Below are 137751 nucleotides of genomic sequence, written 5' to 3' on the forward strand. Positions count from 1 at the left end.
TATTACTCTAATCCTCCCAATCAGTGGTCCTCCAGTCTCTTGACCCCAGTCCGGGCACAACTCTAATGAAAATATTGGCATTTTACATTAATTTGTGTGATTCTTTTTTTTTTAAATTTTTTAATCTTTATTTATTTTTGAGAGAGACACAGAGTGTGAGCAGGGGAGTGGCAGAGAGAGAGGGAGACACAGAATCCCAAGCAGGCTCTACGCCCTGAGCTGTCAGCACAGAGCCCGACGCGGGGCCTGAACCCAGGAACCGTGAGATCATGACCTGAGCCGAAGTCGGACGCTCAACCGACTGAGCCACCCAGGCGCCCCTAATTTGTGTGATTCTTGATTAATATCTGTCTCTCCCACTATACAGAAAATTCCATATCAGAAGGGACCACATCTGTTTTTTTTCACTGTGCTATCCCCTGTACCTAGAATAACATCTGGGCTGCCATAAGGGTTGCATTAATGAGAAGTATGAACAGAGGAAAGGAAGGAGGAAGGACAAACTCGTAGGAAGGGGAAAGTTAGGGGCCTGTGGTGAGAAGTCAGCTACTGGAAGGGTAGATGTGTTGAAGTCCAAACGTAGGAGGCTCTGTGGTCAGCAGAACAATGGCCTCCCAAAATGTCCACGTCCTAATCCTGGGAACCTGTGACTATGTTACCTTACGTGGCAAAGGGACTTTGCAGATGTGATTCAGCGTCCTGAGATGGGGAGAATATGCTGGGTTGTCCAGGTGGGCCTGAGGCAGTCACAAGGGTCCTGAAAGTAGAAGAGAGAGAAAGAAGTCAGAGTGAGGCAAGGTGAGAAGCCCCTGACTCTTCTGTAGTCACTGCATCTATTGCTGTCTGGTGGTGGAGGAAGGAGTCACGAGCCAAGGGGTGTAGGAAGCCTCTAGCATCTGGAAAAGGCAAGGAAATGGATTCTCCCCTAGAGTCTCCACCAGGAACACGGCCCTGCTGACACCTTGACCTTAACTCAGTGAGACCCGTGTCAGATTACAACCCACACGGATGGAAAATGATGCATTTGTTTCCTTCTTTGTGGTAATAGCAATGGGAAGCCAGTACAGGCTCCATTAACACTTTCCTTTTCTGTATGTGACTAGGGACACCTTCTGGCTGCTGATGCATCTCTGAGGTGACAGTCTATGTAAAGAGCTATTTTATGTTTCCTGTGAAGAACGGTAATGATAGGGATGCCTGGCTGGCTCAGTTGGTAGAGCGTGCGACTCTTAATCTCAAGGTTGTAAGTTTGATTCCCCATGCTGGGTGTAGAGAACAGTTAAACAAGCAAACAAGCAAACAAATATAATTACAGTAAGAATAAAAATAATAAGAATAGCTAACAATTACGGAGCACCAGTTAATACATAGTAGAGTTTTTGTAAGGATTAAAATGTGATAGTACATATAAAGTACTTAACGTGCAGAAGGTTTACGTGGTTATGCCATTAGACCTGGAGAAGAAGGGTTCCTTTACTGAATTTGATGATTTAGAGTGTCCCGGGTAGTAGACTCACATACACCCAGAGACAACCCCAAGTACCTGTGCCATTCAGCATCTTGTGCTCGGTGCTGGCACGGTGTCACCCGTAGTACTAAATCCGTTCTCACTAGTACTGTCCAAGCCCCGTCTCTCCAGCCCTACGTCCTCAAACGAAGAGAAACCGTGCCGATGCCTTTGTGCCACTGCCGACATCAGAGAGGGACAAGGGACACCGCCCCAAAGTATAGTAGAGGTGGTGACGTGATGGAAAAGACGAATCAACTCACGTGTCTTCTTTGATAACACGAGTACAGTGGGATCTTCCATAATATAGTTTATCAGTAGCATCACACTAGGGCTTGCTTGTATTTTCATATCTTTATGGTCCTAGAAATACTCACAAGTTAGCATGGTATTCTTTTTTTTTTTTTTTAAGAGCGAGAGCATGAGCAGGGGAGGGGCAGACAGAGAGGGAGAGAAAGAGAATCCCAAGCAGGTTTCACACTCAGCACAGGGCCCATCGTGGGGCTCAGTCTCATGACTATGAGATCATGACCAGAGCCAAGATCAAGAGTCAGATGCTTGACCGACTGAGCCACCCAGGGACCCCTAGCATGGTATTCTTAACAGTCGCACATAGCAACTAAAGAACTTTTGTCAGCATTCAGTGATTCATGTTTTCGTAACTTTGTATTTCTATAGGTATAGAGCTAATATATATGAAGTATAATATCGATTCCTTATATGCTAATCTGTGAAGTGTGATAATAATTCTTTACATGAGCAAGGACAAGAACATTATGTAAAGGGCAAACATAGCTAGTCTCCTGTAGCCTGGGAGTAAACTATGACCTATGTAAGCTTAGAAGGACCCCAGAGTATAAGATGCTGAACTAGCGTTTATTTTGGGCTTTCCTAGGAGTGCAGTTTCTGTTCCCTAGATATTAGTACTGCTTTAAGCCACATTTGCTGAGTTACTAAGAAATAGAACTTCCTCTTAACTGCTTGTTTGAGCTTCTGTAAACCTGCTCGGCGTAATCACCCTGCCCCATTCTCGGGCAGCACATTCTGTTCGAACTAGATAGAAGACTAATGATTCAGCTCTTAACTAGGTAGAGTCAACAAGTTATATTTTAAAATTCTTCACGATTGTGTAATTGGTGCTCACCCCTTCAAACTGCCACCCTTTGCAACTCGAGCAGTCAATACAACCTATATAAGACATTCCCAAAGCTTGTTCGGGGCCAGACTTTCGGGACCTGTTGTATTTCCCTGTCTGGCCTGGCCGTAATAAATTTGTTTTGATCCTGTTTTTGCTGTCCGGAGTTCATAAGCGATCGCGACCTACAATTGAACACTACAGTTGTGAAGAGTTTTATTTTTATAAAACAATTTAGTTACAATTTAAATTTAAAAAGTAGTAATTTTTATTAAAAACTTCCCCCAAAGTATAAAACTTTTTTGACCTTACTTTGATTTAAAAAGTTCGTATTTGTTAATCATAATTTATAGTTAAGTGTCATAAATTGCTTTGCATATTTATTTTATTTATTGGCATTTACTATTTTTTTAATTTAAATTTTAGCATATAGTGCAATATCGGTTTTAGGAGATGAACCCAACGACTCGTCACTTATGCGCAACACCCAGTGTTAATTACAAGTGCCCTTCTTAGGACACTCCCATCTCCCGTCTAGCCCACCCCCCACCCACCTCCCTGGGTCATCCCTGTTTGTTCTCTATCGTTAAGAGTGTCTTGTGATGTTTCCCTGTGTACTTTTATAACTATGCAAATGCGTTGTAATTTTCGTGTTTAAAATAATTTACACTGCTGTTAAAATATACTCAAAGTTTGCATACTTTGAGTACATGTGTATTTTTAATCCCTTACATTATTATTTTCAATGAACACAAATGATTCAAAAATCTTGATTGTAACAGCCTAATTAAAGATTATCCTGAAATAAGGGTGAGGAAAAGATATCTCATTGAATAAATATATAATAGTTTATCAATTTAGTATATCTGTGTTTTGTTACTCATTCAAACATTGCCAGCCAATCAACAGGACATCTAGATCTGTGTAATATTTTAGTTGCCTGTTTAACAGGTTGATTTATATATTTTTTAAAAAATATTTTTTAATGTTTATTTATTTTTGAGAGAGAGAGACACACACACAGAGTGTGACCAGAGAGGGGCAGAGAGAGAGGGAGACACAGAATCGGCAGCAGGCTCCAGGCTCCGAGCTGTCAGCACAGAACCCGATGAGGGGCTCGAACCCACCAACCGTGAGATCATGACCTGAGCCGAAGTCAGATGCTTAACCCGCTGAGCCACCCAGGTGCCCCAGTCGATTTATATTTTTAAACTATTTGTATATATTGGCCTCTACTTGTGTCTTTGCTCTAGAGTCCTGCAAGTAGCAGGCCTAACTACTATTAATTCCCTTTTACAGATGAGGAAAATGGGGCTTAGAAAGGCAAAGAAGAATTTCACCTAATTGGTGCTATGCTGATAAACAGGGTCTCCATAATGAATGAATGAATGAACGAATGAATGGATGAATGAATGCTTTTGAAAAGCTGTAACTTGTAGCATTTGAGGGTCTCAGCGATCCAAGTATTCTTGTCATGGTCGATTTCAAGCTACAATGTTTCTTCAACCAGCTCAAAAAATCCAAAAAATCTGATGGGCTCTCATAAATTGGTGCAAGCCAGCTCAAGGACGCCATGGCCAAGTCACGGAGCTAGTAGCTGATTGGAGCAGACATCTGTCCTTGGACTCCAGGGCAATGCCCACCTTCGGCCCCACTCCCCCCAGCCACGAATATATGCTCCTTGGTCTCAGTTTCCTGATCTGTGATTTACTAATTGGGAGGTGGCCTCACTAACCTACCAGTCCTGAGATCTCTTCAGTTCTACACACCCACCTACTCTGAAGAAGGCTAAACACAAAATGCATTTGAATGCATAGCTAATGAACATGGTAAGTACATTTGAGATTTCATACTTGCTTCTGAAATGGTTGCACTCACAGTTCACTGAGCCTTTAAATAGGCATCATTTCAAGGCTGTGATGGCTCACCCATTATGGTTAAGTGACTTGCCTAAGGCTACCGGGGAAAATCTCTTTTAAATCAAAACCTCCATATGACATAAATCTGTATTGGGAGAGGCTCTAGAACCTAGGGCAGCAGGAAGAACACATTTTACTTTCAAATACATTCTTCTGGGGAAATGAAAAAAGGAGTGCAGGTTATCCAGGAAAAGAAAGAGAGTTCGCGCCCAAACTACTGTCGCAGCTAATATTTCTGGCCCTTGAAGAAGAATCAACCCAATAAACCAGAACTTAAATTCTAAGGGAGTTGGTGTTGGAGCAGAGTCAAAGTGCCTCGTCTCGGGACTCTTTAAAGTAGTGACTTTTAGCCCTTAGGAAAACTGCTTTATGCGAATTTCATTTGTTAGTTTCCTTTGTTTTTTTTCTTTCCCGCTGACCTACTGGAAGGACACGGATGAGGACAAAATGAGAAAGGTGGTCCTGCTAATCAACTGACAAGAGGCAGGTGGCTTAGCTGTCTGAGAAGCAGATGCATGAAACACGATGCCTTTCCTAAAATGCTGAGAAGAGGCCCTTAGAAATGTGTCATCTGGGGGCGCCTGGGTGGTGCAGTCGGTTAAGCGTCCGACTTCAGCCAGGTCACGATCTCGCGGTCCGTGAGTTCGAGCCCCGCGTCCGGCTCTGGGCTGATGGCTCAGAGCCTGGAGCCTGTTTCCGATTCTGTGTCTCCCTCTCTCTCTGCCCCTCCCCCGTTCATGCTCTGTCTCTCTCTGTCCCAAAAAAATAAATAAACGTTGAAAAAAAAATTTAAAACAAAACAAAAAAAGAAATGTGTCATCTGCTCAAATCCTGTTGCTGTGCGTAGTAGGACACCGAGGTCCTGAGCCAATGCAGGGCCTGGGGGACCGGTCCTGCCGCGCTCCAGGGGCCGGATATGGGTCATGGAACTGAAGCTCATTTTAGCAGTTTTCAGGGGCAGAACGGAGAAGAATGCCAGGCGGACAGCTCTGCTGTGGAGCGCGTCTGAAGTGCAAGGCTGAGAGGTCATGAGAAAAGAGGTGATGGAATTCAGGGCAGTAGCTGGATCACTGGAGTGTTTTGGTGTGGCTGATGGACCCAAGAGCATGCAGTCTGTTATTGCAGCCAGAGAGCCCCCTCCTCTTCAAGCTGGATGTTTCAGAAAGAGCAGCTCAGGAAGAAGTGGACCTGGGTTCAAATCCCACCTCTTCCACTACCCAGATGTGCAGTTTGGAGCCTCCGCCGACGCGTGGGAGCCATCTGGGCCCAGAGGATGCAGTTATGCGTTTGACAATTACTCCAGGTGATTGTTATCGAAAGGCAAATCCGGGAACTATAGCTGTAGGACCTCGTTACTTAAATTCGGCCCTGGCTATCAGCAGCGGCCTCACCTCGGAGCATGTCAGAAACACGGAATCTCAGCCCGAGCTCGGATACTGACTGAAAATCTGCTTTGTAACCGGATCTTCGGGTGATTTCGGTGCACGTTAGCATTTGAGAAGCCCCGTTCCGACCCTCGGAGTCTCTACCAAGTGATCATTGGACCTGTTCTCGAACACCTGGGAGCAATTACCTTCGGTAGTCGGCGCTCGGAGGGGCAGGGGAGAGGGAGGTTATTGCTTTGCTAGAGGTTGATCAAGTTAAGCCTTCTGTCTTGTCTGTGAAAACGACCCACTGTCATTGAGGCCGGTAAGGAGATGTGAAAGCTCAACACGCCAGCGGAAACAGTGACTCCAACAGAGGGAGAAGGACTTGGCTGGGCGGTCAGGACGCAGCTCACTCTTGCTTGCAGGACAGATGTCCCGTGCCAATGCTGACGAGGAGACAGTGGAAGGCACACGGCCGAGCCCGTAAGAAATTCCATCCCGGCGAACGAGGCAGGTAAGTAAAGTCACGTTCCCTTCAGGCATTTCATTTGGAAGTTGGGTAGGATGATGTTTCGGCACCTTCTCAGTGCTGTGAAAGTCTGCAACTGGGTTGTTCCCTTCCGCCGCGACGGTGCGCAAACGCGGACAAGTAGTATGTTCGAAAACGGTAGTTTTCTTTATGAAGTCAGGGAGCTACAAACCATCAAAACACGTTTTCGAAAATCTGTATTCACACACAATTTGGGATTTAACAATTGCAATTTCATGCAGCTGTGGGTTTTCCCATCTTCTCAGTAGGTCTTAAGCATTTATTGATCTACAAATTGCTTTTCAGCTGGCTTCCGGGCCCCTCTTTAGGCCACAGTCACCCTTCCGGTACTGGCATTTGCCACAATGATCGACCTATATATATTTTTTTAATTTTTTTCGACGTTTTTTATTTATTTTTGGGACAGAGAGAGACAGAGCATGAACGGGGGAGGGGCAGAGAGAGAGGGAGACACAGAATCGGAAACAGGCTCCAGGCTCCGAGCCATCAGCCCAGAGCCCGACGCGGGGCTCGAACTCACGGACCGCGAGATCGTGACCTGGCTGAAGTCGGACGCTCAACCGACTGTGCCACCCAGGCGCCCCTAATCGACCTATATTTAATGGAAAGACGGTTACTTACCAGAAGTAGCCCTTCTTATAGCAGTAGCTTTGGAGTTTTGTTGAAATCCTTATCTCGTTATTATTGTATCAAATGATTCTTTCGATGCCTCCTCTCAGAGGATGGGCGACATTGTTGAATTACAGTTCGTAAGCATTGGTCGTGTAGAATGCTTTACAATTAATAAAACATTTCAAATACCTAATCTCATCGGACGTGGGGGAGATACTATGATTTTCCTCTCGGCACGCATGAGAAAACAAGAACTGAGCGCAGAAAATTGCCTAAGGTCACATAGCAAGTAACCTGTGGAGTTAGGACCCCAATCCGGGGCTTTGTATTCTCGGTCTGATTTTTTGTCACCAGTCCGCTATACCTTCAGAAAGGCTTGGGTGCTCACCTTAGGGCTGTAGCCTATCGGGGGGCTGGGCTGAATTTTTTGTTGCCATTCACCTTGACTGCCGCTCTTGTACAGTTCTAGGGAGAAGCCAGCAACCAGCTCAGGGTTGCAGTCCTTCAACAAGAGGGTCACCCGTGCACTGTCGGGAACGCAGAAGAGAAACAGAGGCTATTGTTTTAGGGAGGCAGGTGCAGGCAGGCACCGCAGACCTGGGGCGTGAAGGCACTTAGCGGGGAGTTTCTTGAGAATCAGGCTTCCAAGAAGGCACTTAAGAACAATCGGTTTGGGGGCGCCTGGGTGGCGCAGTCGGTTAAGCGTCCGACTTCAGCCAGGTCACAATCTCGCGGTCCGTGAGTTCGAGCCCCGCGTCGGGCTCTGGGCTGATGGCTCGGAGCCTGGAGCCTGTTTCCGATTCTGTGTCTCCCTCTCTCTCTGCCCCTCCCCCGTTCATGCTCTGTCTCTCTCTGTCCCAAAAATAAATAAACGTTGAAAAAAAAATAATAAAAAAGAACAATCGGTTTGGTGTAACCAGTTAGATTATGTGATTTCCTTGACCTTCTTTCTCCTGGCTCTTTAATTCTTGTGTGTGCGCCTCTGTCTGGGAGGCCGGGGTGGGGGGGGGGCGTCCGTGGGGGAGGGGGTGCTCTTCAAAGGAAAGTGCCTTCTGTTTCCCTGATGAAACCTTGACTGATAAGGGATTTTGGGTGAAAAGTGCTTTTCTCCCATCCTCCTCCTGCAGTTTCTAACATTTCCGGAACTATTTCTTTTCATAAGTGGTTTTCTTACATGTGAAACTAATATTTTAATTGTTAAAAATTTTTTTAACGTTTGTTTTTATTTTTGAGAGAGAGAGACAGAGTGTGAGTCAGGGAAGGGCAGAGAGAGAGAGAGGGAGACACAGAATCTGACATAGGCTGCAGGCTCTGAGGTGTCAGCACAGAGCCCGACGCGGGCCTCGAACTCACAAACTGTGAGATCACAACCTAGGCTGAAGTCTGACGCTCAACCGACTGAGCCACCCAGGTGCCCTACTAATAATTTAATTGCAAAATATTTGGAAAATCAGCCATCTTTTTTTTTTAATTTTTTTTCAACGTTTTTTATTTATTTTTGGGACAGAGAGAGACAGAGCATGAACGGGGGAGGGGCAGAGAGAGAGGTAGACACAGAATCGGAAACAGGCTCCAGGCTCTGAGCCATCAGCCCAGAGCCTGATGCGGGGCTCGAACTCACAGACCACGAGATCGTGACCCGGGCTGAAGTCGGACGCTTCACCGACTGCGCCACCCAGGCGCCCCATCAGCCATCTTTTTAATATACACATTACTTCACAGAATTAAACCACACTCTATCCACTTATGTTCCTATTGGTAAACATTTGGAATTTTAATTTCTACTTTTTATGTAAAAATTGTTTAAATGTTTGTTTTTGTGAGAGCATAAGCAGGGGAGGGGCAGAGAGAGGGAGACAGAGGATCCAAAGCGGGCTCTGCACTGACAGCAGAGAGCCGGATGTGTGGCTCGAACTCACGAACCGTGAGATCAGGCCCTGAGCTGACATCAAGAGTTGGACGCCTCACCGACTGAGCCACCCAGGTGCCCTTGTTCCTATTTTTTATTATGCTGCAAACCACTCTGATACACATGTGCATATCAATCTCTGAATTTTGTATTTTTCCTTAGCACGCATTCCTGCCGGGAGTCATTTCTTCCGTCCCTTCATTGCTCAAAATCCTTAGCCATTGCTTCCTGTGGGCCAGGCGTTGTGCGAGGCACGGGATGCTGTACTGGGACATACGTGAACTCCACCATAACGGAGTTCACGGGTTAGCCGGGAGTATCATACCGTCACCAGGCCAAGGGCAGCAACTGCTCGGACCTTCGCGCAGAGGAATGTATAGTAGTAGGATGGAACTAGGAAGACTTCCTGGAGGAAGTGGCACTCACTGACTTTACTTATTTATTTATTTATTTATACTTATATTTGTATGTTTTTGACACTTACTGAGTTTAAACAACAGACAGGAATAAAGTAGAAAAACATGGCGGCACAAGCAAAAGCTTGGAAGGAACTGAAAGGAGTTATGATGCTGAGAGCAGAAGTCAGGAAAGGGAGCGAATGGCGCGGTGTTTGGAGCTCCTCCTCTGTGCCATCCAGCGTTCCACCGCGAGCTTTCTCCCTCTTGCAGTCCCACAAGCTTCCGTTTCCACTGGGCTGGCCCCTGCTCGGTCTCTAAGACTCAGCTCAGGTTAGCTTCTCCTCCAGGAAGCTGTCCCCGATACCCCTCACCCAGTGGATGGGGTGCCCCCTCATTGTGTTTCTGGAGGATTTTCATATGTCTGAGCATGGAGGACGGTGCCTCGGCATTAGTAGTTTATATGTCTGCTTTTCTTCTTTTTAATGTTTATTTATTTTGAGAGAGAGAGAGAGAGAGAGAGAGAGAGAATATGAATGGGGGAGGGGCAGAGAGAGAGGGAGAGAGAGAAAATCCCAAACGGGCCCCACGCTGTCAGTGCAGAGCCTGACGTGGGACTCGATCTCGTGAACCGTGAGATTATGACCTGAGCCGAAATCAAGAGTCAGAGGCTTAACCAACTGAACCGCCCAGGTGCCCCTCATGTACGCTTTTCTACCGGTGGGCGAGCGTCCTCGGGATTGTGTTTAATTTTATTCTTCTGTCACGTAGTGAGCACATAGGCTGTGCCGTGTTGGTTGGCCTCAACTGGATTCTGGCTGCACTACTTACCAATCTTAATGTGTTTGAGCAAATCAGTTAACCTCTTGGAGTGCCAATCCTTTAGTCTGGAACTCAGAGATATTTTGTGTCCTGCCCGCATTGTATCACGAGGTTGTTATGCAGGTTACGTGAGATTAAAGACGAGATGCTTTGTTTGATAGGAAGCATTATTAAGCCATGACTTATTATGACAAAATGATGGTTTTAATAAAAAGGTGGTATCTGTATGAGGCTTTTGGACTTGGGCGGGTGAAATGGTGGTGCCACTGTTGGTCAAAATACCCATGGATCTCACCGTGTGGCACTACCCATATCGGTTTATGATGACAGTGTCTGAGGGTTTGAGGGTCTGCACCAGCCTCGAAGGCCATCGCAGTGGTACTTAGCGCGAGGCACCCAAGAAGCCTTGTGACTGCGCTTCCCTCCCCGTGGTCTGGGTGGCTTACATGGCACAGTGTCCAGGTCCTTCTAAATCAGTGCCCTTTCCTATGATTCCTGAGGCCATGTTCTATATTCCGAAAGGGAAAGCGGGCCTTCTGCCAAGGGATTATAGCTATTTCAGCCAACCGTGAGCCTTTAAATAACCAGAGGTCTCACAGTCCCTGAGAGATTCCCTGGCTCATTCAACTTCCTAACCCCTTCTGTGAGTGCGTGTCAACGAGCCCTCTGGGGATACCGTCCCGGCCATTTACCTGCTTTGGTCCACTCTGAACCGCCATTCCAAAATGGAGCCCAGACCTGACGGCTCTCTCTTTCCTTGGGGCGATTACCCGGTGTCATCGGGGGACCCTCTCTTTATTCTCCCTCTGTCAACAGCGTCAGAGACGTTTTAATCCCCAGGTTACGTAAGCTTTCGTTCCATTTCCCTTCAGGTCAGAGACTAAGGCTGATTCATCTCTGGAGCTGCTTTCTTGGGTCAATGTCTTTCATCCAGTAGGTGCTTGATAAATATTTGCTGAGTTGAATCACTGAAACACCAGGATCGTTACTATTCAAATGCACTCTCTTTGCATACTGTTCTGTACTGTTCCGGCACAAGGAGGCCAATATGGTGACTTTTTTTTTTTCCCCAGTAATGAGGTTAAATGTACATCAAGCCAGACTCCCTTGTTAGTCTGCCTGCTTCGATGGCCAGTAGTTTGAGGGCCAGTGTAGATAGGAAGAGTATTGAAAAGCTAATTAGCCCAAATGGGGATCACAAGTAGGTCAGGTTCAATATCATATGCCAACCTCCCTGATGTCTGTCTGCATTTCTGCTGGCAGGCTTAAAACTCACATGCCAAGAAAGGTCACCTTTTCTATCTAATACAAATATACCACCTTCAAGTAATCCGAGTCATTAAAAAGCAAGCTAGAAAAGAGTGCTAGAACAGCTCCTCCCGTAGACTTTGTCTTTTGACCAGATTCAGGATTCTTTAGAGGCAGACGGGACTCTATAAAATGTTTAGTTCCATTGCCTCATTTTACCCCCGGGTCACTCGGGGCTTGAGCGAGCACGGCACAAAAGGGTCAAGAACACGGACCCAGGAGTCCCACGCAAATCCCAGATCCAATACTCGCAAGCTGTGTGAGCTTGGGAAAGTCCCTTGAATTCTCTGATCCTTACTCTCAGGCCAGACGAGTGGTTAATGGGCCTGATACAGTGCCTGACGGGCACGGGCAGTGGGCACCCGGTGACAGGGACCTACCTGGTGGAAGTTAAAGAATCAGACATGTGTCAAAATATCAAAAGTGCCTTCTGTACACCTGGAACAGTACCGTATGTTGTGTGACCACAAAATCCGAACTTTGAATAATGAGTGGCATTTAAAATGCACGCACATTCCACACCAGGAGCCGTGAGGGCTTCCCCCGCCCAAAATGGAACTGGTTGTTTTCCGTAGTTGAGCACTAACTACCACTGGAATTGCTTAAGCAAAGGCCACACACACAGTTGCTAGCGATCCTGTCGTCTGGGTTGAATGGCTGAGCAGATGTCTTTTTATATACTTGCAACTCCGAAGTAATGTAACCTTTACCTGGTGAAAGTAAGAACCCAGTGGAATCACCAAGGCAGCCATGTAATAGTTACCAAATGGCATCCGTGTTTCTCCGTGTCATAATATGTTCTCATTCATTTTATTTCTCGGTCTCCCGATAGCAGCGGACACAGGGATTGCTCTATACTGCCTGAAATAGTATCTTCACCGGACTTCCGGCACATCACTCTTGTGGGTTTCCTTTTACCCTTCTGACTGCTCCTTCTCAGTCTCCCTTGCTAGATTCTCCTCCTCTTCCCAACTTCCAAACGTTGACGTGCCCAAGACTTGGTCCTTGGACGCCTTCTGTTTTCTGTGTGTCAGAATTTCCTGTGTCATCTCTCAGGACATGGCTTTCTGTAATACCTATAGTCTGATGACTCCAAGATTTCTATCTCCTGCTAGATCCCTGTGTTCAACTCCCAATTCACATACCCAGCTACTTACTGAATGTCTAAAACTCGACATCTACTAGACATCTCAAAGTTATTGCGCCCCAAACTGTCTTAGTCTATTCAGGTTGCTGTAACAGAATACCATAGACTGGCTGGCTTATAAAACTGGGTCTATTTCTCATGGTTCTGAAGCCTGGAAAGTCCATGATCAGGCCACTGGCAGATTCGGTGTCTAATGAAAGTCTACTTCCTGGTTCTTAGGCCGGCCATCGTCTCGTTGTTGTCTCACAAGATGGAAGGGGAAAGGAGCTCTCTGGGGCCCTTTAAAGCAAGGACACTAACCCCATTCATGAGAGTTTCACTCTCCTGACCTGATAACCTCCCAAAGGCCCCACTTCCTAATACCATCACACTGGGGATTAGGTTCCAATATAGGAACCTGGGGGGAACACAAACATTCAGTCTATAGCAAGACCCAAAGGCTTGACTTCTCAGCGGCCCCTGCTCCTTCCACATCCTTCCCGATTTCAGTAAGTGATACTGCATCCGTTTAATCGCTTGGCCCAAACCCCTGGATTGTCCCTGTCTTCCTTCTCTCATGCCCCCTATTCAGCCCATCAGCAAATCCCATCGGCTGTATCTTTATAATTTCTCTGCAATATTGCCACTTTGCACCATATCCCCTGCTTTGACTCCAAAGTCCTTCCAATAGCCTACCGAGCTCTACTCTGAGCCCCTTTCCCTCTGTGACCTCCTATCCTACTTCTGTCCCCCCTCGTTCTGCCCACTTGTGCCAAGTTGGTGTCTTTTGCTATTACTCTCAGACAACATGCAAGTTCTTGCTCCCTGGCCCTCGTCTCGTATTTACTGTTTTTTCTTATTTACTCAAATGCCAGTGAGGCCTTCCCCAGCCACTCTGTCGACAATTGCCACTCCCACGCCATCCCCGGCCTTCCCACCTTATTTTCCTCCGTGTGTCTCCTCTGCTAGAATGTAAGCTCCAAGAGGGCAGGGACTTGTGGCTATTTAGTACCCCATCCCCAGGGCCTAGGAGACTACCTGGCTTGCGGTAAATGTGCAAGGAATATTTATCCGGTGGAAGGCTATGTGAGTGAGGGTACAGAATTGGCTGGCTGCAGTAGAAACCCAGAGTAAGAGTGGCTGAAACAAGACAGAAGTTTGTTTTTCTTTCACATGACAGCCCAGGTATGAGGAGTTCAGGGTAGCTGTGGTGGTTTCACAGGGACTTGGGACTTGGGCTCTTCCTCTCTCACTGTTCTGTTATTTTCAGGGTACTGTGAGGTGCGAAGCAAAGAGGACTAGGGCAGGGGTGCCCCTTTCACTCACGTCCCATTGGGTATAACTTCGTCACGCTGTCCCACCGAGCCTGGGAAGAGGCCGGGGCCTGTGGCCTTTTCTTCTGGGAAGCCCTGTGCACAGCTCAGTCCAGGGTTCTGCTAGTAAAGAAAAGGCAAGAAGAGATATTGGGGACCAACTAGCAGCCTCTAAGTCTTTGCTCCTGCACCCCAGCGAGGATGTGAGATAGACAGCCAAATTAACATTTCCTCCATTTTGGTGGGTACGTGGGTATTTGTTATTCCTTTTTGTTCTTTTCTGTATCCTGAAACATTCCAGATTGACTAATAAATAAATATTTTAAAGGCAAAAAGACACTCCTATTGGAGCGTAAAGCATTACTCTCGACCTGGGTACGAAAGAGATTCCTGGCCACGTGGCCCCTGGCCTGTGGTGTTAGGCTGACGTCGGTGGGACAGCCAGCATTTTTTATCTCTGGAAACAAACAGGGAGTCACCGTCCAGACTTCAGCATCCTATGATTTGCCTTCCTCTCCCTGCCTTTTCTGTCTCACATGATGTCGCCCTCCCTCCCCAAGCATCCCCTTCCAGAATGTTCTTCTAGAAGCAGATGCTGTATGTCTCCCAGATGGAGCCTGGGCAGGCCCTCTGCTCCACCTTCCCCGACACCAGGCGGCATTTTCCTTCACGGGTTTAAAGCCCTTTTGTGATCCTCTATTTTCTTTCATCTCTGTCCTCTGAAATGTGTTTTGATAAAAGCATCTTGCCTTGTTTCCTAGAAATAGTTGAATGGCTCCGACGCTCCCTATTCACTTTAACTTCAGCCTGTTCCCAGCTAATTGATGTCATCATTCAAAAACGAATGTGTTTGAAAAGATACGTATGTGTGTAGGAGGGATGGCAATTGTGATTTAAAATATCTACACCTAGTCAGAAACACAGCATTATATTAAATCGGAATGGAACAAGTTGGCCAAACACAGCTGAGATTCCCGAGAGAGATTATCATAATTTCGCGAAGCACATGACGGTCGCTGTAGTCGTTTACCACCGGCACCACGAATCCCCAACAAAATGGTTTTCATGGGTGCGTATTTTCCGTATTCATTATTTCTTATCATTCCAGCTCGTTTTAATTGTGGTGGGGGAAGGCGCATATATGGTGGTGAATATAGAATGCTCGAAAAAACCACAAAAACCGAAAGGCGGAAACAAAAACCCAGCTCATACGCGGGGGTCAGCAATGTGCCGACGGCTGCGTTTTTAACCAGAATGTCAAGTTACCCTGGTAGTTGTATTTTCCTCTATGCCTACAGATGAAGGAGGACCCGCTGACCAGATCTGCAAAAGCTTCCGCACGTGCGCTGTCATTCACCTCTTGCCAAGCCCTGTCCTTCCTACCTGCTTTCGTAAACCAGTAAAACCCCCCTTGCGTGGCTTCGTGTAGCTTCGGGAGATCCGTCGTTTGCTACCAAGAGAACCTTGATGACTGAATCACTGTAGTTGCGGCCACAAGCAACCAAAGGAGGGAAAGAACTTGATTTTGTGTCTCAGCAATCAAGGGGGCGCAGGAAAATTTCCATTCCCTGGTAGTTTGTAAGTACAAAGAAATTTCACTGTTTTGTGATGCTTGATGTTCGTGGCCTTCCGTGTGAACTAATCCTGGAGAAATACATTGGAAAAAGTTATTCTTTTAACGATCTTTTGAAAATATTAAGCCCTCTTTGCATCTTGCTCCAGGGTGCTGACCAGGCATCCTCACTCCGTGCCCTCCTGCCGCCGCTAACGCTACCGTGTTGGCTCTCTTGCCTTGTTCTGCTACTCTGTGTGTGTGTGTGTGTGTGTGTGTGTGTGTGTGTGTGTGTGTACGTACTTGCGTGAGCAAGAAGGAAGGGATCTGCTGATTTGCAACGGCATTTATCATGTTTCCCTGCTTTACCCCATGGGGGTCCTCAGTCCTTTTTGTGTTCGGACATGTGCTTCTACCCTGGACGAAAGGAGCCTATTTTTTTTTTTAGTCCATTTATTTATTTTGAGAGAGAGATGGGGAGAGCGAGCAGGGGAGGGGCAGAGAGAGAGGGAGAAAGACGACCCTAAGAAGGCTCCGCCCCATCAGCATGGAACCCGATGTGGGACTTGAACACTCGAACCTCTAGATCATGACCTGAGCCGAAACGAAGAGTCAGACACAACCGACTGAGCCACCCAGGTGCCTTGGAATTGATTTTTTTTTTTTTTTTTGCAGTGTGGGGGGAAGGGGACAGGGGACCAAAGTGACTTAATCCTCTCGCGAATGAGGGAGGTTGCATCTTTTTGAGCTTTCCCATGATGGAAGTTGCCTGAGATGTAATGAACCTGTTACTTCACAGAGCTGCAGCCTATCTCCAAACTAACAGGGGACACTTACTCATCATGTACTCACCGTGCCCCTGTGCATTTCTTTTGGCTCCCTGCTCCCCTCACGCGAGGAGCAGGGTGTCAAGCAGGAGCAAGACGTTGCAAGAGAAAAGGGAAATAGTACAGCAAGGAAAATAAAGTCGGGCAGATCCGCCACGCTTCCTCATCAGAATATGCTCCTTCCAGAGCCACGCGTGGAACTCTTGGTTCAGTTCCGCAAATATCTCCTTCTAATCCAGATCGGAAAGTAAAGTTGCTTTTGGCATCCATCCTCAAGTTCTTTTCTCCTTGCTCAGGCTTTCCCTGTGAAAATTGGGAAAGCTTCTAATAACATCTTGTGGCTCAGAGATGATAACGACACATGATGTGGGGCTCGTAATCCACGATGAGGCTACTGCGTGCACAATTTCCTTATTCAAAAGTAGCGTCAATGGACAGAAATCTATCTCCGCAGAGGCTTTGGAGAAACTGGAAGAAAGTGGTGAAACAGCAGGGCAGTTCTTCCATTTTTTAAAATATCTGCCAGTAGTGTTTGACTTCTGCCTTACACGTTCCATACGCTTGTAAATATTTTGACGATGTGGATTCTTTAAGCGATACATTTTTTTTAAGTCGGCGCAAATGTAATATGTTTGGAAATTTTCAAAACCACGTTAATATACCTATTTGCAGTTTTATTTTCCTTTGATAAGCACAGAATGGGTTTCTCTGCAATATCATACGATTGAATGTGATTTATACGTGCTGAGCTTGGGCACATTCTGAAGTATAAGGTGAACACAAAGCTTTCATTTTATAGAACAATACCGTGCGCACCTCAGTTGGAACGTTAATTTTACCGTTTACGAGCGAAGGCGTGCCTCGTTGTAAAGAAAACGAATACTTGCTTTTGCCATTGCATTTGAAACTCATTCTTGATTTCTGGAGAAAATAGACGCCGCGTTCGAGGCTTTGATGTGTATTTATTTACCTCCTTTGGTCAATTTTCCTAACGTTTACCATGATATATCGGTAGCTCTGACTAAGGCGTGGCAGATAAATCGGCGAGGGTCAGAGGCTGACGAGCGGGCAGTAAAATGGCATCGGATGAGCAAGGCCGGCCTTTGAGAAACTTGAGAAGCGCCGAGATTCAAACTGCTGAAGGCCCAACTGGCAAATACTGGTCGAGCACCCACTCTCGACTCAGTAACGTGGAAAGGCAGGAGATGGTTTCCAAGCAAGATACCCCGGAAATCACTCTAAATGCGAGTAGGGAGGCCTCTGACATAAGCAGGCTCATCCCCGTGGGAGAGATTTCGGCCTCCGGCACACCGCCATGTGGGCCTTGGGGGGTTGGTCAGGGCCAACGGCAGGTGCCGTTTGGTAGCAGACACAAACACAGGCACAAACTCGAATCCGTGTCTGGGCGCGATCTGTTCTCTAGGCATCTACTTCGGCCGTGTATTTCAGTCCGTCCGGCAGTGCGCTGTTAGGGTCTGCTTTATGCTGGCTTCCGGCGAACCCTCGCGTACATCAACTGTCCCTCAAGGTTAAACCTTCAGGCCGGGCTCACCGACGGGAGGAGAGAAGTACCCGGCGTTGCCTCGGGAGCGCCCCCCTTTCTTATGGCCGCTGTCGCCGATCTGCCCCAGGTTTCTAGTTTTCCCCCAGCCCCGCGAAAACCTGACGGTTGACATGGCATCCGGAGGCCAGTGTGATGTGACCCTGCGGGATTTCTGTCCTCACTCCTCTTGCCTATCTTACCTCTTTCCCAAACCTGTTTTTACGAGTCCCCGTTTCTTTCTGTTCCCTTCCAGTCCGTCGCTGCCTACAACCCAGCATGACGCGGAGGCAGCAAATTTGTTCTACTGACTCTAAACTCCTGAGTCACAAGCTTGTTTCCAACCTCCAGAAATCAATCGCAAGTGAAAAGACTAAGAGGGGACGACTTATTATTAGGCCGGTGATAAGCAGATTTTTACAGGCTTTGGTTTTGTCTGTGTACCAGTTCTATTCTCTCTCCAGCAAATTATAGAGCTTTTCTGTGCTGAGCAAAAAGGGTATATTGTTCTTACTTAGACACTTTTACTTTTAACTAGAAACCCAGCTCAAAATAGGCTCTTAGAGAAGCCTGCTTGAACTATTCATGAAAAAGACAGACTCCAGAACATCTTCATGTGTATTTCTCTCTCCCTACTTCCATTATTCTATATGGGAGCCGGTTGGAGACATTTCTTGACACTTTAACAATGTGCCTTTGACATGGGCTTGGCTTTGTCACCCCAACACAGTTACTTTCTAATGGGAGAATTTTTCTCCATTGCTCATGCTATTAACTGCCCGTCTTCAAACAAAATATCCGTTGACTGCAGAAAATGGGGGCTTGGGTGCTGGGCCTTGGCGTTCTCTTGTGGAACATAAACAATATCACAAAACATCAGTGCCCATCAAGGCCGCTCTGTGACCGTGATGTGGATCAAGACCGAAAGGCTACTCCACGGTCATGTCTGAATGTGGACGAACCATGAGCCACGGAATACCAATCGTTCCCCCATCCCGTCTGATAGGAGTGACTGACGCTTCTTTACCATTCACACCTGCAGCCCAACTCTGGTCTGCCCTCCCCATAGAGAAGATTTAGTAAAATAGCCAGTCATAAAACGATCCCACTTCCTGATAGCATCCGAACCACAAAGCTCTGCTTTTTAAGAGCCTCCCCAGAATCACCCAACGTAAGCCCAAACCCTCCTTGCGAGGGTTGTGACTAATGAACACAGCTTGTTTAACTAATGGTGTGTTCCTGGGGGTCTTAGGTTTAGAGGGCACTGACAGAAACGGATGTTCCACTGAGATTCAGCTGATGTACTCTCTTCTTTGGATGACGACCCTCGACTCAGGAAAACCGCACATATTTGCGATGCCTTGTGTTTCTCTCTGCTTGATAAGTTACCCCGTCTGTGGCCGAAGGCTACGTTCATGCCGAGTTGAGCCCCAATATTTCACTGAGGCCCATCAGCATTGGGCTTATTTTGTTTCCTTGGAGTAAGGTCTCTTGGGATATCGTTGTTACCCAATCAGTTTTGTATTAGTCCTTGGTAAAATTGTTTCAGAGCCTTCTAATACCTCCTCTTATGGCTTATGTGCTGTTCTAGTGTCTCGAATGTTGTTTGGCCACCAGAAGAAAACTCTATAGGGAGAAGGCAAGTACTGTCCAACAAGTCATCCAGGACCTGGTCCTGGGGACTGAGGAGTTCAGAAGGTGTCCTCAGGCAAGTGTGATTTGGACAAATATTGTTATGGACACCATTTCAGAACCTTAAAAGGACTTCCTTTTCTGTTCTGCCTTTGTGTCCCAGGCAACTGCCCTGTTTAGTTTCATCCACCCAGAATCAGGAGGTTTTGTTTGGCCCCCAAGTGGTGACGATCAACCTTTGGCCAAACACCAGAGACCCCAAGTTACGCAAGCATCATTCTTATAGATTGTTCAGTTCTCACAGGGGTACGAACCTTCCACAAGGTCATACCCCTTTTACAGGCCGACACCTGCTTCTGTCATGTTTTCTCACTATAGCGCTAAATTGTATGTTTATTTTTCTAACTGGAACAATTTCAACAGCGACAATTTGGAATAGCAATGCCACTTTGGGGAGCTTTTGACATGAACAACGTTGTTCATTTGAGGGGTACCTTAGAACAAAAAGCAACCCCCCCCTGAGAAGATTGTCTTGCTTGTCTCAAACAGACATTATATATATATATATATATATATATATATATATATATATATACACACACACATATATATATATAAAATATACACATAAAATATATACATATATATATAAAATTCTATGTGAAATATATATATATATAAAATTCTATGTTTTATCAGAATTTTTTTGAAGGGCAAACTTAAGCACAAAGCATGTTTTTTAACAGTTCAAATATCCTCAGTTTTTTGCAACAAGTCAAAAGCACAGACCTACATCTAGTAATTAGTGCTTCAGCTTTGTATCTCGTTAGCTATCCAATGAATTTAATCTCAATTTATCATGCAAGCAAAACTTTAATGGTTTAGGTTACCAAAGACTTTGAAAGCTATCTTAACAATTACCCATGAAAACTAGGAGGCAAACAAAGTTTGACTTAAAGTCATCCTTTTGTTAACAGATTGGCACAGAGATAACGTGAGTTTATTCGACTTTTAGTAAATCTTAGTAGAATAAAGTTTTGGTTTTAATGTTGATAACTTTAAAGACAGATCCAACAAATTTTAAATTAGTTTAAATATTAAATAAGCTTTATTTACCATTTAAATCCTGGGAAGTTTGTTATAACCTTAGGAAGTTATTATAAAGCACCTCCTAAATAGGACTTATACAAATCATTATAAATCTTAAAATTTTATTTTTTTAACCAACGTGGCAATAAAAGATGCTAAAGGCAAATGTATAGCATTATATATTTGGTAGCAAAGTCTAGTTCCTTTAACATTGAGAAGTTTTACCTAAGCAGTCAAAGACCTGATAAAGATGAAACCTAAAGCTTTGGTTTTTTGGCAAAGAGAAAAAAAAAATAAAACCTTTGTTTACATTGTCTTATCAAGAGCAGAACAGTTCAAGAAAGCTTTGTTTTTTTTTTTAATTTTTTTTTTAACTTTTATTTATTTTTGAGACAGAGAGAGACAGAGCATGAACGGGGGAGGGGCAGAGAGAGAGGGAGACACAGAATCCGAAGCAGGCTCCAGGCTCTGAGTTGTCAGCACAGAGCCCGACGCGAGGCTCGAACCCACGGACCATGAGATCATGACCTGAGCGGAAGTCGGACGCTCAACCGACTGAGCCACCCAGGCACCCCCGAGAATAAAGTTTTTTAATTTAAAAGACACGTCTATCTTAATATTTTATCTGTGTCCCCTTAAAAGTTTACCATTGTTAATTTTTACCGTGGAACCAGGGAGGAAATTTAAAGTTTAAGGAGGCGTTTTTTTTTGCCTTTGACAGCAGACCTTCTCACCTCCCAGAAGAGGTGAGGTGTCTGTGGCCAGAGGCCTGAAGGCAGACAGAGGCACAGAGGGCAGAGTTCACATGGTCCTAGAGCCTGTCAGCTCAGATAGATGAGCAGATACCGGTTTCTGTTTTGTTTTGTATTATTTGTTTTGTTTTGTTTTTGTTTTCCATTCGTGGAATTAGGCAGTCCATGTCGGGCCAGAGAAGACAGGGGAGTTCCCTGAAACAGAAGGAGTTTCGGCAGCTGCTTGGGAATATTCCTTAAAATCTCTATGTTATTTCCCTGATGAGGAGTAACGTTGGAAAAGATGTGGAGAAACGGGAACCCTCTTGCACTGTTGGTGGGAATGCAGACTGGTGCAGCTGCTCTGGAAAACAGTGTGGAGGTTCCTCAAAAAATTAAAAATAGATCTACCCTATGGCCCAGCAATAGCACTGCTAGGAATTTACCCAAGGGATACAGGAGTGCTGATGCAGAGGGGCACTTGTACCCCAATGTGTATAGCAGCACTTTCAACAATAGCCAAAGTATGGAAAGAGCCTAAATGTCCATCAACGGACGAATGGATAAAGAAATTGTGGTTTATATACACAATGGAATACTACGTGGCAATGAGAAAGAATGAAATCTGGCCTTTGGTAGCAACGTGGATGGAACTGGAACGTGTGATGCCAAGTGAAATAAGTCATACAGAGAAAGACAGATACCATATGTTTTCACTCTTATGTGGATCCTGAGAAACTTAACAGAAGACCATGGGGGAGGGGAAGGAAAAAAAAAAGTTAGGGAGAGAGCCAAACCATAAGAGACTCTTAAAAACTGAGAATGAACTGAGGGTTGATGGGGGGTGGGAGGGAAGGGAAAGTGGGTGATGGGCATGGAGGAGGGCACCTGTGGGGATGAGCACTAGGTGTTGGATGGAAACCAATTGGACAATAAATTATATAACAAATAATAAACAAAATAAATAAATAAAATCTCTATCCTGAGGTAGACTGACCAGGGACAATTATCTCTAATCATCATTTGTGGGTGGCAGAGGAGGCCATTCTGGTAAACCATTTTCCTCAGGTGTTACAGCCTTGATTCCTTCAGAAGAAGACTCATCCTCGTCTCTTTCTTCTTGATGAGTTTTTAATTTATGTGAACTTATGTTTTGTTCTGAGTCAGACTGTAAAGGCTGTAAAGCCATCTCAATTAAAGAGCATAAAGACCGAGCTTTTAAAGAAATGGTATCTCCATTTTGATGAGGGCATCCAAGCGTTTTCATAATCAATCTCCATTGTTTAAAAGATTTTTTTTCCAGAAAGGGTAAACCAAAAGCACTGTGTTTTAACTTAGTACCAGAGCTCATCAAAAGTTCCCCTTTTCACTTTTACTCCTGAACTTCGCCTTAACGTACGAATTAATTTAGAGGAAGCTTCATGGTCATGAGATCAGGAGTTTCCCATACTGCACTAGCCCCGAGCCGGGACTCACCTGTCCTCTGGCTCCGCTTTGGTCCTCTGCGACTGGAAACCTAGAATAGTCTCCAAGACTGTTTGCCGCGCCGTATCCTGCCAACTACTCCAAATGTTGCGGGGAGTATGGCCGGAGTCGCAAAAGATGACAAGATGCAAACAAGATGCAGTTAAGTGAAGGTCCTCCTACTGGCGTCGAATGAGGCCCCGACTCCAGGATGCAGCCTCTTTTTATTAGGATAACTGCTAAAGACTTACGTGCGTAAAGTCAGCCAAGCAAGTGTAGTCATCAACTTCATGGTTTTGCTTTTCAAGGTTGAATTTCAGGGTAACTGTTTTTTTATGACACTAGGAAGGGTCAGGTGTGAAGGAGGAGCCGGCCCTGGACAATGCTAATGGCCCTGGGTGCTCCTTAGGAGCCGCAGCCGCCGTGTCCAGCTGGGTCAACATGTCCCAAGGCCTTGCACCTTCTCGAGCCCTTCCCTTTTGAAGTCTTCTCCTTTGATGCTTCTCTCCTGCATCTCCCACTTACTTTATCATCAAGAGTTTGAAGAGATGGTAGGTGCCAGTGAAGGAATATGAGATGGATCAGCCAATGAGACAGAAGGAAGATTAGAAGTTTGGTGTCCTGGTAGCCAGTGGAAAAAGTATTTTGAATTGAAAGAAGTAACAACCGCATTAAATGCCGGTGATGAGTCAGCAAGGTTGAAGACTGAGAAATGGCCGGGGGATTTAGCCACATGAAGGTCATTGTTGACCACGAAGAGAGCAATTTCAATGTAACGGTGGGGGCAAATGCCAGATTCGGGTGTGTCAGGAGAAAACTTAACTCCTCTTTTAGGTATGGACTTCTGGAATTGGAAATGAATGGTGAGTCCAAACTTTTCTGGAGATTAATGGTGGTTGGAAGGAGAATAGTGGGGCAGTAACTGGAGGTAGAAATGTGGTCCAGAGAAATTTTTGTTGCTGGGGCGCCTGGGTGGCTCAGTCGGGGAAACGTCCGACTTCAGCTCAGGTCACGATCTCACAGTTTATCAGTTCGAGCCCTGTGTCGGGCTCTGTGTTGACAGCTTGGAGCCCGGACCCTGCTTCGGATTCTGTATCTCCTCTCTCTCTCTGCCCCTCCCCTGCTTGCACTGTCTCTCTCTCGCTCTCTCTCAAAAATAAATGAACATTAAAAATAATTTTAAAAAGTCTTTACTGATACAGGGAGGGTACATTTTATAAGGGAGATTTACTTCCCGCTGTCAGGGGAACAGAAAAGGCTCTGAGTGTCCTTCCCTGCACAGGCTGTCTCTTGAGTAACTTTTACTTAAAATAATCAATATGCCAAAGTAGCACATTTTGGCGTGGCCTGCTCCTGGCCCACTACAATAGCCATATGTAAAAATACATTGCACGCTTTACTAATAGCTTTCTTCAACCTCACCTTCCCTAACCTTTATGTGTTGAGCATTCCAGAATAAGATCATGTATGAAAACATTCTGTACACTCTAAAAGCACACTGCAAAATTAAAGTTTCACTATTATTGAGATGCACTTATGATTTCCCGCCATGTCTGAAATCCTTGAGAGGAAGTTCTTCATGAAACACTGGAAATTTCCAGGCACAGCAATTTTATTTTTGTTTGTTTGCTTGTTTTTAAGGGTTTATTTAAATTCCAGTTAAGGTACAGTATAATATTAGTGTCAGGTGTACAATATAATGATTCACCACTTCCATACATCAGCCAGTGCTCATCACAGCAAGTGCCCTCCTTAATCCCATCACCTATTTCACCCATTCCCCACCCACCTCCCTCTGGGAACCATCAGTTTGTTCTCTATAGTTAAGAGTCTGTTTTTTGGTTTGTCTCTCCCACCCCACCCCTTTTGCTTGTTTGCCTCTTTTTTAAAAAATATTTTTGGGGCGCCTGGGTGGCTCAGTCGGTTAAGCGTCCAACTTCAGCTCAGGTCATGATCTCGCGGTCCGTGAGTTCGAGCCCCACGTCGGGCTCTGTGCTGACAGCTCAGAGCCTGGAGCCTGTTTCGGATTCTGTGTCTCCCTCTCTCTGTGACCCTCTCCCATTCATGTTCCGTCTCTCTCTGTCTCAAAAATAAATAAACGTAAAAAAAAAATTAAAAAAAATATTTTTAATGTGTATTTATTTTTGAGAGCGAGAGAGACAGAACATGAGTGGGAGAGGGGCAGAGAGAGAGGGAGACACAGAAATGGAAGCAGGTCAGCACAGTGTCCAACGTGGGGCTGGAACTCAAGAACTGTGAGATAATGGCCTGAGGCAAAGTCAGGCACTTACTGTCTGAGCCACCCAGGCGCCCCTGTTTGTTTCTTCTTGAAAAAAGTTTATTTATTTTGAGAGAGAGAGAGAGAGAGAGAGAGAGATAGTGCAAATGGGGGAGGGGCAGAGAGACAGAGGGAGACAGGGAATCAGAAGCAGGCTTTTTGCTGTCAGTGAAGAGCCTGAATCGGGCTTGAACTCACGGACCGTCAGCCACAGCAATTTTGAATTGGAAACCTTAAATGTTGAAAGTCTTTGGATGTGCGATCGCTCAGATGAGTGCAACCCAAGTCAAGGATGATCAGAGGTGGAAAAGCTTTTGGATGAGACTGTTTGCAAGCACTGCTCTGTGAGCAAGAATGGCATGGAGGTGACTGTAGGCTCTGGACGGGTGTTGCTTAAGTGTCCTGTGAATAGGACTTGAATAGTCTTCAGAGTCTGACTTCATTTCTTTTTTCTTTTTTTAATGTTTATTTATTTATTTCCAAGAGAGAGCACAAGTGGGAGAGAGGCAGAGAGAGAGAGAGAGAGAGAGAGAGAGAGAGAGAGAGAGAGAGACACAGAGGGAGACAGAGGATCCGAAGCAGGCTCCAGGCTCCTAGCTGTCAGCACAGAGCCTAACGTGGGGCTCGAACACACAAACCATGAGATCATGGCCTGAGTTGAAGTCCGACGCTCAACTGACTGAACCACCCAGGCACCCCGACTTCATTTCCTTTAAAATTTTTTAAAATGTTTATTCATTTTTGAGAGAGAGAGAGAGTGAGAGACAGAGTGTGAACAGGAGAGGAGTGGGGGCAGGGGACAAAGAATCTAAAGCAGGCTCTAAGCCCTAAGCTGTCAGCACAGAGCCCGACGTGGGGCTCGCACCCATGAACCATGAGATCATGACCTGAGCCGAAGTCGGACGCTTAACTGACTGAGCCTCCCCGGGCGCCCCTGTATTTCCTTTTAATAACAGCACCACAGGTATCATCTACTAGTCATTGGGCAACTGGTTCTAGAACTCTTTCATCAGATGCTGAAACTCTCTTCTTCTTTACCTCTTTATGATATGATTTCCGGCCCTACAACAACTTGTGAACATCCCACTGGTTCTTCAAAGATCCACTAAATGTCATCTTCTCCCTAAACAGGGATATTATCTGTGCATTTGACATATAGCTATTTCATTTAATCCTTTCTTTACAGGTGAGGAGATCAAAGATCATGCGATTGAGTGACTAGGACAGTGATTTGCACATACTATACATTTCATGTTTTTCCCTCTGTATTTTAATTTTTTTTTTTAAATTTTGGGCGTAGTTGACACATAATATTACGTTAGTTTCAGGTGTCCAACTTAGTGATTTGACAAATTTATATGTTATGCTATATTCACTGTGAGTATAGCTATCATTTGTCCCATTATATCGCTATTATAATATCACTGTCTGCCTTATGCTGTTTTTATTCCCATGACTTAACCCATCCCATAACTGGAGGCCTGTATCTCCCTCTCCCCTTCACCCATTGTGCCCAACCCCCACTCCTATCCACTCTGGCAAACATCAGTTCTCTGTATTTATAGTTCTGATTCCGCTTTTCAATGTTTCTGCTATTCAATTATTCATTTTTTTAGATTTCAGTTACGAGTGGAATCATATGGTAGTTGTCTTTCTCAGTCTGACTTATTTCACTTAGCACAACACCTTCTAGGTCCATCCGTGTTTTCTTACATGGCACGATCTCATCCTTTTCACGGCTAGGTAGTATTCCTGCGTGTGTGTATCACATTTCCCTTATCCATTGATCTATGGGTGGGCATTTAGGTTGCTTCCATGTCCGGGCTACTGAAAATAATGCTGCAATAAACATAGGGGTGCATATATCTTTTCAAGTTAGTGTTTTCATTTTCCCTGGGTAAATACCCCGTAGTGGAATTATTAGATCAAATGGTATTTTTATCTTTAATTTTTTGAGCAACCTCCATATTGTTTTCCACAGTAGTTGTACCATTTTATGTTCCTACTGACAGTGAGCGAACGTTCCTTTTTCTCCACATCCTGGTCGAAACTTGTTTTTTGTGCACTTGATTTTAGCCCTTCTGACAGATGCGAGGTCATAATCTCATTGTTGTTTTGATTTGCCTTTCCCTGACCATTAGTGATGTTGAGCATCTTTTCATGTGTGTGTTGGCTGTTTGTATGTCTTCTTCGGAAAAATGCCTGTCAGGTGCTCTGCCCGTGTTTTAAATCGGATTTGTTTTTTGTTTGTTTTTGTTTGGTTGCTTGTTTTTTTGGTGTTGAGTTGTATCAGTTCTTTGTATATTTTGGATCTTAACCCCTGATCGCATGTATCATTTACAAATATCTTCACCCATTCAGTAGGTTGCCTTTTTGTAAGGTTTCCTTTGCTGTGTAAAAGCTTTCTATTTTGATGTAGTCCCAATAGTTTATTTTTGCTTTTGTTTCCCTTGCTTTAGGAGACATATCTAGAAGAATTTCGCCACGGTTGATGTCAGAGAAATTACTGCCTGTGTTCTCTTCTAGGATTTTTGGGTCTCACATTTAGGTCTTTGATCCATATTGACTTTTTTTGTGTATGGTGGTAAGAAAGTGGCAAGAAAGCCAGTTTCATTGTTTTACAAGTAGCTGTCCAATTTCCCAGCACCATTTATTGAAAAGACTGCTTTTCTCCATTGTAGATTCTTGGCTTCTTTGTCATAGATGAACTGACCATATAAATGTGGGTTTATTTCTGGGGTCTCTATTCTGTTCCATTGATCTGTGTGTCCATTTTTGTGCCAGCACCATACTGTTTTGATTACTGCAGCTCTATAGTATATCTTGAGATCTGGAATTGTGATACCTTAAGGTCTGTCTTCTTTCTCAGGATTGCTTTGGCTATTTGAAGTCTTCTGTGGTTTCTTACAAATTTTAGTATTATTTGCTTTAGTTTTGTGAAAAGTGTTGTTGGGATTGCATTGAATTTGTAGATCGCTTTGTGTAGTATGGACACTTTGACAACATTAATTCTTCCCATCCATGATCATGGAGTATCTTTCCAAATGTTTGTGTCCTTTTCAACTTCTTTTATCAGTGTTTTATAGTTTTCAGAGTACAAGTCTTTCACTTCTTTGGTTAAGTTCATTACTAGATATTTTATTCATTTTGGTGTAATTGCAAGTGGTGTTTTTAAAAAATTTCTGTAACTTCGCTGTTACTGTTTAGAAATGCTACCAATTTCTGGGTATTAATTTTGTATGCTGCTACTTTACTGTATCCTTGTTTTTACTTCTAGTAATTTTTTAGTTGAGTTTTTAGGATTTTCTATATATAATATATCATCTGTAAATGGTGACGGTTTAAGTTCTTCTTAATCAGTATGGATGCCTCTTATTTCTTTTTTCTTTTCATTTCTTTTTCTTGTCTGGTTGCTGTGGCTCGGCCTTCCATTACTATGTTGAATAAAAGTGGTGAGGGTGGACATTCTCCTATTGTTCCTGACCTTAGAGGAGAAGCTCTCAGCTTTTCACCATTAAGGATGATGTTAGCTGGGAGTTTTTCATATATGGCCTTTGTTATGTTCCCTCGAATCCCATTTTGTTTAGAGTTTTCGTCATGAATTGATGTTGAATCCTGTCAAATGCTTTTATGCATCCATTGACATGATGTTTGCCTTTTGGTTTGTTGATGTGGTGTATAACATTGATTGATTTGCAAATATTGAACCATGCTTGCATCCTGAGAATAAATCCCATCTGATTGTGGTGAATGAGCTTTTTAATGTGTTGTGTGCAGTTTGCTGATATTTCGTTGAGGATTTTTGCATCTGTGTTCATCAGGGTTATAGACCTGTAGTTTTCATGGTTTTGTGGTGTCTTTGTCGGGTTTTGGAAACAGGGTAATGCTTGCCTTGTGGAATAAATTTGGAAGCTTTCCTCCCTCTTCTATTTTTTGGAATAGTTTGAGGAGAATAGGTATTGACTTCTTCTTTAAATATCTGGTAGAAATCTCCTGTGAATCCATCTGGTCCTGGACTTTTATTTTTTGGTCGTTTTTTTGGATTACCAGTTCAATTTTGTTACTTGTAATCAATCTGTTCAGATTTTCTATTTCTTCCTGATTCAGTTTTGGAAGATTGTATGTTTCTAGGAATGGATCCTATTTCTTCTAGGTTGTCCAGTTTGTTGGCAACAGTTTTTCATAGTATTTGTATTTTCGTTTGTATTTGTGATGTCAGTTGTTACTTCTCCTCCCTCATTTTTGATTTTATTTATTTGGGTCCTTTCTCTTTTTTTCTTAGTGAGTCTAGCTAAGGGCCTGTCAGTTTGTTTATCTTTTCAAAGAACCAGCTCTTGATTTTGTTGATTTTTTTTCCATTGCTTTTCGTCTCTATACTGTTTTTTTCTGCTCTGATCCTTTTTAACGTTTATTTATTTATTTTGAGAGAGGGAGAGTGCACAAGTGGGGAGGAGGGGCAGAGAGACACGAGAGAGAAAATCCTAAGCAGGCTCTACATTGTCAGCACACAGTGACATAGGGCTTGATCTCATGAACTGTGAGATCATGACCTTAGCCAAAATCAAGAGTCAGACGATCATCTGGCTGAGCGACCCAGGCACCCCTGTCTGGGGAAACTCTATCTCTTCTTCAAATCTGAATGATAACCTTGCTGGGTAGAGTATTCTTGGTTGCACGTGCTTTCTTTTCAGCACTTTGCATATGTCATGCAACTCCCTTCTAGCTTGCAAAATTTCTGGTGAAAAATCAGCTGATAGCTATATAAGTTTTCCCTTATAGGTACCTTTTTGTTTCCCTCTTGCTGCTTTTAAAATTCTCTCTTTATCTTTTTAAAATTTTTTTTTCTTTTAATGTTTATTTATTTTTGAGACAGAGAGAGACAGAGCACAAATCAGGGCGGGGCAGAGAGAGAGGGAGACACAGAATCCGAAGCGGGCTCCAGGCTCCAAGCTGTCAGCCCAGAGCCCGACGCGGGGCTTGAACTCAAGAACCGCGAGATCATGACCTGAGCTGAAGTCGGACGCTTAACCCACTGAGCCACCCAGGTGTCCTTCTCTTTATCTTTAAGCCTTGACGTTTTAAAGTATTATGTGCTGTGGTGTAGACCTCCTTTGGTTCATCTTGTTCGAAACTCTGTGCTTCTTGGACTTAGATGTCTATTTCTCTCCCTAGGTTAGGGATGTTTTCAGTTATGATTTCTTCAGAGAAATTTTGTACACCTTTCTTCTTCTGGGACCCCTATCATGCAAATGTTTGTTTGCTTGATGTTTAAGGGGGATCTCTTATCTATCCTAAAATTTTAAAAATTCTTTTCTTTTTGCTGTTCAGCTTGTGGGCTTTCCTTTACCCTGTCTTCCAGGTTGCTGGTACATTCTTCTGCATCCTCTAATCTACTATTGCTTCCCTCTAGCGTGTTTTGTATTTCAGTTATTGTATTCTTTTTTTTTTTTAATTTTTTTTTCAACGTTTTTTATTTATTTTTGGGACAGAGAGAGACAGAGCATGAACGGGGGAGGGGCAGAGAGAGAGGGAGACACAGAATCGGAAGCAGGCTCCAGGCTCTGAGCCATCAGCCCAGAGCCTGACGCGGGGCTCGAACTCCCGGACCGCGAGATCGTGACCTGGCTGAAGTCGGACGCTTAACCGACTGCGCCACCCAGGCGCCCCTCAGTTATTGTATTCTTGAACTCTGATCAGTTCTTTTAAATATTTTCTATCTGTGGGGCACCTGGGTGGCTCAGTCAGTTGAGCGTCCGACTTCGGCTCAGGTCATGATCTCGCGGTTCGTGAGTTCAAGCCCCGCGTCAGGCTCTGTGCTGACGGCTCAGAGCCTAGAGCCTGCTTCCGATTCTGTGTCTCCCGTCTCTTTGCTCCTTCCCCGCTTGTGCTCTCTGTCTCTCAAAAATGAATAAACGTTAAAAAAATGAAAAAAAATTTCTGTTTATGGAAGGTGTCACTGAGTTCTTCCTCTCTTTTCTCCAGCCCCGTGCCTATCTATATGATCATTACTTTTCAATTCTACAGGAGGCATATTGCTCATCTCTGTTTCACTTAGTTCTTTTTCTGAGTTTTTTTTTTTTCTGATTTTTTCTTTTGGAGAATATTCCTCTGTCTCTCCATTTTGCTTGATATTCTGTGTTTGTTTCTATGGATTGGACAGACCAGCAACTTTTCCTGAAGTTGGAGGAGTGGTCTTGTGTATGGGGTCCCCCTTGCGGACTGTGTGCGCTTGGTGACTTTTGCCACCTGGCATCTGCCACTTACTCTTTTGAACTCTGGCTGTTGCAGCAACAATAAAGACATAAGAAATTAAAAAGGAAAATAATAAACGAAGAAATAAAAGATTAGAAAAAGAAAAAAGAAAAGGAAAAAAACAGATCAAGAAAGAAAAGAACAAAAGCAAAAAGAAAAACCAAAGAGAAACTTTAAAAAGTCAAAACAAGAATAAGAATAAGATAAAATAAAACAACGTGAAAAAAAAAGCACGGCTTGTTTTCTGGGCTGCGGGGCTGCAGGGAAGCTGGTGTGGGCTCGTAAACCCGGGCTTGCTGAGGTTGTGAGCTCACTGAGATGTCCAGACCCAACGAGTGTCTGGATCCTGCTCAGGTCTAGGCTGTTCAGGTGGGGTGGGAATGGGAACCACTTCATTCTCTAGTCTCTCTGGCTTGGAGAGCTTCCCTGTGGCTCCCGGGGCCGCTTGGCTGTTGTAGTGTTATCTCTGGGGTTTTTTTTTTTTTTTAATTTTTTATTGTTTATTTATTTTTTTTAATGCTTATTTTTTGAGAGAGGGAGACAGAGTATGAGCTGGGAATGGCAGAGAGAGAGGGAGACACAGAATCTGAAGAAGGCTCCAGGCTCTGAGCTGTTAACGTAGAGCCTGTTGCGGGGCTCGAATTCATAGACCTGCGCCGAAGTCGGGGGCTCCACCGACTGAGCCACCCAGGTGCCCCATGACTTTTTTTTTAAAGGTTTATTTATTTTGAGAGAGAGAGAGATACAGACAGATCATGAGTGGGAGAGAGGCAGAGAGAGAGGGAGACACAGAATCCGAAGCAGGCTCCAGGCTCCAAGCTGCCAGCACAGAGCCCGACTCGGAGCTTGAACTCACAGTCCGCGAGATCATGACCTGAGCCGAAGTTGGAGGTTAAATGACTGAGCCACTCAGGTGCCCGGAATTCAATTTCTTTTAATGACATTTTTCTTTATAATCATGCACGGGGCATCAGGGCAATACTCACTCTGATAGGTCATTAATTTTTATTTATTTTTATTTTTACATATTTGTTTAGTTTTGGGGAGAGCGCAAGCAGGGGAGGGGCAGAGAAAGGGTGACAGAGGGTCCGAAGCGGGCTCTGTGCTGACAGGCTGACAGCAGTGAGCCCGATGTGGGGCTTGAACTCACGAACTGCGAGATCATGACGTGAGCCGAAGGCGGCCGCTCAACTGACTGAGCCACCCAGGTGCCCCTAGTGTTGTCTCTTTTATATGCTTTTTTAAACTGCTGCTTTTTTCTGTGCCCAAGGACAGAGAGATCTGTTCCTGGTCCCGCAGTACTGTCCTTCCCCGCCGCTGTGCACAGTAGCAGGGGTGGGGTTCCCTTTGTCACTGGTCTCCGTGTCTTTTGCTATTCTCCCGCCATCCTTTTTGTTCAATAGCCGTTTAGTCCGTCCTCACTTCCTCTTCAGGAGGAATCGTTCTATTAATAGTTGTAATTTGATGTGTTCCTTGGGGGGGGAGGTGAGCACAGAGTTTTCCTACGTCGCTATCCTGAGCCAGAACTAAACATTGCCTAATTTTTTGCTGGATGGAATTAATGATTTTTCCTCCCAGGGGAAGCAATATATCAAAGTAATTATAAGCCTTAGTTTTAAAATAAAAAAAAAGACTTGGATCCTAATCCCAGATCTGCCACTGTGCTTTAGAACAAATTAGCTCCCTATAGTCTTTGTGTTTCAGTGTCTTGTGCTGTAAAAAGGAGATAATAATAATATTATGTGATACCGTGAGGGATGCATGTAGCTAACGTAGGAAACACTCCATAAATGTGAGCAATGGTTTGTAGAACAGAAAGCAGGTTTAGAGCAACAGGCGAATTTGTGTTTTCGCTGGATCTAAAAGCAGTTCCACTAGATAAAATACAGAATATCCAGTAAAATTTGAATTTCAGATAAAGACCAAATATAGAAGCACCTGCCTGGCTCGGTAGGTAGAGCATGTGACTCTTGATCTCCAGGTCGTGAGTTCAAGTCCCACGTTGGGCGTGGAGCCTACTTAAAAAAATAAAGGGTAAATAAATATTTTTAGTATGTGTCATGCGATACTGGGAGCACACTTATGAAAAAATTATTTTTTGCTTTTCAATTTAACTGAGCGTTCTGTATTTTTATTTGCCAAATCTGGTTACCGGACTCGGGATCCTTTTGTGAGTTCTCATTTTCTTGAATTAGTAAATGGGGGAATTTGCAGTTGAACGTAAGTAGGCTAAATTGTAGTCCCATACTCTTACGCACTACAGTAGGCTTCATGTTTATGCTAAATATGTAATAAGTCTACAACCATGGCAGATACTCCCGTGAGAAAACACTGGAAAGAGTCAGCCCCCTCAGATATAGGTCGCGGAGGCCAGCCTTCCCACCTGCTTTGGAGTCAAGGCCTGGTTAGAGCTCCTTCACATGGCCAAGCGCCTGCTAGCTTGGTTCTCTCCCTTACGTCAAGGCCAAGCTCATTTACGTGAGTTTTTTTTTTTTTTTCTAAGTTGTTGCATTTCATTCATGAAATTCAAATCTCTGTAGTAGACGCGGTCGCCTTTTGTTATCTCTCGACTTTAGTTAAGTATGTTTGCCTCATGTGAAACAGAGACGGCACCACCAACCGTCATTCCAGCATGTGATTGGGTTCCATTGATAATTAGGATTATAAACCATAGATATTCTTTCTGGATAGGCTGTTCGGTGTCTTTAAAGCCGGAAGAGAAACCTCTCAGTGTAGGTCTGATTGATCTCAGACTCTCCCGAGTGGCCCCAGAGGAGGTGTTTTGAATTCAGGTGTCCTGGCGGAGGCCGGATTCAATTGATCTTTAGAACTGCGCGATAAGGGTAGAGGAGGCACAAGCCTCCCGCAGCCCCTTATTAGAACCAAAGCTACTCGACCGAAGCCTTATCTAATATGCTGATTTCTGAAATTAGAAGATGACAAAAAATAAGGCAGATATTCAGCCACAGTACCTTCTATTACATAACGTCCTACCCTCTGTCCCGATTTCCCCCCTCCCCTGGCCGTCAATGATCTACCCCGTTCCCTTTCGTCATTCAAATTGCAGGCCCCATAAATCCTTGCCTGGATGAGTTATATAATCTTCCTGCTCACTGTGAGAACCGAGTATGTTTAATTTGTTTTAAGGGAATGCTTTGTTCTCAGATTATTGGGCTGAGCAAAGAGCGCGTGATTAGTTTGCACTTCATACCATACAATCTGAGGACAGTTCCTCACAAGGATTTTTAATCAGGGCGTTCTGGCTCAGCTCCAGAAGCCGAAGTGTCCTCAACTGCATGCTCCCGGCCACTTCACTGGTCCTGAAACGTAAGCAGTAGTTGCGGAATTGAGCTCTGGGAGAGACAGAGGGGCCAGACGGTAGCTCATCTGTAGGGATGCTAGGATGCAGGCCCAGAGAGATGCCCTTGAGTCCAGACGGAGACCCAGTCGTGCTGCGCTGTGAACCGCATCAGCTGGGAGCCTGAGGAATTCTCCAGCACGTATCCCATGAGTCTCCTTAAAAAGTTCCACAGCAGCCGTGCAACTTTTAAGTTGGGGAGTTTTACGTGAACTCAGCAATAGGCACTATACGAATCGGGGCTTTATTTCCCAGAACAAAACAGATTTTTGGAATTTAAACTCTCCCCGGTAAGCCCATAAGGAACGAGTCGGCTGCAAGTATTCAGGACCGGGGTGGAGTATTGCTACCAAGCATTATAGACCATCAATCTCATATACTCAGGATAAATGTGGTTTCTTCTGCCTAATGGTGGTGCCCTTTTCTTACGTGCTCTCATATTTACCCTGTGGAAAAATGTTAAGTCCAAGACTGTGAACTGTTTGTGATGTCCTCTGTAACATTACCTGTGTAAACTGTCAACTGGCTTACGAAATACAATGGGTAGTTGTCTTTCTTTTTTTCTTCCCAAAGGGCCACAGATTACTAAATAGCTCTATACATTCAAGGATTTAGAGTTTCCTGTGAGTTCTTTGTGCTCACAGAAAGACACTGAGCACAAGTATCCCTCTGAATTGGTAATTCATCTCGGTTCTCTTTGGGGTGTTTTTGATGATATTCATCAATTTAAACGATACTCTAGCAAACAGATCACAATTTATACTTTTTCGAATACTATAGCTTTATAACTTCGCGATAAAACACTTTGACCATTAGATGTTCTTTCGTATACCATCGGCCAATAACGTCTTAATATGAAAAGGCATCTCGCCTAGACTTTCGTGGCACATAAGAAATTACCCAAGGTTGCTTTAAACTCCTAATATAGCTGTGTGTGAACTTTCCAAGAACAACTCAGACACCTCTTCCTGCCACTTTATGCATAAATTATCCTATCAAAGAGCTGGTATTTATTCTGAGCTCTTTGAAATTCTAATCACTTTGTATACACCTCCCAGGCCAGTTGTCTTTTGAAATTGGGATTACTTACAATTGGCTATTCATAAGTATTGGAATATACAATGTGGAGTGCCACCCATTTAGGAGCCTTTAAAGATTCATTGTTCCATTTTCTTTAATGGAAATTTAAATGTCTGATAATGATTTTTAAATGACTCTGCAATTTTCTTTATTTTAATATTAATATCCTTTGTAGTATCTTCTGTGCACATTGAATAGCTTTTTAATTAAAAGGATAGGGTACCCAGAAATCATAGGCTGGAAACCACCTAAAGATGTCATCAAGTTAATTTCTCTTGATTTGACCCACATGGTGTGAATATGCGCTGGAGTGTGGGTTCGTGCACACACACACACACACACACACACACACAATCTCCTTTCCTCAAGATATCTACAGAAGAAGGCTTTATAGTCATAATTGGTATCGAATTTATATTCCATTCACTACTATTTCATCGATCTCAAATCTGCTTTGATCTCCTCTTCCTGAAGTTTTGGTTCTTCCCTTGCATCTGCGGTGAAATATGCCAAAACATATCCCTATTTTGTCACTTGCTGGAGGACCAAATTTGCAACCACTTTGGTTCTTCCCGGATGCTGTCAAGAAACATCAGAGGGACCTTTACTTATAGTAGCTCCATGTTACTTTTTCCACTTAGAACATGAATTTTCATGATATATTAGTTCCCAAGTATTACCATCCACATGTAGGTTGGTTTTCATCACTCTATGTGTGCGTTGCCACAGCAATTTATTGATGTGTCCGTCTTGTTTTACGTCTACTCCCTGTATTCCCCCAACTTCCACCTCCCTGATTCGCATAGCCAGGTAACCATCCTATAATGACTTTGATGGGATCACTCTTCTTTTCAAAAGATTTCACTTCCCTTTCCTGCATCAAGCCTGCCTCACCCTCTCCAATCCGTAGTTACCTCCTGATCCCTTGCCCTCTTCCTCCTCTGAAGTGTTTATTGTCAGTCTGCTCTTGAAGATAAATTTTGAAATTGATCTTTATTGTTACTTACCTGTAACAGCTGCATGTGTGTATCTCATCTCCAGTGTAGGAATATTAGATCCTTAGAACAGGAATAGTGCTGGATGCTTCTTAATATTCCTGAAAGCACCTGACGCATGGCTTTGATTGGGATAATTTTAACTTTCTATTTATATACAAGGGAAGACAAGCATCTAAAATTATAGTAGGCCCTCAATGTATATGTGATGTTTCCTTTATGTACACAAATGCTACATTAATTGTGAAAATGCAAGAAAGTAATACTTGAAATGATTCCTATTGGGATAACTCATGGTTCTGAGAAGGGGAGTACCTTCATTGTTAAGTCTTCTCTACTATGATTTCATCTGTTGAATCAAAAAAGGAAGCTTAGATTATTTTCCATTTTTATGGCCTCTTTAAATGGTTCTTCCCCATGTACGTACACACACACACACACACACACACACGCTTTATGAACTTATAAAAATTGACAAGATTGTCTGTTTTCCATAGTGAGTTTGGAACACATACTCTTGTGTTCATTTTCAACCATTGCTTCTCATTGTCATTCTTTGTGGCATTCTCACATTTGTTCAGCTCTATACCTGGACTCATGGATCATGATTTAGATGCCAGTGGTTTCATTGGCTCGGTTGATCGAGCTTCTTAGGATTGGTCTGGCACTCTGTTATCTGCCATCTGTCATCATATACTAAAAATGAGGCAAGACAGGTGCCTGGCTGGCTCAGTCGGCAGAGCCTGTGACTCTTGGTCTCCGGGTTGTGAGGTTGGGCCCCACGTTGGGTGTAGAGCCTACTTTAAAAGATGAAATAATAATAAAAATGAGGCAAGAGCCACACCTAGAACTTTCAGAAGGAGCTCCAAAGGAGCTACCTAATATATATTAGGCCTAGACACTATGAGAAAGCAATCAGACAATGATGGCCATTGCATATGCTTTTGTTAGATACATTCAGTACTAGAACAGAGTACTTACAATGACATCATTCTATATAGCTAGAGTCTGTTATCTATGTTGTTCTATGCCTAGGACCCAGTTTACACAACACTGGCCCATGCAGTAGTCAAATGAATTCGTATTTTCTGAATGATTGCTGTTATATAATGTTCATGATAGAAACATTGATTCTGTGAATTATTCAAGAAGTTTAAAACAACTTAGAAGCTGTTTCTGCATTTCTTAAATGGATTTCTTCCCTTGAGAAAATAAAGAGCTACTTGTTTTTGTATTTGTGGCAAAGATATAAAGGATTTTATTTCATTTTACTTCGGCTAATGTTTCTAAACTCAAAGGCTTACTGTTTGTTAATGATTCTAAACTGGGATATTTTAGGAGACCACAAAATATTGATATTTTCAGAGCACTGTTAGATTTAAGTCAGTCTTGTTTAATATTCCGTGAAAAACTAAATTTCGAGCTAGATTATCAACTTATCAAGTCTTAAAAATAAATCTAAGCTACGATAGCCAACCATCATGTTCTGATTAAAATGTTCATATCTAGTTTCCTATTACAAGTTCAGTATGTTCACAGAACAGCAACTAACATTTTAAAGACTTCATCTCACATTTCTAAAAAGTCATTGAAGGATGCGATATGGGTTAAAATTTAAGTACTGGAGTTTTGACTAGAGGAGATTTAATATCAGTGATGCTTAGTGAGCAAATACCAGGATCTATTTTAGAAGACATTCTGTTTTTATTTCCAGGAATGACATTTAAGTGTCCAGAAATTGTTAGTTTAGGTAGAACACTCATATGAGAATCCTAAAGTTAGAATTGGGTGTAACATAGTGTCTCAAGTAATATAACACAGTATTGGCTGTAAGTAATGCAATATCCGACTAAAAGTGGCTTAAAGAATAATGACATTTATTATCTCATGTAACACCAAATCTGAAGCAGCCTTGGTTCGTTCAAGGCTAAATGACAACTTCAAGGATCTATGTTCTTGCCATCTTTCTGCACTGGCCATATTCACAGGCAGGAAATACTGTTCACAGATTTTGACTCATGTATCTCTTCCATAAAAGAGGAAAATCTTCCCCGGAAACCCCTTAGCAGGCTTATTCTTGGCTATCATTGTCTAGGATTCAGTCACACACGTGAACCGCTGGGAATTGATCTGGCACGAAAATGCAAACTGGGGGACTTCTGCTTCCAGGATGATGGAGTAGACATACTTTCTCCTATTCTTCCCGCTAAGTACAACAAAAACCCAAGGCGTCAAAAATAGATTCCAAGAGGTAGAGAAAAAAAGGTAGACTGGCTAGGGACTTGGAGATTCAAGGAGCAACACAAAGATAAGTTTCTGGATTTCCTTGTTGCTTTGTATATCCTAGAATTGGAGATGAAGAAACCAACAACCCAGAATATGAAAAAGTACAGAAAAATAGCCCCCATAAAAGCCCGGTCTCTCCAGTCAAAGGATCAGGAAAGGGGCAGCCTAGCGAGACAAAATACTATTAGAATATCGTCACTCCACTCCAGCCAACCCCCCCAGAAAGAACTGTGGAACCATTCTCACCAGTGCCAGACAAAGCTCAATAGTGAACCCGTCCTTCCACTCTCACCGGTGTTTAATGAGGCACCCTGACCCCCATGCACCCCTGCCAGGGTTGTGTCAGAGATTTGAGTTGGGTAACGGGCTTTCATCACCTCCAGGAGGTAACAAGACATCCCCTCAATCCACAGTGTCAGTAGAGACCGTGTGGAGAGCTAAGACTTTCATTCTCACTGTAAATTAATATGGCACCCCTCTGCCTCCCTGCTAGTGGTATCAGAGGAGGCCCAGTGATATCAGAGGAGGCTTGGTGACAAGGCCACCACCCCGCACAGTGTCCGAGCAGGCCACAAGGGGAACACTAATGAGGCACTCCTACCCCTTCTAGCCAGAGAAGTATTAATGGAAGTGCAGCCTTCCCCTCAGGGTCAATAGAAGGCAAATGGAGAATGTAGACCTTCTGTCACCATCTGACGGTAGCAAGGTAACACGCCTCTCTTTCCCTCCCAGGGTAGAGTCACAGAAAGCCAGCTAAGATGGCATGTTTAAGTGGTCTTCAGGATCTCACAACATTTTGCCCAAAATATTTGCCCCAAATGACTCATACTGAGGATGATGGAGATCTCCTAATGAAAAAAAAAAAAAATCAAAAATTCAATAGATGCCAACACTGAAATGCCAATACAGATACTAGATTTTTCTGACAAAAGTTAATGCGGTCATTGTAAAAATGCTTCAAGTCAGCACGTATGAACATGCTTGCTACAAATGAAAAAAAAAAAACACAACAGCCTCAAAAAAGAAATAGAAGATACAAAGAAAAGCCAAATGGAATTTTGGAACAGAAAAATACAATAACCCAAAGTTAAAAAACTCAGTGGATGGGCTCTTGTTCTTTTTTTTCCCACCAACACATTGGATAACAGAGAAGAAATGGATACATTCCTAGAAACATACAGCTTACCAATAGTAAATCAGAAAGAAATAGAAAATATAAACAGCTTAATAACAAGTAAGGAGATGTAATCAGTAACCAAAAAGCTTTCAAGAAAGAAGGGCCCAGAACAAGATGCCTTCACAAGCAGATTATACTGAACATTTAAAGAATTAATGCCCCATGCTTCTCAAACTCTTCCAAAAAATTGAAAAGGAAGGAACACTCCCAGATCCATTTTATGAGACCAGCATTACCCTGACACCAAAGCCAGGTAAGGACACCTCAAGAAAGAAACTTATGGGGGGGCGCCTGGGTGGCGCAGTCGGTTAAGCGTCCGACTTCAGCCAGGTCACGATCTCGCGGTCCGTGAGTTCGAGCCCCGCGTCGGGCTCTGGGCTGATGGCTCGGAGCCTGGAGCCTGTTTCCGATTCTGTGTCTCCCTCTCTCTCTGCCCCTCCCCCGTTCATGCTCTGTCTCTCTCTGTCCCAAAAATAAATAAACGTTGAAAAAAAAAATTAAAAAAAAAAAAAGAAAAAAAAAAAGAAAATTATGGGAATATTCCTGATGGAAACAGACACACACAAAAAAACCCAACAAAACACAAAACAAAAAACCAACCAAAAAAAAAAAAAAAAACCTAGCAACTAGAATTCAACAGCACATTAAAAAGACCATACACCATGACCAACTGGGGTTTATCCCTGGGATACAAAGATGATTCAGCATATCCAAATTACTAGAGGTGATACACTGCATTAACAAAATAAATGGCAAATATCGTGATCACCTCAGTAGGTGCAGAAAAAAACATTTGAAAAAAATTTGACATTGTATTTCTGTCTGCATGGCCTATCGATGGATGTAAGTGGGATATTAAAGTTCCCTATTGTTGTATTTCTGTCTATTTCTCCTTTTATTTCTGTTAATAGTTGCTTTATATGCTCGGTTGCTTCTATATTGTGTGCATAGATGTTTAGAAATGTCATATCCTTGGGGCACCTGGGTGGCTCATTCGGTTGAGTGTCCCTCAGGTCATGACCTCGAGGTTCATGGGTTCGAGCCCCAGGTCGGGCTCTGTGCTGACAGCTCGGAGCCTGGAGCCTGCTTCGGATTCTGTGTCTCCTTCTCTCTCTGCCCCTCCCCTGCTCAGGCTTTGTCTCACTCTGTTTCTCACAAATAAATAAATGTAAAAAAAAATTAAAAAAAAAGAAATGTCATATCCTCTTGTTGGATTGACCACTTTATCATTATGCAATGCCCTTCTTTGCTTTTTGTTACAGTCCTTGTTTTAAAGTCTATTTTGTCTAGTATGAGTATTGCTACCGCAGCTTTGTTTCCATTTCCATTTGCGTGGTGTATCTTTATCCATCCCTTCACTTTCAATCTGTATGTGTTCATGTTTGAAGTGAGTCTCCTGCAGCAGCATATAGAAGAATGTCTTTTCATCCATTCACCAACCCTATGTCTCTTGAATGGAGAATCTAGTCTATTTACATTTACAGCAGTTATTGATACGTATGTTTTTATTGCCATTTTGGTAATTGTTTTCTGGCTGTTTTCGTATTTCCTCTGTTCCTTTCTTCTTCTCTGTCTGTTGTGGTTTGTTGCCTTTAGTGTTACATCTAGATTCCTTTCTCTTTTTCTTTTGTGTATTTATAATAAGTATTTTCTTTGTGGTTATCATGAGGCTAATGTATAACATCATATATATACATATATATACATCATATATATACACACATATATATATAGCAATCTCTTTTAACTTGATAGTAAGTTAATTTTGAACACATCCCAAAGCTTTATATTTTCTCCTCCAACACATTTTATATTTTTGATGCCACATTTTACATTTTTTATTATGTCTCTCTTAACCGTAGTATTTTAAGGCACTATTACTACTTTTGTCTTTTACCCTTTATACCTGCTTTATTTATTTATTTTTTTTAATATGAAATTTATTGTCAAATTGGTTTCCATACAACACCCAGTGCTCATCCCAACAGGTGCCCTCCTCAATACCCATCATCCACTTTCCCCTTCCCCCCAGCCCCCATCAACCCTCAGTTTATTCTCAGTTTTTAAGAGTCTCTTCTGTTTTGGCTCCCTCCCTCTCTAACCTTTTTTTTTTTTTCTTCCTTTCCCCCATGGTCTTCTGTTAAGTTTCTCAGGATCCACGTAAGAGTGAAAACATACGGTATCTGTCTCTCTCTGTATGACTTATTTCACTTAGCATCACACTCTCCAGTTTCTGTCCACGTTGCTACAAATGGCCAGATTTCATTCTTTCTCATTGCCATATAGTATTCTGTTGTATATATAAACCACAATTTCTTTATCCATTTGCCAGTCGTTGGACATTTAGGCTCTTTCCATACTTTGGCTATTGTTGAAAGTGCTGCTATACACATTGGGGTACAAGTGCCCCTCTGCATCAGCACTCCTGGATCCCTTGGGTAAATTGCTAGCAGTGCTATTTCTGGGTCATAGGGTAGGTCTATTTTTAATTTTCTGAGGAACCTCCACACTGCTTTCCAGAGCAGCTGCACCAGTTTGCATTCCCACCAACAGTGCAAGAGAGTTCCCGTTTCTCCACACCCTCGCCAGCATCTAGAGTCTCCTGATTTGTTCATTTTAGCCACTCTGACCGGCGTGAGGTGATATCTCAGTGTAGTTTTGATTTGTATTTCCCTGCTGAGGAGTCACGTTGTGCATCTTTTCATATACCTGCTTTATAAGTGTTGGATCCACTGCCTTTATTATTTATTCATTTAAAATTTTTTTTCTTTTAATTAAAAAAAATACATCTGAATTAGCATATAGTGCAACAATGATTTCAGGAGTAGATTCCTTTATTTATTCATTTTTAATGGTGAGATCTTTACTTTTATACGTGCTCTTATTATTTATTAGTGCATTTTCTTTTTAGCTTAGAAAAGTCCCTTTAACATTTCCTGTAAGGCTGGTTTAGGAGTGATGAACTCCTTTGGCTTTGACTTATTTGGAAAATTCTTAATGTCTCCATCAATTGTGAAAGATAATCTTGCTGGGTAGAGAATTTTTGGTTGGCATTTTTTTTCCTTTCAGCAATTTAAATATGTCTTACCACTACCTTCTGGCTTATAAAGTTCTGCTGAAAAATCCACTGATAGCCTAATGGAGTTTCCCATTGTACATAATATGTTACTTGTACATATTACTTGTTACTTGTACATAATATGTAATAATACATAATATGTTACTTGTACATAATATGTACATAATATATTACTTGTACATAATCTGTTACTTTTCTCTTGCTGCTGTTAAGATTCTTTCTTTATCCTTAACTTTTGCCATTTTAAATATAATGTGCCTTGGTGTGTTTTTTCTCCAGATTCATTTTATTTGGAAATCTTTGGGCTTCCTGGACCTGGATATTTATTTCCTTCCTTAGATTAGGGAAGTTTACAGCTATCATTTTTGTTTTGTTTTGTTTTGTTTTGTTTCAAGTTTTTATTTAAACTCTAGTTGATTAACATATAGTGAAATATTGGTTTCAGGAGTAGAATTTAGTGATTCATCACTTACAACAACCAGTGCTCATCCCAACAAGTACTCTCCTTAGTACCATCACTCATCATCGGGGAAACACAAATTAAAACTATGATGAGGTACTACCTTACACCTGTCAGAGTGACTAAAATTAACAACATAGAAAACAACAGACCTTGGTGAGGATGCAGAGAAAGGGGAACCCTCTTACCCTGTTGTGGGAACACAGACTGGTGCAGCCACTCTGGAAAACAGTATGGAGGTTCCTCAAAAAGTTAAAAATAGAAGTACCTACTGCACTACTAGGTATCTACCCAAAAGATTAAAAAAATACAGCTATTATTTCTTCAATTGCTTTTTTTTTCTGGCCCTTTCTCTCTGTCTCTTCTCCATCTGGGCCCCCTGTAATGCAAATGTTATTCTGCTTGATCTTGTCCCAAGGGTCCCTTAAGATACCCGCACGCACTTCTTTTCATTCTTTTTTCGTTTTGTTGCTCTGTATGTTTTCCATTGCTTTGTCTTCCAGCTTGCTGATTCATGCTTCTATTTCATCCATTCTGCTGTTGAATGCACCTCGTATATTTTTCAGGTCAGTTATAGCTTGCGTTTGGTACTGTCTTGTATTTTCCATTCTGCTGAAGTTCTCGCCGTGTTCATCCATTTATCTCCTGTGCCTGGCGAGCATTTTTATTTCCATGACTTTGAAGTCTTTATCAGGTAGGTTGCTCATTGACGTTTCATTAGGGTCTTTTTCTGAAGATTTGCCTTGTTCTTTGATTTGGAACATATTCCTCTGTCTCCTCAATTTGCCTGTCTGCATTAGGTGAAGCAGCTACCCCTCCCTGTCTTGAAGGAGCAGTCTTGTGTAGGAGATGTTCCATGGGGCCCAGAAGTCCCCTGGCCTCCAGAGCGAGAGATTCCATGGGCGTTCCTTCTGTGAGCTGCCTGTGCCTGCCAGCTGTGACAGGGCTCAGCCTCTGCGTGGGGAGTTCAAACTGCCTGCCTAACTTGGTTGTAGTTTGTCTGCTGTGCAGGGAGAACAGGCTTGGAGCACTTGCCTGGCATGGTTGTCACTAGGCTGCTGTGCGTGGGGGGTGAGGTTCAGCAGTCTCAACGTCTGCTCGTGGCTCAGTTTCTGTGCAGGGTGGGCGGGGGCAGGGCGCGCACCCAATATGCTTGCAGCTCGGTCTCTCTGCGTGTTGGGCAGGACGTGGGGTGCTCATCTGGCCCTGTTGTGGTATGGGTGCTGTGCATGGTGGTAGGAACCCGGGGCACTGACCCAGTCTGGTTATGGTGTGGCAAAGGCAGAGCACGCCCTCCAGTGCTAGCGGGCCAGAAAGGAGGGCACCACAACTTTGGATGAGATCACAAAAACGGTGTCTGTCAGCAGTTCTGTCCATGGATGAAGTCACTGCAACTTCCCGCCTCTCTGGAAGTCACTTTCGAATTATTAAGTGGGGTTTTCTCACTTATGGTCCATTTTCGGTCGGTTGCTTTTGCACCGGATCTCAGGGTGAGTGGGTTTGTATGTGAGCCCTTTAAGAGCTGACTCTCTGTGTCCTACAGTTCTATGATTCTCCTCGTCTAAATCCCTGTTGATTTTCAAAAACAGGTGTTTTGGCGGCTTCTCTTTCTGGTGCTGCCCCCAGGGTCAGGATGCTTGATGTGGTATACAGTCCCTTCACTTCTTAGGGGAGAATTAGGCATTTTCGGGATCCCTCTTGATTGTGGGGTCACTGCATTTGGGGTAGGGTCCTGGGTAAGGCCACGTCTCTGCCTCTCCTCCCTTTTCAATGTGTCTCTCCTGTGTTCGTTGTGGAGGAACTGTTTACCTAGTTCTCGGGTCCTTTCCAGAGAAAAATCATCATGTATGTAGCTATGAACCTGTTTTGTCAGTGGGATGTGCTGCCATCTTGAACCTCCTTTGAATAGGAAAACAAATTCTGACAGCAAAGTCTTTGCTTTCAATGACTTGAGCCTGATAGACAGTAACATATGAATAAATAAGGCATGGAAGTGTTGTAGGTTTTATAGAACATGTACAGGGTATAATTCTTTTCTTTTTAAAAACTTTTTTAATGTTTATTTATTTTTGAGAGAGAGAGAGAGAGATACACAGAATCCGAAGCAGGCTCCAGGCTCTGAACCGTCAGCGCAGAGCCCAATGCGGGGCTCAAACTCACCAACCATGAGACCATGACCTGAGCCGAAGTCGGATGCTTAATCAACGGAGCCACCCAGGCGCCCGTAATTTTTTTCTAAAGGGGGAAGTTAGATTACAAAAGATTTAATAGAAGAGGAACCGCTTTAATTGTTAAAAATGCCTAGATAAATGGTGTGGGCACAGGAGTTGGATGGTATTTTACATAGAGGAAACAGTGAAAATAGAGGCTTACGGGAGTTCAGAGTTTCAGAATGGGCAGATTGAGATAAGGGTTAGAAAATGAAAGAGCTCTGGGGTGCCTGGCTCTGGCTGGCTCAGTTGGTAGTGCAGGTGACGCTTGATCTCAGGGTCCTGAGTTCAAGCCCTGTGTTGGGCATGGAGCCTACTTAAAAAAAAAAAAAAAAAAAAAAAAAAAAAAAAAAAGGAAGGAGTTCAGATTCTAGAGAGCCTGGGCTATATTCCTTGGTAAGCAGTTTGGGCTTCATCCCAAAGGCAGGGGGGTTATCATGAGATGAAAGCTCATTCCTTCTGTATTCATGCATCGTTTGATTGCTAGTATAACCTAAAATGGAAGATAATTTGGCAAGCAAAATCTTAAAAGGTCTTATTGTTAAATTTTTCTATCACGTGGCAGTCAGATTATACCCTCTATTCAACCCTGACTCTGAAAGGAGGTGTTCTGAAATATTTCATAATTTCCAAATTACAATAACGTCCCCAATTTTCTCTCATTAATTCCATCATTCTCATGAAAAGATTTTAGTGGCGATGGTGGGAAAGAGGGTGGGTTGGCAGGTCTTACTGAAAGATGACAACACAGTTAAGTAGAATTCTGAAATAGCCTACTGTTTCAACCTCTGATATTCCAAGTATGTACCCCAGGGTGTACGCCCTTTTCTTATGGTTTCTTACGGTTAACTGACCCTAAACCAAAGCATGGACAAAACCTAAGTAGCTATTCGCATTATGGTACGAAATGAACAATGAAAGGCGATCATGTGAAGTAATTACATTTAAAGCCATTTTACCTTAAGAAAGGAGTCTGCTCTTGGGGGAGAAAGCAACGTGTGAAGTTTTCTACCCCTTTGAGCTCCTTGCTAATTGTATTTTAACATCTATAATTAGTAATATCATAACTCATTCTTTGCCTCCAGCAGAACGGCATAACTGAATTTGTGTCATAGAAAGATAATTCTGAATGCCTTACGAAAGACGGATGTCAGTGAGTCCATGCGAGAGGCAAGGTGACCAGTTAAAAGGTTCTTGGAAAATCCTTCTCTAGGTTGATGTAAAATCCACCTGACTACAACTTCCGACGGTGAGGACCTCGCTTTTGGATCTGTATGGCATGCGGTTTGACTACATTTTGCTGCATTTGGCATTGCTCTGCTTTCAGCCCAACCCCCTCCTGATACTGTACCAAATCAATATCGCTTTCACGTGCTAAACCTGAGTTTCTTTACGGATTCCTAGAGGTTGACCATCTAGCATCTCTAGCTCGTTAGCGCCGCATTTCCCTTTTTGCAGTCCAGTGTGAAGGAAGCCTTCCGAAGTAACAGTGGCTCCAGAAAGAAAAGAGACATTTTATATTTTTATGGAGGCTTTTCTTTTTTTGAGAGGTCAGGTTGCACGTAGCCTATTTAGGGCTTCAGCTTTTGCAGTCATTACTTTTCTTTTTTTGTTTTTTTTTAGTTTTTGTTAATGTTATTTTTTTAAATTTATTTTTGAGAGAGAGAGAGAGAGAGAGAGAGAGAGAGAGAGAGAGAGGTGGAGGGGCAAAGAGAGTGAGACGCAGAATCTGAAGCAGGCTCCAGTCTCTGAGCTGTTAGCACAGAGGCTGATGCGGGACTTGAACTCACGAACTGTGAGATCATGACCTGAGCCGAGGTCCGATGCTTAACCGACTGAGCTACCCAGACGCCCGTGCAGTCATTACGATATCGAATCCATTGTGGAGTGTGTTTCCCTTCATCACTCCTTTTACAAATTCTTTTCTCTGTATACCTCTCTTGTTTCTTCTTCACTGTGATCACTGATCATACTGTAAAAATTTAAAACACAAGATAAAGATAATTTTAAAATCCGGTTAACATAGAGCTGCATAAAGGACTGTAGGCAATTCAAATATTAAGGGTCTCTAGAAAACAAAAAGTTTGAGAACCCTTTTCTTATCCTGGCTCTATCTCCCTCCCCAGAATTAACCAATTTTAATATTTTTTTGAAAATATAAATGTATCATATTGTAAATATCTATTACAGAATTCCCTCTTTAAGTACATGATGATTATATTTTCAAAGTGTTGCATATAGATTCTGCTTAGTCATCTGTCCAATATTCCTCTGGATGGCCTTACTGTAAATTATTTAGCCAGGTTTCTATAATTAGAATGGATAATTTAGCCAGGATAATTAGAATGTTCCCAGTTTTCCGTGATTGCAACCAGTATTGCTGTGAGCATAGAACAATGAGCATGTATAATCACATAACGAGGGTGCAAATACCTACTAGAAATTACATTGCTGATTCAAAAAGTGTATGCATTTTTGAAATAATGCAAAAAATGCACATTGGTCTCTGGCCAAGATTCTGGCACAGAGCTCCTAAAAGCCTTGTATTTTCACAGTAAGAACACCAGAAGTATTTTTTGTTCTAGTATTTGGTCTTTGACCCTGACTCCTGACACAGAGATCCTAAATGCCTAGTAATTTCCTTGGTGATAAGCGTATCCTTTGTTCTAATAGAGGGAGCCTTGGAGGGTTCCTGGCTGCAGGCTGGTCATCAAAAGATCAAGCTGTAAGTCAAAGCTTGGAATTTGTAGCCCTGCCCCCCATTCTCCAGAGAGGAGAGAGAGGATGGAAATAGAGTTGACAATTGGTCATGGCTACATGATGAAACCTCCACGAGGATCCTAATAGTATGGGGTTGGAGGAGCTTCCGGGCTGGTGAGCACACGGTGAGGACATGGGAGCTCTGTGCCCCTTCCCCCGGCTATTCCTGACTCATACTCCTTTATCGCAAACTGATAAGCTAGTAAGTATGATGTTTTCCTAAGTTCTGTGAGCCGCTCTGGCAAATCAGTCAAACCCAAGGCAGGGATTCTGGGAACCTCTGATTTATAGCCAGCCAGTCAGCAGTGCACATAGCAATCTGGACTTGTGACTGGTGTCTGCAGCGGTGGGGGGTGTCTTGCGGGACCAAACCCTTAACCTGTGGGATGTGACACTGTCTCTAGGTAGGCCGTATCCGCTTTCCATTTCTTCACTCTTACAAACACTTAGAATGATGTTTCTTATATTATCCAAATCACTGTCATTTTTCTGGCCAGAATTAAGAGTTGCAGTTCCCTTCTTTGTGTTGTAGGTTGGAGCACAGGGTTGACTGTTCATCTGACCCTGTTTGCTCCTGTTTGCTGTGATCGCCTTGCCAAGGAGAGATGAATTCCCCACCCAACAATCTTTCCACTGCTGAGACTGATAATGCCTATAGGCTCCAAGAGGATAGGAAGAGATTAATTAGGGACATAATGAGGCTTTCTGGGGAGAGCTGGGTGGCTCGCTAACAGGTCAGAAAATGGCTTAGAAGATGGGGGGGGCGGGCAACTGGCTTTCGCCAGTCACCGTTAGAGAATGGAGCTGGGGTGAGGATTCCCACAAATGGGCCAGGCTAGAGGTCAACTTCCTGCTGATACCAAAGGACACAGTGCATAGGCTTTCTTCTTTGCTTGCCCAATTGTGGTACAAGAGGGGAAGAAAGAGGGGCGGGGCTTGGAGCTTGTCGGCCAACAAAAAATGGAGTCAGATTCCTTGTTACATCCTTCCTAATATATTCTGATATCCACCCTTATTCTGGATTGTAGCTCCTGTCCCTCAGTGGAAGCGGATCCCATCCCCCAACTCCAGAAGTGGGTCTGATCGGTGTCAAAAAATTCCATTTATTTGCCAGTTATGAGTTTAGAACAGGCATATGTCAGTCAGCACATCGAATGCTCCTGGCCATAGGGAACTGGTATATGAACAAAGTTTGTCCTGTAACATGTAAGGGGAGGTTTCTTTTTTGGGAGTTGGGGTGGGTGTGTAGGAGGGCAATTCTACGAAAGTTTTCTCTCACTTAAGAGAAAACCAGTATAAGAGATAAGCTGTCTCCTGGGCATTGCCAGGTGCATATGTGAGGTGTGAAAGTGCAATAGCCACTGTATCTCTGGCTTGCTACTCAAGAGAATAATAAGAAACAGAGCCAGCTTTCTGCTTGTGTCATGTCTGATGACTGTCCTACCGCACTACATTTTCAGTCACTTGAGCCAAGCAATTGACTATAATTGTTGATACGAGTTTTCACATGATTTTCTGTTAATTCATCTCAAAACAAAAAACCTAGTCTGATACACATCCATTTCTCTTCTGAGACCAAGAATTTTCAGTAAAAGTCTTACTGAGTGCTATGCTTTTAGAGGAATGAGATTTTCCCTGATATACAGACAGCTGATGCCCTCTTTTCCATCACTGGTTGTTTGGTTTTAATTGCCAGTTTCACAATCTGTACTGGATTTCACTATCCCCATGTTTTTCCAGTCTCAAGAATTTATACTCCAATCTGTTTCATAATTGTATCATTTTGGTTCTGCTTATTTTCCCTTCACCCAAGGGTCTTCTCTAGACCTGAGGTATTCTTTCTTGGACAGAAAGTTATCATCCTTTGCCCCGTTCGTTTTGAACTGCTTATTTTGAATAATAATAAACCTTATGTTGTCATTTTTCACTCATGAACCACATTCTTGGAATTGGTTCTTTCCTGCCAGGTTTTGAGGCTATTCAGAAGTAAGTTAAAGAAGTATATTAAGTAAATTCAACCTGATAATATTCTTTGATATATTCTATTCTTGTGTTGGCATCTGTCTTCATTGTTTCGTGTTTTGTCTACTCTATACACCCATTGGATCTCAAGGTCTAAAATTATTCCTAGGAACACTCAATTTTATGTATTGTACCATTTTTTTTCTACATGATTGTGACTTTTGGTCACGGTAGAAACTTACTAGCTTGTTCATCATGGTCGAATGTCAATGCCTGTAAATCTCTGGAAAGGAAAAGGAATATTACAAGATAACTTTAAGAAATAATATTACTTGGGGCGCCTGGTGGCTCAGTCAATTAAGTGTCGGACTGTTGACTTTGGCTCAGGTCATGATCTCGTGGTTCATGGGTTCAAGCCCTGTGTCAGTCTCTGCACTGACAGTATAGGGCCTGCTTGAGATTTTCTCTCTTACCCTCTCTCTGTACCCTTCCTCTGCTCTCTCTCTCAAAATAAATAAACAAACTTAAAAAAATAGTATTGCTTAGTGATTTTTGCTTTTTAAATATTATTTCCACGTATACTTCCATAGAAGCAGTGCACTTTTCCAGGAATTATTAGATTCATGTTGCCTAAGCTTCTTTTCTGAGAAACTTCAAGGAGAAGCCATTGTCAATGTATCATACTGGTCGTTTCATTATATGTATGAATATGCATTTATGAATATATTCAAAAGAAATTTATAATGTGAAATATCAGTATATTTAATGGTTATTATATTGTTAGGATGATGGTTGTTTTTAATTCTGTTTCTAGGTAATATAGATGTTAATGTTATCTAAGGAATATTTTTATAATTTTTAGGTCAATACCTGCATATCTACATATGTGTATTAGAAAATAGTTTTGCCTTCCTTTCTTTTAACACTGTGTGTGTGTGTGTGTGTGTGTGTGTGTGTGTGTGTGTGTGTGCATTTTAGTGCAGGAGAATTGAGCGAATGTTTATGACAGTAACACAGTATTCATTTTGTTCCCATCGAGCAATTCTACCACTTATCACCCTCTGACAGGCAATTAGTTCCTGTTGTGTAATTAATTATTAAAGTCATCTTATTGCATTTTAAAACCTGGCACACAATATAATGTAAATCACAATGATTTCTACTCTAACGTGTGTAATGCTAGTCTGTCTAAATAAATAACATTTGTACTTAATGTAAAGGAGGTGGATTATTGTCACTGCAAAAGCTAGTGTAATTTTCTTTAATGTCATCTCAGCAAATATTTTAGCAAAGCCGTATCTGTATTGGAGAGCATGTTTTCCCATCTGAAGAAATGTACATTTATTACTGATCGACAAAAATTTTGCTCAAATCAATGTATTAACATTTCCTGAATTTCTCAAGGTTTTAAAATGATCAGTACAGTTACGAGCAGTCCTTACTCTCAAATATCAAGGACAGCTTTATCCAAAGTGGAAGTTATTGGGCTTAGATTTAACACCAGAACTTGGGCCAGCTACTATACAAGTAGAAAGACAGGTATAGAAAGTTTCCAGGTACACGATCAGTAAGAATTTGTCCAGCTCCTACAGTGTGCTGGACACTGTGTTAGGAAATTTTGTAAGTAACAGCACAATTCGGTAGTGTTGAAATTTATTTAGACGGCCTTTTGTAGTTTGGAGATTCTAACACATTCCCCAGCATTTAATCATTCCTCGGATGACAGACCAGACAGATCAAATAAATCAATGACTTATGATGGAGTGGGGGGTTGGCAAAATGGAGAGAGCAGACTCTGTCTAAAGAGAGCCACAGGTATTCAGTTCGTTGTTTTTTTTTTTTTTTTTCTCAAAAATCCAAATCCAGTGCCGTGATAACTTCTAAGTAGGCTCGGTGCCCGATATGGGGCTTGAACTCATGGCCCTGAAATCGAGAGTTGGATGCTCTACTGACTGAGCCAACTTGGCACCCTTGTGATAACTTCTAATTCTTCAAGTGAAGATAGAAGTTTAGATTTTTATGTGAACTTATCTACTTTTATTTTTACTTATTTTATTTTGGGGGGGATTTTAAGATTTTTTAAAATTTTTTATTATGAAATTTAGTGTCAAATTGGTTTCCATCCAATACCCAGTGCTCATCCCAACAGGTGCCCTCCTCAATGCCCATCACCCACTTTCTCCTCCCTCCCACCCCCCATCAACCCTCAGATTGTTCTCAGTTCTTCAGAGTCTCTTATGGTTTGCCTCCCTCCCTAACTTTTTTTCCCCCCTTCCCCTCCCCCATGGTCTTCTGTTAAGTTTCTCAGGATCCACATAAGAGTGAAAACATATGGTATCTGTCTTTCTCTGTATGACTTATTTCACTTAGCATCACACTCTCCAATTATCTACTTTTTAAAATATCAAGTTTGTTTTTCCTGTCTTAGAAACAGAAGCAATATTGTTTGTTATATTTTTTAAACAGCTTTATTAAAAATAATTAACATAACATAAAATACACCCCTTTAAAGTATACATTCAATGATACACACACACACACACACACACACACACATGCACACACACAGATGTGCAACCATCATGGCAACCTAATTATTGAATATATTTTTTACTCCCAAAATAATGTTCACACTCATTGCCAGTCACTCCTCATTCTTCCTTACACTCAGCTCCTAGCAATCACTAATATAGTTTGGTCTGTATGAATTTCCTTATTCTGGAAATTTCATGCAAATGAAATCATATAATGTGTGGCCTTTGTGTCTGGCCTCTTCCTATTAGCATGGTGTTTTTAAGGTTCAAACAAGTTATAGTATATATTATTATTCATTACTTTTTATGGCTGAATAATATTCCACAGTATGGATACATGACATTTTGTTTCTTCATTAGTCAATGGGCATTTAGGTTGCTTCTACTTTTTGACTATGACATATAAGGATGCTCTGAGCATTCATGTACAAGCTTCTGTATGGACATATGTTTTCATTTCCTTTGGTTATGTATCTAAGAATGTAAATGCCCGGTCACGTGGTTACTCTACGCTGAACATTTTGAAGAACAGACTGTTTACAGAGTGGCTGACCACTTTACGTGCCTGCCAGTAGTGTATGAGGTTCCGGTTTCTCCACATCCTCCTCAACACTTGTTGTCAGGTCGTTTTGATCGTAGCAATCTTAGTGGGTGTGAAACATTATCTCATTGTGGCTTGACTTGCATTTCGCTAATGGCTACTGATGTCAGGAATCTTTTCATGTGTTTATTGGCCATTCATACATCTTCTTTGGAGAGATGTCATTGAAAAATGTCCTTGAAATCTTTTTTCACATTTTACAGTTGGGTTGTCTTTCTTTATTTTTGAGCTGAGTGTTAGATATATTCTGAATACTAGATCACTATCAGATACATGATTTGCAGATATATTTTTCCCAGCCTGGATTGTCTTTTTCACTGTATTGATGGTGTCTTTTTAAACATAATAGTTTTCGATTTTGATGAAGTACACATCTTCAACTTTTTTCTTGCTTATTCTTTTGATGTTATATTCCAAGCATATATTGCTTAATTCAAGATCATACAGATTCACATTTATGTTTTCTTCTGAGGATTTTATAATTTTAGTGCTCACATGTATTATCTGTGATAACATTATGAGTTAATTTTTGTATACAGTGTGGGGTCGAGGCCCAACTTTATTCTTTAGTGTGCAGATATCCAGTTGCCCCAGCAACATTTTCCGAAAAGACTATTCTTTTGGGGACTCTTGCCAAAAATAAATTGAATAAAAATGTAAGAGTATGTTTCTGACCTCTCAAGGCAATGCAATCGGTCTAAATGTTTATCCTTATGCCAGTACCATACTGTCTTGATTGACTATTATCACTTTATGCTAAGTTATGAATTAGGAAGTATGACTACTCCAACTTTGTTCTTCCTTTTCAAGTCTGTTTTGGCTATCCTGGGCTCCTTTCAGAAGGGCTGGCATGTAAATATTGGATCAGCATATCAATTTCAAGGAAAAAAAGCTAGCTGGGATATTGACATAGATTGCATTGAATCGTGGATCAATTTGGGGATTATTGCTATTTTACTAATTTTAAGTTTTCTAATTCATCATATGTCTTTCCAAGATCATCCTTAATTTCTTTTAAAAAACAGTTTGTAGTTTTCAGGGTACAAATCTTGTAGTGATATATTTCTTCCTAAGTATTTTATTCTTTTTGATATTGTAAATGAATTTGCTTTTTAAATTTCATTGTCAGATCTTTCATTTCTGGTTTATAGAAACAAAATTGATTTTTATATATTGATCTTGTATCCTGCAACTTTGCTGAAAGAGATGATTAGTTCTATTTTTTGTGTGTTTGAACGTTTCTTATTCTTTATTTAAAAATTTTTGAAAATTTAAATTCCAGGTAGTTAACATACAGTGTAATATTAGTTTCCAGTCTACGTTATAGTGATTCAAGAATTCCATACATCACTCGGTGCTCATCACAAGTGCACTCATTAATCACCCTTAACCTACTTTACCCATCCTCCCACCTCCCTCCCCTGAGGTAACCATCAGTTTGTTCTCTGTAGTTAAGAGTCTGTTTCTTGGTTGCCGTCTAGTTTTACTGTTGTTTCCTTCCCTGTGCAGAAGCTTTTTATTTTGATTAAGTCCAGTAGTTTATTTTTGTTTTTGATTCCTTTGCCTTAAGAGACATATTTAGAAAAAAAGTTGCTATGGCTGATGTCAAAGAAGTTACTGTCTATGTTCTCTTCTAGGATTTTTATGGTTTTAGGACTCATGTTTTAGGTCTCTGACCCATTTTGAGTTTATTTTTGTGTTTGGTGAAAAAAAGTGACCCAATTTTATTCTTTTGTCTGTAGCTGTCCAGTTTTCCCAACACAATTTGTTGAAGAGACAGTCTTTTCCCCATTGGATATTCTTTCATGCTTTGTCAAAGATTAATTGACCATATAATTGTGGGTTCATTTCTGTGTTTTCCATTCTTTTCCATTAATCTGTATGTCTATTTTTGTGCCAGTACCATACTGTTTTGATCACTACTGTTTTGCAGTATAACTTAAAGTCTTGCCACATATTTCTATCCTCCAGACACATACTCCTATCCTCCAGAACTGTGAGAATAAATTTAGGCTGTTTAAGCTGCCTGACTATGGTAGTTTATTATGAGCGCCCAAGCAAAATGATACAAGTGGCAAGAGAAGACGTCCTGGTCTTGGGTCTGATGTTATGGAGAATGCAGTCTTTCACCAGTAAAGGATTTAATGTGTTCTGAGACTCTGGAATTGATCAAATGAGAAGACATGACTATGAGATGGCATTGTTACAGAATAAGTAGTACTGGGCAAAGTTTGGACAGAATTGCACAAGAGAGGAAGTTTCTTAGACTAGACCTTCCAGAGACGTGGGCCTTGGTCAGCACCCAGCAGGAGAACAGGGCAAGGGATTCTCTGGGAGAGGGAGCTTATGGGTCTAGGTGATGCTGCTCAGGAGTGCTGTGGGAGTCTGTCAGAGAGCTCCAAAGGGCAGCAGCGGTTTGGGGTATGTTCTAGAAACAGGGTTTGTTTTGTCTATGGCTAGCAGATGCTGGCTGCAAATTTTCAGGTTGTGCAAGGCAGGCATGTTCTGAATGGCAAAAATATGATTTTGGGGGCTGTCTTGAAGGCAATTTGGTACAAGCAGGCTTCCTAGCCTGCTATGAACAAACAAACAGCAAAGAAGCCAATATAGAGAAACTGTCTTTACCCCTTTTACGACAAATGTGAGGCTAGCTGTGTGTTTTTATGACTAGTTTGAACAAGTTGAGAAAGTTCTCTTGTGGTCCTAGGTTGTTGAGTGTTTTTATCATGAAACATTGTTGGATTTTGTTCAATGCCTTTTCTGCATCCAGGGAGACAATCATGTCATTTTGTCTTATATTCTATGATATGTTATAGCACGTTAATTGATTCAGATGTTAAGCATCAGACTCTTTGCCCCCTACTTCTGCGTGGTTGTCCCTCGTTTTGTTATGAAATAAAAGAACAGCCAACATTGGCTTGAAATAGTTGCCAGCTGTCCTCAGTATGTAGCTGCTCTGGGTGCACTTAGGGAAGCGGAGTGCCATCTAGGAGGTAGAAGGGAGGTCCAAAGGGCTAAGGTTTTTAAAGGTAGAGAGGGAACCGGAAAAAGGGAAATTAATAAAGAACCCATGGTTTTAGGCAAGGTGGCCCTCCTCAGGGGATCCGGAGGGGTTTGTTGGCACAATTCCTAGTACATGTGTTCTAGTATCTAATTTAACTGCGGTCTGAAACCCCCAGAAATGTAATCTTGAAGCAGTGAACTTGGGACTCTCCAAGTCTTGCCTTCCTGGGATAAATACCACTTGGTCATGTTATATAATCTTTTTTTTATATTTTTCTGAGTTTGGTTTGCCAGTATTTTTTTTGAGAATTTTTACATCTATTTTTTGCAATGTCTTCTGGTTTTGTTATCAGGGTAACACTGTCTTTGTAGAATGATTTAGGAAGTGTTCCATCCTTGTCTAGTTTTTGGAGAAGTTGTGAAGGATTGATATTAATTCTTCCTTCAGTATTTGGTAGAAATTACCAGTAAAGGCATCTGGGCTTGTCCTTTTCTTTGTGTAAATATTTGAAATTATGTCTCCAGTGTTTTTACTTGTCATATCCAGATTTTAGTTGTCAATTCAGATTGCTGTTTTTGCTTACATATGTTTCGGTAGTTTGTAGCTTTCAAGGAATTTGTCCATTTCCTCTATTTCATACACATACAGTAGTTCATTATGTTGCCGTATAATTCTTTTTATTTCTACAAGTTCTATACTGATATGTCCTCTTTTATTCATGATTCTAGTATTTTTGAGCCTTCCCTTTGGTTTGCTTTGTCACTCTAGCTAAAGTTTTGTCAATTTGTTTATCTTTTCAAAAAACCAACTTTAGGTTTCATTGATTTTCTCTATTTTCTATTCTCTATTTTATCTATTTCCATTCTAATCGTTATTATTTTGTTCCTTCTGAATGATATGTATTTCTTTTGCTCTAATAATCTAGTTTTCTAATGTAGAAATTAGGAATGTTGATTTGAGATTTTTCTTCTTTTTGAAGATAGGCATTTGCAGGTTTAAATTTCTCTTTAAACACTGTGTTCGCTGCATCCTCTTAATTAGGCTTGTTTTCATTTATATTCATTAGCAATTAGGCAAGACAACGAAATAAAAGGCTTCCAAGTCAGAAAGGAAATAGTGAAACTGTCTCTGCACATGACATGATCTTACATATAGAAAATCCCTAATATTCCCCGAGAAATTGTTAGAACTAATAAATGAATCCAGTAAAGTTACAGAACACAAAATCAACATATGGAAGTCAGTTCCATTTCTACACACTAAAAAAGAACTATCTGAAGAAGAAATAAGGAAAATCTTATTTAGAAGAGCATCAAAACAATAAAATACATAAGAAAAAATTTAACCAAGGAGGTGAAAAATCTGTACACCTATAATTAATAGCACACTGATGAAAGAAATTGATGAAGACACAAATAAATGGAAAGGTATCCTATATTCACGGATCATAAAAATTAATATCATTAAAATGTTCACATTACCGAAAGACATCTATAGATTCAATGCAATCCCTACCAAAATTCCAATGAAATTTTTCACAGAAATAGATAATCAATCCTAAAATTCATACGGGGCCACAAAAGTCCCTCAATAGCCAAACCAGTCTTGAAAAAGAACACAGGTGGAGGTATCAAACATCCCGTTTTCAAACTACAGTGCAACCTTGGTTTGTGAGCGTAATTCATTCTGGAAACACGCTTGCCATCCAAAGCACTTGTATATCAAAGAGAATTTCAAGAACCATTGGCTCAGTTGTGATCATGTGACATTCAGCGTCATGTACTACTTATATTGCAAGACATTGGTCATTTATCAAGTTTAAATTTATTAGAAATGTTTGCTGGTCTTGAGGAACACTCGCAGAACAAGTTACTCACAGTCCAAGGTTTCACTGTATAATACAAAGGTGTGGTAATAAACATATGCATAGACCAGTGGAACGGAATCAGTAGCCCCGAAATAAACCCACACATATACTGCCAAGTAATATTTGACAAGCAATCCAAGAATACTCAGTGGGGAAATGATATTCATGTGGGGAAAAGAATGAAATTGGACCCCTATTTATAACCCTCACAAAAATTAACTGTATATGGATTAAAGACCTACATGTAATACCCAAAACCATAAAACCTCTGGAAGAAAATATAAGAAAAATCTCCTTGGTATTGGCCCTAGCAATGATTGTTGGATATGTCACCAAAAACACAAGCAACGAAAGCAAAATTCAACAAATGGGAGTACATCAAACTTAAAAGCCTCTGCACAGCAAAAGAAACAATCAATACATTGGAAGGGCAGGGAGAAGATATTTGCAAACCATATATCATATAACAGGTTAATTTCCAAAATATACAAGGAACTTATACAGCTGGATAGCAATGAGACAAATAATTCCATTAAACACAGGAAAAGATCTGAATAGACATTTTTACAAAGAAGATATATGACTAGCAGATGCATGAAATGGTGCTCGACATCACTAATCATAAGGGAAATGTAAATCAAAACTGCAATGAGTTACCACCTCACAACTATTAGATGGGTTGTTATGAAAAAGACAAAACATGAGTGTTGTTGAAGATGAGAAGAAAAGCGAACCATTACGGACTGTTGGTAGGAATGTAAATTGGTAGTTATTACGGAAAACAGTATGGGGGTTCCTCAAAAAATTAAAAATAGAACTGCATACGATCCAGAAATTCGAATTCTGGGTATATATTAGAAGGAAATGAAACCACTACCTGGAAGGGGTATCTGCAACGCCATGTTCCTTGCAGCATTAATCACAACAGCAAACACAGAAACCACCTAAGTGTCTGTCATGGACAAATGCATAAAGAGAAGATAGATATGTATGTATACATACATGCACTTACACACAATGGACTATCATTCAGCCATAAAAAGAAGGAAATACTGACATTTATTACAACATGGATAAACTTGAGAGCATTATGCTAAGTGAAAGGAGGCAGAGAAAAACAAATACGGCATGATCTCACTTATAAGCGGAATCTAAAAAAGCTAAACTGATAGAAACACAGAGTAGATCTGTGGTTCCCAGGAGCTGGGGGTGTGGGAAATGGGAAGGTATCAGCCAAAGGGTGCAGACTTTCAGTTCCATGATGAATAAGTTCTGGGGTTTAAAGTACAGCATGGTGATTACAGTTAACAATACTATTGTCTACTTGAAAGTTGCTAAGAGAGTAGAACCACATACACACACACACACACACACACACACACACACACACACACACGGTTATTATGTAAGGTGATGGATATGTTAACTAACCTATTGTGGTAATCATTTTGCAATTATGTATGCATACCAGATGATTAAGTTGTACACCTTAAATTTACACAATGTTATATGTCGATTACATCTCAACATAGCTGGAAAAAAAAATTTTTTAAGTGTATTTATTTACTTTGAGAGAGAGCACAAGTGGGGGCAGGGCAGAGAGAGAAGGAGAGAGAGAATCCTCAGCAGGCTCCACAATGCAGGGCTCGAATCCTCAGCAGGCTCCACAATGCAGGGCTCGAACTCACGAACCGTGAGATCCTGACATGAGCTGAAACCAAGACTCGGACTCTTAACTGACTGAGCCATCCAGGTGCCCCTCAAAAAAATAAATGTAACCTCCTTTTTAGCGGCAGGATGTTTCTAGTCCTTGAACCTGAGTCTGCCTACAGAAGGGCACTTCTTACTTTTTCTTTTGCTTGTTTTCTCTTAGAATATTCCAGGTGATTTACCCTTTTGTTTGTTGCTCACCACCTAGATGTCCATTGTTTTCCATAATTCTCTTATCTATGAACTTCCCACATTCTGTTCCACATAAAGCCAGTCTGCTTGGGAAGAGCTGTGGTTATATCTTTTCTCATGGCCTGCCTCTCCACCTGAGCGGGACCTCATTCCACTGCACCGAGGCTGGAGGCAACGACAGTGGCTTGCTTCTCCTGGAGTATACTCTTGAGCTATGAGTGAGGGAACCGGGTGGGATGGTGGCCCCGGGTCTTTCACCTTGCCCTTTTGAGCGTGGAACGTTCACCCCACAAGCAAGCCAGAGCCGGGCCAATTGGATTCCAATATTCTTACCCTACTTCACCTTGGGCAAACTTCCATGTCAATGGGAGCTAGTTAGGTGAAGGGAGCCCCAATCCTCTCAGCATCTGCCAGAAATATGACCTCGGCAACACAGAGCTGTTGATGAATGAGAGATGCTGGCATCATGACCCTCTCGTGGCGCATCTGTTTCAAGATGCCATCAATTGTAATACTTTCAAATTGTGAGACGATTCAATACTGAACTCTTGGAAAAGAAAAACCGCCATGTTAAATTTCGGGTTTCGCCAACTAAAATCTAGAGCCCCACATCAATTCAGTAGGAAATTGTGAATCATTGGACCCATGTTGTGGAGGCAGGACAGTATATGGTCATTGAATGTGGGCGAAGTTTTGTGTCTGGAGATAAGTTTGAACTAACTGACTCCTCTGTAATACAGGTACTACATCTAACATAGAGGTGGCTGCACCTTGTATTGTGGCCGTTGATTATTGCGGAGAATTCTCTGACTTGCTGGTAGGTTTCGTGTCTGCTTCTGTAGATCCAGGTATCGTGTCTTTATTTGCATAGAATGTGAGATATGTCCCTCTCTTCCGAAATACCCTGCTAAATATCTTCTATCTATTTTCTTGAAAAAGAATTTTACCCTGCCCCTCCACTCCCACCTAGACGGCTCTGCTGTGCTCTGTTTTCGTAATTTGAGGGGGTTTGCCACTTTACCACCCCTGGCCATGTCTCACGATGAGAGAATAGAAACTCCTAGATCGACTCTTCCTTGGCAAATGTCCCCAACATTACATAATTCGACAAAAGCTTCTGTCGCGCTCACTACTTTTTTAGGTACTTATTTAACCCTCCTGACAATCCTGGGGGCACAAATCCAGCCGTTGTTATTGTTACCCACATCTTACAAAAGATTCTAAGTAATTTGCTATAGGATACATGGCTGACAAGTGTCAAAGCCGGACTCTGAACCGATGACATCCGGCTTTCGACGGCGCACCGTTAACTCCTGTCATCTGCGAGGACGAGTGACTTGGCCAAAGCTGTCTAAGGGGAGCCAGAATTTCGCTTCTGTTCTCTTGACTCCTTGTCTGCTGTTTCACTGCGTCCCCCCAGTCCCTCTCCCCGCCACTGGTTTTTCACTCCGCTGTAAGGGGCTGTATGAGAGGTTGGAATCCTTTCTGGAAGGCCTCCAATGGACGTCTACTTAACAGCAGAGAGCGAGAGGGAAGCTTGAGTGTATTGGTTCCCAGGGTCTTAGGCTTTCTCTTTCCTGCCGCTACTGCTGCTGCTTCCATTCCAGCTGGCTTCTCCATCCCTCCTAGATGGCTGCCTTCATTCACCTAGCCACTGAAGAATCACAGCTGTGCCCCCTTTTCATAATCCCCAAAGCTCCCCGACCAATATCCACTTGAACGAGCTTCTATCACTGTACACATACACACCAGCAGCTATTCCTGGGCGAGATGAATGAAATCGTTCTTTGTGGCTATGACAAGTTCGCGGGCAGCCAAGATTTCCCTATCCCATTTAGAAACAGAGGCAGGAAGTTACTAACATCTATATAAGTACTGAAAATTAACTGATTTCGCATGAGATGCCCTTGAGGTAGCCAGGCCTCCAGCCAACTTCATTTCCATCGCCCCCCCCCCCCCAAGCCTCAGTACCTTGGACTTTTTGCCAAAGCTGCTTGCTCAGCTGTAAGACCTCATGCTGTGACAAAGATAACTGACTGTATAAATTAGAAGTGGAACCTCTAGCAGGCACAATGACAGCTATAGAATCCCACAGTCCAAGGGAACGTTTCGCACCTATTTGGCCAAAGCGTGCCTGTGTTGGTGAATGAGGGTACTTTCCGACAGTAAAAATCCCTGCTTCTGCGGTACCGTCTGGCACTTTGCAATTTCTTGTCCCCCAAAGGGTTACTTCCTTCTTAGATACTTTCCAGAAGATACGATGGAGCCGGTAAATATTACAGCTACCTACATTTTATCTTGGTGAAATTCACATTATAGCGTTTTCTCCTACGGAACTGTCGAGTCTTGGACGGGGCTCGTCCTCAAAAATGGATAAGGCCCCCTTCTTCGCCATTCGGGCTGCTCTCATGACATTTTACATATACACATATATGTGTGTGTGCCTATGTATATTATATATTTTTAAATTTATTAACTGATAGGGTCGCCTGAGGAGCTCAGTCGGTTAAATGTCTGACTTCGGCTCAGGTCAGGATCTCGCCATTTGTGAGTTTGAGCCCCGCGTTGGGCTCTGTGTTGACAGCTTAGAGCTTGGAGCCTGCTTCGGATTCTGTGTCTCCCTCTCTCTCTGCCACCCCCCCCCCCCCCCCGCCGCCCAGCTCGCACTCTGTCTTTGTCTCTGTCTCTCTCTCAACAATAAACATTAAAAACTTCAAATTTATTAACTTCCATATACTATACATTTTTAGTTCAGTGAAACAATTTTTCTTACCATTCCACAGCCAGAAAGTAAACACAGTTATTTATCTTGAGTGTTTATAATTGAGTTTTATTAGAATTATCTTTCGCAAAAGCAACCGAGTGAAGAAGAAAAACGTTTAGGTTTCCAATTAGGCCTTTTGTCCGCGTCAAGACTGTATATACGTCGTATTCTACGTCCCCCAAAGTGTTTAAAGCAAAAGTCGAAAACACATACAGAATTGATAACTCAGCAATGGTCAATCTGTTGAAAATATTTTCATTAGTGAGAGAAATCTTACCCATGTTAAGGCCCCCCGGGTCATTTGACCGGCTATGTTCCAGAGTGCTGGTAAAAGTAGAACGCTATCTAAAAAGAGTTGTCATATAAGTAATATTAGTAATATTTATTCCTCCAATGTATACAGAAATGTCTGCTTTTGAAATCTTTTTATATCTCACTTGATGCTAAATTCCTCATTTGATACAAACAACAAAAACAATTTTTCTTTTTTACTTGTACCAACGTGACTCAGAGGAACTCTGAGAGCAGGGTGCGTATTCCCGGGCCTCGCACAGGATGGCGGCAAGAATTTCATTTTGGTAGCCGTTTGCTGATTGAGTGAATCGATGGCCTGTCCTTAGATCGACACCCCACAATCGACCTGTCTTCTCTGTCTAGCACCTCTCTGAGCTTGTCGCTCTAACCAGTTGTGGCCACTTACGGTGTCCTACTAGGGCCCAGGCTGGCCTTATTCTGTACTAGTGTCTCACTGCTCTGTGGAAAGTTCATGTGACAGGCTTCAAACCTTGTTACTTAAAAGGATGATCCTGACATGAGTTGTATCTTGCTTTTGACCTTCTGAATTATTTGCTCAAAAATTAAAAAAAAATTTTTTTAATGTTTATTTTTGAGAGAGAGCGAGCTGTCAGCACAGAGCCCGACGTGGGGCTCGAGGCCACAAACTGTGAGATCATGACCTGAGCCGGAGTCAGACGCTTAACCAACTGAGCCACTCAGGTGCTGCCTTCTGAATTATTCCTGCTGGTTGTGATCCGCGCTGGTCTCCAGCGGAATGGCCATTGTTGGCTTCAACCTCCTTATTAGTGATGACAGTGGTACTGGCCTTAGCCTCTCCCCCCAAGGACTGTCTCAAAAATCTCCTGCTTTCTCACATGCATCCTCTGGGTTATGATCTACGTAGTAGCTGAGTAACATTTTAAAACCTCATTTATTTATTTATTTATTTATTTATTTATTTATTTATTTTTTCAACGTTTTTTTATTTTTATTTTTGGGACAGAGAGAGACAGAGCATGAACGGGGGAGGGGCAGAGAGAGAGGGAGACACAGAATCGGAAACAGGCTCCAGGCTCCGAGCCATCAGCCCAGAGCCCGACGCGGGGCTCGAACTCACGGACCGCGAGATCGTGACCTGGCTGAAGTCGGACGCTTAACCGACTGCGCCACCCAGGCGCCCCTAAAACCTCATTTTAAAGGAGGAGGCATTGCTGCCTACAGAAGACACTTAGAATAGGTCCATTCGTGTGGCAGCAGGAAGCTGCCTGGGAAACAGTATTAAGCACTTGGCAGGTATGGAGGCCATGGAGGCGTGCTGCTCAGATCTCCTTTCAAGAGAACCTGATGCAAGGCCCACAGTGGCCCACAGCCTCCAACCGCCGTGTCTTTATATTGACCGTAGTACTTTCTTCAGGGCCACACTTCTGCCCGGGTCTCCTCCCAGTTAGGGGACTAATCAAACAGGGGTCCCCGTGCCAGACCATCTTTGCCTGGTATGGGACTCCTCTAATGAGCCGTCTTTGCCTGGGGCCTTCTTGTTGGTCAGGTTGAGAATTTCTCAGTACTGTCCTCAGAAAACTGTATCAGTCTGAGGGCTTTTCCTGCTTGTTCCTGCTCCTCCCCCCTTTATCGCTATATCTCTTGTATGTCTGATCGCATCTCTACATCTGCTACTCTGTGGATCCAGACTGACATGAGTGGGACAGGAGCTATTCAAGAAAAAAGATGGCAAGATTGGCTTTGAGACTGGCGGCCTCCCTGCCTGGCCAGCAAGAACAACATTTTTGTGAGTTAAATAGGAGACAAGGATAATCCCTTAGCACAACACGATAGCCCAGTTGCTGACGATTCCATCAGTAGTGATGTGAGAGAATGTCCCGGTATAGAGGAATGCAATGGCTGGAGTGAAATTTGGATATTTGAAAGATTTAGTTGTGGTGGTGAAGGGGGCATCGTGGAAAGGCATGCCTACAAGGACAGCAGAATTGACTAGTCATCATGAAATGGTATCGCCCCTGGAGAAGGATTTAGAAAAACTGAGGGTGGGTAACAAGTAGTTAAGGTCTAAGTGTGTGAGCTGAACTAGAGAACACTTTTGATGACTTGCAAAGAGGCCCTTCTGTAGTCAAAGAGCGGGCAAAGTGAAGACAGACTCAGAACTTAAGGAAGTCTCAGAACTGCAGGGATATTTTAATGCTTAGCATTTGGGCTCAGAAGTCATCCTGCAACCTCAGAGCTTGCAGAGGTGGTCCAGTACTCCTGTGAGCCAGCATCCCACCCCTATGTGAGAAGACACCATAGAGACTTTGTTCACACAAGCAAGAGGTGATCCCCTCAGAAACCACCTTCACCTATTTTCTTGGTTGCCAGACCGATAACTAGGATTAAGTTCTAACAAAAGCCAGCTAGGAAAGTTTTAGAAAGATTATACCCCAAATGAGCTGCAAGAATTAGCTAACATGTACTGGCCAAGTACCCTTGGGATTGGATATTGAAGGTGTTTGATCAACAGATCCAGATCATAATACCAGATAAGCAAGAATTCATTGAATAGGGGCAGGAGGGTTTTTTTTTTTTTTCAGAACACAGAATTTAACACCTTTGCAAGGACCTCAGTGGATGGTGTAAAGTTAATGGTTACTTTAGAGACCAGGAGAAAGCGGGGTGCCTGGGTGGCTTGGTAGGTTAAGTGTCCAACTCTTGGTTTCAGCTCAGGTCATGATCTTATGGTTTGTGAGTTTGAGGCCCACACTGGGCTCCATGCTGACCATGCAAAGCCTGCTTGGGATTCTCTCTCTGCCTGTCTCTCTGCCCCTCCCCTGCTCCCTCTCTTTCTCTCATAATAAATGAGTAAACGTAAACTGTTTAGATACCAGGAGAAAGCAATGGCACATACCAGTGAGGTAGAAATTCCCGAGTTTCTCTGGCAGATGAGGAGGGAGGAATAAAAAATGCTTAGGGAATTGAGCATGCTTAAATAGATATACTATGTGATGTCAGAAGACTTTCCAGAACATTATGTTCTAGAGAAGGCCCAGATGACACACATAAATGTGTTCCTGAGAAGGCGGCACTAAATGTTGGCTGTCTTCTGCAGGCTAAGACTGATGGTTATAGAGATAGTCACAGAGGTCAGCTTTTTTAATATTCAAGGAAATGATGATGCCCCCAATTAATAGAGGCCAGGTGGTGGTGTTTAATTGTCAGAAGCCAGAAGGATGAAATTACTGCAATGATCACCAAGTTTGGAGGAGCAACAAAGGGTCTTGGCCCACAGGGAGCTGCGGAGATTGCTAATAGAACGTGGTGTAACTGGGGGCAGAATAGGAAGTAGACCAAAAAAAAAAAAAGTGCTGTTTGCTGTCTCCAACCAGACAAATGGCAAGCATGGAGGACCAAGAGGCTGATGGTCGTTGGCCCAATAAAAATTCATAATCTCCTGCTCAATACCTGGATCTGAGCCATTTTTCAGATGTACAACCCATTGACTGAAGAATTTGAAGCATCCTTAGGAGTAATGACTATGCCACACAATGGCCGGTATACACTGTAATGATTTCCCCAAACAGACTCGTGGCCTTTTATCTGGATAAATTCACACCAAGGAAAGGGGAATACTCAAAATTTTGTGGGCTATTTGGCACAGGGTCTGAGTAGACGTTCCTATCTAGAGACCCAAATTATCATCATGGTCTTCCTGGTAGGATGTGAGTTTATAAGCCAGGTAATAAATGAAGTACTAGCTAATGTCTGGATTATAATAGATCAGCTGGCTCTTCAGGACCACCCTCGTGTTCATTTCTCCACTGTCTGAGTGTATGACTGGGTTGACATATTTGGCAGTTGGGATAACATCCACATGAGGTACTTAGTCTGCTAGTTGAAAGATATCAGAATAATACCAAGTGGATGCATCTAAAACTGCTCCCCATCCTCAAGCCGAGATAATAAATAAAAAGCAGTACTGCATCCCTAGGATGAAGAAAGGATGGTGAAGAATAGTGTGGTCCCTATTATATCTCTATTTAATTTGGTACTCTGTGCCTTGAAGAAACCAGATGGATCCAACAGAATGACTACAGATTACTACAAGCTAAACCAGATAGTAACCTTGACCATAGCTATCATGCCAGGGTTCAAAGCAAAACAGGACCTGAGGGCATGAGCAGGTAGCCCCGACCACTGCCCCCCCCAATCCCATCCACCATGGTTGCTCAAGAGTCCCACCTTTGTTGCATACCAATGGCCGTATGGAGAACCCTTTATGGCTAACTGAAGAAGAAGGAAAAACCGTAACCTTATTGTATAGGTGGATCAGCTCAGCCTGTGAGTACAGGCCAGAAATGGATAATGGCTGCATTACACTCACATTTAGGGGTGGCCTTGAGAGAAAGAGGAGAGAGGAAATTTTTTCTTAGTGTGTAGAGCTAGGAGTGGTACATCTGGAAGTAGAAGTCACCCTAGGTGAAATTTGAGCAAATACATAGGCATCGTCCAGTGGCCTGACTGTTATGGTCAGGGGTCTGGAAACCAAAGGACTAGAAGACTGAAAGTAAGGACATGTGGAATAAGAGTATGTGAATGGACACATGGGAGGCGACACAGAGTGTGAAGGTTTTCTTATCACATAGCAATGTGTACCAGAAGCCATCCACCATGAAAAAAGCACTAAATAGCCAAGTAGACGCAACGATTTGTCATTAGCCTTGTTCCATTGATGACCATGTGAGAACTGGCATATTGGGCACGTGAAAGGACTGACCCCCCTGGAAGACATGGAAGCTGTGCATGAGCCCAACAGACATGGACTCTCACCAAGACCAATCTAGATACTTCTGCTTCTGAATACCTGACGTGTCAGTGGTGATGAGTCTCCCAGTAAAGCACTTAAATATTCCTGAGACTACTTGGGTCACTTAATAGCAAGTCAGCTCTATTCTGGGGCTCCGTCAAGAATATGGACAGAGATACTCTGAGTTGCAGGTATAGAGAAAGGGCCTCAAACTGATGGTAGAGCAGCAACACTGAGAAAAATTTTCTGACAGTGTAGCCAAAGCACAAGTCAACCTAGAGGAATTTGTAGTTAATGGGTCACCGAGGATAATAACAGCAATAGCAAAACCCAAACTGAGTCCCAACTCCTGATGAGATTAATTTAACCTACAACAGTCATGACCTAGCAAAAGAAGAAAGCTACCAATGTGTAGTCATTAATTCTATTTACCTCAGTCTCTACTATTCTATACACAGTATCTGGAATTTAATAAAACATGATGAGGTATACAAAAAGGCAAAAATAAACAATCTACTTTCAAGAGATAAGTCAATCAATAGAACAAGATTCAGATTTGATCCCGCTATTACAACTCTCAGGGAAACATTTTAATAGACTATGTGTAATTATTTTAAAAGCTGTAAGATGGAACACCTGGGTGGCTTAGTCAGTTAAGCAGCCAACTTCAGCTCAGGTCATGCTCTTGTAGTTCGTGAGTTCGAGCCCCATGTCGGGCCTGTGCTGACAGCTCAGAGCCTGGCACCTGCTTCGGATTCTATGTCTTCCTCGCTCTCTGCCCCTCCCCCACTCACGCCCTGTCTCTCTCTCTCAAAAACATTTATTTTATTTTATTTTTTTTCAACGTTTTTTATTTATTTTTGGGACAGAGAGAGACAGAGCATGAACGGGGGAGGGGCAGAGAGAGAGAGAGACACAGAATCGGAAACAGGCTCCAGGCTCCGAGCAATCAGCCCAGAGCCTGACACGGGGCTCGAACTCACGGACCGCAAGATCGTGACCTGGCTGAAGTCGGACGCTTAACCGACTGCGCCACCCAGGCACCCCCCCCCCAACAAAAACATTTAAAAAATTAAAAAAAAATAAAAGCTTTAAAGGAAAATGTTGACAACATGAATAATCAAGCAGGGAATTTCAACACAAAGATAGAAACTATAAGAAAGAATCAAGTGAAAATGCTAGACATAAAAATAAAAATAAAAATAGTCACAGAAATAAGATTTAACTTTGGACTTTTTATTGGACTCGAGAATCAATGAACTTGAAGATGGGTTAATGAAAATCACCCATATTTAACATGAGAAGAGAAAAAGGTGAAAGAATAAAACCAGACTATCTGGGACTTCCACAACAATATCAAACATTTTAACACATGTGTAATTAGAATCCTGGAAGTGTTCAAAAAAGTAATTCAGGAAACTTTTAAAACATAGATCAAAGGTGCTGAAAGAACCATGAGCAAGAAAATGGACACGTGTGTGCGCGCACACACACACACACACACTGCCAAACCCATCATCTTCTGATTGTTAAACAGCAAAGATAAAGAGAAAATGCTAAGGACAGGTAAGGGAAAAAAGGGATGTTGCATCTATCAGGCCAAAGTATGTATTAAGGTAGACATTTTGCTGGTCAGAAATTAATGGAATATCTTTGAAGTGCTGAAAGAAAGAAAAATTTCCAACACAGCTCTATAGAGAGGAAAATCACTTTCAAAACTGAAGGAGAAGAAAGTACTTTTTATATTTAATAAAGTACTTTTTATTTATATTACAGTATAGAAGAGAACCCTGCAACGTTTATTACGAGCAACACAAGAAAATAAGAAAGGAAGTTCCTTAGGCAAAAGCAGTATGATCCCAGAGAGAAACATGAACCTATACGAAGTAATTAAATGCTCTAAAAATGGCGAAATGAAGGGACATATAAAATATTTTTTATTTTAATTGCTTCAAAAGGTAATTGAGACACAGATGATAGCAGTGTATCCTAAATTTATAGCCTGTTGAACGATGAATTATATGACAAAAGATGGAAGAATTTGGAGTATACTATTAGAAGTTTCTATACTACATGAGAAAGGATACAATATTATTTGAAGAATGGCCTGTGGTTAAATCAAAGTTTTATTTATTTATTTATTTATTTATTCATTTATTTATTTATTTTTATTTCAATTGTAGTTAGATAACAAACAGTGCAGTATTGGTTTCAGGAGTAGAATTCCGTGGTTTGTCACTTACATGCCACACCCAGTGCTCATGGCATCAAGTGCCCTCCTGGCACCCATTGCCCATCTAGCCCATCCCCCACCCACCTCCCTCCGTCAACCCTCAGTTTGTTCCCTATTGTTAACAGGCTCTGGAGGTTTCTTTTCCTCTTTTCTCTTTTTACCCCACCTTCCCCTATGTTCATCTGTTTTGTTTCTTAGCTTCCACATATGCGTGAAATCAGACGGTGTTTGTCTTTCTCTGATTGACTTATTTCACTTAGCAGAATACACTCCAGCTCCGTCCATGTCATTGCAAACGGCAAGATTTCATTCTTTTTGATGGCTGAGTAATAGTCCATTATATATGTATATACCACATCATCTTTATCCATTCATCAGTCGATGGGCATTCGGGCTCTTTCCATAGTTTGGCTAGTGTTGATAGTGCTGCTATAAACATGGGGGTGCATGTTTCCCTTCAAATCAGTATTTTTGTGTCCTCTGGGTAAATACCTAGTAGTGCAATGGCGGGGTCATAGGGTAGTTCTAATTTTAGTTTTTTGATGAACCTCCACACTGTTTTCCAGTTATTTGCTCAGTTATTGACCGGGAACATGGGAAGTATCCTAGAGGGAGGCTGTTTCTGCCCAATATGGGATTTTTCTAATGAACAATGTCCCACTGGCCCGGCTGATAATGTCTCAGAGCTGCGCTGGAGTCTGAAGTTCTTCCTAACCAACCCTTCTTCCTGGCCTTTCTCCTTTCTCCTTTCCCGGGTCTCAGATCTGCATTGTTGTCTGAGGGCTCCCCCCACCCGCTCCCGCTCTCTTTCCTCCTTCACTAGTGAATCCCTCAATAAATGTCTTGTACATCTAATCCAACCCTAGAGTCTGCTCTTTGAAGGTCCAACAACGGACACATCAGGCTCTGAAAGATCTGGACGTTGGTGTTTAAATAAGATAACAAATAAAATGCCCAGAGCAATGCTTGGCATATAGTGGACACTCAATAATTTATTCCTTCTCCCTCAGCAAATATTTATTAATCATTTCCTGTGTGCTAAGAACTGTGCTGGGCACTAGGGATCCAATGGTAAATAAGGTAGATAGAATCCATCCCTGCTTCCATAGAGACCACAGTTAGGCTGAGCGCACAGATAAATAAGTAGACAATTACAAGGCGAGCCATACTTGTTATAGTAGGAAAAGACACGGTGCTCCGGAAGCAGAGGACAGAGCACCTGACCCAGAGCTTGTGGGGCAGGGCAAGTTATACAGACAGAGTGGTATCGAAGCTGAGCCCAGAAGCGTGTTAGCTATCTGAGGAGGATTGGGGATATTTGGGATGGAAAATGGAGTTAAACAAAAGCTTCATGGTGAGAGGAAGAGAACAGAAAGTCCTGGTTGGGCTTTCGCATGATTCTTTTGCCCATTTGATTCTATACCAAATCCTTCTGGCTTTGTACGTCAGGAAGTTCAAACATTCTACCGACTGATTCTCAGCAGTGGAGGGTCCTAAAACTCTTTGCCTGGACCCGAAGCTATGTGGATAGTCATCTAACTCAGTAGCATTAGTAATTACATGTATTAGCTCTTCAAATAATTAAATTGCTATAAAAAGCAGACACTGCTCTTACTCCTACATCCCTGGAAATTCCTCTTTTTCTTGACACAGGGACAAGGTCATCTATTCCCTTTGGTTTCTTGCAGAAAATTTCAGGCAGGATTCATTCAGCACATTATATATTAAAAACCATCAGGACAACATTTTTGAGGAAATAAATCCCAAAGAAGTTCCCAAGGAAGCACAAAGACCAAGGATTTATTTGTCAGTGCTAGTGTAGTGTTGCTCATAGGCTTGAATAGATCTTGTTACAAAGGGAGCAGATTACCTCATGTACCCCTTCATTCACCAGAATCTTAAAAGCAATATTTTAATAATACCTTAAATTATTTTACTATGAGATTAGATGAATGTATAAAGTGGAATGCCACATATATATGTATGAAAAAATATATACAGTGAAATAGATACCCACTACACACACACACACACACACACACACACACAATTCCAATCTAGGTCCAGAAGTGTTATGCATCAATTCTCTTCTGTACCTCATGCTAATCTGCATTCTGACACCATCTGCGTTGGTGTGACTGTCTCTCTCTCTCTCTTTTAATTTTTTTTTAATATTTATTTTTGAGAGGGAGAGAGACAGAGCAGGAGCAGGAGGGGGGTAGAGAGAGACACACACACACACAGAATGCGAAGCAAGCTCCAGGCTCTGAGCTATCGGCACAGAGCCCGAGGCAGGGCTTGAACTCACGACCACGAGATCATGACCTGACCTGAAGCCAGGTGCTTAACCGACTGAGCCAGCCAGGTGCCCCTGTCTCTCTTTTCTAAAAATTGTATCCATTCGTTTTGAGGGGGGAGGCAGAGAAAGAGGGAGAGAGAGAATCCTAAGCAAGCTCCACACCCAGCACAGAGCCCAACATGGGTCTCGATCCCACAAGCATGAGATGACGACCTGAGCGGAAATCAAGTGTCGGACGCTTAATCGACTAAGCCATCCAGATGCCCTCGTATGACTGTCTCTTTATATCACCTCTTTTCCGTACTAGTGGCAGGGAATCCTTGGTCATTCTGCCTGCAGTTATGTGAGGTCATACATTGATTGCAGCGTCTTTAACATCATTTATTTGTATTTCCCTAAGTTTACTTATGTTCTGTTTTTAGTCAACTCTACACCCAACATGGGGCTTGAATTCATAAGCCTGAGATCAAGAGTCACATGCTCTCCTGACCGAGCCAGCCAGGCACCCCTTTATTTGTATTTTCAAGGTTAGTTCTCCTTCATTGGACGTTGTCTAAACTTCCAATGGTCAATTTTGAGCCCTCTTTGATATGCACTGTTTCCATTTTTGTTGCATAAATGAGAAATCTTTATTAATCCCTGGATTATTTGGGGGAAGCCAATTCTTAGCAGTTCTGGTATAACCAGAAAGAACATCTCCCATTGCAAAGACAGTGTGGAAATGAAGATCCTTCATCCTTTACTCTGTACTCTTTCTGTTGAGTACAAACATCTCAGGGTTTCTACTTTAGCTCTTTCATGCTGACTACATACACTTGGCCCAGGCAAATTCATGAAGCAGAAGGGCTGACAAAACCGATTTGTTTGGCCCAGTTTCTAAAAGCCATCCAACAGCCCTTATTCTCTCGAAAAGTCACCCTAGAGATACACGAAAGAAGCACCTCTTAAATTAATGACCACTGAGGCTGTTTTTCACTTTTGAATTGTGGCAGTGAAAATAAGGCAGGAACAGAAGGGCAAGAAACAGTTTTAACAATACATTTAATTGAATGACCTTAAATATAATTGTTTTTATACGCTTCTCTAATCATTTAAGGTTATTCTCTAGAAAACCTTATATAACAAAAAAGGGTTCGAAAAGTATCAAGGCCTATACACCTAGCACTTAGCACGACCTCTGGTTTACAAGAGAAACCAGAGGTTTCTGTTATATTTGCCAGGAAATGGGTTCAGTGACTGAGTGCATAACAGTAATCTTTATATTTTATACTCCCTGGGCTGTAATTCTTTGCATATACATCTTACTTCCCTTACCGGATTGTGAGCTCACGGCTCGTGAGGCGGAGATGTTTTTTGCTACGTTCCCAGTACGGAGGACAAGGCCAGGAACATAACGGGGGCAAAGAATGTGGGTTGAGTGGATAGTTGCACAGGTAAGTAGAAGAACTAATGAAAATTAAGTCAATACATACATGTTTATAGTTGTCTTATTCAGAGTTAAACATACTATTTGAACTCAACTAAAACAATTGGGTGTGATGGGAGCCTAAGTTGTAAATATACTTACCTATTGTAGCGTTTTTTAAAGGAAAATTGAATCTGAATTGCCTTGTTGTGGTTTACAACCACACTGCAAAGGATGTCTGTTACCCAAGGCTTCAGAGTTTACATGCAGAGTCCACAAAACTGGGACAAGCGCGTCACTTTTTCAGAACGACTGGTTTTTCCCCCCTTCAAATATTTTTACTGATGTATTTAGAAAGACTATTATCCAGGGGCGCCTGGGTGGCTCGGTTGGTTAAGCCTCCGATTTCAGCTCAGGTCAGGATCTCATGATTCATGAGTCCGAGCCCCGCGTCGGGCTCTGTGCCGACAGCTCGGAGCCTGGAGCCTGTTTCGGAGTCTGTGTTTCCCTCTCTCTCTGCCCCTCCCCCACTTGTGTTCTCTCTCCCTCTCTCTCTCTCTCAGAAATAATAAATGAATAAACTTCTTTAAAAATAAAAAAAAAACAAAGGCTATTATCTAGAATGATTATTTCAGGCTTCATAGAAGAAAACAAGTTTGAATAGATAAGGGATACACTCATTAGTTTGTTCAACATGGGTCTTTTACTCAGAAGAACTTTGATCCGAACCTTATACCTTATACAAAAATTGAACAAAAAAGTATCATAGATTTCAATTTAAAATTATGAACTTCAGAAGACAGCATATAAGGCGTTTGTAATGACGTGGAAGGAGCTAGTATGTTATTGCTAAGTGAAATAAGTCAGAAAAGACAAATGCTATATGATTCCAGTCTATATGTGGAATATAAGTAAAACAGGTGAACATGTGGGAGGGGGAAAGAGAGAGAGGGAAAAGAACATAAGAGACGCTTAACGATAGAGAACAAACTGAGGGTTGACGAAGGGATGGGGGATGGGCACCGAGGAGGGCACTTGTGATGAGCACTGGGTGTTGTATGTAACTGATGAAACACTGAATTCTACCTCCTGAAACCAACATTGCACTGTCTGTTAAGTAGCTGGAATTTAAATACAAATTTGAAAAGGAAAAAAAAAGAAGACAGCATATAAGAAAGTTTTCAGAACTAGGGGTAGGCGAAGAGTTCTCGGACTTGACATTGAAAACATAACCCATAAATGAAAAAAAATGATAAACTGAACTTCATCAACATTTTTTAAAAAAACTTTTACTCTATAAAAGACCCTGTGAAGAGAATGAAAAAGCAAGTTATGGTCCGGGTGAAAATATTTTTAATCCACATATCTGTATCTAGAATTGTATCTAGAATACATAAGAAAGAACAGCCCTTTCAAACTCAACAGTAAAATGACAAGCAATCCAGTTAGAAAATGGACAAAGGACATGAAGAGAAATCCTACCCAAGAGGACAGATAAGCAAGATTACTAGCTCTTAGGGAAATGTGAATTGAAGCCACAGTGAGATGTCCCTACACCTAAATAGACAAAACTTTTTGTAAAAAAAGCATGCCAGTCCTGGGGCACCTGGGTGGCTCAGTCGGTTAAGCATCTGCCTTCGGCTCAGGTCATGATCTCCCGGTTTGTGAGTTCGAGCCCCACATCAGGCTGTATGCTGTCAGCACAGAGCCCGCTTTGGATCCTTTGTCCCCCTCTCTCTGCTCCTCTCCCACTTACACACACTCGGTCTCTGTCTCCCTCAAAATTAATGAACTTAAAACAAAACAAAGAAGGGGCGCCTGGGTGGCGCAGTCGGTTAAGCGTCCGACTTCAGCCAGGTCACTATCTCGCGGTCCGGGAGTTCGAGCCCCGCGTCAGGCTCTGGGCTGATGGCTCGGAGCCTGGAGCCTGTTTCCGATTCAGTGTCTCCCTCTCTCTCTGCCCCTCCCCCGCTCATGCTCTGTCTCTCTCTGTCCCAAAAATAAATAAACGTTGGAAAAAAAAAAAAAAAACAAAGAATGTGAAATACTACAGCTATTCTGGAAAATAATTTCGCAAGTTCTTTTATAAAACTAAACACACCAGGGTGCCCGCGTGGCTCCGTCGAGTAAGTGTCTTACTCTTGATTTCAGCTCAGGTCATGATCTCCTGGTTCACGACGGCGTCGAGCCTCACGTCGGCCTCCGGGCTGAACAGCATGAATCCTGCTTGGGATTCTCTGTCTCTCTCTCTGGCTCTCTCTCTCTCTCTCTCTCTCTCTGTATCAAAATAAATAAATAAACATTAAGAAACGTGAATACACAGCTAGTACATGACTCAATAATTACACCCCCAGTCACTTACCCTGGAGAAATGGAAATTTATGTGTTGCTCAGAAACCTGTAGATGAATGTCCCTCGCTGCTTTGTGCACAATAGCCAAGGACCGGAAATGACGCAGAAGTCCATCAACGGATGAATGGTTACACAAACTGTGTGGTCCATCCATATCCTGGGATGAAATCAACAACAACAACAACAACAGAAACTCCATACAACAAATTGAACGGGTCATAAGGACGTTTTGCTCTGCGAAGAGAGCTAACCTCGAAACGTCTGTGGCATAACAAAAAAATATATATTTGTTATTTGTCCCCGGTCCCTGGCACAGAGGTCCTAACACCGTTGGAATTTGCTGAGTGATAGGCGTGTATTTGTTATTCACAACAAGCCCTTTTCAATCACTCTTGAATTTAGCATAAATACGAAGGCCCTAGGTAGCCTCAGATAGGGCTGATCACCAGATAGAGGGAGGGATTCGAGGGCTGGGAGGAAGGGGCTGGAGATTGAGTTTTATAAAAACTCTCGAACACTGAGACTCGGAGAGCTTCTGGGTTGATGAACCCATTAAGGTGCCGGGAGGTTGGTGCCCCAGAGGGGGCATGGAAGATTTTCGCCCTCTCTGGCCCCCTACCCCTGCCCTACGGATTCGGCCGTTCCTGAGTGGTAGCCTTTTATAGTAAACATAAGTGTTCCGGGTTCTGTGAGCCATTATAGCAAATTATTGGAACTGAGGGAGTGGATGTGGGAACTCCCAAACTTGTAGTTGGCTGGGCAGAAGTTTGGGTAGCCTGGGCACCCCATTTGCAGCTGGCCTCTGCAGTGGGGGTAGTCTTATGGGAAAGGGCCCTTAAACTTGGGGGATCTGATGCGAGCTGCAGATAGTGTCTGAATTGAATTGAATTGTTGGACGCTCAGGGAATGGGAATTGCAGAGGTCTCATACTCCGTGACTCCATTTATGTACAATCCTCAAATGATAAACTTAACGGAAACAGAGGAACATTAGTGGTTAGTAAGGTTTAGGGATGGTGTGGGTCGGGGGGGTGGTTGTGACTATAAAGGAACAAGCACGAGGGAGATTTGGGGGGTCGAGTGGTTCTGTATCTTCATTGTCAGGGTGGATTTGACACAAATTTGACACTGTGTAAATCGACAAGTATTTCAAAATTAAATTTGAAAGAAATCCCTCATCATCACCATGGACTCCTCGACCACCCTCTCCACCACTAAAATCTAATGACTGTCTTCTGCACGTCATTATTTACATGTTTTCCTCCGTCCCCATTCCTACTGCCTCACTCCAGACTACCATAATTTCTTTCCTCTGTTATTACCACACCTTTCTAACTGGGCTCCACGCTTCCATTCGGGCCCTCTCCAAGCCACTGCCCGTTCTGGTGAAGTGGTATTCCAGAAAGATGTGTATGGTCATGGCATGCTTCCTCATAAACCTTTTAAGATTCTTCATTGCCTACAGAATTAAGTGTTAATCCCTCAGCAAAGCTTTTAAGGTATTTCACATTTCCTTTGAAGCCTCATTTCTTTTTTTTTTATTTTTTATTTTTTAACGTTTATTTATTATGGAGAGACAGAGAGAGACAGAGAGAGAGCGAGCACGAGCAGGGGAAGGGCAGAGAGAGGAGGAGACACAGAATCCCAAGCAGGCTCCAGGCTCCGAGCTGTCAGCACAGAGCCCGACAAGGGGCTCGAACTCACAAACCCGTGAGATCATGACCCGAACGGAAGTCGGACGCTTAACCGACTGAGCCCCCCAGACGCCCCTGAAGCCTCATTTCTGATTCCGCTTTGTTACTACCACACTAGGCTGATCAGCCTTGCCTAATCATAGCCCACACATTTCTTTGCTTGGGCGATCTCCTTTACCTACACTGCCCTACGTTTACTCTTCCAGACATGCTGCAAATCCACCCAGACTTCAGCTTCTGGCTCAAATATGCTATTCTCCCTGACGCTTTTCTTGGTTACTCTAATTTAAATTTTATTTACAAGTTTGCATGCACTTCTTCATTCAATAGAGGAGACTGAGTATGTGCTAGTCCCGGTGCTGAATCCTAGGAATAATAAACACATATGTTCCTTGACTCCAAGTAACTCCTATTTTTATTTAAAAAACGTATTTGCAGTCTGCTCCACTTTACAAAGGATATTTAGGCAGTTCTAGAAATGTATTTACTGGAAAAATATCAAGATACTGTAGCTGGGGTAAATGGACTCTTTGATTAGAAAATAGTAATAGTAGGAGTAAAATTAATAAATAAAGTGAACCGACTTCAGAGCTCTGGTAATAAAAGGTGTTTTACACATTTGATGTCTTTTACTATCATTTCGGTTGGAGGTACTCGAGACCATACGTTAAGCGATAAATTATAATGCAATCTGGTAAATGTTCTTATTGTTTACTTAAAAAAATTTAATGCTTATTTATTTTTGAGAGGGGGGAGGAACAGAGAGAGAGAGAGAGAGAGAGGGAGAGAGAGAGAGAATCTGTGGCGGGCTGCAGGCTCTGAGCTGTCAGCACAGAGCCCGACGCGGGGCTCGAACTCACAAACCGCGAGAGCAAGACCTGAGCCGAAGTCGGACGCTCAACCGACTGAGCCACCCAGGCGCCCCTAATCTGGTAAATGTTTTAAAAAATGGTACATACCAGGGAAAATGCTGGATGGGGTGAGTAACTGCCTGAGAAAGTCAGAATGTGTTTCTGGTCATAGATGGTTGAATTGTATTTTGTAAAAGGCAAGGATGGGTAGAGACTTTGAAAGCAAAGGGAATGTGGTGTGCATAATGGCACAGTTAGGACAGGGGAGTAGGGAAAATTTCAGAATAGTGTGATTATAGGGTACGTGTAGAGAAAATGGCTGGTACGGTTAGAGTTAAAACCAGAAAGAGGTTTACTGCGGACTGTTACCCCTTGTTTTTATTCTATTCTTAACTGGCGTTCACAGAAGGTGTGTTTTTAACTCCACGATAACATTTATAACACATTCTTGCATTGTACTGAGTTGAATTCATTTTTTTTTTTGCTCTCACAAGACTCTGGTATCTTCGAAGGCAAACTGACGTTTCCCATTCATCTTTTTCCACCCGATGATTACAAAGTTTTTTGATGGTGGAGAGTCTGTGATTTTGACTGGCTGAAGCAGAGAGATCTCTGGTCAGGTAGAGCAGAAAGATTCCATGATTTTCCTCCCCTTTGTTTACAGTATAAGCATTTTGTTTTACCACCTGCGATTCGGGAATGCCATCTGCCAGTGTCTGTGATGGTAGACCAGGGCGGGGGGGGGGGGGGGGAGATCATAAGCGTCTTCATCTGTGCCGCAAACTTCCACCGTGGCTGTGTCACAGAGTAACACGATCCTGGTAGTTGCTAAGGCAGAGAAAGGTTTCCTGCTGCAGAGCTCGTTTTGAAACTATTTTTACAGATGACTCAGAAACTGAAATTAAATATTTATAACCATTCATTGTACTGCAGCACTAAAATGGTCCATATAGACCATCTAGTCTAAACACCCAATACTGTAGAATTGGAAACTGAATCTCAAAGAGGTTTAAAAAAAATCCTGAGCACATGCATTACATTTTTTCCCCATGTGTGTTTATTTTTGAGAGGCAGAGACAGAACACGAGTGGGGGAGGGGCAGAGAGAGAGGGAGACACAGGATCCGAAGCGGGCTCCGGGCTCTGAGCTGTCGGCACACAGCCCGATGTAGGGCTCGAACCCACAAACCGTGGGTTCCTGACCTGAGCCGAAGTTGGACGCTTGACCAACTGAGCCACCCGGGCGCCCTTGAGTTCATGCATTTAGAGATTCTGAGTTAAGACCAAAACCCAGGACTCCTAACACTTGGTCCGTAGCTTACGTTTAACACACAGCTTTATGTTCCCTCCACTTTTTGGGGGGGAAAGCACTGCCATTTATGATGTCCCACTATTAATATTTTTTTAACCATTGACCTAAGGTCCCAAAGAATACAGTCTTTTTTTAATTGAGTGACAGTCCACATGTATTTTATAAACTTTACCCTTGATTCTATCAAAATAAATGAAAAATATCTACAAACAGGGATTTATATCGCTTTGGAAAAATAAATAATCAAACTTTTAGGCGGTTTTGGGGGATGGTAGTAGGGATCTTCGACTTGGGGAGCAGAGGAATATATAGAATTTATTATCTCAGTATTTCTCAAGCGGTCACTGTGGGCCAGAAGTGACGCTTAGTCTGTAACAATATGATGGCACGCAGAGAAGAGTGGCTTCAGGAAGATAGATGCAAGTTAACTTTGGATAGAGAGGACTTGATATGCAGAGAACTGGGTAACAAGAAATTGCAGGACACCCTGCTGATTCTGCTGTCAAAACAGCATTCATATCCGTTTTCTATGCTGTGGTTCCACAACCACCACGCTTATTGAAGACCTTATCAGTTTCCCATGGAATACAATGAAATGCTTTTATTTTTTTTTCTTCTATTGTCCTTCATGTGCTCCATGATGGAACATTGTATAATTAGCACCTCCATGTACCTTTATATGTCACGGGCATAAAAATTGTGGTTTTTTTGTTTGTTTTTCCAAATTGAGGTTCAAACTGTGTTCCTACGTTACTGACGTCGGAAAGGTTTTATTATCCCTGAGTTGCACCAAACAACTGTCCTTCTATGTAAAATGAGGGCTTAAAACAGCTATTCTCTCAGAGACTTTTTTTTTTTAACATGAAATTTATTGTCAAATTGGTTTCCATCCAACACCCAGTGCTCCTCCCAACAGGTGCCCTCCTCAATGCCCGTCCCCCCCCCCCCCCCCATCAACACTCAGTTTGTTCTCAGTTTTTTAAGAGTCTCTTATGGTTTGGCTTCCTCCCTCTCTAGCCTTTTTTTTTTTTCCTTTCCCTCCCCCATGGTCTTCTGTTAAGTTTCTCAGGATCCACATAAGAGTGAAAACATATGGTATCTGTCTTTCTCTATGACTTTTAAGATCTGCTAGTCTCTGAGTTGCTAGCTTTCTTACTCTTTCTGATGACTAAAGTGATGTTAAACTCCAGCTCTTGCAAAATAATCTCTTGGTGAGCAAAAGTTGACTGTAGTCTTCCTAAGGTAGGAAGGACCTGTGAATATGTTAGGTTACATAGCAAAGGGGAATTGAGTTAACAGGTGAAATTAAGTTCGTTGAATACAAATTTCTCTTGGCAGTCCTTTTCTGACTTGAATCCAGTGGTTGGCACTATATAGTCTCTTTGAACCTCTCTTAAGTCTCTTGAGCTATCCATCACAAGGGCTAGGATCTTGGTGAGGGCGTAGAGATTAGGTAGCTGACAGGATTAGCTAGAACACTTTAGCCTCCATATTACCCCATTTTGTATGTGCCCCTCCCTTGATAATAGGTACCTACCTAGTCAACATTACAGCGATCAAAATTTCTATTCTCTGTTGACTATTCTTTTTTTTAAATGTTTATTCTGAGAGAGAGAAAGACAGAGCGTGAGCGAGGGAGGGGCAGAGAGAGAGAGGGAGACACAGAATCCCAAGCAGGCTCCAGGCTCTGAGCTGTCGGCACAGAGCCCAACGTGGGGCTCCAACTCACGAATTGTGAGATCATGACCGGAGCTGAAGTCGGACGCTTAACCGACTGAGCCACCCAGGCGCCCCTGTGGATTATTCTTAATTGGGGTTCCTGCTGAGAACAGGGACATTAATGGTCTCCAAAGCATACTAAAATCAGAAAGCAACCACAAAACCCTATCTGCTACTAGGGTGTATATTTGCCTTCTTTCCTCTAGCCAAGTAACAAGTTCTGAGGAGGACAATGAGTCTTGCCACCTAGGAAGATTTTGCTAATGGAAAATAGTATTTGGTTTGCATGCTATAGGGAAGCAGAGAGTGACTACTCAAATTAGGATTCTAAAGTCCCAAACAAATCCACATCCCTGCCCAATGGGTTTTCTGACTACGGGGTTAGGAGTATTACAAGGACTGGTACAGAGTTGGATGAGTCCTTTTTCTAACAGACTTCTAAGTATTCTGTATTTCTGTAGCTTATGGTTTACTAGGGAATTATATGAGTTTGGGTGGAGGTCTAGGTAAGTCCATCTGAAATTTTCCTGGGTTCAGTCCCAGTAATGCCATATCAGATTGTTTATTTTATCCACAAAAAAGTCTGATACCTCTTTGAGATCTTCTGTGTGGGTTTGATTTAGACATAAGGGTAGCAGTAAATCAGTGTCGAATTTAGCAATAATCTTATCATGAATAAAGAGTCCTGAAGGATTTTGAGGAAGAAACACCAGCAGAGCCTTTTACCTGGCAATTCCCTTTGCATAATAAACACCTTCCTATCAAGTTAGGCAATGTGTATCACAGAGGGGGAAATAATGTGTCTTTAAAGGTCTGAGGGTGATTATTATGGGCTAGAACATGGGGAATGTGTGAATTATTAGAGATAGCCACCATCTGAGAATTTGTTGATTCCGAGGGAGATGTTAACTCCAGGATCGTCTTACAGTGTTCATATCAAGATAAAATGTATTCAGATTGTCCTTATATGGTTTTGAGAAATTTCTTCTTGTGGGTTTAAGGGTAAGAACAGGAAAGTTGGTGTTTTATTTCCCTTTGGAATACCTTTGTTGATAACTCACATTATAGTTTTTCTTTTGTTAGGTAACACAGGATAATTTTTTCCCAATTATCTTTTCAGTTTAGAATTTGCAAGTGTCTGTTTGGAGAGACTTCCTCTTCCAGTGGGTGGGAACATAATTTTGTGGTTTTTTTTCTATAAGGCTGTCAATTTATTTTGAGGCTTGCTTTGTCTCTGTTCTAAGACTCTTTAAAAAATGATTAGAGTGATGTTAGAGTGTATAAATGGGGCTCTTTCCCAGTCTAATATTTGTTTGCCTTTCAATTCCTTCCCAACATCTGGCTTAAGACACAACAAGCGAGGTGAGAGATGAGAACTTGTATGCTTCAGAGTTTATTCTGTTAAGATGTTTACCTTTGAAGTCTCCAATGGATTCACTCTTGTTTCTTACAAGGCCGAATCAGATCCCAATATATTTTCATAAGAAAGACTAGGGATAGGCTGCAAAAGACATTATCTCATATTTAAAGTTTTTCAAAATTTCTCTGGGAACGGATTAGGCTAAGGACTTGAGTGGTTGACATTGCAATTTAAGATTAGATGATCTTTTACGGATGCCCTTCTCGTAGACTTTGTACAAAGTTGCAAAAATTAATGGTTTACATATACTTGTAATAAACTGATTGAATCTTTTTCTATAAGAAGACTTAAGACCACTTACTTGAAACAAACAAAAAGACAGCCTCACTTTCTCATTTGCTTTCAGGACATTGTGTAGCCCGTGAAAAGTGCAAAGGGGGAAGATGCCGTTTGAACTTTAAAAGCTTTATTTTCAGTATAACCCTCCCTAACTGAATATTTTTCTTTTCTTGCTCCATTAAGACAAAATGCAAATCAGCACACCTATTCCGTTTTCAGTATTTTAACATGCGATGTTAATTTATGAAAAGCACTTTGCATACAGTTGCGGATGTATTGTGTATCTACTTCAAGTTCAAGACCAAGTCTTTATGTTTTAAAACAAAGTTGATAACAGAAAAATTCTTAATACCCTTAGTTGTAGCCCTAATGAAAGGAGTGCCGGCATTGGTGTTAAAAAACAAAATTCAAACAAAACAAAACAAAACAAAACAAAATTCAATCAAGTAATTTTGCAGATCTAATTGGCTTTATGAAGCGATTCATGAACCAGACAGCATCTCATCTAGCAAGTAGAGAGAGAGTCCCGGGAGTTGTACAAAATGGAAGGTTAGAGCAGGAGGGAGGGGCAAGGAAGTTATTAGCAAAACAAAAGAAAGGATGGCTTCATCACCCTTGGAGGAAGGAGGGAAAGGCAGGGATTTTTATCATACTAGATGACCTCACTAGTGCTAATCAGGAAATTTCAGATGAACTCTTAAAAGGTCACATTGCTGGGAGACGTTGAAGCTGATTAAGTTCTGGTTTGCTGTTGTTGACCAGTGGCTCCAGTTTGAGCTTTAATTTGGAACAGTGTTGAGTGCCATTTTATACATTTCCGTATATATTCTCTGTGTTATGATAACCAACCCTCAAAATAATGGAATATGCTACCCTGAAATATGTCTTTGTGTTAGAAGGATTATTTTGAACTAACTTTAGAAACAGCAGACACAGAAAAAGCTCTGAAAACCCAATAAAGTTACCCCTTTTTAAGGGACATTTACATTTACAAGGGAAACCTCCGTTTGTAAGGATGTTTCCTTCTCTGTACCAAGAAGAGGAAGATAACTCTAAATCTTTAGAAACCAATCAACTGAGAAGGCCCCCAACTTAAATCTGCATAACAACCTTACCCTTGTTTACCGCACCTTCCCCTCCCCCCCATAACCTCCCAAGACTGGCTCCCCTACCCCCAGTAACTTCTTTTGTCTTCAGCTGGAGATAGCGTTTTAGGTGGCGGCTTGGGCCATTACTCAGTTTCCCTGGGTCTCTCCCAAGTATACAGGAATTGTTCATGTTATTAAGCTTCTGTTTGTTTTACTCCTGCTAATCTGCCTTTTATTATGGGGGGGACGATCTCGGCCAAGAACCTAGAAGGGTAAAGGGAAAATTCTTTTTCTTCTCCCACAAAAGGAAGGAAGGAATGAAAAAAGAAAAAAAGACTGGCGTTGCCTACCTATTTTTGCTAAATCACCCACAGAAATATGTCATGAAACCGAATGGAATATAAATTTCAAAACTTGAATTAGAACTGCTAATGGGCAGAATTGCGCAGTGAACGATTACCAGGCCGTTCTCTTGATTGGTCTTTATGCCATTCATATTATTGAATAAATTGTTAATCCATGAATCAATTATTCAAATTATCAAGTGGTTTTTACCAGCACTAATTAAACACTGTTGTGTAAAACGTGTCAATCCAGAGAAGTAAGACTGTATACATATTATCAAATAATTTAGCTAGCGTATTTTAAGTATTAAATTATAAGGCAAGCGTTCAAAATGAATTTGAGATCAAAAATAAAGCATATATTTCAAGCAATGAACATTAATTTCTTATTTTGCAGATTTCTTATTTTAGGAACTAGGGCAGTTTCAGAGTTTTTATTTCCATGACTTGTCTTTTATTTTTTCCTACCACATGAACACATTGTTTGACAATGAGAAAACTCAATTTAAAAAATTCTTTTAGGAATCTGCTATAAGAATTGATGGATATGGCATATTAGTTTTACTGTGAAGTAACCTGGCCTGTCATACCTTTAAAAAAACACACAAAGAATGGCAGAAAATTTTCGCAGAAGTTATATGTGATATGGGACTTGAATCTAGACAATATAAAGAACTCTATAAGTCAATAACAAAAAAGAAACACCCCGATTTAAATATAGGCAACGAATTTGAATACACATTTTCTTTTTTTGTTTAATGTTTATTTATTTTGAGAGAGACAAAACGCGTGTGCACGCACACGAGCAAGCGGGGGGAGGGGCAGAGAGAGAGGGAGAGAGAGAATCCCAAGCAGGCTTTGCTCTGTCAGAGCAGAGCCCTATGCTGGGTTGGATCTCATGAACCATGAGATCACGACCTGAGCCCAAATCAAGTGTTGGATGCTTAACTCCCCGAGCCACCCAGGCGCCCCTAAATACACAGTTTCCAAAGAAGACACGCAAATGTCCAATAAACACATGAAAACGTGTTCGGCATTGTTGGTCATCAGAAAAATGAGAGCGAGAATCCTAATGAGACACTACCTTACGCTCATTAGGATTGCTATAATCAAAATGACAGGTAATAAGTGTCGTGAAGAGGTGAAAACCTCAGACCCCTCGGACACCGCCAGTGAGAATGTCAAATGGTGCACCTTCTGTGGAAACTTTTGTGGGAGGCAGTTTAGCGGTTCCTTGAAAAGTGAAAAAATGGAGTTACTGTGTGACCTCACGATTTTATCTTTAGGTTTCTTCCCAAGAGAAATGACACGTTCACACAAAAACTTGCACACAAATGTTCAAAACAGCATTATTTACACTGACAGAAAGTGGAAACGGTAGCAATATTATCTGTCCGGCGAACAAATAAAATGTGGCAGATCCACACTGAAGGTCACGCTATTCATCCGTAAAAAAGCATAAAGTACTGATGCATGCTAATAAGCCTTAAAAATGTGCCAAGCAAAAGAAGCCATTCGCAAAATACCACAGATCGTATGATTTCGGTTTTGTAAAATGTTCAAAATAGGCAAATTTATAGGGGCAGAAGATATATTATCGGTTGCCTAGTGCTGTGTGGTTTGGGAGAAGCTAGTGACTGCTAATGGGCCTGGAGTTTCTCTTCAGGGTGATGACAATGTTCTAAAATTGATTGTGGTGTTAGATGTGCGATTCTGTGAATCTACCAAAAGACATTGAATCGCACACTTTAACAGAGTGAATCGTATGGTACGTATGCTGTTGCTCAATACAGTTTTTTTTTATTGCATGTGTTCTGCAGTATGGAAACATGGCTCATCGAAGATAGCCTGATCCCGGGACCTGTGATTGTATCACCTTACGTGGCAAAAAGCGCTTTGCTGATGCAATTAAGTTAAAGGTCTTGAGATGGGAGATCACTCTGGATTATTCTCGTGAGCCCTGTGTTTAACCGGAAGGGCTCTTAAAGATGGAAGAGGCATACAGAAAAATCAGGGAAATTTGCAGATGCTACGTTGCTGGCTTTGAACATAGAGGAAGGGGTCATGAATCTCTAGAAGCCTCCAGAAGCTGGAAAAGGCAAGCAATAGATCCCCTTCTAGAGCCTTCCCAAAGCGTGCATCTCAGACGACACCTTGATTTTAGCTCTGTAAGACCCACTTCAGACTTCTGACCCCAAATACTATGAGAGAATACATTTATGTTGTTTTACACCATTAAGTGTGTGGTAATTTGTTGCCTCATCAGCAGGAGATTGAGACAGATACTAGGTGCTGCCAGTTTCTGTGCTATGTTCTGGTGATACGATGGGGGCTAAATTATCATAATAAGCTTCCTGCCTCCATGTTGTTGCAGTGTGGTAGTGACCAAAAATAATTTTGGAACTGATAAAAACATGTATTCTTCTTCTCAGATACAATGGTCTAGTTTGGAGTAGCTACTAGACCAGAGATTCCAAAACTTTTAGGGCTCAGGGACCTCCTATACTCTTAATATTACTGAGGACCCCAAAGAGCTTTTGTGTATGTGGTTTTAATCTCTTGATATTTCCTGTATGGAAAATTCAAACTGAGAAAACATCTTGAAACCAGATTTATTGAGCTATTATTTACATTCATTTGATTACATTTTTAGTGAATAGTTGAGAGTTTGACAAATGCGATCATTCTAGTAACTACCACTAAAAGATAGATGTAGAACATTTCCATTACCCCCAGAAGTGCTCCTCTGTATTCAACTTCTTCCATCCCTGGTTTCTGACAACCTTTAATTTGTTTTCCATCTCTATAGTTTTTCTTTTTCAGAATGTCATGTAAATGGATTGATATGTGGTTTTTCTGTCGCTTGGCACAATGCATTTAATATTCATCTGTGGTGTTATAAAACACAAACATTTATTAGCTTAAGGTTCTGTGGATCTTACTGGGCTAAAATCAAGCTCTCAGCGGGGCTCTACTCCTTTCTGGATACTCCAGGGGAGAAGCTGCTTCCATGCCCTTTTCAGCCTCTAGAGCCATCTCTATTCCTTGACAAGTGACCCTGTTCCCTCCATCTTCAAAGCCAGCAACATGGAATCTCTCTGACTCTTCTTATCACAGTTCTCTCTGGCTACTGCCAAGAAATGCTTTCTGCTTTTAAGGACCCATGAGATTAGATTGGCCTGCCTGGATAATCTTGGCTAATTTCCTCATTTTAAGGTCCTTAACCTTATTCACAAGTGCAAATTCCTTGTATGCTGTAAGGTAACACATTCATAGGTTCCAGAGATTAGGACATGAACATCTTTAGAAGGTCATTTTGTTCTGCCCATCCCAAGTTCCTTTTCATTGCTGACTATGCTATTACATTGATGTCCCATAATTTATTTAAAAAAATATTTTTTAGGTTTATTTATTTATTTTGAGAGAGAGAGAGAGAGAGAGAGAGGCAGAGAAAAAAGGAGAGAGAATCCCAAGCAGGCTTCACGCTGTCAGTGCAGAGCCTGACACAGGGCTTGAACCCACAAACCGTGAGATCATCACCTCAGCTGAAATCAAGAGTCAGATGCGTAACCAACTGAGCCACCCAGGTGTCCTTATTTTATTTTTAAAATAATTATTTGTTTTTTTACATTGCCGTATAATTAATGTAGGTTATATTAGTTTCACATGTACAATATAGTGATTCGACACCTCTGTACATTACTCAGTACTCATCACAGTAAGTGGTGTACTGGAATTTATTTAGCCACTTATCAGCTGGTGGGCATTTGCATTGTTTTCACCTCGGGTTGATTATGAATAAAGCTCCGATTGACATTCTGTGGATCTGTGTTTTCATTTCCATTGGGCAAATAGTTGGATTAATATCTACATAATTATAGTTTTTAACATCCCCAATCTCATCAGAAGAGAGTTTAGGTATTAGGAAGCTTTCACACTTACTGTGGTGGATACAAGTTTTTCAAAATTTTAATTTTCACCGAAGACCTTGAATTTTAGCAGTGGTTTTCCTTGAAGCGATAGGCTCACGTTCATTTTCGCGCAAGTATCTGATCAATATCTGTATCTGACAGAGGCATAGTTTGTCAGTTGTTAGTATCAAGGGAAAATGGCGTGCCATGAAAAGAAATGGCTGATTCCGCTTGCAACTGAAACAGTCACACAAATGCTGTTCCTTAAGGCAACCATCCTCCTCCATTTTAGAAGTGTTTTCTGTGTACTTCTCATGGCGTACACAGAATATTAAAAAGTCACGAACTCGTGGTCAAGACTGAGTTAAATTAGTAATTTTCCTCCTTCGAAAATATTCTTAATTGAAACTGGCTTTTCTTTGGAACCGCTGCCTTAATTTCCGCTCAGCCAATGTACTAACAATACCTAATCTGTATCTTATATATGTCCGACATTTTAAAAAATATGTATTTTAGCTTATTTTTTTTTCCAAAATTTTATTTAAATTCTAGTTAACCTATGGTGTGATGTTTTCAGGAGTGGAGTTTAGTGATTTGTCACTTACGTATAACACCCAGTGCTCAACACAAGTCCCCTCCTTTCTTTCTTTCTTTCTTTTTTTTTTTTGATGTTTATTGATTTACTTTGGGAGAGAGGGACAGAAAGTGTGAGTGGGGGAGGGGCAGAGACAGAGAGAGGGAGAGAGAGAATCCCAAGCAGGCCCCATGCCGTCATCATCGTAGAACCAGTGACAGGGCTCAATCCCGTGAACCGTGAGATCATGACCTGAGCCAAAATCAAGAGTCAGACACTTAACTGACTGAACCACCAAGGTGCTCCCAAGTGTCATCCATAATACCCATCACCCATTTAGCCCATCCCCCACCCACCTCCCTCCATCAGCCCTCAGTTTGTTCTCTATCTGACACTTCTAATGTCTTTTTTATTTTAGTCACTGAGATGATGTTAGGGTGGTTTTATCTAGCCTGTAAACATGATTCAGTTACCGTTTGTTGAGAAATTCAATGTAGGGGCACCTGGGTGGCTCAGTCGGTTAGGCGTCCAACTTCAGCTCAGGTCATGATCTCGCTGTCCATGAGTTCAAGCCCCGCATCAGGCCCTGTGCTGACAGCACAGAGCCTGGAGCCTGCTTTGGATTCTGTGTCTCCCTCTCTGTGCCTCTCCCCTGCTCATGTTCTCAATCTCTCTCTCTTTCTCTCTCACGGAATAAATAAACATTAAAAAATTCCATCTAAAAATGTTTTATGGGAGGTAATGTTAGTATCTCTGTTTTATAGATGAAGAGTGTTTAGTTCAGAGAAATTAATTAATTTCATAATTGGAGTGAGGTCAAAATGTAAAGCCAAGTCTGTCTTAATTGGATAGCTGGGATTATTCTGCTGTATCATGTTTTCCTCTCATAATGTAAATAGTAACTCTGGAAATGAAGGGGGGATAATAATAGAAGTCAATAATTACATGCTCATATCAATATATTTCTATTCCATTTTATATATAAAATACTGAAAGGCCCGTTTTAAATGAAACTCACCCAGCCTCAATGAAGTTTTCCATGGATGTCATTTTAAATTTCTCTCAGGGTATATAGCTCCATTCGAAACCTGAGGTTTCTAACAACTGTCATTCGATTTATCCAGTCACAAATTAGCAAAGTCGAAATTGATTAATTTTTGTCACTGTTCTGTCCTTAATCTTCCCAGTGTTTCCTAACTAATTTCCTCGTAATTGGTTTCTGGAAATTGCCGGTGGTAGAATTATGTTGGAGGTGTCCCCCAAAGAGAATGTCATCAAAAATAAGAACTGAGGTAGAAGAAATTTATTTACATTGTCTAGAGACACATTGGGGTCAAATTTTCCATGGATCCAGTTCACCTCCAGACAATGGTGGCCGTGTTCTGATCCTGGCCGAATTGGGTATGACAGAACTGTGCGGTTGATTCAGTGTTTTGTGATTTTTTTCTGATGACCCTATAGCAAAGTCAGTATTACGATAATTCATTACTCATGGATCTGTGCAAACAGCCTACTGCGCGTCATAGTGAGCTACAGAGTGGGCAGCTGGGCTGATCAAGCTGAAAGAACTTTCTTCCACGGTGAACACTCTAAACCAACTACAACCTTGAGTTTCTCGTCCTAGTGCCGTGACTGCCCCTTTCTTCTCTAGCTCCTGGGGTTATCGGATTTCATCTATACGCTAAATGTGGATATTGGTATGGTGAATGAGTTGAGATCTGGCAAATGCTGGAATCTAGGGTATGTCTCTTTCTGGGCCTCAGTTTCTTTAGCTGTAAAAAGAAGAGGCTGGATAAAAGGAACTGAAGTCCTTTCACTCTCTGTCTCTGTGAGTGTAAGGAAGGAGGAAGGAAACGTGTGGTGTAATGCACACCTGCAGAATTAGTCAAATTACGGTATAAAGAATAATACCGTATACTTGCTCTCTTTTGATAATCCTGGTCCGAATGTTTGGTCCAGTTTATGGTAAGGTCATAGAGAGACATCCTTTTCCTTTGCGGTTGCTCATAGAGCATTTGTATAATACGCTGAATTCAGCCGTGTTTAAAATGCCGCAATCATGGGGGATCAGTTGAATGGATGAAAACATCAGTGTAACAATAATTTAAAAATATGGGTACTCCCCAGAATGATCTGAATGGGTTTGTTTCTCTTTAATATTTCTTCTAGCCTGATAAAAATGTGATCTCAAATGGAAGGCATCAATAATAAAAGAGTATCAAAATATTTAAAGGTATTTTTTTTTAATTCAGGAAAGCTCATAAAAGGGACTGTAAGAAAATGTTTTATGAAAGTGACTGTGAGCCAGAAGTCCAAAACAGATCAAACTGTATTCAAAGGTTATGCTAACTAACTTGAGTCACTGTTTAGAATCTTGTCCTTTGGAAATGTCCGGTTTGGGCTACTACAAATGACAGAACACAGGAGGGGACAGCTAAGGTGGCGGCACGGTAGGAGGACCCTAGGTTTGCCTCGTCCCCCAACACAGCTAAATAACTATCGAATCATTCTGAATACTCGAGAAATCGACCTGAGGACCCGTAGAACAAACTGCACAACCGGAGGGAGAGAAGAGGTCACATCCAGAAAGGCGGGAAGTGCAGAGATGTGGTTTGGGGGAGAAATGGATCGTGGACGCTGTGGACGGGAGGGAGCCCTGGTCACAGAGAAAAGCAAGAGAGAGGGGAGCACACAGGGATACACCCAAGAAGAACACTTCCCGGGAGCCATTGGCTTTGAGAGAGGGGGGCTGAATTTCCTGTTTTTGCCACCAGCAGGGCTCAAAGACTGGGGTTTTAGAGGCTGTGATCGAGACCCGAGGACGCTGCTCTGCTCCTGGAGAAGAGACAGGCAAACAACCCTGGGGCAGAGACAGTACCATCTGAGGTCGCCTAAGGGGCACGGGAGAGACTGTTCATACTTCTCGGAGCTCATCTGTGAGAGGTGGCTTTGCCTCTCTGGGGACCAAAGAACCAGCAGGTGCCATTTCCCTCCCCTACCCCTCAGCACAGGTGCAGAGACACCTGCTGACGGCAGCTCACTGGGACGCTGGCTGTTTACTGGGCTTGCCCCAAATCCCAAGGTCCCTGCGCTCTGGCACGACTGCCCTTCTGGGTCAAACCTGCATCAGTCACAGGGTGGCTGTCACACCAGCTCCCTGAAGTTTGGAATTCTGGTCAGCGGGCCTGGCTAGGGTGGAGCCCGAGATACACTGTGCCGCTCCAGGCCGGCGAGTGACTCAGAGACAGTGTGGGATCAGGGATCTGCAAAATGCCTGTGACACAGGAGGAGAAACGATCGCTTCTCTGAAAGTGCTTCCCTGAGAGCAGTGAGCATGAACTCCCCTCTCCAGGGACAAAGGAGTGGGCTGGTGCCATTTCCCTCCTCCACCCCTCGGCGTAGATCAACTTCGGTAAACAGCACAGCACCAACACTGCCTAATCTGCTTACTCAAAGTCCTGCCCCCCCCCCCCCCCCCCCCCTCGTGCTCTGCTGGGACTGCTTTTCTCAGGCAAGCGTGCCTAAGAACCAGCACGGCCGGCCCATCCTCCAGAAGACCATCACAAACCCCTGCAAGCACCATGCCTCCTGACCATAAAGTTCTGCGAAGCTCCAGCTCTGGTGGAAAAACAGCATCAGGTCTCAGCAAGCCGACCAGAGAACACCCAGTTGAATTCACCACGCTCTGCCCAAGGCCCGAACACTCCCCACTACCGGAAAGGAGAAACTGCAAAAGACTGCCCTGAGGGGTAGAGCAGCCATAACACAGCAGAGACGCTTCCCGAAGCGCCAGGCCCCGGACAGTATATGACCTCTCCGTCATAAAGCCGTTTCTCGCAGGGGCCGGAAACATGACAGGCTCTGCTAACACACAGAAGAAGATAGGAACCTAGACAAAATGCCGAGACAGAGGAATTCATCCCAAAAGGAAGAACGGGAAAAGGTCACGGCCAGGGATCTAATTGAAACAGATATGAGTAATATGATGGATTCAGAATTTAAAGCAACAATCATAAGGATACTAGCTGGGCTTGAGAAAAGCATAGAAGACATCAGGTAGACTCTTACCGCACAGACAAAAGAGCTACAAACCAATCAGGCTGAAATGAAAAATGCAGCAACTGCGATTTGAAACTGACTCAGTGTTTGGGGTGCCTGGGTGGCTCAGTCGGTTGAGCGACCGACTTCGGCTCAGGTCACAATCTCACGGTTTGTGGGTTCGAGCCCTGCGTCGGGTTCTGTGCCGACAGCTCAGAGCCTGGAGCCTGCTTTGGATTCTGTGTCTCCCTCTCTCTCTGTCCCCCCCACCCTGCCCCGCTTGTTCTCTGTCTCTCAAAAATAAGCAAACATTAAAAAAAAAAAAAGAAACTGACTCAATGTAATGACGAGGATGGAAGAAACAGAGGAACAATTAAGTGAGATAGAAGGTAGAATTGTGGAAAATAAGAGAGCTGATCAAAAGATGGAAAGAAAAGTCTTGGATTATGTAAGTAGACTTAGGGAACTCGGTGACTCCATCCAATGTAATCACATTTGTATCATAGGAGCCCCAAAAGAAGAAGAGAGAGAAAAGAGGGCAGAGGGTTTATTTTAGAAAATTAAAGCTGAAAATTTCCCTAATCTGGAGAAGGAAATGGACATCTAGATTCAGGAGGCACAGAGAACTCCCATCAAAATCAACAAAAGCTGGCTAACACCAAGCCGTACCGTAATTAAATTTGAAAAATATACTGAGGAGAAAAAAAATCCTAAAACGAGCAAGGCAAAAGGAGTCCCTGACTTACAAGGGAAGACCGATACGGTTAGCAGCAGATCTTGCCACAGAAACTTGGAAAACCGGAAGGGAGCGGCATAATATATTCAAAGGGCTGAATGGGAAAAATCTGCAGCCAAGAGTATTCTATCATTCAGAATAGAAGGAGAGATGAAGAGTTTCCCACGCAATCAAAAACTTAAGGAGTTCATGACCACTAAAGCAGCCCCTGCAAGAAAGATTAAAGGGGACTCTTTGGACAGACCAAAAGCAACAAAGACTAGAAAGGAACAGAAAACATCTCCAGAAAAAATGTCAAGACAAGTAGTAACATGGCACTGAATACACATCTGTCTCTAATTACTCTGAATGCAAATGGACCAAATGCTCTAATCGAATGGCATAGGGTGTCAGAATGGATAAAAAAAAACAAGATCCACCTATATGTAGCCTATAAAGGACTCATTTTAGACCTAAAGACACCTGCAGATTGAAAGTGAAGGGATGGGAAAACATTCATCAGGCAAGTGGATATCAAAAGAGAGCTATAGGAGCGATACTTACATTAGACAAACTAGTCTATAAACCAAAGACTGTAATAAGGAGAGCACTATATCATAATAAAGGGGACTATACAAGAAGATCTACCAGTTGGAGATATCTATGCCCCCAACTTGAAAGAGTTAACAACAAACATAAAGGAAGTCCATGGATAATACTACAATAATAGTAGGGGACTTTAACACCCCACTTTCATCATGGACAGATTAAGCATAAAAATCAAGGAAACAAGGACTATGAGTGACACACTGTACCACATGAATTTAACAGATACATTCAGAACATTTCCTCCTAAAGCAGCAGAATACACATTCTTTTCAAGTGCACATGGGACATTCTCCAGAATAGATCACATACTAAGTCACAAATCAGACCTCAGTAAGTACAAAAAGATGGAGACCATGCCATGCATATTTTTTTGACCACAATGCTATGCAACTGTAAGTCAACCACATGAAAAAATTTGGAAAGACCACCAACACATGGAGGTTAAATAACATGCTGCTACTGAATGAATGGGTCAACCCAGAAATTAAAGAAGAAATTTTAAGAATACATGGAAACAAATGACAATGAAAACACAATGATCCCAAACCTTCATGATACAGCAAAAGCAGTCATAAGAAAGGATACAGCAATACAGGCCTACCTCAAGAAGCAAGAAGAATCTCAAATTGACAACCTGACTTTGCACCTAAAGAAGCTAGAAGAAGAACAATAAACAAAGACTAAAGCCAGCAGAAGAGAGAAATGATCAAGAATAGAACAAAAATAAATGCAAACAGCAACAAAGAAAGCCCCAGTGGAACAGATCAGCTGGTTATTTGAAAATATTCATAAAATTGAAAACCCCCCAGCCAGACTTGTTGAAAAAAGAGGAAGGACCCAAATAAATTGAATCACAAATGAGAGAGGAGAAATCACAACGAACACGACAAAAATACAGGTGATTATAAGATAATATTATGAAAAATTATCTGCCGACAATGCAGACAATATGGAAGAAATGGATAAATTCCTAGAAACATATAAACTACCAAAACTCAAACAGGAAGAAATAGAAAACTTGAACAGACTGATAACCAGCAAAGAAATTGAATCAGTAATCAAAAATCACTGAGCAGAGAAAAGTCGAGGAGCAGATAGCTTCCCAGGGGAATTCTACCAGGCATTTAAAGGAGAGTTAATACATATTCTCCTCAAACTGTTCCAAGAAATATAAATGGGAGGAGAGCTTCCAAACTCATACTGTGAGGCCAACATTACCCTGATTCCCAAAACAGACTCCACTAAAAAAGAGAACTAGAGGCCAGTATCCCTGATGAACATGGATGCAAAAATTCTCAACAAAACACTAGCAAATTGAGTCCAACAGTACATTAAAAGAATTATTCACCACAATCAAGTGGGATTTATTCCCGGGTCATGAGGGTGGTTCAGTATTTGCAAATCAATCAGTGTGACACATCACATCAGTAAGAAAGAGGATAAGAACCATACGATCCTGCAAATAGATGTAGAAAAAAGCATTTGACAAAGTACAGTATGCATTCTTGATAAAAACCCTCCACAGACTAGGGATAGACAGAACATACCTGAACATCATCATAAAGGCCATACAAGAAAGACCCGCAGCTAGTATCATCCTCAATGGGGAAAAACTGAGAGCCTTTCCTCTACAGTCAGAAACGAGACAAGGACGTCCACTCTCACCATTATTATTTCACAGAATACTGGAATAATTAGCCTCAGCAATCAGACAACAAAAAAGAAATAAACGGCATCCAAGTCAGCAAGGACCAGGTCCAACTTTCGTTATTTGCAGATGACAGGATACTCTGTGTAGAAAACCCAAGACTCAACCAAAAAAAAAAAAAAATGCTGGAACTGATATGCGAGTCCAGTAAAGCTGCAGAATGCAAAATCACCATACAGAAATCTGTTGCACTTTTGTATACAAATAATGAAGCAGCAGAAAGAGAAATGAAGGAATCATTCCCATTTCCAATTGCACAATAAAGCAATAGGATACTTGGGTATAAACATAACCAAAGAGGTGAAAGGCCTGTACTCTGAAAACCATATATAAACGGTGATGAAAGAAATTGAAGATGACACAAAGAAATGGAAAAACATTCCATTCTCGTGGGTTGGAAGAACAAATAATGTTTACATTTATACTACCCAAAGCAATCTACACATTTAATGCAATCCCTATCAAAATACCACCAGAATTTTTCACAGAGCTAGAACAAACCGTCCTAAAATTTGTATGGGACCATAAAAGACCCCAGATAGCCAAAGCAATCTTGAAAAAGAAAAGCAAAGCTGGAGGGGTGCCTGGGGGGCTCAGTCAGTTAAGTGTCCGACTTTGGCTCGGGTCATGACCTCATGGTCTGTGATTTCGAGCCCCGCATTGGTCTCTGTGCTGACAGCTCAGAGCCCGGAGCCTGCTTCAAGTTCTGTGTCTCCCTCTCTGTCTGCCCTCCCCTGCTCATGCTCTGTCTCTCTCTCTCTCTCAAAAATAAATAAACATTAAAAAAAAAAAAAACACCAAAGCTGGAGACATCAGAATTCTGGACTTCAATCTATATTACAAAGCTGTAGTGGTCAAGACAATATGGTACTGGCACCAAAACAGATATATAGATCAATGGAACAGAATAGAAAACCCAGGAATGCATCCACAACTATATGGTCCACTAATCTTTAACAAAGCCAGAAAGAATATCCAGTGGAAAAAAAAGACAGTCTCTTCAACGAGTGCTGTTGGGAATACTGGACAGCAACATGCCAAAGAATGAAAACGGGCCACTTTCTTACACCATACGAAAAAAAAAATAAATTTGAAATGGATTAAAGACCTAAATGTGAGGCCTGAAACCATCAAAATCCTAGAGGAGAACACAGGTAGTAACCTCTTTGACATCAGCCATAGCAACTTCCTATTAGATATGTCTCCTGAGGCAAGGGAGGCAAAAGCAGAAATGAAATATTGGGACCTCATGAAGATAAAAAGCTTCTGCACAGCAAAGGAAACAATCGACAAAACTAAGAAGCAACCTGCGGATGGGAGAAGATATTTGCAAATGGCATATCCGATGAAGGGTTAGTATCCAAAATATATAAGTAACTTATAAAACTCAACACCCAACAAAACCAATGACTCGGTTAAAAAATGGGCAGCAGACCTGAACAGACATGTTTCCAAAGGAGACCTACAGATGGCTAACAGACACCTGAAAGGATGCTCACTCAACATCATGCAACTCTGGAAAACAGTAGGGAATTTCCTCAAAATGGTGAAAATTCGAACTACCCTATGATCCAGTAATTACACTACTAGGTATTTACTCAAAGGATACAAAAATACTGATTTGAAGTGCCCCATGCACCCTGATGTTTACAGCAGCGGTATCACCAATGGCCAAATTATGGAAAGAGCCTAAATTTCCATCGACTGATGAATGGATAAAGACGAGGTATATATACTGTAGAATATTACTCAGGTATAAAAAGAATGAAATCTTGCCAGTTGCAACCACGTGGATATAGCTGGAGAGTATTATGCTAAGTGAAGTAAGTGAGTCAGAGATCTATAAATACCATATGATTTCACTCAGACGTGAAATTTAAGAAACAAAACTGATTAAAATAGGGGAAAAAAGAAAAAAAGTGGGGCAAACCAGAAAACAGACTCCTAACTACAGAGAACAAACTGAGGGAACTGGAGAGGAGGTCAGTGGGGGGATGGGCTAGATGGGCGATGGGCATTAAGGAGGGCGCTTGTGGGGATGAGCACTGGGCATTGTATGTAAATGATGAATCGCTAAATTCTACACCTTAAACTAACGTTACATTGTATGTTAATTAACTGGAATTTAAACAAAAACTTGAAAGTGAAAAAAAAGAGAACACAGAGTTACTGCATCGATCCGGCAAATATCCAATGGGCCCTATGCATGCTGGGCTTTCCTGGAGCACAATATGTGTATACAGTTGCCCCCAATGCCATTTGATAATGGGCTAGGTAAGCCTGGCTAAGATTACTACATGATTGTGAAAAGCTCAGTCCTAATGGCATTTTACTGAGCAAGGAGGCGTTTTTAGAGCTATGATCGGTGCTTTGAAAAATACTTGTACTTATAATATTCTGTTCTTAATGGACAGACGAAAACCACTTGGAGAGAAATGAAGAGTTAAATGACTACCATTGTTGAGGAGATCCGTCCACATGTAGGAGAATGGCTACTATCTCAGATTCCTGGGAGATCTTGATATTGGGCTTTTCTCACTCTCTACCAAGCCAGACAGGAAAAACAAATTCAACATGGCTTTGGAAGAAACAAGGACAAGCATTAAGTGCAAGGGGATTTCAGGGAGTTTTTAGGAAGGTAGGGACAGAATCCTCCCTTAAAAGGGTTTCTACCCAAGGGAAGTGCTAAATTAATCATAGTCCGGGTGCTGGTTTAATGAGAGCATTTCCAATTGTCTTGTCTGTTCCACTGTCGCCTTAAGAAAGCGTATCACAGCACTGCAGCAGTTTACTGTGAAAAATTTTAAGAGAAGAAATTTGAGAATATGGAAGAGATTATTCCACAAGGCTATGACATTCTGACTCAAAAATCAAGAAGCATTATAGTCACCTGAAGAATAAGGTTCATCTCTGATCAGACTATATAGAGACACAGAAACATGGACCAAAAACGTGAGCATGATACATGCAAGTCTGGGCTTTTCAAATTTTAGTGGAAATATTGCCTGTCAAAGCCATTAATGCTGTTAGCGTATATATTACTATATATGCCTTTGGCATATATGTGTCAACCCTGAGGTGAAAGAGTCAGAGAAAACAAGTTGGCTTATTTTGAGAGGACTGTAGATAAAGTAGCGTCCTTGGGGGAAAACGGAGTTTCGCTTTAAGGTTAGAGGTAGAGAATATTGAGATTGCTAGCTATGATGTCAGAGTTCTAGAAGGGTAGGGATGTGGATAGATACCTAACGACAGAAATTCAGAGAAGTGTGAAGACACACGGAGAAGGAAGTAGAGCTCTCTTGGAGCTTGTAATTTGGATGATGACAAAAAACAATGGATAGGTGAGAAATGGGATGAGTTCTAAACTAGGCCAGGCCTCAAGAGGTTTGGCCACTAGTAAGAATGATTCAAAGTTTACTACAAAGCCAGAACATGGCTATAGAGTGGGTATCCATGAGATACCGGACGCCTGGTGTAAATGAACAGGCATAGCTCCCCATGCCTCCTGCTCTCTCACACAGGACTGTCCAGAGGTTGTGGTTCGGTGGGCTCATTGGTTTGAGTAGCAGTGGTCAAAGGCAGGTTTTGAAGTACCATCAAAGTGTAATAAGAAATCAGTGCAGTTGACCCTTAAACAACACAGGTTTGAGCTGTGTAGCTGCACTTGTGTGGCGCATATATATATATATATATATATATATATGTATATGTATATATACACACACGTACGTATATACACACACATAATGTATATGTGTGTGTGTGTATATATATGTATGTGTATATATACACATGTACATACATACAGTACTGTAAATGTGTTTTCTCTTCCTTATGATTTTCTTAACACTTTCTTTTTTCTAGCTCACTTTAAGAACACAGTGTATACTACATGTAATGTACAAAATGTGTGTTAATCGGCTATTTCTGTTATTGGTAAGGCTTCCCGTCAATAATAGGCTATTAGTAGTTAATGTTTGGGGAAACCCAAAGTTATGTGTGGATTTTTCATTGTGCAGAGGGTTGGAACTCCTAACCCCTGTGTTGTTCAGGGGTCAACTGTATATTACTTTGAGATGGATTAATGATGTTTTGTCATTTTAACCGCTTCCGCATTTGCTAGAGAACCTGGGTAGATTTACGAGTGGCTTGACAAAATGGGACAGCGATTGTCCAATGACCTTTCAAAATATATTAGTTGGGTGGTCATTTTATTTGTTATTCCCATCCGATCGCATAGTGCCCTGGGAAATCAACGTCTATTCCGTGGTAGTAACAACATGGCAGGCTAGACAACGTACAAAAGAAATTCAATTTTGTTGGAACATAATTTATTATTGCTACCTCCTTAATCAGAAAGTTAGGATAGTATTCAATAATTTGATCGATTAACTTTTTCTTTATGCCCATGCAAACAAATTGTCCTGCGTGTCTCCAAACAGACATATCTAGTATCAGTCTTCAAGCCTTCCTTACTTTGATACCAATTTTGGGGCTTGAGATAAAATGTGAGTGTTGTTTATGTGATAATTAGTTTGTATGTAATAAATTATGCTCATATTTTTCTACGTGATTATTGCCATTACTCTAAAGTTTCAAGTCTTTTGTTGCTTTACGGCTTCATATTTTAATTCTTCAATAAATCTGGAATTCGTTCTATAATATGAATATAGTATGAAGGGAGATCCCAATTTTATATTTTTATTAACATGTTGACAATTTGTCTTCAGCAACGTTCATGGAATCTAGCTTTTTCTACGTTGATCACTGATGGTCTTTTAAATCATCTGCCAATTCCTGGGCTCTGTGTCTCAGGTATCTGTTGATTATCATTTATTTTCCATCTCTTCTTAGGCTAGTCCCACTTTTAACTACTCTATCTTTATGTTATTATCTCAGGTAGGGTTAACGCCCCGTTCTTACTCTCCTCTGTGAAATTCTTTTAGATTTTCTTACAGTTGAATTTAGAATAGTCTTGACGGATTTAAAGAAAAAAATCCTGCTCAAGCTGTCTCTGTAACTGTACTAAATGCATGTCGTAACTTAATATTACTTGGCATTCTTACGGTATTCAGTTTTCTTTTCAGAAAGCATGAATTCTTCATGTTTTTGAGTCTTCTTTTATGTCTATCGATACCATGTTGTACTTTTTGTCATGATGTGCCCCACTTCCCAGTCTTATGTTGAGGAATATTTTGTTGTCGTTATTTCTGCTGGGTCGGGCTGTTGTCGTTATTTTATTTGTCCTCCCAAAGGCTGCAGACTTAAAGATACCGAAGGATATATTATCTCTTTCCGTGTCTACTAGAGGTCTCCAGGAAGAATCAAACAAAGCATTTGTGCATACATTAGAACGCTATATTGCTGAATGTATTTCAGCAGTTCATTGGTTTTCTGAGGAACCATTTTCCATTCTCTCTGCAGCAGTGATTTGACTTTTCAAAATACAAATATACTGTGAAGTTAACAGGACCATGAAAAAAATCTTAAAGGAGAACAGAACATTTCTCTGACGTTAACAGACTTAGTATAACTTCTTGATGTGACAGTAATCTATCTTTGCTGGGAGAAATGCAAACATACTGTTACTCATTCTTTCGACAAACTTGGAGAGAGTGCCTTCTGCTAGACACCTGCTACTTCCAGAGTGAGGTACTGGGGACAAAAAGGAAGCATCATGCAAATTTGAGTAAAGCGTAGTTGCCAGACTTGTAGAGGTCAGAGTCTAGTGGAGGTGACAGGCACACAAGTGATGCAGTTTGTGATACAGTTTGTGGTGTTTTTCATAGAGGTGAGACAGAGTGCTCTAGGGTTGTAATAAAGGGACGTACTCATTTTGCATAGAGGAAAATCTCCTGTGATGTGACATTGGAGCTAGGTTTTTAAGGTTGAGTAGAAATTTAACTGGCTGAACCCAACACGAGTGAGATTTAAAAGTTGAGGGCTTTGGTGTATTCATTTGATCAACCAATATGTACTGAGTCCTTACTATGTGTGCCAGGCACTGTTCTAGGCACTGGAGACACAGCAGTGCAAAAGACTGATAAAATCCAAGCCCTCATGAAGCTCATATCCTGGTAAGGGTGACTTCCGTTAAACAGTTATACGTAACATAATTTTACGTAGTATATATTCTATAAAGAAGAGAGAGTAGAAAGAGAACACTGGAGCGGGCATGTGCATATATTATTATCTTAGACAGAATGGTCATTCAAGGAAAGGAATAGAGTAAAGGAACAATGCAAGCAAAGATGGGGGGAGAACATTAGTGAGCAGAAGGAAATCAAGTGAAAGGCTACTATAGGAACAAGCTTGGGGGCATATTCAGAGAAGAGTGAACAGATCGATGTAGCATTTAGATACACAGTACAAGCACCGAGGTAGATTGGAGACAGAATAAGAAGGGTCCCGTATGCCATACCAAAGTGGTTTAATTTTGTCTCCTTTTTTCCTGCTTTATTGAGAAATAACTGACATCTAACGTTGTGTCAATTTAAGGTAGGCTGCATGTTGGTTTGATACATTTATATGTTGCAAAAGAATTACCGACATTGCATTAGCTATTACCTGCATCATGACATCTAATTGCCATTGCTTTTAGGTGGGGAGAACATTTAAGATCTATTCACTCGAGGGTGCTTGGGTGGCTCAGTTGGTTAAGCATCTGACTCTTGGTTTCAGCTCAGGTCATGACCTCACGGTTCGTGAGTTCCAGCCCTGCATCCGGCTCTGCACTGTCAGCAAGGAGCCTGCATGGGATTCTCTCTCTCTCTCTCTCTCTCTCTCTCTCTCTCTCTCTCCACCCCCCTCACTCCCTCCCTCACTCATTCTCTCTCTCTCTCAAAATAAATAAACTTAAAAAAAACATCTATTCGCTTAGCAATTTTCAATTATGTAATACAGTATTGGCTATAATTGCTATGATCCCATTAGATCCTGAGAACTTACTCATTTTATAACTGGAAGTTTGTATCTTTGACCTATATCTCCCTTTTTTCCCTACCCTTCATGGTAACTACCATTCTAGCCTGTTTCTATGAGTTTGGCGCTTTCAGCTTCCGCATATAAGTGATATCATATGGTATTTGTCTTTCTCTGTCTGACTTATTTCACTTAGCGTAATGCCCTCCATGTCATAAGGTCCATCCAGATCACAAATTGCAGAATGTTCTTTCTCATGGTTGAATACACATATATCACATTTTCTTTATCCATTCATCCATCGATGGACACTTTTTCCCATGTCTTGGGTATTGTGAATAATGCTGAAATGGGTGTAGAGATATCTCTTTGAGGTCTCATTTTCGTTTTGTTTGAATATATACCCAGAAGTGGGATTGCTTGCTAATATGGCATTTCTATTTTTAAAGGTTATTTATTTATTTTGAGACAGAGAGCACATGTGCATGTGTGTGTGAACAGGGGAGGGGCAGAGAGAGAGAGGGAGAGAGAGAACCCAGGCAAGCCCCACACTGTCAGTGCTGAGGCCGACGTGGGGCTCAATCCCACAAACCGTGAGATCGTGACCTGAGCCGAAATCAAGAGTCAGACGCTTCACTGACTGAGCCACCAAGGCACCCCTTGGTGCCTGTTTTTAATCGATCGAGGAACCTCCATATTGTGTTTCATAGTGGCTGCACCAATTTACATTTCCATCGACAGTACGCAAGCATTCCCCTTTCTTCACATCCTTACCAACACTTGTTATTTCTTGTCTTTTCGATCAGAGCCATTCTACCAGGTGTGAGGTGATATGTCTTTGTGGTTTTTCCTGATAATTAGTGAGGATTCATGATGTTGATCATCTTGGCATTAATTTTATTCTTTAAGTAATGGGAACCGTCACTTGTTTTAACGGAAAGTTCATTGGAATGATTGTTGATCATTTGGAATATGGTTGAGAACAAGAAAAAATTACAGGCAACATGGCAATTTAGGAAGAGTACATAATATTGGCAAGGATGTTCTTGGCCTAAATAAAGACAGTGGCTGCAGTATGAGAGAAGAAGGGGTGGATTTGAGATGTGCAGAAAAACTTGACAACAATGTAGGCATCATGAGGGAAGGGATTTTTGGTCATTGCAACATCCCCAAGCATCCAGAACACTGACTTCACATGATAGATCCTCACTAACTATCTGTGGGATGAATGGGGAATTTGGCGGCTGACTAGGTGTTTTGGACGGAAATGAATGAAAAGTATCTTTGAGGGAGTGATGGAAGATGATGCTCAGCTTTTTCTAGATGAGTGATGAAGTGTAGAGTGATGCCATCAGGTAGGGTAGGCAAATCTGACAATAAGATGGACTGGCAGTGGGAAGGGGGTAAGGAGGGAGAACCGTGCCTAATACGTTTGGGGGTGAAACTGTGCATCTCTAGAACGCCTGGCTGCAAGAGTTTTTTTCAGCATGGGCAATTTTACCTGGACCATCCTGTGGTTTGCTGCGCGTCTTCTAGGGGAGGAGTGCAAAGAAACAGAGTGATGGACGCAAGTGGCCACCTAAGCGGATGGAAACTCCTTCCACTCTTTGGTAATGGTTAGGGGAGGTTGAGAGAGAGAAACAGGTGACTCTAAAATTTTGCCTTTTATACACTATTATTGCAAAATGCTATCTTTAGCTATCCGACTGGAGTCCCCGTTGATTTAGGCCAGGCTCCAGTCCCAAGAAGGACTCAACAGCCACTTACACGTCGGAGTAAATGCCAGGAGGACTGACTGCTTGTACCACCCATTAATCCCCTCACCAAGTACCTCCACTTGATATTGGATTTACTGGGAGGAAATGAGTTTTCTGTGCTGAGTTCAGAGAATAATCTAGCACTTTCCAGTGAGGGTTAACAGTTCCTCCTAAAGGCAAACTAAAATGTGAAAGGGAGAACACTGGAAAGAGATTAGATCTTTATAACTAGCCTTACCTCTCCAGCTTCCATCTCAATCAGGCACTCCGTGCGTTGGCTCCGTTGGGGGAAATCTCTTATTTTTTTAATTTCTCTCTATTTCTATTTGTTTATGTTAGATAGCATTTACTGTCACAGTGGTTAATCTTTTAGAATTGCGGTTTTCAGAAATGATCGCGATAAGAAATAAAAGTTTTGCCAAAGAGAATTCTCGCTTTTTAAAGTATATGACTGTTCGCACTTTGATCTTCGCAGATATGACTATATGGCAGCCCACGGAGGCAGAGTGCTGGGTCAAGTGGTACACCAGGAGGCAGGAGTGTCAGTAGAGAAGGTAAATGGCCTAGAGCCGAGGCAGGACGATGTCGCTGTGTTTCCTCTGCAGCTTACCAGACCCACCAGTCAGGCACTTGCCTCTTATCAGAACTACGAGAATACAGCACCCCCTCAAGCTTCTCTTGAGTTTGAAGGACTGGAAGAGCTTATCAAAACTCCCCCAAACGATTCACCCACTGGAGAATACAGGTGCAACTTTCTGTGGTCAAATGCGGGTGACAACAGCTATCGAGACCAGAGCCAACAGAGGAGCTCAATCTACGGCCCCTCTCTGCTCAGTTGCCTGGACTCGACGGAAGATAAGAGGGTGGCATGTGACACAACCGACTGTTATCAGATGACACAAGCGACAAGGCCCCAAGCGGAGGAGGGATCCTCCAACAAGTGGAAAAACAACAGAAAACTACAGAGAGAGAAAAGAGCGCCGATTCGGAGAGCACCACGCATCGTTCCAGATCCAGTGCCTGAGAGAAAAAGAACAGCTCCCATTAACCCTGCATATACGATTCGGAAGTCAAGAGTCGTCAACAGAGTCCACATGAGGCCATATAGGGATAGGGTGATTCACTTACTGGCCCTGAAGGCCTACAAGAAATCTGAACTGCTTCTTCGGCTTCAGAAAGACGGCATCACCAAAGATGACGAGAACACCCTCGGGGAAATTCTGCAGCAGGTAGCCAATTTGAATACTCAGAATTTTTCATATACCTTAAAGGATTACGTTTTTAAAGAGGTCCACAAAGACTGGCCTGGGTATAGTGAACTAGACAGGCAGTCGTTGGAGTTGGTGCTCTCCAGAAAAGCAGACATAGTTCAGCATGCTTCTGGCAACAATCACAGAGCATCTTCTGGAGGTTCTGCTACAGCTAAAACATTGGAGGACGAGTTTTCCAACTTAGCTCATATTAATTTATCAAGGAAAAAGGTTCGAATATCTCACCTGACAACTGCAACACAGTCACTCTCAAGTAGTCATTCCGTTAACACCAGGGCAGAGCCTCCCGTAGGCCTCTCGCAACCTTCTGGAGCTACTGCCAATGTTCTCCCTCCTCCACCGCCCCCCACCCACCTTCCCCTTCCAAATCCTCCTCAGCCTGCATGTGCCAGCAGCAATTCTAGTAGCTTTTCAGGAGGACCTGGCACTCAAGACCCAGGCGTTGACAGTTTTAGTCGAAATAGGAAAATCTTTCCGAGGCAGCAGGGAAGACATACTACCCTGGAAACATTGCCCCCAACCTCTGTTCAAAGAAAGTTTCTAAAGCTTAAGAAGGAAATGCACGTGATGTCCTACAAGAAGTCCAAATATAAATTTAGAGAACACAAAGCAGAGAAGCAAGAGCACGATACGGAGACGATGGAGGAACAGAAGACAGATCCGGACCGACGAGGGGAAAGTGCGCAGCCAAACCCTAATGACGAAGTTGAAGAAGTGTGCACTGCTTCCGGTGAAACTTGGTCAGCATCTGGATGCCCCGATTATTTGGCTCACTACGTCACTGTAGTGTCTTTGGAGCAGCGGCAGCACTACGCGCAGGAATTTAGAGCAGAATATGATGAATATCAGGCCTTGCATACCAAGATGCTAAGTCTATCTCGAATATTTACTAAGCTGGATTTCCAAAGGAAGCACCTCTCTCCAGACTCAAAAGAATATCAGGAAATTAATAAGAAAATCTCTCTGGAATATGAAAAGATGAAATGCATTAATCCCAATTATGGTGGAGAAAAACAAAGATGCCTGTACCTTTATAACAAGCTGGCTCACATTAAAAGATTAATAAAAGATTACGACCAGCAGCAAGTGCTAGGATCAGAATAAATAAACACAAGCCGATTTGTTGAAAATACTGAATTACTTGCTCTAGGATTCTAAAGGGATGAAACCACTCTGTCGAAACATTCAGGAGTACCACTTTAATTTTTTCTTTCTTTTTATGTTTCTCTTTATTTTAATGTTCATTTTTGATGTTTATGTTCATTTGGTTTTATGTTGCTTTATGTTTGTGTATTTTTTAATGTTATGTTATTTTTCTTTTTCGTTTCTTTTTCCTTTGCTTTTCTGTACCCCTGAAGCTGTCTCATATGATCCTTTTTACACCTAAAACTTGTGTTTTCACTCCCTTAAAAAAAACATACCAAGGATTCAGTATCTTTGAGTCACATTTAAAAAAATAAAAGCCTCCAATGAGTAATATGAAGTCATAGCGTCTTTTTCTCTGACCTTTAATGCAAAAGCATCCTTAAAACATAGAAGTTTAGAAATTTGCACAGAATACCATGATTCTTCGAACAGTACCCATTTTCATTTCTTTAAGTTTCTTCGTTGACCTTGCTTGACACTGTTCCTTGCATTTATGTTAGGGAACACGTTATGTGCTCAAACATGCAAAGACTTTGAGCTAACAATTCAAATTGTGTCGTCTTTTCAAAGCGCTATCATTTGCAATAGGAAACATCGTTTCCCAGGCTAAGTTTTTAAATGTCTTCAAAGATTTGAGTCCTGTCCTCACTAGATATTTGTCTCCAACATCCCAAAGACCACTGGTACATACCAAAGAATAGGTTATGTATGATACGAAGCCTAGTGATAAAATGAAAACTTAGAAACTTACCCACCAACTTAGGAATTAGAACATTCCCATTGCTATCATAGCTACCTTTGTTTTCCGGTCATCTACCCTGCGTCCCTGCGTCTCCCAAGAACTGGCAAACACTTCCTCAAATTTACTTTTACCTTTCCCTTGCTTTTTAAAAATACTTCCACTATATTTATAAGCATCCCTAAACAGTATATTGTTCAGTTTTTTTATCTTTGTGAAAATGATGTCATACTGCCTGTAGTCGTCACCTTAGATCTTTCAGTCATTCTTAGGTTTCTGGGATTTCTTTATGCTGATGTAGAAAGCTGTAGCTTATTCATTTTCTCACTTCTCTGTTGAGTCGTCATGTGACCTCAGCATAATTTAGTTATCCGTTCTCTTGTGATGAGAGATTGGGTTGCTTCCCAGCTTTTGTTACTACCCACAATGTTGCTGTGAACATTTTTTTCCACATTTATCCCTTTCTGTCATTTGTGCTCTTATGTTCGTGTCTTTTTATTCTCTACATATTTTATTTTTAAAGTATTTATTTATTTTGAGAGAGAGAGAGAGAGAATGAGTGGGAGAAGGGCAGAGAGAGAGGGAGAGAGAGAGAATCTCAAGCAGGTTCTGTGCTGTCAGCGCAGAGCCCGACGTGGGGCTCGATCTCACAAACTGCGAGATCATGGCCCGAGCCAAAATCAGGAGTTGGATGCTTAACTGACTGAGCCACCCAGGTGCCCTGTATTCTCCTCTCTCTATTTTAAACCCCACAGGAATTTATTATTGCTTCTGTACGGTCAATATTTATTTAGACGCATATGCATTTTCCATTGCTTTTCAGGCTTTCCTCCATTTTCTTATTTATGACTGAGATGATTTTCTTTTTTTCATAAAAAGCTCTCTTTGTCCTTTAACATAGGCTCTGCTGGAAGCGAATCCTCTCAGTTTGGTGCGCATGCCCTGCCAGTCGATCTTTACGTTTGAAGGACGGGTTAACTAGATACAGAATTCTAAGTCGGTGGTTGCTTTGGTTGGCAGCATAAAACTAGAATTCCATTTCTGTTTGGTTTCATTCATGCGGAGGGACTTAGCTGTCAATCTTATTGTTCCTCCACTGATGGTCCTGTGTCTTTTTCCTACATGTGTTTTCGGCTTTCCTTCCTGTCTTTGGTTCTCAGTAGTGTCATTGAGATGTATCTAGTCGTGATCTTTGTTATTCATCCTGCTCGGGGTTCAGAGTGCCTCTTGAAACTGGTTTGATGCAGTACATTAGGCTTGGAAAGTTCTCTACTAATATTTCTGTAAATATTGCTTCTCCCCCATTCTTTCTCATTTTCTTTTCATGTTCCTTATGTCTCTTCTGGTCACTTCTGTAATCCCTATCTTTTCTCTTCATGTTTCCATCTGTATATTTTCTCTGGACCTAACTTCTAGCTCTCTTATCTTTCTTATCTGTAACGGGCCCCACGCTTTGTCAGAAAAAGTTTTTGTCTTTATAAAAGTATCGTGCTAATTCAGACTGGAGGTATATCGACTTAAAATGGGGAGTGGAAGGGCTGAAATAAAAGTACAGTCAGAAAATATGTATAAATAATTCCACAGAAAAGAAAGAGTATTTAAAATCACTGGCTGGTTTATTAATTTTATTGCCGTGATGCTCATAAATGCTATGTTTCAAAATAGAAAATATACCACCTCCCTACCTCCCTACATGTGTACCACATAGGTAGCTTGATGTATAATGGACACTTACTAAAAGGCAATTGCAATTAATTGCTATGATGCTGTTGCTGCATAATGCTGCCACAAACTTAGCAACTCAAAATGACGAGCATTTACTTACCGTCTCACAGTTTCTGTGGGTCATAAGCCCTGGCACAATTTAGCTGGGGGTTCCTCTGCTTCGGGATTTCACATGAGGCTGCACTGGAGATGATTGGCCAGGACTGGGGTGTCATCTGAGGCTCAAATGGGGAAGGGTCCACTTCTAATATCAATTCTGGGGTTATTGGCAAGATTTAATCAATTCCTTTCGGGCTTGGGACTTCAGTCTCGGTGGCTTCCACGATGGTAGCTGGAGAGGGGCTTTAGTTCCTTGCCATGGGAGCAGCTCACAACTTTGTAGTGGGCTTTACTAAAGAGTCTACTAGCGAGATGGACGTTATAATCTTTTTTTTTCAAAAAATTTCTAATGTTTATTTTTGAAAGGGAGAGAGAGAGCAGGGGAGGGGCAGAGAGAGAGGGAGACACAGAATCTGAAGCGGGCTCCAGGCTCCGAGCTGTGAGCGCAGAGCCCGACGAGGGGCTCGAACTCTGAATGGCGAGATCACGACCTGAGCCGAAGTCGAACACCCAACCGACTGAGCCACCCAGGAGCCCCTGGAAGTTATGACCTTATGCAACATAACCGTGGAAGTGACATTCTATCACCTTTGCCATACTCTATCGCTTAAAAGCAAGCCTTATTTAACCACGTTGGTTAAAAGCACATCCACACTCAAAGGGAGAAGATTACATAAGGACATGACTATCAGAAGGTGGGATCACCGGGGGCTATCTTCGAGTCTGTCTGCCGCAACTATCCTCACCTTTGAAAAACTTGGAAAGAATTCTTTTCATATAACCATTTTCACAATCACCTCTTTAAACCAGTTTATTACATCATTCCTCATGTTACTTCAGGAACAAAAAAAAAGACATTTATTTTCTTATAAAACACCCGTAAGACAACACTTGCTCAATTTGTACACTCAGAAGGTCAAATGAGGTGTCAAAAAGTCATATCCCAGGAGGTGGTCTTTGAAAAAGTGAACATTTTGATTCAACGTTCTTGGCATCGGTACCTATCAATATCATTACATTGTTAGCGTGGGATTGATCAAAGCTCTCCCTCACTTTCCGAATGAAAAGTACATTCTCATTTACTGACTGATTCCATTAAAATAGCTTTCTGAATCATCTTTACACATCGAAGGTTATGAATGCCTCTACTACATATTCATTTGCTAGCATTTTTATTTATATTCCCTAGGAGTGACCTTCCAAATTAGCTAGCATGCTTAATAGTACCTCTGTGCTAGTTCTCAAAGGGCAAGGTGGCTTGTCTCATTTGACAAGCCATAGGCTTTGACCTTCTTTTTCCATGATGGGATTTTCGCCTGATGTCCTTCAGGCTTTTCACGTTCAGCTCAGAAAGCTGTACCCAAGAGTGTCCAACCTCTGCAATCTCTCATTACTCCTCTCATGCCCTCGCTGCTCTGCTTGAGGGTTTCCTCATGGAGAAATCGGCCTGACCCTAGAGGGACCTGTCTTTCTGTACTGGGTTTCAGGGGCTATGACTTGTCGGGAAATTCCTCCCGGAAGGGACTATTTGCAGCTGTCAGTGTTGCGCAACACTAGAAGTTCCATTAGCTCAAAGACTGGGAGGCCGACCCTTGCCTGGAAGGGTGGGTCTAGCCTGAAATTTGGAACAAATCCAGGTATAGGGTCTTCACATCCAGCCAAAGCGTTCTATGGCAGTTGGGAGGAAAATCGTGTCGAAATGTACCGAGTGCCAAGCACAAGACTGGGTGCTTGAGAAACTGGTTGCTAATCCAGTTCCTGCCTTCGGGCAGATTTCATAGAGTACATAAGAGATAAGTATACTGCTAGGACAAGGGGGAAGCTGAGGGAGCCGGGGAACAAAGGTGGGGAACACGAATCCTAAGAGCGGCCTATCGTGGAGCGTATTCTAGGCATGACACTCGGTTCTTTATCATAATTTTCTGACTTCATTCTCACCCCAGTGCTGTGAGATAAGTATTCGTATGTCAGTTCACAGGGGAGAAAATTACGGCTGGCAGTGTTTTGATCAAAGTTGTGGGACTAGGTAATGAGACTTGAGATTTAAGCCCGTTTCTGTCTAATTGAAAACTGCGACATGAGGAAGTTCAAGCAGGCCTGCTGCTGACAGAGATTCAAATGAGTAGATTATCAAAACGCTCACCAAGACTCATTGCCTTCTGTAGCATGGTGGCAGGAGACTAGGTTCTGAATTGTGACTCAGCCACTCTCTGTATAACTTTGGAGAAATGATACGGTAGCTCTGGAGATTGGTTTTCCTATCTGTATGTTGGTAATCATAATACACACAGGATTACCTAGTGCAAGGTAAGCACCCAATAAAAGAACTGATCTTGTTATGGTTACTTTCCCCTGTTAGACGTGGGCATGTGTGTATCACAAATCAGAGGGCAGGGGGATTAGCTTCAAAGTTAACAGCAAAACTAGGAATATTTACTATGGCTTGGGATCCATGGAGAAACATTTGAGTCAGACACATGGAAAAGATATCAAATGGATTGTGTGATGAATTCCGGTGCATGAATTCTCTGAAGTCAATATAAATTTGTGGAGGGAAACGTCCCCTAGGCTCTACAGATAAAATAAGAAAAACAGGTCTAGTTCATGACCAAAACCTAAGCAACACATAGCAGCCAGTCATTTTCTTACAGCGTCCCATCGCCTCTTAGAAGCAGTATCATAAGGCTGACAGTCCACTTGATTGGTGACTCAGGAGACCAGCCTTCTATTTTCCTTTGCTGAGTTTTCTCATGTGAGTCATTTGCCGGGGCTATGTTGATCTGACGGTGTAGCGATGACCACATTAGATAGCAGAGCCACTAAACACGCATGATCCGTGTGGGATGGAATGACAGACACGCCGTTAAGAGTAGTGGTAGTTGAAGCTATGGGGCGAGAGTGTAATCGCTAGGGACGACAATATAGAGAAAAGAGTCAATGACTTGTCCTGTCCTGGGAAAATGCAGAACTATGGGGACCCTGCACAACTCTATTAGGATCCGTGATACTTCCCCAGCACAAATCAAACGTATACATTGATTCCAGTTCCAGAAATTTTCAATATGTTTACTTCATTTAGAAAGGTATGGAATATCTGAATCCCACGTGAAATTTTCAGCAACATAGTCGCTGACAAATGATTATTCTTAGGCGGATTAGATCTTTATGTAGTATGAATCTAGAATGTTTTGTGATATTATCACCTCCATCTGAAGGAAATAAACACATGGGATGTTGATCTGTTCATTTTTCTCTGGAAGATTAGGAAGCATTTCTCAGAGTAGATTTTGATGGCCAAACTGAAGTTTATTTGATGTTCAGAATGTATGTGCTGGTTTTATGTTCCATAATGATAATCAATTTCAGTGAATGATGAATCTGCTCTGTTTATCTTTTAGGTTTCATTAAACTTCCATTTAATTCTTTTGATTAAGGAATCGTTAATCGATTTTGGCATTATTATCTCTACAGTGTTTCCTGTCACCGACACAGATTGTTTTTGTGGTTGTGGCTGGTGTTACATAGTTGGGATGAAGTAATGTTGTAGAAGCCCTGAGGCCTGGGGACAGACCCCAAAAGTATTGTTGACTAATTCACAGGAAACAATTGTGAGATATTAGCAGATGTACACCTTTATGCTCTGTGGGTTGCTAGTCACATATTTGCTATTTTCATTTCAACTCCTTGCCCCTTAAATTGAGATGCTTACAACGTTTGGCTGAACGCATTGCTGCTCCTATGCCTTGCAAGCCTTTAAAGCATTTGAGCAATATGCCTCCCCTTTTTAGTCTAAGTCCGTGCTTCCTGTGCAAAAAAAAACAAACAGAATTTTGAAGTTAGTTAATTACTTCTTAATTGGGAGTAACCTTTGACACTGGAATAATCTTTGCCATGAACACAGTGAAGTTTCTCCTATTTTCTCTTCAGGCAAGCGTGTCTTTCCCAGGTATAACCGAGGCTTAGAATAACTTCTCTCTGTTAGTCCGACAAGCTGTCCCTTCAGTGGACTACCTGTCCTCCTTTCAAGATGAGATACCGAAACTAGACTTAAAATCACCCTTCTCAGATGCATGACCTTGTCTGCCATTTGTCTAACTAGGTGCCTACGTGATACGAAATTGGCTTTCCTCACTCATTAAAGGTGTTGAAACTTACAAGCAGGTTTCTGCCTTTTCTTTTCACAACGTCTCAAACTAACTTCCACTAAAACAAAACGGAAGAGAAGCAGGGATGGTTTTCACATTGAAATGAAATATCTGACGCAGCTAGCTCAGGAACACTCAGTTTTGAGAAGCGTAATTCAACTCCAATATAGAGATGATAATTGCTAATCTGTGCTTCCCGTGAAGCCATCAGAGCAAGTTGGGTACCTGGTTATGGTAGACTTCGAAGACCTTTTCCCCCGTTTCTCACAACAGCAGCATATATATAAACGGTGTAAACATGTTGAACAGCTAAGCATTGTAAATTGCTTCTTTACCCAGCTTCTGATAGTATAGTGTGGAGAACCAGTGTATCTGGGATTATTCTTCTTGAAGTACTTTTTAAAATGACCACAATTCCCAGGTTAATGGGAATTCCTTAATAAGAGATTAATCAGGTCAGCACTAGAATAATAAAATATGCTGCACAACGCTATTATTTTCCTTAAGAGACCTCCAGGGGGCATGAAACTTTCGATATTGATCTGTAAAGCTGAAAAGGTAGACCTATGCAATCAATTATTTAATGATAACGGCGGCTTGGAATTTATGGAGAAATACTTGAGTTGGCAACACAGAAGAAAATCAAATGGACTGATTGATGAACTCAAGTGCCTGAGGATTCTGAAGGCAACCCAAAAAGGAGGAGAAAAATGTCACCCTCCGTCTACAGATAAAAGAATGAAAGCAGGTTTTGTTGTAGTTTGTGACCAGAACTTCAGCAAATATTTCCAGTCAGGCGTTGCTTACAATGTCACACTGTCTCTTGGAAGCCGTGTGTTGAGGTTGACAATCCAGATGACCGGGGAAGCCCAGAGACCAACACTCCATACCTTTGCCAGATTTTCTCAAGCAAGTCACTTACCCTGTCTTTGCCTCAGATTCTTCTGAAATGGGTGTGAAAGTGAACGCTTTTTCTAAATTGTTTTGAACGGTACGGAATGACTTTGTAATCCTCCATAAGTGCAGTTTATTATTTTGAGCTTATCGGTGGATACTCTTTGAGACGTGATTAAAATATTTTACAGATGAGGGACGACTGAGTGGCTCAGTTGGTTAAGCGTCTGACTTCAGCTCAGGTCATGATCTCAGTTTGTGAGTTTCAGCCCTGCATCGGGCTCTCTGCTCTTGGTGCAGAGCCCTCCTCAGATCCTCTGTCTCCCTCTCTCTCTGCCCCTCCCCCGCTTGTGCACGCTCTCTCTCTCTCTCTCTCTCTCAAAAACATTAAAAAAATAAAAAAAAAGTCTCATTAAAAAATATTTTACAGATGAGAAAACAACACCCAAAGAAATAAAGGGATTTACTTAACTTAGAATTTGTTTCAGTCTTGGCACTATTGACATTTTGAGCTGGTAATTCCTTGTCGTGGGGGTGGAGGTGTCCTGCACGTGGTGGAATGTTAAGCAGCGTCTCTGGCCTCTATTCGTTCAATCCCAGTAACAAATCCCTAGTCATAACTGTGAAAAATGTCTCCAGACATCGCCAAATGTTCCCTTGGGGGACAAGATGGGCCCGGATTCAGAACCACGGGCCTAAATAACACAGAAAAATAGTGGCATGAGTTAGAAATGAAGTCCGAGCCTCCTGCCCCCTACTCTGGTGTTGTTATTATACACTGCCTTACGCATGAATTGGTACTTTGAGTGAGGGTGGATATCAGGTTAGTTTCCCTTACCTTGCCAAGACATAACCTTCTCTGGAGCTTGTTACACTGCATTCCTGTGTTATATTGTCCCACATTAGCATCACGAAAATGTGTGAAGAGCAAAAGGCCAAGTCGACGTAGGTGAGTGATGTATTGCAAAAAGTCTTGATTATGCACGATACTAAAGCACAGTGTGTATATCTCACTGGTGACGAATATATTCATCATGTCTGACGAAATTTGGCATTATGGCAAACACTCATTCAGTATGCAGAAGGCAAATTCAATAACCACTTCACGAATACCTTCAAGTGATAAATTTCATTTCTGTTAATAGTTCAATAACCTCATAAAACACACAAATATTCTAATGATGGCAAAACAAGTTTGACGGGGGACGCGTGCATCCAGGGGATGAGACTATGACAATGTATAGGACAATTTTAAGTGGGGGGGGGGGGCCAGGGCCAACTTTACTGAGGAACTGGCATTTGAACAAGACTTAAAGGAGGCAAGAGAGTATGTCATGGAGATAGGTGGAGAAGTGGCATCCCCAGGCATAGGGCAAAGGCAAGTCCCAAAAGAGAAGTTTCTGAAACGTTTGCATAACATCAGGGACACCACTGTTTCTGAAACACACAGTAAGGAGTTGAGTTGTGGAAGAGATAACAAATCTAGATTTTGGAAGGCCTTATAGACGTGGTAAGGGCTTTGTTTTTTCTGAGTGAGATGAAGGGACACTGGAAGGGTTTATGTGGAGGAATGTTAGGATCTTCTTAGTTTTAGAAAGAGTACTCTGGCTGCTGTGTTTAGGATATACCATAAGGAACAAGAATCAAAAGAGGGATAGTCTTTAGGATGCTACTAGAATAATTAAGATGAAAAATAGTGGCAGCTCGGTTTAGTATAGAATCTGTGGAAGAAGTGCAGGAAATGATTAAATTATGGATATTCTGAAGGTATACGAAATATGTTTTTCCTAATCGACTGGCTGTGGGATGTGAGACAGTTCATGACAGCTCCGACTTTGGGGCCCGAGAAATGTGAAAGATGGTGCTGTCATGGGGAAACGTGTGTGAAAAACAGACCTGGGGGGAAGATAAAGACCGGGTCTGCTAGCGAGATGGAAGTCATAATCTTGTATAACAACATAACCATGGAAGCGACAGCCTATCACCTTTCCCATACTCTTACTGGCTGAAAGCAAGCCACAAATTCCACCCACACTCGAAGGGAGAAGATGACCTAAGGACGTGAATATCAAGAGGCGGGATCACTGGGGGCCTTCTCAGAGTCTGTCTGCCACCACTATCATCCCCTTAAAAAAACCAGGAATGATTGTTTTCAGATAACCATAAAAGGAGTGCTACAATATCATGGTGTCATGGGAGCAAAGCGAAGAAACGGTGAAAGCAGAGTGGACCAACTGGTGTAACGTTAGGGTTGATGTTCTGATTGGAGTGGATCCAGCAAAATACGGGAGGAGAGGAATTGGCGGTCTCAAGTGTAGGCAAGCCATCTGAAGAACTTTGGGGTTAAGAGGAACGGAGAAGAAAGGCTGTAGGTACAAGTAGATGTAGGGTTGAGGCGTTTTTTTTTTTTTTTTTAATTTTTTTTTTTTTTAACGTTTTATTTATTTTTGAGACAGAGAGAGACAGAGCATGAACGGGGCAGGAGCAGAGAGAAAGGGAGACACAGAATCGGAAGCAGGCTCCAGGCTCTGAGCCATCAGCCCAGAGCCCGACGCGGGGCTCGAACTCACGGACCGCGAGATCGTGACCTGGCTGAAGTCGGACACTTAACCGACTGCGCCACCCAGGCGCCCCGTGTTGAGGCGTTTTTAAGATGATAGGGGAAATTGTAGCATGTTTGTGTGCTGACGGGAAAAATCCAGCAGAGAAGGAAATCAAAACGATTCCGGAAAGAGGAGATAATTGAAAGAGCGATGTTATTTTCTAAGTTAGGGTCTCGGGTAAAAGGTGAGCAGTTGAGTAGGGAGGAGTACGGACAATGTGTCAATGTTGACAGGAAGAAAGGCATAGCATATGTGTTTATTTACAGGAAGGTATATAATAAGTATTGTTATAGCTTGCAAGGTTCTTTTCTGAGCTTTCTTTATCTGTCTCTCTCTCTCCCCTCTTTTTTTTTTTTCAAGCACCGTCATCAGCTGGGAGTAAGGGTTGAGAAGAAAGTGTTGGATACCTGACTTGGAAGGATAAAGGAGAAAATAGGTTTCTATGACAGTGAGGGAAGGAGTGAAATAGAAATTTATTACAATTGCTTCACAGCATTAAGGGTCTTACCTAACTTCAAGAGGTATAGAGTGGAAATTTTTCTGGGTTGCCAGACGTAGAGGGAAAGTATATTAATGTCTATCATATTGATGGACTGTGGAATTTAAGCTAGGTGGAAATGAGTGAAAAGTTACTAAGGGCAATGAGTCTCGGTGGGGAGATTATGATACGGTCTAGTGTATACCCATGGGAGTAGGGAGGTGAGATAAGGTGCAAAACAAGAACGTTCAGGAAGAGGAAGTCAAATGAAACTGCAGGGTGCTTGAAGCATCATCCATGTGGATGGCGAAAATACCAAGAATTATGGATGGGGTAGTATTTGAGACCGGCAGTGAGCTAAGAGACAGTATCTCCAGGAAAGGATTGGTTTAGGAGAATATAATTCAAACAGCTGATGGTTTGGGGGCGGGGGTGGGGGCTTGGCCATTTTCGAGTTCGTTACAGAGACAGGATGTTGACTGTTAACCTGATATCATCTTCTTCCTCTAAATATCCGAAGCCACTATAGCTACTTTTAATCTCGTACCGAATGGAAACATGTGTTCAGATAATCAATTAATTGGTTCGTAGTCATCTGTGACCGACCTGGAAGTGGATCATTAAGTGTGGAGATTGTCCTCAAAGCGGAAATATACAACTGAAAACTGGGAATCATCATGTCATGAAGAGCCTGAAGATCCAGGAGAAAGTGACCCAATCAAGAGCATAGTGTCAATAAGCTGCAGAACCCACAAGAGCATAAGACTGAGTTAAGATGGACAGATTTAGCCGAAAAGAAACAGAAACAGAAAGCAGCAGCAACAGCAGCCGCAAACAAAGAAGCAAGCAGGATGGTCCGTTAACTGTGGATTTCACGCAAACGGTAATTGTTTTTAGTAGTAGGATGTCTCAAATATTGCCACAAAACATTCTTATACTCACGGGTTGTCTCTGCTTCTGTCCCTGTTGCTAGAGAGCCTAATTGTATAAGTTGTGTGTGTGTGTGTGTGTGTGTGTTGGGGGAGGGTTCTTGTAAGAAACGATGGTGTGTGTTTTCTTTGTGCTCAAGCATGATGCCTTTAGAGTATTTTACGAGAGCTGAAGGCAATTATAACTAAAAGTCAGATATGCCAAACAGATGTGGCGGGTAAAGTGTTCTTTTAATTTTTTTTTTACGTTTATTTATTTTTGAGAGACAGACATAGAGAACAAGTGGGGGGGGGGCAGAGAGAGAAGGAAACACAGACTCCAAAGCAGGTTCCAGGCTCTGAGCTGTCAGCGCTGAGCCCCACCCGGTTCTCAAGCACACAAAACGTGAGATCGTGACCTGAGCCGAAGTCGGACGCTTAACCGACTTTTCATAGTCTAACAATTCAGGAACTTCTCGCCAAGAATAGTTGCAATTTCTGGGGAGAGGAGAAATTTTGTTGGACGGTCCGTGATGTATACTCATCTGTACCATTTAGAATCATGTTGCTAGCATAAATGGGTACGATTTATAAACCAGGACAATAAATGTGCACTAACCGATGTATGCTTTCTATGAAGCGTTCGTCCAAAACCGTTGCCTGATTTCATTCAGTGACAGAACCCCGGGTTCCACAGCTATTCAAATGATCGCTAAATGACTTACCACATCATTAGAGATTACAACTCTCTCCTGGACAAAATCAATCTGTTTAAATAGGAAATGATTTGCCCCAGATTAACACAACATTAACATTTCAAACTATTGACTAGACGTGTCAGCCTTTCACATTTTAAGTAAATGGACTTGCAGTTATCAAAATAATGAGGTGACCAAACCACTTGTGGTTGGTTTCATGTTATTTGGCAAAATGGCATTAAAAAAAATGGATACAAGAAACTATTTCCTTGCTGTTCATTTGGCTCTGCTTCTATGCTCTACTTAACATGAATTGGAATTAATTGGTTATCGGGCATCGTTTTTCTAACATCTTCCTATAAAGTCTCAATCTTTAAAGATATAATGTTTTACTTCCCGAAGATGCTTTACAAATGGTGATTGATTACAAATACAAGCAAATAAGTCACACAAGGCAGTATTCAACTATTAATTAGCCACTTACAAACTTCCATAAAAATGAATTAGTGTCCAAATCGCCCAGTGGTACCGTTAGCTTTTTAGAAGTTGGTATTAGGTTTCTTAAATTGACGATAACTTTCCTTTTACTCCTGAGCACATATATTGTACCATTTATTTCTCATAACAAAGCTGTGCAATTATTTTGGATGTCAAAACTGAAGCTCAGAATGTTAAGTAACCTGTCCAATATCGTGTAGCTGGCAGAGATGAGATACAGGTTCGAAAGCCTATGATCTGTTTGCTGTGGAGCTACACAAAGCCTTTGAAAAAGAACTCAGTATTGATTGGCGACACATTTTGCAAGATGTTTTTTGATTATTCTGAAAAATCATCATTACTAATGGACAATAACTTATTTGTATATTGCATTACCATTATTATACTACCTCAGTTTCATTTTAACCTCATATCAACCGGGGTGCCCGGGTGGCTCAGTCGGTCGAGTGTCCGACTTCGGCTCAGGTCACGATCTCACGGTTCGTGAGTTCGGGCCCCGCATCGGGCTCTGTCCTGCCAGCTCAGAGCCTGGAGCCTGCTTCGGATTCTGTGTCTCCCTCCCTCTCTCCCCCTTGTCCGCTCACACTGTCTGCCTGTGTCTCTCTCTCAAAAATAAATACACATTAAAAAAAAGTTTAAACTCATATCAACCATCAGACATAGATAAGGTCGGTATATTTAGTTCCACGTTACCAATAAAGTAGCCAAGAGATTAAATGATGTTGCCAAGGTCATAGACGAAGCAACCGGGCCAGGAATCAGGTCCAGATGTCTTGTTGCTTAGATCTTCTAGTACACCCTGCTGATACTGCCCTTTGGATGCCATACTCATTCACTCCGCTTGGGCTCTGACAGGCTGCACGAGGCGCCCTTCTTTGGCAGACACCTTCTTCCTTCCTTCCTTTGGTTTCTCGCGCCCCATGCTCGGCCTCTCTTCCATGGTGCTGCCCACTCCACATGCCTCAGGCTCTGAAAGCCTTCTCTGTGCCAGAGAGCTTCTTCCGGACTCCGGGCACGAAAACCTGCCTCGCTCGTCTCATCTCATCTCATTCTTTAGCACCGAGTTGTTCTGGAACAGAAGAGGAGGAAAATCTCTTGAGGGATAGGGTCCCCGGGGGAAAGGAAGCCCACAGAGACAGCTTTGCCCTCACTCAGCTTTCCCTTTGCAGTCTGCTGGGGAACAGGTGGCAGTCTGAGGCCGTCGGATACGGAGGGGGGTAACCTCAACAGAGGAGCGAACCCCAGAACGGGGATTCCGCACTCTGTGTTTCTCATAAAAGATACAGGCGGCTCCCTCCAGAGCGGCGCAAAACCGGGCCGAGACTCCAAGGAACCCGGCAGAGATGAGCCACTAGGATGCTAAGGAGCTGAACAGAGATCCCACCTGCTTTGTTTTCGAGACGTTTTATTTGTACAATTATTTGTTTAATATTTAATTTTCTTCCCACGGGGAAGAAAAAGTGTACAACATGTTTTTTTTTTTCCTTCTCATCAACCTCTGGATTTCTGAGACCATATTCATATAATATAGATATCATCTATTTTCCACTATGTCTCTCCTTTAATAATTCTTTTCACATTGACATCGAGTTTTATAACCAATTTCAGTTCGCCTTAAGTTTGAAGCTTAGCCCTACACCCCCTCAACAGCAGTTGATGATCGTCAACTCTCTGTGCAGAGTGGGTTAAGCGTTTGAGCGTTTAAGAAGAGGTCAGTCTTCTTAAAATCAGAACTCTGCATCCACGGGTTATTTGTGCGAAATGTGTTTTTGGGGGTGTGATCTCACATAACGCCCTGGTTGGAATAATGGCAAATGATATGACCAAGCAATGCAGAAACAGAGAAACACAAATATCCAGGAAGAATATGCAAAGTGCAAAGCGTTCAGTCTGATTAGTTGTCACTGGAGTGAAAATTAAATAAGTTATCACATTTGAAACATGAGAAAATAAAAGTGCTAATACTCAGGGTTGGCACAGATGTGGGAAAATGGGTCCTTATACATGTTGCTGGGGTAAATATAAATTTGTAAAAGGCTTTTGGAGTACAGTGTGACAAAATGTATCAAATTTCTTAATGCGTTCATATCCATTTTTCTTTTTAAAAATTTTTTTTAATTCAAAAAATTTTTAAATGTTTATTTTTGAGAGAGAGGGAGACAGAGTGTGAGTGGGGGAGGGTCAGAGAGAGGGAGACACAGAATCCGAAACAGGCTCCAGGCTCTGAGCACAGGCAGCACAGAGCCCGATGCGGGGCTTGAACTCACAGACCGCGAGATCATGACCTGAGCCGAAGTCGGCCGCTTAACAGACTGAGCCACCCAGGCGCCCCCATATCCATTTTTTCTGATGGGGCTATTATAAATATTATAAATGTGGTTGCTATAGACTTACTTTAACATATCCCCTTGGTTCAAGAGTTTCTTTGAGGCTAGTGGTTCTCTAACATTGTCCTCCAACTCCTTAGGACCTTAGGACCTCTTTAAACTCTTTTTTTTAAATTTTTTTTTCAACGTTTTTATTATTTATTTTTGGGACAGAGAGAGACAGAGCATGAACGGGGGAGGGGCAGAGAGAGAGGGAGACACAGAATCGGAAACAGGCTCCAGGCTCTGAGCCATCAGCCCAGAGCCTGACGCAGGGCTCGAACTCACGGACCGCGAGATCGTGACCTGGCTGAAGTCGGACGCTTAACCGACTGCGCCACCCAGGCGCCCCAGGACCTCTTTAAACTCTTAAAAATAATTCAGGAGGACCCCAAAGTGCTGTGCTGCATACACATACACACCTATGTGTATGTACATAAACATAAACATGCCATATTAGATAGTAAACTGAAAGATCAGTATTTATGTCATTTCATTTAAAATGACCCATCACATGGTATTAAAATATCGTATCGAAGAGTAACCATATTTTCAAAACAAAAAAAATAATAGGAAGAGGGGCATTTTTTTTACGTTTTGCAAATCTCTTTTTAGTGACCAGATTAAGAGCAGCCCGTTGGGTTTGCATATCTGTTTCTGTATGCTATCTATTGCAATATATCATATTGGTTGAAGTAATTTTTTTCTAACATATGCATTTGAAACAATAAATTTTACTTTATTAATGCTTTAGCTGCATTCCCTAAATTCTGATATGCAGTGTTTTCATTAACATTCAGTTTGAAACATAATTGTTATTATTATTTTTTATCTTTGGCCTGTGTTTTATTTAGACCAGTGCTGTCTTCAAAGTAAAAGTTCAAATTAAGTTTTCCAAAATCTCTTAAGCACCTCTCATGACAAATGTAGCTTTTATGTTCATTTATTTTCAGGGTTCCCATCTTCCCTGTTAATTTCATTCTTGCTCATTAGTTATTACTGCTTTCAAGAAGGTGTGAGGACGTTTCATAATATATATGTCTATAAAATCATCACATTGGTACATCTTGAACTTATGCATGTTATATGTCAATAATATCTCATTAAAGCTATGGGAAAATGGCAGCAGGGGGGGATATGGTCCGTGTGTAGAGATTCAGCTTCTTTAGTTTCAGGAGTGTTGGGCTGAATAAGCTAACCCACGGTTTTTACGAAAAGAAATAACTTTAATATCTTTTTAATTGTTAGGGTTTTTTTCTTTTAAATTTTAGAAATTCGCTTTGGCTGTTTTATAAATCCCAATATTCTTTTAGGAGAATATATTTCTTCTTTCTCATACATTTCATTAAAAATTTTTAATCGCGTATTTCATTTTCTCTTTAATTAATTAATTTTTACTTAAATTTATTTTTTTAAATTCGGGTTAGTTAACATACAGCGTAGTCTTGGTTTCAGGAGTAGAGCCCAGTGATTCATCACTTACATATGACACCCAGTGCTCATTCCCACAAGCGCCCTCCTTAATGCCCATCACCCATTTAGCCCATCCCCCCACCCAACGCCCCTCCAGCAGCCCTCAGTTTGTTCTCTGTATGTAAGAGTCTCTTATGGTTTGCCTCCCTCTGTTTTTATCTTATTTTTCCTTCCCTTCCCCTATGTTCATCTGTTGTGTTTCTTAAATTCCACATATGAGTGAAATCATATATTTATCTTTCTCTTCCTGATTTTTTTCACTTAGCATTGATGCACTCTAGTTCCATCCACATCATTGCAAATGGCCAGATTTCATTCTTTTTGATAGCCAAGTAGTATTCCATTACATATATCTGTATCTATATCTATATCTATATCTATCTATCTATCTATCTATCTATCACATCTTCTTTATCCATTCACCAGTCAATGGACATTTGGATTCTTCCCATAATTTGGCGATCTTATTTAAACACACTAGCGGCACCTGGGTGGCCCAGTGGGTTAAGCGTCCGACTCTTGGTTTCAGCTCAGGTCATGATCTCATGGCTTCGTGGGTTTGAGCCCCACATTGGGCTCTGTGCTGCCAGCACAGAGCCTGCTTGGGATTCTCTCTCTCCCTCTCTAGCTGCCCTTCCCCCTCTCATGCTGTCTATGTCTCTCTCAAAATAAATAAATCAACTTTAAAAAAAATTAAAAAAGATATAAATACACTAAATTTTAGATTTCTGTATTAGATAATTGCATTAGGTACAGATTCTGGGCTAATTATAGAGTTTATTGTTTCCACTCCTTCCGGTGGAGGTGATTATTTTCTGTTCTGTTATGTATTTGGGGACTAAAAACTCATAGAATCCAGCTCTTTTTGTGGAGATCCTAAAAAGTCTGAATTAAGGACCCACAGGATATTAGCATTTGTTTCTTGCTAGAACACCAGGATGCTACTCAACTAAAAGAAATTGATTTTAATTTCTTGTCTTTTTCCCCCCATGCTGTGGACGGCATATAAATTCGAGCCCCTTCCTCTGCATAAGGATTGTGCTAATGTTAGGACTTTTCAGAGATTTGTTTTTCACCTAGACTCCAATAGGAAACAGAAGTTTCTTTATTATCTTTTATACTTTCGTCTTATGGATTTTCTCCCAAGTCCATCTTTTCACTGAAGGTGTAGACTTTTCAGAATCCCAAATTCATGCAGAGGATTTTAGCCTTAGCTCCTTACCTATGAGGCTCGGGGCTTGAATCCTTTCCTTGACTTTGCTGGTTAGTAAAAAGTCTCTTGCGATGTCTGGGAGGCTCAGTCATTGAGCGTCCAATTCTTGATTTTGGCTCAGGTTGTGATCCCAGGGTCATGATCCTAGGATCGTGGGATTGATCCCTGCATCAGGCTCTGCAGTGAGCGTGGAGCCTGCTTAAGATTCTCTGTCTCTGTCTCTCCCTCTGCCCCTCTCCCCTGCTCATGCACACTCTGTCTCCCTCATAAATAAATAAATAAATAAATAAATAAATAAATATCTAGTGTTTTCTCATGGAAAAACACCTTCAGGGATTAGCGTCAGTTTAATATGCTGATTCTCAGCTTCTTCAATTTGATTCTTCATTAATATATTGTGAATTCAGATATGCATTAAGAAGTAGTATTTGATATTTTATCTGGTCTATCTATCCCTTTTATACTGGAGTGATTTTAGAGTTAACTAATATACTGCTACAAAGAGCAGTCTCATAAAGATCTTTTTAAAGACACTATTATGAATATATTTTTCAAGGTTGTGGTGAAGGGAATACCCTCCGAGCTTCCTCTGGGGATATTAGCAGGTACACATGGGAAGGGCATGCAAAGCAAATCTTTCTCATTGGGTTCATTCCCTACATTATACCCAGAAATTTCAAACATTTCAATTATATTTATCATGACTACCAGTACTAAGAGGTTTTAGCCAACCAACTAGGCAAACAGAGGCACTCTTAACTTTCTGCCAGCCATCAGCAAAGGATACCTGTAATGATAATTTTAACCCGATATAATAATGCTTTTCTTGGAGCGCCTGGGAGGCTCAGTCAGTTAAGCATCCGACTTCGGCTCAGGTCATGATCGCCCGGTCAGTTAGTTCAAGCCCCATGTCAGGCTCTGTGCTGACAGCTCGGAGCCTGGAGCCTGCTTCGGATTCTGTGTCTCCCTCTCTCTCTGCCCCTCCCCCACTCATGCTCTGTCTCTCTCTGTCTCTCAAAAATGAATAAATGTTTTAGAAAAATGCCTTTTTTTAACAAATTAAATATGCCCTGTAATCTACACTGTATATGACTTATGTTCTAGAATTAAGCTTTTTATTTTTATTTTTATTTATTTTTAATTTTTTTAACGTTTATTTATTTTTGAGACAGAGAGAGACAGAGCATGAATGGGGGGAGGGTCAGAGAGAGAGGGAGACACAGAATCAGAAGCAGGCTCCAGGTTCTGAGCTGTCAGCACAGAGCCCGACGCGGGGCTTGAACTCACGGACCGTGAGATCACGACCTGAGCCAAAGTTGGACGCTTAACCGACTGAGCCACCCAGGTGCCCCTAGAATTAAGCTTTTTAATTAATCTCCCAGAGAATACTATGATCTGGCTCTATTATTAGACAAAGAGGAACACCGGCTTGTTCTCATAAGGTGTCTCCCCAATGATAGTGTTAGTATCTGAAAGCAAAAGGATAGAGAGGAATGCTTATATTTATTAAGGGAGGCTGGGATAATTGGGCTGTGGGAATTTGGGTTTGGGAATACCCTGAGACCTATGTATCTGCTGATATTACCCTTCCTATTAGCTATACCCAACTTGTTCCTGTTCAGTGTGATAGCTCCCAGTAGAGAATTGGGGAAGCTATGGATTTAACTGAAATTGTGATTTGGCAGGTACCAGGGTCATAGTAAGTATTTGGTTTTCCTCTTACTCAACCCTGTAAACAGACAATATATTCATTTAGCATGCTCATGGTCACATAAATCCTTGCCTGGATACTAGAATTTAGGGATTTGAGAATCTTGTTTTTCTTTCACGAAGTGCCCAGAGCTGTTGGAAGCAGCTATCTGTACCCCACGGTCCTTGAATTTCTGCATAGTGTCCTAAAAAGTGACAATCACTCCCCCAAATTTTACCTTCAATGATCACCACATTCTAGGTGCCTGGATGCCTAATTTAACAATCCATTTTGACATCGTATGCCGTGGGCTACTGAGTGATTATCCACAGATATTAGCGGGATCTTTCATAGCATTCAATCCACACTGAGCAAAATAATTGATCCTAGCTTCCCTGTATTTCTGGGTATCTGTGGCATGTAGCACGTTCACTGTAATAATCTCAGGATCACTTGGTATTCTTGGTTGCAAAGAACAGAAACCAATTCTAGTTGACTGAAGTAAAAGGATCAAGGTATTGAAAGTTTTCTCACAGAATTGACATACGGCAAGGAGAAGTAAGCTCAAAATATGGATAGGAACCAAGGGAGACCAGGGCTTGCCTTCAAGTGTGTTTAGGTAGTAGGCAGCTGAAAACAAACTTAAAAAAAGACAAATGAAAAGCGTAGTGAGTAAGGGCATGGTTTTAAGTCCCAGTATGCCGTGCCAACAGGAATTGGTCGAGCAGTGAAGCAAGTAACTTCAAGGAAGTAAAAATGAGTTTCAGGAGAACCAAATCAAATAGGACTCTAGCATATGTACAAAGTAAGCAGATATAGGCCACAAGATAGGAGCTCAGTCCAAATTGGAAAGAAAAAGGCAAACAGAAATGAAGTTCCCATAACAAGCTAGCAGGTTTATGTAAACAGCATATTAGGACTATGGCTGTAACCAAATGGCAAAGCTTTGCAAGCTTATGTTCTAATCTCAGAATACCACTCTATTTCGTATGAAAAGATAAGTGGTTGCATAATGAAAGTCGGAAGTAGAGACTACTTGGTAGCTCTCTTGGGATTCCAGCAGTTGCCCACAACAGACTAAACAACAACAGCAACAACAACCCTGAAGAGCAAAAGGTTAGGTTAAGTTAGATCAGAATCATAACTTGGTTTTGATATTAAAACTTTATTACAAAGAACCATAAAAGCACTAGGAGTCTCTCCTGTATTTGGGGCAAAGCTCTGGCATTTTGGCCTTTAAATTTCACAGTCTTCCTTTCTAGCTAAGTTCTTCAAAACATATTAAAGCAAGTACCCCTCCATAATTACCACCTGCTTTCCCATTTGAACTTTCTTTACCTAAGTAGGTAATATCCTTAATATCTGTCATTCTCAGCACCATAAGCCCTCTTATTTAACCCACAGAGGGAAAACCAGGTGAAGTCATGGTCTCTTTTTTGTTTCCTTTGTCCATTTGTACAGTTTTGTCCAATTAGAAGACAACGTTGTGGGAAATGGTTATACTTTGAGCTCAAAACGTGATATTTGAATAGTACAGATTTGGGGGAAAATAATCATTGTTTTCTCGACAGCCATGAACTTTCTCTTCTAAAGAGCAAATATAAAACCCATTTTAAATTGGAATATCATTTTCAGTAAGCGAAACTGAAAGTGATGTTAAGTTTTATATCTAAATTCAAAAGCATCATTCTCGTTTCAGTCTACCAGTATTGATATATAGGTTTGCCTCAAGCATTCTGTTTGACTTTTTCAGTGTCAACGTGAAATGGCATCTTTTCTTCGATTGATATTAAAAATTTAACTTCTTTCTTGCCAAAATGATAAAAACAATTATAAACAACAACTTTAGATGTGTTGGCTCTAGCCAAAAGCAAAGTTAAGATAAGGTCAGTGATTTTAGGTTTTATTTCTCTGATGTATCTTAGGTCTTTGGAGAAGGATAATTTGAAAAGTTTAGTTTTCTCCTATGGGTAATCAAGTCTAAAGATTGAAAATTATATGCTGCAGCACTTACCCTACTGTATTGGTATTATATGATATGAGCTGTTTGGAAAGAAGGTATAGAAACCAACCTTCAGTATGGCTCCCAATGATCCTTGCTTCTTGTATTTGTGCCCCTGTGTTGTACTCTCCCAAGTGAATCAGGACTGATTCTCTGTAACCAATAGAATATGGAAAGGTGGCCATTTATGACTTCCAAGGCTGTCATAAAAAGGCTGTCATCAAAAAATGTGGCTTCCATATTGGTCTCTTTTCACTTGCTATGGGGAAAGCCAGCTTCCATGTTAGAAGAACACTCAAATAGCCCCATGGAGGGGCCCATATAGACAGAAAGAGTTTTCTCCTTTTCTCAGCCAACACCAACTTGCCAGCCATGTAAGTGGGCAACCTTGAAAACTTATCTCCCGGCCACAGTCAAGCCTTCGGATGACTGCAGCTCTGAAAGACATCTGATTTAGAAATGGAACCAAAACTGCCCTGTGAACTACTACTGGAATTTCAGACTTAAAGAAACAATTAGAGATAATAAAAACGTATTGTTTTAAGCTATTAATGTTTCACAGCAATAAATAAATAATCCAGAAGGGAATGTGTCTGACTTCTTACCAAGAGTTGGCAACCAATAAATTTTTTTTTCTGTGAATGAATAAATGAATTTCCACAGAAGTAGAGAATTTCTAAAAAGCAATGCTGATTTATAAGTGTCAACTCCTCTGGCAGAGGCACCTTTGGTTGGCCTTTGGAAACTTGACTCACTGGAAAAAAGGCCCCTGCTGAGTCTTTCCCAGTCTATACACAGTTAATGTTAGTAATGCAAAAGGAAACAATAATGCTTTTCTTTACCACTCCTGTGTTATCAGGATGTTTCGCTGGATGAAGTTTACTAAGACAACCTAATATGTAGGATCCTGAATTCCTTTGTAGTTGCAAGTCTACTTGCTCATTTTATGGGATCAGTCTGCATTTGTCTGCATTTGCCTTCTTCTCAGTTAAGGCTCTTTTATTATCCTAAAGTTAAACCATTTTATAAAGCAGTACTGTAGGTAGAGGAAAATGTGTCCATTTTTTTTCTCCCTTTGACCTTATAAAAGATAACCATTGATAAACCTTTTATTCTAATGGAAGATTATTCCAAAGCTCTTCTAATGAGACTGTTTATGAGATGTTACTTATAGCTTATTAAAATGTGCAAGATCCTTGCTTATGATAGCCATTTAGTAGTTTTGACAAGCCTACAAGTCAACAGGGAATCAATTCTCTAACTGATGTTTTGTTTAGCATTTATATTTCCTCCTATATTGATTAATCTTGGACTCAGTCAATTGAATTGACTGCATGTTTTATTTTTTCATTTTAATTTTTTCAAAGTTTATTTATTTTGAGAGAGACAGAGACAATGCAAGTGGGGGAGGGTCAGACAGAGAGGAGACAGAGAATCCCGAGCAGGCTCCGGGCTGCCAGTGCACAGTCCTATGCGGGGCTTGAACTCACAAAACCGTGATATCATGACGTGAGCAGAAACCAAGAGTTGGATGCTTAACTGACTGAGCTACTCGAGGGCCCCGTTTGAATTTTTAGTTTTTTAATTTTTAGGTTTTTTTTTAAAATTTCTAATGTAGAAAATATTTCAGATGGAGAGCAAAAGTAAAGAGCAAATATGATCCTCATTCAGATTTAAGGGGTAGTAATTTTCGCCTTATTTGTATCAGGCTTTCTTATTTATTTATTTATTTATTTATTTATTTATTTATTTATTTTATTTGTTTCTATTTAAAGAGTATTTTTTTAAGGTTTAGTTTAAGTTCTAGTTTGTTAGCATACAGTGTAATACTAGTTTCAGGTGTGCGATATAGTGATTCAACACTTCCATACAACACCCAGTGCTCGTCACTGTATCAGATCTTTCAAAGAAATTAACTAACCCGGATCATTTTTTCTCTTCTCTTCATGGAGAAGTTGAATATCATCCCGACGCCAAGCTTTAAGATTTTACTATATATTATGTATTTACCAACAATAGGTGGTTTTGTTGTGTTATTTACAAATTCACATAAATTGATAATAGCTAATAAGCCTAATAAAAGCATAAGGCTAATAAAAACTACATTAGCCTTTGTAGAAGATGAGGGCTTTGCTTCTTCCTTTCTAATTCTAATATATTTTTTTCCCTGTTTTATGTTATCTAAGATCTCCAGTATTAGGTTGATAATGATAATATTAGACTTCCTTCTCTCATTCCTAGTTTAGAAGGGAATGTTCCTATAAGTTGCACCATGAAGATACAGTGTTCACTATAGATTTTGGTAAATACCCTTTATCAGGTTAAGGATCTTCTTTCCTTTCCATTCTTAGTTTGATGTTACTTTTTACAAAATCAATCATCTATTGATACATTTCAAAGTTTTTTTCTCCTTTAACATGGTAATGCATAGAATTAAATCAGTAGGTTTCCTTTTGTTAAGTCATCTTTGTATCCCTTGGGTCAAATCTGCTTGGTCACAATATATCATTTTTTATACGTCGATGGAATCACTTTGTTAATATTTAGTGTTTTAGGTCTGTACTTACGATCGAGATTTGCTTATAATTTTTGTTCTTCATCTGGGTCTTGTCTGTCTTGATTAGAGGTTTGGTCCAACCTTGTAAAATGATTTGGAGGAGTGTCTTCTGTGTGCGTGAGTGGAGCTGAAGCAGTTCATTGCAAGACTCATCATCGCTAGAGTCTAATTGGTCTTTTGGCATGATCTCATTCTCCAGAGGAATTGTGGGCCATCACACAAGTGGCAGTGGCAGTGGCAGTGGCAGTGGCTGGCTGGGGTAGCGGCATATATGCTCAGCTGTGAGTTTTCTGGGAAACCACATGGAAAGTCATTTTTTACCTTTTAAGATGGGTGGTGTTTAAAGGTATGGCCTCTGGGGGGCGCCTGGGGGGCTCAGTGGGTCAAGGGTCTGACTTCAGCTCAGGTCAAGAGCTCACTGTTCAAGAGTTGGAGCCCGCATTCCTTCCGGCTCTGTGCTGACAGCTCAGAGGCTGGAGCCTGCTTCAGATCCCGGGTCTCCCTCTCTCTGCCCCCTCCCCTGCTCGCACTCTGTCTCTCTTTCAAAAATAAATAGAACATTAAAAAAAATAAAAAAATCATAAAAAAAATAAAGGTATGGCCTCTGAAAGTGACTGTTTCGTCCCCAGCTTTGTCACTTAATGAGTCTGCATCCTTAGTCAAATGACTCAAGCTTACCATATCACAGTTTCTTCATATGTGATGAGGAGAACGTTATAGTACATACTTCACAGAGTGGTTGTGTATATTTAACGAGCTGACGCAACTAAATGTTATAATCGCCTTTGGCACGTAGCAATTACTCGGTGAATGTTGGTTCTCCTTCTCTACCTCTTTGACCTCTTTCTTCTCTTCTTCCTTCTTCCCATCACCATCCTGTACTCACTTTCCCGTTTTTAGTACAGTGCCCAAGTATCCCTTGTACCTGGTGTTAGCCACTCTTTGCTGTGGCATCTCCAGAGAATAAACTCTTCTGCTGGGTTATGGGGGTTTAGTCACCTACTTTTTGTGGGATGGGTATGCGGACCTTCTGACTTTTAATTAATTTTCAGGTTTTTAGTTCCACTCATTTACTTTTAATTCTAAATCATTCTGGGGTTCTGGGGCCTAAATGAGCTGACTTCTTGGCTTTCTGAACTGCTGCTACCTTAAATCAGCTATTCCCATCCTGTATGGTTTCCAACTTTCTTTTTTAAAATGTTTTAAAATATTTTTTATTGTTTATTTTTCGGAGAGAGACAGAGACAGAGAGACAGAGACAGAGTATGAATGGGGGAGGGGCAGACAGAGAGGGAGACACAGACTCTGAAGCAGGCTCCAGGCTCTGAGCTGTCGGCACAGAGCCAGCCGCGGGGCTCGAACTCAGGAACCGCAAGATCATGATCTGAGCCAAAGTTGGTCGCAAATCCACTGAGCCACCAGGCGCCCCTCCAACTTTCAAAATTGTATTGTCACCTCTCCCTTTTCTAAAAAATGTTTATTTATTTATTTATTTATTTATTTATTTATTTAGAGTGACATAGAGAGAGAGTGCCCACACACGAGTGAGGGAGGGGCAGAGAGAAGGAGAGAGAATCTCAAGAAGGCTACACGCTCAGCTCAGAGCCCAATGAGGTTTGATCCCACAAGGTCATGAGATCATGACCTGAGCCCAAACTGAGAGTGGGACACTTAACTGACTGAGCCACCCAGGCACCCCAACCTTCTCTCCCTTTTTATTGTATGTTTATACCTTTTTAATTCTTTTAACTATTTAGTCAACAAAACAGCGTAACAGTTATTCAATAAAAATCTCATTTTTCTGTATACACACACTGGTCGCTACTTTTATCAGTTTGTTGTCTATCCTTCCAGAGATTTATTGGACAAAAATAAGCAAATATGAACATATATTATTTTTCTTATTTTCTATTTTGAAGACGGTAACGTACTGTACTATTGGACTTTGCTTTTTCTTTTTTAATCTCACATTGTATACTGGAGGTCTTTCCATATAGGTATATAGAGAACTCTCATTTTTTTTTTCTAATTGCTGATGAGTACTCCGTCGTGTGATTGTACCACAATTTATTTAACTATTCCTTATGGATGGACTCTTGGAGTGTTTCTTATTTTCTTCCTTGTAAACTAATGCAGCAATGAATAAACTTACACTTTTCTGATATTTAGTTCATGCATGGATGTGTATAGAATAAATTCCCAGAGGAAAGATTGCTCCATCAGAGGGTAAATGCATTGGTAATTTTAATAGGCATTTACAAGTTGCCCACAGAACTGTCAAACTTTCAGATTATTTACCAATAGCGAAATATGCTATCTCAACAAAATTTTAATTTCTTAATTTGTATTTATCTTATTTTGAGTGACACTGAGCACCTTTAAGATGTTTAATGGCAATTTGTAATTAATGTGATCTGTTTGTTCATATTCTTTGATCATTTTTATTGGATTATCAGTTTCTTTAATATTACTTTAGGGAGACGAGGCCTTTGTGTGTAATTTGATTTTCAAGTTATTTCCAAATATGTCATTATTATTTGATATCGATTTTTTTCTACACGGACGATAATGGAGTTGTTTTTTTTTTTATATATATTCCTACTCTACTTCATCAATCTTTGATGACTCCTGAATTCAGAGCCATTAGAAACGTTTTCTCCAACCTGAGGTTGTAAAGAAATTTGCCACCTTTTTCCGATTACTTTTATGTTCTCAAAAAATATTTGGCACATGTGGAGTTTATCATGGCATTTGATAGAAGTGGATTCAAGGATATATTTTTTTCTTCATATGGCTGCATAGCTATTTCAAAACCATTTACTAAAAAGTCCTTTCCCAAATTGACATATGACGTCATCCCCATATATATCTGTGTATTTCTGGAACTGGTATTTTATTTCATTGTTCTATTTATATGTCCTCTATATTATTTACATCACTGAGGCTTTATGTAATGTTTTATTATCTGGTAGGGTTAATTTCCCCTCATTGATATCCCTTTTTAGGATTTTACCATACATATTTGCTGTTTTAGTTTTGGATACAAACAATAGAATCAGCTTGTCTAGTTCCCCCTGCTCCCCCCCCAAACCCATGTATACTTTTATTGAGCTGGTGTTAAATTAATGAATTTACAATCCTCTAAGCAGAAGTGACGTGTTTTTGATATTGAGTCTTCTCTCTTACTTACGTGGTGTGGTGAGGGTATTATATGAAGGTTTAATTATTAAAATCATCATTAAAATAACATGTAACTTCCAATTAGAAGACTGCAGTTAAAAAAAAAAGAGGCCATATCATAAGACGCACATTCAAAAGAGAGAACAAATAGCAAACATACCTGCCATATCATTAAATTTAATTGGGCTAAATCCACTTGTTAAAAGAGAAATTTACATTATATCGTGAAATCAACCCAACTCCATAATGTACATAAGATATATTTAAAAAATATGATTTAAAAGGTTAAACTAAAATAATGGGCAAATATGAGACAGTAAGATCTTGAAAGTTCTCATCACAAGGAAAAATTTTTTGTTACTTTGTATGGTGACTGGTGGTAACTAGACTTACCGTAGTGTTCATCATGAAGTATATACAAATATTGAATCATTATGTTGTATACCTGAAACTGATATGGTATTTTAAGCCAACCAGACCTCAATTAGAAAGTGGGCAAATATATACCAGGTAAATAGAAACAAAAAAATCAAGTCTTAATATCTTAATATTAAAGTTAGTGTAATTCAAGCCCCTGAAATACTAAACAAATTTATTTAATGTTTTTATTATTTATTTTGGGGAAAGAGAGAGAGAGAGAGAGAGAGAGAGAGGAAGGGGCAGAGAGAGAGACAGGGAGACACAGAATCCAAAGTGGGCTCCAGGTTCTGAGCTGTCAGCACAGAGCCTGATGCGGGGCTTGAACCCGCCCACCGTGAGACCATGACCTAAGTGGAAGTCTGACGCTTAACCGACGGAGCAATCCAGGTGCCCTAAGCCTCCAAAATATTAAATAAGACAAAGAAGTTCAATTTGTTATGCTAAACATATAATTAACAAGGAAGTTGTGTGTGTGTGTGAGTGTGTGCGTGCACGCGCGTGCGCGTTTTCCTAAAAATGTTCTTTTTACCTTCATCGTTGAATAATATCTTAGCTGGTTGTAGAATTTTCGGAAGGCAGTTATTTTCCTTCACCACTTGAAAGCTTTATTTTCTATAATCAGTCACCGTTCTCTGACACTCAGTGCCGTTGAAATAGCTACTATTGGCTTATCACTCTTTTGTAGATAAGCTGTATTTTTTCCAGTTGCATTTCAGTTTTTCTTTTGTTTTTGGTGTGTTATATCATGTTAAATGTGGATTTATTTTTATGTGTCCTAGGAGGATTAAATATTTTGTTCTTCCCTCCAAACAATTGTTTATTTTATCAATTCAGGGAAAAATATGATTCATTCTTTCTAGTCTCTACTTCTAGGCTTTGATTAGAAGTGTGTTAATTTTCTGATTTTTCTCCCCCATATCTCTTGTTAGTTTACTCGTTTCCCTCCATTATGTGCTTTGGGTAACTGAATCATATGTAGCTTCCTGTTCAATATTTTCTGTTCATCTGTGTTTGATGAATTTTTAATTTTAATGATTGCATGTTTTCAATTTAAAGAAATAATTGTGTTGTTTTCCAAACTTCCTGGTATGCGTTCTGTTTCCACCACTTACTAACTTAAACTAAATGCAACTGGAATAAGCATTTTAAAAATGCTTATATATTTATTTTGAGAGAGAGAGAGAGAGAGAGAGAGAGAGAGAGAGAACGAGGGGGCAGAGAGAGAGAGGGACAGAGAGAATCCCAAGCAGGCTCCATACTGTCAGTGCAGAGCCCAAAGCAGGGCTCAATCTCAGAAACCATGAGATCAAGACCTGAGCTGAACAAGAGTTGGCCCCTCATCTGACTTAGCCGCCCAGGTGCCCCAATTCACTTCTCCTCTTGCCTCCATTACCTCAGCCATAAAATGAGGGTGCAAGTAGTTTTCTGCTGTAGCTGATCTCTTGGTTTACTTTCTGTACCCTACCTGTCATTCAGCTGTATCATTGTTTATGTAACCAATATCCTCATTAAATTAATTACCAGTATTTAAAATGTTCTTAACGTTTATTCATTTTTGAGAGAGAGAGAGAGAGAGAGAGAGAGAGAGAGCGCATGCAATCAGGGGAGGGGCAGAGAGAGAGGGAGACACAGAATCCCAAGCAGGCTCCAGGCTCTGAGCTGTCAGCACAGAGCCCGACGCAGGGCTCGAACTCATGAACCTTGAGATCATGAGCTGAGCCGAAGTTTGATGCTTAACCGACTGAGCCACCCAGGCGCCCCAAATTACCTTTATTTTAAATAATGGTTTCTGCTTTCTTTGATGAACTCAGCTCTTTCTGTTATTTTTTTAAATCCCCTATTCATTTTTATCACAGGAGATTTCCATTTTTTCTTATAAATTCAGTTATGCATTGTTTATAAAATTGTCATATTCTGTTTAGTATTTCTGGATATCTGTCATGAGAGGATTTTCAGGCTACCTTTGTCGAGCAATATTCCAAAC

At 41.6% G+C, this 137751-nt stretch overlaps 1 protein-coding gene across 2 annotated transcripts; it reads left to right on the forward strand.

The window, feature by feature from the left end:
• Window positions 1–5947: 5947 nt before the first annotated feature.
• On the forward strand, window positions 5948–108410 carry LOC101091265 (RNA polymerase II elongation factor ELL2-like). 2 transcript variants are annotated; one of them, XM_045051068.1, is made up of 2 exons: window positions 5948–6442; window positions 106138–108410. In XM_045051068.1, exons 1-2 carry the CDS (start codon window positions 6372–6374, stop codon window positions 108035–108037), a joined length of 1971 nt encoding a protein of 656 aa, XP_044907003.1. In that variant the 5' UTR covers window positions 5948–6371; the 3' UTR covers window positions 108038–108410. The 2 variants fall into 2 exon arrangements, with proteins under 2 accessions (XP_044907003.1, XP_019679972.1); XM_019824413.2 differs by lacking the exon at window positions 5948–6442 and adding an exon at window positions 100213–100325.
• The last annotated feature ends 29341 nt before the right edge of the window (window positions 108411–137751 follow it).

The sequence above is a fragment of the Felis catus genome, chromosome X (assembly GCF_018350175.1).
Source record: "Felis catus isolate Fca126 chromosome X, F.catus_Fca126_mat1.0, whole genome shotgun sequence".
In the NCBI taxonomy this organism is placed as follows: domain Eukaryota; kingdom Metazoa; phylum Chordata; class Mammalia; order Carnivora; family Felidae; genus Felis; species Felis catus.

Coding starts and splice junctions, on each gene's coding strand:
- LOC101091265 (XM_045051068.1), top strand. CDS start 6,372: ATGCTGACGAGGAGACAGTGGAAGGCACACGGCCGAGCCCGTAAGAAA. Junction 6,443..106,137: donor CATCCCGGCGAACGAGGCAG/GTAAGTAAAGTC, acceptor TGATCTTCGCAG/ATATGACTATATGGCAGCCC.